Raw genomic sequence first — 136,133 nt, 5'->3', positions numbered from 1 at the left:
TCTTGCTTCACGTTTGCCTTTCCCCTTCCTTCCCTCTTTTTTTGAAACTTCCACAAGCAGTTGCACAACTTTCGGAGAGGAAAAAGCTCCTCTTTTCTCCAGCAGGTTTGATTGACAGCCCTTCCTGCACACTCTGCAGTGTGTGTGTGTTTTTGGGGCGTGCATGTGTCTTGGCATCAACCTGTGTCTTTTAAAAGTTTAAGCGTTCGGTCTTTCTTCTCTGGGCTATAAGAGCATGTGTGGGTATTTTCTTTTTTTGTATCTGTGTGTATGAATGCTGCTTCAGGGAAACAGAACAACAAACCAGTCCAAAGGTTGCGAAAGAGCTCTCACACTGATTCATCTGAGTAGTGCAGGCACATTAGCACGTACACACACACACACACACACACACACACACACACACACACACACACACACACACACACACACACTGGGGCTGTGTGTTGACTTAAGAGTTAATGAATGGATGATTGAGGGCTGCAGGGGTTGGGGAGAGCAGTGCCGTGGAAACAACCCTCTTTCCCAGGAAGGGAGTATAGAACAAGAGTTAGAGACAAAGAAAGGGATAGAAAATGAATGTCTCAGAGACAAAATGAAATTCAGATTGTGTGTGCAGAGACCTGAGATGGCTGTGGGGTGATCTACTTGAAGCAGAAGCTCTTTAAGTGCCAATAAAGCAAGTAGCATGTACTTGACAAGGACCCAAAGGGAAAGAAAGAGTGAGAGAAGCAGCTGTTGGAGGAGGAGAGTGAGACAAAGAAGGAGCGGGGGGCTGTCCTAACTTGCTCTTCAGTGTGAGGGCTGTATGTGGGAGGAGGCAGAGAGGGAGAGCAGGAGACAGAAGGGGAACAAGAGAGAAAGAAAAGAGCAAGCAGAGAGTATGTTTGGTGTGTGAAGAGATAAATATACATCAGAAAGAGCAGCAGGGGTACAGAGAGCGAGACAGAGTGTGTTGCATAGCTGCAGGGCAGTCTCTTCTCCAGCCTCCTCTCCTCTCCTCCTGTGCTGCACAACTTGGGTTGAGGGACCATGCAGCAGGGTTGGACTCTTCCTTGGCTCGCCGCTCTCCTGCTGGGGCTGATGGGGCTCCGGGCGTCAGGCTCAGAGTTCCAGCATCACCGATTCGAGGACATGGTGAGAGCTCTGTATGCAGTGCATAGTGAATGCCCCTACATCACGCGTATTTACAGCATCGGGCGCAGCGTGGAGGGGCGCCACCTCTACGTGCTGGAGTTCAGTGATAACCCGGGCATCCATGAAGCATGTGAGTAACACCTGATTCTCTGTTTGACAGTGCAGTGTGAATGGGCATGCATTAAGATTTAAAGTGTTTTTATGAGGGATTTTATTATGATTCACCAAGAACCTGCTTTAATCTGAAAATCAGTGAAGACTTTATGTGGCAGCAAGCCCACACACTGAATGCCGCTACTTCTGAAGCTGATGAACAAACATTATACAATGTTCGGATGGAAAAGAAAAGGGTTTTTAAGTGATTATGGATCTGAAATGCACAGCCCCTGTTATTGGTTGCCCATTTGTTTTTCACTTCTTTCTGTGGGGAGTGAGAACATAGCTGGCAGGAGAAAGGCAGTTTGTGGGGGCTTTGGGGGTTTTTTTTCCCAAAGAGATGAAATGCAATCGTTTGATTCCTGAAGTTGAATTGCTGTGGTAATCTGTTACTCCAAGGCTTAATAGTGAAGAAGAGGAGGAGGGGTTATCCTGAGATGGTTTCTTTGGTAAAAAATCATGGACTATGTGGAAAACTCAACGTGAAAGAGAAAGAGAAGGGAAAAGTGAAAGAATTGAGGGAACATCTGTGATTCATTTCAAATATTTGCCATCCAGCCTCTGACAAAATGTGGGGTGTTATTCAAAGCTGAGCAGATGACATAAAAGTTCACTTTGAGTCAACAAAGGTTTAACCCTGAACCCGTTCTTGAAAAAACTCTGCTTGTCGCCCCCCCCCCCCCCCCCCCCTACGACTCTTAACTGCAGAATCAGCTCTTCAGGTATTTATTTAGCATAGCGGTTGCAAATTGAAAAGCATAACCTCATTATATCTAATGTTTGCATTGGAAACAAGCCGAAGAGTCACATTGATTTTCAAGATTTTTCCAGTCTTGCATTTTTTAATAGCAACTAGTTGAGAAAAAAAAACAAAGCTTTGCAACTGCAGGGAATGCGTTTTTGGCTGGGGCTTAGCTTGCATTTTTTCCTGCGTTTGCACACGCAGGGGTTTCCTTCAGTAGAATAGAAGGATGTGCGCCTGTTCTGTTGCAAGGTGACCGAGGGTGAAAAACAGGAACCGTGCACTTCACGGAGGGGAGTGACCTGAGGTCTTGTCTGGGTCAACCCACTTGCCCCCTATAGGAAGTTCACATCTTTCACATGCTGCTGAGTGTGTGTGTTTGTGTGTGTGTGTTTTTTTTAAAGCTGCATGCTAGAGCCAACACTGTTTTCTGAACCCAAGGCCAGTTGGCCCCATGTTAAAGAAAAAGAGGTGAATTGCAGCGCTCAAGCTGCCATTTGGGTGCCTGAAGCAATTAGTGAAGGGTGTTCATAAATTTGGACGTATCTACTCACCCACACAATACCACAACCCTCCAAAAACTACACTTACTTCTTCTCTTGGACAGAAGAACAGAACAAACAATTACACTGCAGTGTTATGACCCATGATTATAGTGTAAAATCTTATGTTCTGGACACAAGAGAGCACTAAACATTTCTAAAGTTAAACCTCAGTTCTACACCAGTAGAACTTCAGTAGCTCAGTGGCTGATGTGTTTGGGGGTCCTTGGTCCTCTCAGCACTGCAGCAGTGATTAATGAAGGGACCCCTGGGAGGAGGGAACCCTATACAGAGTGAGAGACTGTTTGGATAGGTGTCTCACCCAATCAGTGACAGATATCCACAGGAATGCCAGATTACCTTTGCCAAATAATTCAATCAGTTGTAATCAGAATCACTCCTCACAACTCAACTTCATCAGAACCGCGAGAATCTTCTTATCAACATGTTGAAATAATGTAAAAACATGACAGTTGTGTAGTCGAAGAACCTCCTTTATTTGTTTGGTTATTAATTTAATCAGGTAATGTGATTTATGTAAATTCTGTCACATTTAGAAACCCAAGACTCTGGATAAAAAAAAAATCCCAAAACTGAAAAGGAATCCAAAATAAGCATTGAACATAAAATAGACAGTCTACTTGTGAAGTCTGGGGTCTACATTGTAATGTATGAGTGTGCTCATGCATGTGTGCATGCTCAAGCAGTCATTTTAAATGTCACGCTTGGCAACACCATTTGGCTTCTTGACCTCATGCCTTCCCCCTCCACCTCTTCACTTCCTTCCCAGTGGAGCCGGAGTTCAAGTACGTGGGCAACATGCACGGCAACGAGGTGCTTGGCCGCGAGCTGCTCATTAAGTTCTCCCAGTTTCTGTGCGAGGAGTATCGAGCCGGAAACCAGCGGATCACGAGGTTGATCCATGACACACGCATCCACATCCTGCCCTCCATGAACCCCGATGGCTACGAGGTGGCTGCCAGACAGGTAATGTAGACCCTGACACGCCATGTGAGCTCCTAGGCTTGCATGTGCCAAAAAGAAAACCAGGGAAAATCTCCCAAAGGAAGACCATTGTTGGCTGATTTTCTTCAGCAATCATTTGCCACTTGTGGAGAAAAAGTTTCCATTTTCCCTTGATTGTGTTCTTGCCAGTGGAAATGTTCGAAATATTCAAGTCCCTCAATAACACTAAACACCTGCAAGTTAAATCACAGCTCAAGACACACTGAACATATCTTATTTCAACAGAAGGTGTCTGTTTTGATTTAAAATGAAAGTCAATTGAAGACAAGCGACTAAACACTAACAGGAAGTTTTTTTAACTTGAATCCTCCACTTTTTGCTAATGTCTGTAATAATCCCATCTATCAGCTTCCGGAGAGAGCCCCTTGCTTTCTACTGGGGGTAATTACATGGGCCGTGAAATAGACACACACGCAACCCCCTTTACCACAAATACACACACGTGTGCGCGATCTCTTTGAGACTAATTATATGTCCTGAAGAATCCAATTGCCCATGACGGTCTCTCTCAATGGCACTCAGACGACACACAGGCACTGCACTATAATTTGTTGCGTAAACAGATGTTTGGGTGCAGCAGCATCTGGACAACAATGTGAAGGTTGCTTCATTTCCCAGCATCCTAGATGGCATGGTGTTGATTTTGGTTACTGGCTGAGCATTTGTGGAAAAACAACACAAATATCTTGTTGTCTTACAGCAGGTCAGGAAGTCTTTAGACTGCATCTTTGCGTCATAGTCAGTAAATGAAAAGTAATTTAAGTGACGCTCAATGATAAAAGATGACATTTGGAGCCACAACAAATCAAACAAGAAAGAAAAATCCTAACATTTGCTAATTAGCACTAAGCACAAAGTACAGATGAGGCTGATAGAATGTCATTAGTTTTGCAAGTAGTTGGCCATAAACCAAAGTACAGGACAAATTGAAATTTTGACCACTTAATAGATCACCAAAGTGACTGCAATTCATCCTGATGGGGAACCACGAATATGAACCTATTAGTGTGCTGGAGGAAAAGTCAGGGGATCACCAGAGTCCATAGGATTCATCCTCTGGGTACCATGGATATCTGTGCCGACTTTCACAGCAATCCATCAAGTAACTGTTGAGACATTTCAGTAAAAAACAAAAAAACGTGAATTTCATAGTAGTGGAAAGGTTAGGGTCACCAGTGTTGGTAGGATTCATCCTCTGGGGATCAGGAATATCTGTACAAAATTTCCTAGCAATCCTCCAATAGTTGTTAAAATATTTCAGTTAGGACCAAAGTGGTAGACTGGCTGACTGACCGACATTGTCATCCCTAAAAAGGCTTTAATAGTGTGGCTGCCATGTGATATTAGAGGTTTATTATTGCACTCAGGACTCAGAGTTCCTTGGAATTTTCTGTCTTGTTTGGTTTAACTTTAATGTCCTTTAAAGTCGTATTGGGAAAGATTTGAGTTTGGATTCCTAAGAACACAAGTAAATCATTGTGAGTTAAATGTTACAGAGAAAAAAGGAGCCTTTTGGAAAATAATTCATTGTCAGTACACTTTGTGCACTATGCAAGTCAGTTTTCCTGTCCTGCTTCCAAGCAATATGAAGTCATATCTTAAACACATTAAAACCCAAGATGCCAAAACATGATAATTCAGTCACTCAAGTGGCAAAAGCAGAATTTAGAAACTTGATATTTTGTCTGGGGACCAACAGGGTCCAGAGTTCAACGGCTACCTGGTGGGTCGGGGCAACGCCAGAGACATCGACTTGAACCGGAACTTTCCAGACCTGAATGCCCTCATGTATTATTATGAAAAGACCAACGGACGAAACCACCACCTGCCGCTGCCGGACAACTGGGAGCAACAGGTCAGTGCTACTGGATAAACACACAGGACACACGCCGACACACACAAGACCCCATTTAGTGTATCTATCTGTCAAGTCTCCAAGGGAAATGTGTACGTGCAGATATGTGGGGGTCAGAGCATGTGTGGATGAGAGAGGAAGATGGATGAGTGCGTTTCTCATGCTGGTGTGAGTGTGTGTACAATGTTTGAATATGGACTTGAATAATGAGCAACTGTAGCATAGCAGAGTTATCTTGGCTTTAACTCTGTTGACATATTCGAATTTGTGAGATTTGCGCTGGATCAGGTTCCACTGCCAGTTGAGCTTTTTCTAAATAAAAGAGAAACTGTCCACAAATTTAAACATGAATTAGACCCAGTGAATCACATGGTAGGATGATTTAAAGCCTGGTTCTTGGTGTATACGTTTGCCTGTGCTGTGTTTAGGGTTCACACAGTCTGACTGTGTTGACGTGTGTTTGCTTATCTTGCTCTTAAACCTATATCTCCTCATATAAACTGTACTTTTCCTCCCCTGGGTCAGAAAGAGGCCTCTCTCCTTTGTATTTGCAATCTGAAATAGGCGGGCCTCGCTCTTTCCAACTGGGATTACAAAGCCGAACAAAAACATCGCTAAAAATGTAGTTGTAAAGTTGAATTTGAATATCTTGATATCTGTTTGCTGTTTCCAAGCTCACAATTAACTTTGGAAATTTAAAAGGATGCCAGAAGATGAAAATAGAATAAAATGGGAGCCTCTGAGGCAGCCATTGCTCTCTCATTCTTGGACTTCTTGGACTCTTGGATTTCATAACACTTGATAAAAGACTGTACAGTATGTGACAATTTTTAGCTACAGCTAAATATTTTTGTATTTTTGCCGCTGCCATGAGAATTTGAACTGGCCTATTCTGCGGTCTCAGAGTCTAAAACTGTTACCTGCTACTTTGAGATACTGCCCAACTCATGCCATACAAACTTCATTCATAGTCAAGTTTCTGTGTTTCAAAAGCTTTCTTCAAATGATAACCAAAAACTAAAATAAAAAAAGACTACTGAAATCCCATCTATCAAGCACAGAGCTCCATGAAATATTTTGAACTTGGCAAAAACACATGAAGCTCTCTGCACAGTCAGGTACTGGACATGCAACTGCATGTCCTGCCCATTAAAAAAGAAATGAAACAGAAACTTGCCCTGCACTGTGAACAAAGCTGGGAAGATAAACTTCATCATTCAATGGAAAAAATCATTTTGGCAGCTGATCTATTACATCAATGGTTTCATATTACAGGTTATATAGTTCAGATTGGCTGCAGGAGAGAAATAGTTTCATTCTGGAAGACTGAATGGCCTTCTCTGTATTTCACTGTGCACTTATTATTTTCGATCACTGTGGTGTAAAATGAACAAAGAAGAAAGAGAAGGATAAGAGTGTTCTGTCAAACTAATGCTGATAGTTAGCTGAAAAGTGCTATTTAAGTTTTAAGGTCAGATCCTTGGGGGTTTTTGTTCACATCTTATCTTTAACACTGAAAGGGGCTACTAAGGGGAGTGAAAGGCTGCTGCAGAGCTACTTCATTTCCTTTAAGTTTTTAGCTAAATTGGTCTAACCTTTGGTCCCTTCCACTTGTAACTGATAGCATTAGAGCTTCAGAATAATGCAACAGTTCTCAAAATAGAATAAAATATTTCTCTTATTTTACAAAAATCAAATATATATATATAAAAATATTGAATATGCATCACATTATGACATTATGATGACATTTATTTGAGGTGACGATCCAATAATAATGTTGAAAATGAACAACGTAATTGAAAAGTTGTAACTCTTCCTTTAGATTACATCTGTCATTATAATATTGATGTACATTATGAATTAAAATTAATGACAGAATACACTCTAAAAGTATAGTGTGATGCAATGTATAACATTCACAGGTACATTCTGACCCTGCAGTATTGGCAAGACACTACATAGGTATTCATCTTACAGCATTTGTTACTTTATCACATATTTATAAATTTTGTTTCCGAGCAGAGGACAGCTGTTGATTGCTAATTTTTAGTTCCTTGACTGAAAATGCATTGAGAAAACACTGGTCCTCCCAGTTGCGGGCTGGCTGCCTACCCACATGACTGCCTCCTGAAGGGGAAACACAAAAGAGTAACTGTGCCACTGTTATAGACACTTCTTTCATGCTGGTCAGGATAACATCCTCTCAGATGATGTTCCTCTCACTCATGAAGCCTCAAGCCCCCTGTGCTCACAAGCAGGCTCAGCCATGCTACATTAGCACCGTTTAATTAGCCAAATGATGATTTTTCATACAGAAGATAGAGTTTAATTTGAAAGATCTTAAGTCTTTTTGCTCCATGGCCAAGTAAGACAGGACAGAGATGAAAAAATATATGTTGCTGGGTGACAGGTTAGGGAGGCTAAGCTTAACAGCCTTGTTGTTTTCATCTTAAAGGAATAGTTTGACTTTTGGGAAATGCGTTTATTTGCTTTTTAGCTGAGTTAAATGAGAGTATTGACACCACTCTCATCTGTCGTTAACTAATTTGTCCACTAAATAATACTTACACTTAATCTGCCTGACTCTTGGCATGAATAAGTATATTTCCTAAAATGTCAAACTATTCCTCTAAGCTAGCTGCAAAAACTGACAAACACATCTTGATGCTTTCTTGGTACCTTCTATTTTGAGCCCTGTATGACAAAGTATAGTTTTAATTCTCAAATCTTGTAACCAACTGGAAAACAGGACCAGCGCTTATTCTGGTTTCATTCTCTCAAAGTATAGATGTAGTATTCATGGTTAACTTCACTCAGGAATCCGTTTTTTTAAAAGTTTTTCACCACCCGTAGACTGTCAGCAGGGTCTGTTCTTAGAAATACTGTATTTACTTAGCCTCTGAAAAAGAGCCCACCTCACACCATGAGTCCGGCCTGTGCTTTTGCAAGAGTATCTGCTGACAATTGTTTGGCCTGCAGAGAACATCCCTCCTACAATGTGAAAACTAACCTTGTATTGTCTGTCAGTGAACCATCGTGTAATCCAGTGGAATTTACATTTATTTGTATTTAAGATGGTTTGGTATTCTCTGTCTGTGCAGATGAGGTTTGTAACACTAAGATATGATTATTTGTGTGAGTATGTGTGTGTCCTTCATATGTAACCCTACACCATGATGACAGCTCCAACTTCAAAGCATGCATGGGTGTATATAAAGATCCACAGATAATAAATACCTGCCAGTAGAATTCGGACTTCTCGGCTACAAGTGTTACGTTCAAGGCTAGTAGGCTGTGAACAGCCTGATTATTCTCACACATGTAACACAGCCAGACTGTGTTTATTGTCCTACATACCTTATTCAAGGAGAGGTATTACCTCTTGTCTCCATGCTTGATATACGGCTAGGAGTGTGTAAGCATACTTAGCACTGACAGAGAAAATAAATGGCAGCATTCATTGGAATTTAAAGGGTTAAGATATCTGTAGTGATGCATGAGAGATCGGGTTAGGTTTTGTGGATGGAAGGTGTGCAGCAGAATTACATGCAGAAATTAACTACATGTAAATGTCAGCAGCCTTATGTTAAATAGCATTGGGACTATAGATCACTATTTTACTAAAGGTTGCACCTTGTAGGTCTGCTGAAGAAGTAACTGTTGTGTTACCATCTCGGCAGCCTTTGCTAAAAGCCTGCATCATCTTGTAAACTCATCTTTCTCCCTGAATTTCAGACTCGGAAGAGGAGGCTTTAAACAAATTCTATCATGCCTGATTCATCAAGAATAAGACTCTTTATGAAATGAGATATAATGCAGCTGTGAAGGAAGAGGAGAAAAGACAGAAAGGCAGATGATATCCTGGAGAATTAACCATGGTTGCCTAAAGATTAACCTGGTTACTTAAAATTGAAAAGGAGTTATGAAAAATGGTCACGGTGCAAATACTTGCATATTGCATGGCAGAGAGTACTAGTATTTGTCCAGATAACCAGCCAAGCAGAGAAGCCAGTGGTTCTGGTTGAAAAGAAAACCAGATGTTTTCAGTCCACTGATGTTGTTTGGGAAAAGAAAGGGGCGATATGTAGGCAATGAGTAATACTTCAATATGTAAATATCTTCCACAGGTTGAACCGGAGACTTTGGCCGTCATAAAGTGGATGCAAAACTACAATTTTATCCTGTCTGCCAACCTCCATGGAGGAGCTGTAGTGGCCAATTACCCGTTCGACAAGTCGAGAGACCCCCGCATTCGAGGGAGGACCACCTATGCAGCCACTCCGGATGACAAAGTTTTCAGAAATGTGTGTAGCAGATTTAAATTCTTTCCCGATGGTAATGTTACACTCATCTGATTTCATCACTGTCTAATGTGTGTCTGAAAACATGTTGCGGATGATTGGGCACTTGATCCACAACATTTGCATTTGTGTGATGTCAGTTGGCGAGGACCTACTCGTATGCTCACAGCTGGATGCACAAGGGTTGGAACTGTGGGGACTTCTTTGATGAGGGGATCACCAACGGGGCCAGCTGGTACTCTCTGTCCAAAGGTAAGCAAAACCTCTGCTCCTGAGAAAGCAATGAATAAATTAGACATAAAAACACTGTAAACTCCACCGGTATTGTAAAAAGCACAAAACATCACTTGTGTCCTTGAAGATGCACTCCCAAATGTTGTTGTAGTGCCCAACAATGATCCAAAGTCCTCAAATTTATTTTCATATTATAACTGGTGAGGAATTTTAGGGATTTGGGGTAACTGTTCGCTGCTTTAACGAAGTATCTGTAAATTGCTACTTGTGAAAGGATAAGAATAGCTTTCGTGAGTTTGGTTAGGTTATTATGGTTTAATAAAATTAGTTACTGTGATCATATAATACCTCCAAAATAATCTAATCTTGTACAAAATCAAATCTATTTTAAAAAAGATGTATCATACACATGTTCAGGTCTATATTTATGTTCTCTCTACTGGAATATCTTTTATCTTACATTGAATGCAGCCCCTCAGTTCAGCCTCTGTCTGAAATAGGCTGTTTTAGTTCCTCCTGAATTTTGGGGCTGAGTGGGAACTCGCAGGCGGGGCTACTGCGAACAGTACTGCGCATATTCAGTGGACTGCATACCCATGAAGTAAATCCAGAAGCTTTTTTTTGGTCTATGTGCCAGGCGAGCAATTCTTATTGGACTGAATAGGCACCATTTTTGGTCTGGTATCCAGCTCTTATAAAGGAGCGCGCAGACTGGATGCAATGACGTATGTCAAGTCAACGGATTCTATTCATTTTCTATGGTGAGCCAGAGATGCAGCTGCACAGTGAGTTCTATCTCTAGATTTGAATTTGCATTTCATAAAGATATATATACAAATACTCCTTTAGGAATTAGTGCTCACACCTCTGTACATTATCCAGAACTCTTAATTACCTCTGCAGAAGTACTGAATAACAATACAGTATGCACCAGCACACAATATACGCACTGACTTAGTGAAAGAAAGGGAAATGTGCAGCGTTGTGCATTGTCATACACCCCAGATAAAGAGGCAGAATTTAGCAGCAACCGCAGTAAAAAGGAGGATTAAGATCACATTAACAAGAAACTTGTGGTTAAGAGCAAGCTGACGTTTTTCTCTCAGCCCTGCAAAGCACAATGCTGACTTGCTACTGCTTGTACATGAAAAAACACTTTGGTCATTCCCCATCCACATGAAAAATGTTTTGGAGAGCTTCCATTATCATTCCTGTTCCAAAGAAAGTCAAGGCCACCTGCATGAATGATGGCAGCCGCTGGCATAGTCTTCAGCATGAATGAAATGCCTTTTCCCAGTGTCATCATGAACTCCCTGACTCTTTCTGAGGCCTCTCTCCTCTACTCTTGCTTTTAACCTTTTCACCCACCCCCCCCTCCACACCGGCAGCTGCACTTCCACTGACCGCTCTGTTGAGCTGCTCAAGTTTACAAATTAACCACACAGTCAGAAGTCTACCTCAGATAGGTGACTTGACCTGGCAAGAACAACCATAATACTCTAAATGTTAGAGCTTGACTCAAGTTTCAATCAAAGGACCGGCTCCTCTGGTAATTCATTAGAGATCCCCTCAAGTCATGTTTTAAGGCGTATAAAAATCCTCTGCTTTTTCCACAAAAAAAGTTAAATTACCTTGTTAAAACCTTGACATCTCCTCTTTCTCCCTTATTGAAAAAATCCAGAATCTATGAATAAACAAATATTCTTCATTTCAAAAGTTGAACTTCTGGATACAAGATGTCTATTACCTCACTGAAAAGTCTGTTCTCAGTGTGTGTGCGCTGCAGGCTTCATGTTTCCACATCACACTTTTATAAATTGTATACTGGACCATGATTGACTCCAAACTAGCCACGATGTCACAAATCATGCTCGTAGGTACAAGCCTTAAAGTCGGATTTTCGGTGAGCGCAGAGAAACCTTTCCCCTTCAGCAGCTGAATGTGAAAACCGTCTTTGAGTGTCAAACTCTGCACATACATCATTGTGTGCAGTGAAGCTAAAACAAAAAAAACATACTCTTGACTGGAGATGGATCTTAATCTGCAACAGCCTTTGACAATCTGCGTGGCCATTGGATGCGCTTCAGCCATAGTAACTGTCACAACCAGTTTCGATCAAATTCCAGTTCACAATATGAAGCCTATTTTAACATGCCTCCATCTCCTCCATATTGTTTGACTGTAGGCTACTGTAGTTCTAAGACTAGAGAAAAGGAAACATCTGTCATTGTACTGATAGTGGTGCCACATAAGCACAAAAATAAACTCATGAACACATGCTGTCATATCTCTTGGACATGTGTCATTTTTTGATAACTTAATTTTACTTCTGTGACAGTATGTGACAAGAAGTGTTTAAAGCCAATGTTGCTATGCTGGAGAAATTCCCCGGATTTAAATATTGCACCGTATTCAGTTCTGCATCCAAGTTTGTCATGTGGAAATACATTAAATGTCTCATCAGTAGCTGACCATGTCAGATTTACTGTCTTTCAGTTGCACGTAGAACATAAAAACGGTGAATATTTGAGGTTTATTTTTGCATTTGCGTGCGTCAGAATGCTTAGTGGGGCTGTTATTAGGGTTTAATATAATATTATTTACTGGCTTTGGCCAAATAGAGGCCGTTACCAGTTACAGGAACTTCAGCACTGGCAGTTAAGTCCTCCCTGGTTTGGTTTAAGGGTTGGGAAACTTGTGCTTCATTGTAAGATTTGATGAATACTTTCTGTAATATTTTGCCATAGGATGCTTGGAAGCTACAGTACACCAAGTTCATTAAATTGTCTGGGCATTTATTCAATTTCAGTTCAGTAAATCCTCGACTGCAATAATAAGTATACCCTTTTCTTTGATGTGTAAGTCCTGATCTGGGCTGGTCTGGATTCTTCTTTGGAATGTGAATCTGTTGAGCTTTTTGGGTTGAAGCTTTTGAAATGGATGAAAACGCCCACGGTCACATTTAGAAGGAGTACGTTATGTTTGTTTTAACAACTCCATTTGCTCCAAGTGTTATGTCATGGTTTATGAGGTTACATTTGAACTTTCCCTCCCAATCCTGGCCTCATATGTATTAGGCTTGATGAAAAGTAGTGCTGTATGGTTCAATTTCAAACTACATAACCAATATAAAGAAAGCCTGATTGTCTGATGTTGGGTGTATTGTAAATCCAAAGACCTCTCTTGAAATCTACAGTAAAGACTCTCATGATTACACTTTATATCCATCTTTAATGTCTGTTTCAGGTATGCAGGACTTCAACTACCTCTACACCAACTGTTTTGAGATCACCCTGGAGCTGAGCTGCGATAAGTTCCCCCCAGCGTCGGCACTGCCCAGAGAATGGCTGGGCAACCGAGAAGCACTGGTTTCATACCTGGAGCAGGTCAGAACAAACACACAAATACACACAAACACACACCCACATATACTACCAAAAGTCAAGAGTCCAAATCCTCAGCTTCCTGTAAATATTGGCTAGGATTCCCTGGATGAAATGACTCAAAATGAGCCGCATGAAATTCAGTGTAATACAAGTAAACTGACTTTTACTTTCCGTCAAGCATGAAAAGGGTTCTTGGTTTGAAGACAAAATGCCCTTTATCCAACTTGTCAGAGCGCTGCGATAAACTGCAGTGATGCATTGCCGCTAATAGTGTTTCTTAAGCCACAAGGGAGAGCTCAGAAATGCCTACTCTTTTCCGCAGAACTGATTAGACGGAGCAAACTGAAAGGATCTACAGATACTGTTCTAGTCTTGTTATACAATATGTCTGTTGCAGATCACAGAACTGAGGAATGTTGATACTGTAAGGTTTAAGCTTTTGGAAAATTTCCTCAGAAATGTACAGTAGATTGTGACCTGATGCAGATTGCAATCAATGCAGGATTCCACTGTAGCATTCAAACACAAAACTTTCTGTGATCACACCTACCTAACCTTCCTATATTAGCACGTTGTACACCGTATTTTAGGTGGCACAAACCAACTCATTACTTAATACCATTATCTATAAATTAAATTACAGTGAGAAACTGGTAAAATAGAGAACAAAAAACATGAATACTTAAAAGTAATGTGTGTATTCAATAAGGTTTCTCTTTTTTTCAGGTGCATCATGGGATAAAAGGCATGGTGTACGATGAAAACAACAATGTTATCAAGAACGCTGAGATCTCAGTGGCTGGCATCCACCATGATGTGACCACCGGTGAGAAGGGGTTGGAGGGGTGTCAGTTCATTGTTCTACAGATGTTGTTATTCCATTTTTATTAGGGATTTTTTTCACTCCTTAACTCCAGCGTTAAAGAAGTATGTGTTAGATTTGTGGTAAGATATCTGCTAATGCCTTGGCCAGCAGTGTATGAGTGACCTTGTTATAATAATCTTAATCACATTAAGAAGTGACTTCTAGAGTCAAAATAGGCAGTGATTGTAGGAGAGAAGTCTATTTTCAGGAGCTGCACCTGAATTTTACTTACCAAAGTGATACTAAATGCGGTCAATCCTTAGATTTGAGTGGAACAAGCTGCCCTCTAGTGGTCAAAGATGAAAATACACTGTGAAAACAAACCATTCAAATTGCAGGCACTATGTGAAAATGACTGTTCTTTCCACATGTTTGCTGCTCCAGGAGTGGATGGCGACTATTTCAGACTCCTGTTACCAGGTACCTACACTGTGACAGTCTCTGCCCCGGGTTACGTCCCCTCCACCAGTACGGTCACAGTGGGACCAGCCGAGGCCATACAGGTGCGTATGAGTCATACCTGATTGCATAAGTTAAGAAATCTATCAGTTAATTCAGCTGACTCACAATTTTAGTCACCAGTTTACTTTTTTAGAGGCAAGCAGGTAGTAGGTTGTCCAAACATGCTTTTCTAAAATCCCAGACGAGGCTTTGGTTTAAAGATATTTTAAATTTTGTGATTCATTTTTGTGTCTGTACGTATTTGTGGACTTGATCACTCACACCTTGTTCTTCATCTCTTCCCTGACAGCTTCATTTTTACTTGAAAACGGCGCCAAAACAAAACCCGAAAGTGAAGCCCCACAACAGCAAGAAGAACCTCTCGTCTCCCAAGGCCCCTTTAAAACTCGGCCCTAGATGAGACTTAGACAATAGTTTAGATAACACACATACACTGAAAACCCCCACAAAAAACACATACACACATACACACACATACAAATTATGAAAATGATAAATGAACATAATACCATTTATGTATGTAATTTTACCTTTGTAGTCCTATGATTATGTATTTCAAAGTTCTGTGCTTGTTGTTGATAAATATAAATTGTGTGTCTTTATTAAGGAATTGTTTGTGTATTTATGTAACATGTTGATTTGTATGAACACAACGATCCTGTATTTGTAAAGGACTTTTTTGATTTTGATAACAATAATTTGATGAAAATTGAAAGTGAAAATAAAGTAATGTTTTTGCTGTCCAAATTTACCGTATCTTGCCTTTTTTATTGTTCTTGACAGAGTAATGGCATTTTTTGCTTGCGTAATGATAACAATAATGTCAAAATAATCTTTATTTTACATTATTTCAGTTCAGTCCAAAACATACACACACACATGCAGTAGGAGTCCATGAAGCATGAAAATAATAAAAATAACACCAGGAGACATAAAAATAAATCTATAAACAAGATGAAGAAGAAGATTACATCAATACTGTAAATAGCACCATGTAAAGCTGATCTAGCTCCTGATGTTAGCAGCCAGGATGCGCCCTGAATGCTGGGCAACGGATTCATTTATAGTTAATGTTTTATAAAATGCTTTGATACAGCTATAAATGCCAGTAGTATTTTTTATCAGATGCAATACAGAGTTTCAAACTACTTTGATGCTTAAGAGGTTTATTTTATGTGCAGACATAATATAATTGTAGTTAATGGCTTGAGAATATTTGAATTAATATTATTTCAAACACATCTAAGATTGACATCTTTCCCGCTATATTTAAAAGCTGGAGAGCTGCATGTAAATAGTTCAAGGCTCACTGGAAATAATTTGCTGCCTGTTATCTGCTGATGTTTCAGGCTGTGTTCTACAAACCTGCAGTAGATGTCACTGGCTGCCCTATATTCTGAAAAGTAGAGAGAATTGCACATATATATATATTTCAAAAGTAATAGAAGAAGAAAGACACAGTTTTGATTCTGCCAAACCAAGCAAACATTTGCTCCTAAAATAATATAATTTTGGCTTTTCACTGAGGAGATGATACGTGATTTTATTTTAGGCATCTCACCAGTGCATTTCTGGACACCTCCACAATGACCATTATAATATTATAATATTTCATTCTGCCAGAAAGCACATTGAGACCAAGTTTGGATATTTGAGGAGTTATATTACACTTCTTGAACTAAAAATTCAAATAGGGACTTCTTTAAGTGGGGAAAGGTCTGTTTTCCTTGCCTGATGTACCACAATAGTACAAGCTGAATGGTAATATGGTGATATGCCTTTCAACCTCATAAACTGGCACCAATCCAACAAAAGTGCTTGTACAATATTGCAACAAAGGAGAATTTATTTTATGGGATGTGTCACATATCAGTCAGCAATGAGTTCTTATTCACTGCTTCATCAGAGTTGGCATTACATGATGCATCACTGACGGTATCGTGTTTTCACTCTTCTATGTACTGGGCTAATTCAATGATCCAAGGATCTGTGAACACTACGCCACCACATTGTTATCTGGTGCTTCATCACAACTTCTTACAAGTTCATATCAATGACTGAGTCTCATCTTCCTGGAGGTGGCAGCAAAGGACAGGATGACGTCTGTTAGACTGACGTACAATAACATGAATGCTCATGTTTATCTGCTGAACAGATACCAACAACAGCTCCTCACCAGTATTATAAATGTGTCCCCATAGTAACAGTAAACATTTATCAGTAAGTGTTAATATTCAACAAAGTGAGAATGTAGCACATTAAAAACAGTGTGTTTAGTGTTCAGTATCCTGATAATATGCTTCCTCTGCTTCATGTTCTATGCAAATAATATTAAGGCTTAAATTTGATTTAATTTCAAAACATGTGGCTGAAAAGTTGCATAAAATTGTTTAATTAGTGATGATGTTTTGCTGCACTGGAAATTCATTAGGCTCCATAATTTCACAGTTATTTGAGCAGAAGATGATCCTCCAAAACAAAAACAAGGGACCCTTTACTAAAAACTAGACTCTGTTCAGTATGACTTAATAAAAGATCTCTACACTTGTTTTTCCGGCGCCATTCACAAACACTTCCAAATGTAACAATGTCTCCTCTCTGACGAACAGGAAAGAGGAAAAGCCCACTTCACCGGGCACTCTGTGACAAAGAGCTTTCCCTGACGACAAACATGGAGCCAAACACAAATAACAACTGAGCCCAAACAGTTTACATCAGACTATTTACTGCCACTAAAAGGCCATATACAACCTCTGTGCTACTATTACAAGTGAAAATAGTAATACATCTAATACTTAGAATGGTATTTCATTGCTGTACCCTTGAATTTATACATTTTTTTGCGTATAATTTACAAATGATGTGTCCTAACCCGTTATTTACATCTTACAGTTGTAGCTTCAACCATTAGCTTATTATGAATACACTAGGTTTATGATGTGATAGGAGGTGACAGATCATTCACATTTCAAATGACCAACAGTAAATAAAACTGAACTATTGGCAATATTGGCAACATTTTAAGGAAGATGAAGTGGTCATGTCAAAGAAAAAATTTGTAAAGAGAAGCTGGGGTGGATTCTTCTGATGAGAACTCAACAATAAACAAATATGAACTATAAGCAATTTGGCATTAGTCACACAGTATAAAACCCACTGTCATGTTACTACTGAGTCATAATATTCATTCACTTACATCAGTTCACAATTAGTCTGGTAAATACAGTTACTGAGTACAGTCATTTTCATTTATTTTTTGCCTACTCAAACACTTTGCCACAGCTGATGTGTCTCAGCGGAGACACAATAGGATGATTGTACGAGGGCCAATGTATTCTCTGTCCACAGAGCATAAAGTGATGATCAACCGGCAGCAAATATTGAAAGACAACAATAGACCCACATACTCCTCTTGAATGAAAGTGGCCACTGTGAGAGAAGACAAAGCCAGCATTTTATACAGTGTCACTGATCTGGAGCATTCGCAGTGGTAGTATGGGTGTGTGAGGGCTTGCACTCGCATTTGTGTACACGTAGTTGGCCAAATGTGGCGTCAATGAAGCCCACCAGTGGTCCTTACAGTGCCAGGCATCACCTACACTACCTTGCCCACATTCATTGACTCAGAGTTTGCTTAGAAATTCTACGACATTCTTAGAAATTACACTGCAATGGTGGACCAGGGCTTACCAGAACTTACAGAACTTAGAGCAAACATATAATGACATATATTGAAAAGTATAGTGGTTGACACAAACTGGATAAAAGTGTATGACAAGGATGAGAGACAAGCCAAGTGCCAATAAAATTGTTTTTATTTGAAATAAACACACATAACTATTAACTAAAGGATAAGCACAGGATATGAAGGGCATCTGCATCACTGGGAGGATTGTTTTATATATTATATAAGCCTAGTTGAGGCCTAACTGGTGCCGCCATATAATAATAATAATAACAATCATAAACTTTAATTATATACAGTATATTATTATATAGCACCTTTAAAACAGCATCACAAAGTGCTTTACATAGGAAAAAACTAAAGACAATTCAACATCACAATTAAATGAAATCCAGCAGTTAAAGGTATAGAGAATAAAACAGAATAAAACACCTGAATTACAATAAACTAAGATAAAAACTGTAAAAATAACAAAACACATAAAACATTTGGAAGTAGAAACATAAAACTTTGAGCTAAGATCAATAATAGGTTTACAACCTTCACTGACTACAGATTGCTGAAAGAGAGGATAATAAACACTGCAGGCAGAGAGGGACTGTAACACAGTGTTATGTATTATAATACATTGAAAATGAATGTGAGCTGGAACTGCCTGTATGCTTTACAATATGTGTTAATATACTGTCAATTTCCTGCAACAATACAAATATGTTACTTAACACTAAAGATGTTATATAGCCTATTTTTATATACTTTACTGAAATTAGTACAAATTGCTATATGCAATATTTTGTAAACACATTTTATATTCTGCAGTACATATTATAAAATCCATCCATCCGTTATCTATTACCGTCAACTCCATGCAGAGTCACAGGGGCCTGGAGTCCATCCCAGCATGCAATGGGTGTGGTATATCCTGGAGTTTATAACAGTCTCCAATTCCTGGTTATAAAATCTATATTATCTATCTCGTATGTATCTTTGAACTCAACTCTCCAGTCTCGTTTTGTTGATTCAGTCAACTTTGATACTGATTGATTGTTTGGTTGATTTGTTTATTGATTGAGAACATATATTTGGAGCTTTATTGGAGAAAAATTCTAGCTTAGAGTTAATTTGATTGTTGAAGAGAAAAGTTTGTAATGTCAGTGTAAATAATACAATATGCAATGCAAAAAAAAAGGTGGATAGTTAGAGGTGCAGGACCAAAAACAGCAACAAGGAAAAGAACAGGTTCTCCACACACTGAAATTTGCAAACTCCTAAATATTTATTGCAACGTTTCGACCTGCAAAGTCTTCATCAGGCAGACATGATACAATCAATATGATCATGTGACCTCCTAATTGTAGGTGGAGCTATCATTTTTTGTATATGTATATGTTTTGTTCTGTATATATATATACATACATATATATATACATAGCTTGTTTCTTCTTCACATGAATGTTTGCCTGATGAAGACCTTGCAGGTCGAAACGTTGCAATAATTGCTTGCAAATTTCAGTGTGTGGACAGCCTGTCCTTTCCCAGTAATACCGTATTACCACGAGGCTGTAATTTACAGAAAAAGCCATCCACTGACATGAGATATGTTATAGATTTAACTGTATCACATTATAATCGTGATAAACCCAAGCTGAACTCCTGCAAGCAAGACTTTATTATATATGCCTGTATTGAGAGTTGTTTAACTAAATGTACTATCAGATTTGAAGTGAAGTATACAGGAAGCTGTTATTTATATGCTATAGATAGATGGAGTTCATCTGTATTTATGTGCATATCTATGGCTATCTACGTGTGCGAGCTTGTTTTTATGTGTGTGTTTTTTTGCTTGACCTCTCCTGTATCTTTTCCATTTCCGTGCCAACACTTGCGGTTGGACAGCGTCTGACTGACTTTGTTTCCTGCTATTGTTCTGTCATTCAAGATCACATATGAGGAAGCTGCTATTACTGCAGACACAGCAAAAACTAGTTTCAGCCTTTCACCCCACACACAATCACGGACAACGGCCATAGCTGAAACTAGGCTGACCAAAAGTATAATCCTGGTGCAATGGCTGTGATTTTCTGCCTCTAAAAAAAGGTTCTCGAATGAAAGAGCTGCAGTTTTGTGAGGGAGTCACAAAGCAGAATACTGGTTACACCTTCAAGCGTGAGTGTCAGAAAGCTTCATTACAGGCAATCTTTTCAACTTTTTAATCATGTTAGCTACTTTTACTCCTAACATGCTGAGACCTCTAACCGTATCAAACATAAATCCCAACCAGACCTAATAAATAACCGAGTTTGAACAAAAGCATACTTTTCACTTCCAAACACGATTTAATTTTCTTAAAAGCTGCAACACTAAATAAAGAATTACTGAGAAATATGTTCCAAACCGAGATAAAATTACTTCCTAAGACTACTGTGAAAAATATTTGGTCAGGGTGGAGTGGACAGCCCCAACATGTGCTGACCCGTACAGGAATGAGGTAATGAACTGAGGAAATCCTCACATAAATTTCACAGACACTAGATGACACTTTAAACAAAGTTGATTTTACTTTAAAAAAAGATAGACTAGCAGACTATGTACACTGTAAACTGGTTATTCTGGAAAATATAGGGTAAATCTTCCTTAAATCACTAACAACCATTAAATCGTGAAATTGATTTTTCCCACTTTTTGAAGCCAGCATGAATATATATTTTGTATATTTTATATATTAAGTAAGATGAGGTGAGGAATTTTGGGAATAACACTGCAAAATTATACATATATACTGTAAATTCTAAATATGTTTGCTAACTATGCTATTAAGACTTCTTTCTGAGAGGATTTATTTGTTATTGGCAGTGGTGAAAGAAGTACTCAGATCATTAATAATAATACCGCAATGTAATGGTACTCAGCTGCAAGCGAAAGTGTTAATTGAGTAAAAGTGCATAAGTAATATCAGCAAAATGTACTTTAAGTATCAAAGTCTCACTGAAATGGCAGAATAGTAAGCAGAAATTACCCAACATGACCTAATTCCAGCTCAATCCTGATAATGCTGTTTTTCTTTCAATTATATGATAATAAACTGAATATTTTTGGGTTTTGGGCTGTTGGTCAGACAAAACAAAACATTTGAAGAAACCACATGGGTTTTGGGAAATTTTTATTGATATTTCTTATAATTTTCTTACATATTATACAATTAATCAATTAAACAAAAACATAATCAGTTAACTGACAATGAAAAATAATAATACCTGCATCCTTAATCAAGAGAAAAGTGCTCATTTGGCATAAAAATGACTCATGTGAGTGTTACAATATACTGTTTTTTTTATTTTATTGAAGTAATATAACTGTGGTATTAATGTTTAAGCCCAATTTTAAAGTTGTAGCTGGTGAAGGTGGAGCTACTTTTAACTGATTTACATTCTGTTGGATAGTTTAGCATCATGTGTTTTGTTTGTCAAATTTGCATCAGCAACTAAACTATAGCTGTCATATAAATGCAGTGGAGTTAAAAAAAAACAACAACACAATTTTCCCTCTGAACTGTATAAAATACTTAAATAATTTGATTTATAATGAAATTTTAAAATTAATTTTAATTTAAAATGTGGTTATGATGTTTTGAGATTTAGGATAGTATTGTTTAGTTTTATGTTGGATGTCTTATTTATGTTGTTATATCGCCTTTATGTATCTTGGGACCATGGTGTAAATAAGTATTCTCACTTTGACATGTTGTTTTGGATTTTGTTTTATGTCTGTGATCCATTAATAAATCATAGTACACACATGTAGTAACTTTGCACCACTGGTTATTGCGTTAGTGACAGTAACTGCACGTGTCTACATTTTATGAAAACATACATATATAAACCTGCATATCTTCACTTTATTACCTTTAAAACTGAGTCATAGCTGAATTTAGTTGTTTATGAAATACTTTTGGAAGCACTTTTCTTTTCTTTTCAGTCAGGCATTAGCCGGGCAAGCTGCGGGTCTCTCTGGGAAAAGTGGGTGGCGTTGTTGTATGCAGGCATGGAGAGAGACGCGGACCAGCTCTGCAGCTGCAGTTTCTAATGTGATGACAGCTGATTCTACCGAGACACAACCGGGGCCGCCGTGTCTCTTTCCACTGTCAACATGTTTCCTTGACTGTCACGGTGAAATAAAGCTGTCCTGTCCTCTCCTGGAGATAATAATGACTCTGCGTTCAGCTCCAAAGCTGCGGGAAGTGTAGCTGCTGAAAAGTTGCGCCGCGGAGAGAAAAAGCTGCTCCGCCACCACATCAGCAAGCCCTGAAGAAGTTGGATATCTTGTCTGACTGGATCTAACTTAACGGCCAGGGTCCACTTTTTCCTCTCAAACCACTTCACAGGTAAGAGAAGTCTTCCTGTTTGACTTTTTGTTTCTTTTATAGAGCCGCACGAAACAGAAAGACGCCCATGTGTGATGAATGATACACGTTTATGGTAACACAAGGGTACTTTTAACACATTATACTTCTCTAGCAGACTGTATATTAATTACACTCCATATTCCTCTGTTATACGTTTCTGAACAGCTTTGTGCTGTAATAATCAAGTGCTGACAGTCGTTTGGGCGTACTTTGAGCAGGATTTATCCCTCCACACTGACACACACACACACACACACACACACACACACACACACACACACAGAGTTGAGTGTGCAGCAGCCTCAGTCAGTGCTGAGTGTGAATACTGAGCTCTCAGGCTCACTGACTAATGACGTGAGCTGAATGAGTGATGGCAGTGAACACAAGTGCTGCAGACCCAATAATCCCCCTGCTGTCTATCTGTCTGTGTGTCTGTGTGTGTGTGTGTCTGTCACCTGTGGCTGCTGCCTGTCAGTTGTTCCACCACCATGTGACACACAGACAGACACACTTATGTATGGGGGTCTGGTCACAAACAGTCTGATCGATCTATTCTATTCTGTTTTCCTTTATTCCATCATGTTCTGTTGTATGTAGTCTGTTCTGTGCTGTTCTATTATGTTTCGTTCTGTTCTCTTCTGCTCTATTTCATTTAATTTTTATCCTGATCTGATCTATTCTCTTCTGTTCAATCTGTTAAGTTGTATTCTGCAAATGCGGTTCAGTTTTCACAGTTCCTCTGTTTACTTCTTCCAGTTTTTTCTATTCTATTCTATTAATGTTCTGGCATTGCGTACTTTAACGTTCGGTGATACGGATTCAATCCTCTTATCACAGTTTATGTAATTTTATATCACAGTTGAGACATTAATGCCTAAATTTTGCTGAGAATCAATCAAAAAGAAGAAGCTATTGAAGGATAAAATAAACAGTCAGGAATTTCTGTTATAGATAATACAGCAAACGAACTCCCTTGCAAAACAGGACACTTTGTAAAATGAATGCAAAAATCACATAAAAATACAAGTTTAAATCCATAAAACAGTTCCTGCTCATTGCCCACAGTGACGTAATAAACCTCAAGATATTAAAGGGATAGTTACCACAGTATGAAGAGTATTGCAAAAATCTGATTGTACACAGATTTACACAGCTCACTGTCTATACATCACCATATTGCCCTCTCATACATTTAATACCATTACTTTATATCCAGATGAAATGTGTTATATTCTCTTCTATTATTTCATCACATTCTATAGTTTGTAACAACAGTGTATTAAATTCTCTGTTCATTTTACTCTATTTGCATCTACTCTTCTCCGCTCTGCCAGGTCATATCCTGTTTTGACCGCTCTGTTCAGTTATTTTTCTATTCTATTCTGTTCTTTTCTATTCTACAGAGCATTAGCCTTTGTTTGAGTTAGACGTTACTGAGATAATTAACACACTGCTCCAGTTCCACATTGGTCAGTTTGGGTCACTGGCTGATCAGACCACAGTGTGAAGACTAAATTAGTGTTGATACAAACATTACAGCAATTGTGTTTTGTAGTTTACACAGAGAAACATGTCAGTGTCGTGTAGGCTACATTGTAAGGTGTGTAGACTTAAGAGCTCAAATTATGTCCAGTTTGTTACTTGAACTGGGTCAACTGACCTGAATTTGTGGAAAAAGCTTACAGTGTGTGTGCTGCAGATGCTGTTCACACTATGGAGCGCAGTATGGACCAGACTTTATCTGCTGGAGCTGACAACCATACACATGTACAGTATGGCTTTAAAAAAAAAACAGATGTTAATAAACAGAATGGATTTTGAGGAGAAATCTCCGAATTGTACTGCTCAAGTGGAAAAGCCAAGAATGACATTGGTCAAAAATTTCAGTAGTGGAGAATTAGCAGGGAGCTCCTGGTATGACATTAGAGTATATTGATTATTTAGGTGTATTGCAGTTCTGTAATATCGCAAATCAACATAGATGTCGTCTTTAGCAGTTTAGTAGACTATTTATTGTTGAACTATCAGAACAGACAGGTACCTGTCTATCAGAACAGACAGGTAAAGCAGCATTGATCTCTGTACTGTATGTTTCTGAGCCATGACATACCTGTGTGTTTGTTGTATTAGCAGAATACAGCGTGTATCTTACGACAACAGTGGTATTTACTCACAGCTTTAGTCACTAAGTGTTTGTCAAAATAGTGAAATCTTGACTGCGCACCAGTTTATCATCTCCCTCCATATTTATTATCATGTCCTGTTCCATATCATTTCAGTTTCCAGTTGTGTTTCTGCTGCAGGTTCAGTGTTAGGAGTTATGAGCACACACACACACACCATAAAGGCCTTCACATGCTTCTTTGCCTGCAGTGATCTCTGCATCAAAGTGTATTTGACCTTCTCCTTCATTTGAGTACATACCTGGCAACCCTACCTGAAGTCTGCTCTTCCGCTTCTTTAACTAGACTATCAGAGCATTAATCAAGTGAGGATTATCTTCTTTTTCTCCCTGCTTTTGTATTTAGTGCTCAGTCAGGATTTTGGATGCACATAAACATCCTGCACACTGAATTATTCACCACTGGCAACAGTGTCTTATATCTGCACTTGTTCACAAAGAAACTTGAGACGTTTGTGTCAGTTTGCATGTGTTACATGTCACACAAACACTATGCTGTAGATATCCCATAAATCTGGTGAAACATATCATAACCGTATGTGTATTTATATCCAGTAATAAAGCCTTGTAACAGCAACATAGATTATACATCACATCAGAATGCCAAGCAGGATTAACAATTTAAATAAAAAATATAAAAACAGTAAAAAAAAATAGAGTGTGAAGACCTTGATGACGCATGTAAGAAATGGTGAAATAAACAGCTTGCAAACTGCAGGCCTCCAGTGTATTTATTGTATCATGGTGGCGTTTTGAGCACCACTGCTCTTCATCAGACTCAGTGGTACTCGAAACGTCACTTTGGTACAATAAATAAGCGGAAATTGGAGCCCAGCAGTCTGCAAGCTGTTTCTTCGGTTTATTTCATGATTTACTCACTTCTAAGCACCTGTCCTCTCCGGTTTGGTTTGATCTTGCATGTAAGAAATGGAAAACTTTCCACTATTACGTGTGCCAGCGCTCCTGAGAAAGGCATTTGTCAGACATGAAAAAATGACAAGATTCCTCACATTCTTTGCCGGCAGCACTGTATTAGTTAAACTGGCTTAAAAGGCAGAAGAATTAATTAGATTTGAACTGCATGTGAAGGTGGGGGGGGGCAAGTTCACTGCCGGTATGAGCAAAGGCTGCAGAGTAGGGGGTGAGACATTCACATTACTCCTCACGTATTAGAATGAACGAGGACTAGAAAAGTTGCCTTCCTCCTTCTTCTTTACCATAAATACTTTATCATTCATTATTTAGAAAGAATTGAGGATGATAACATTTCAAGAAATGTGCTGAATCCATATCAGTGAAAAAGTTTAAAAACACTTCATCCTTGTCTTGATGGACATAATAATGGAGTTTCCAAAGACAGAATTAGACATAACAGCCATGGAGGCAGAGAGAAGTTGTACATGCTTGAGATAAGACCAAACACAAGACAGCGCTCCATCAAGGGTCAATAATCTGCAGTTTGTTAGCTGTTACTTTCAGAGTGCTACTGCTCAGAGGATAAATTAGTCAAATAAGTTGCTGAAATTTGGACTGATAGACATGAAAGACACATAAATGTCCTCTACCTTTGCTAATGACCCTTTTGATCTCTGCACAGTGTACACTGATGCTCTGAAGCTTGAGTGTTGGTGACAAAAGTGACTTATAGGATTGTGTATCTTGGTTCCCTATGGGATCTACCCACTAGTATTATAACACTACTACGTGGACAGCAGTTTAGGAGTCTAGTTTTATGGAACATATAGAGTTTTGCTGAGCTTTTACAACCTATTTGGCTTTATTTAATTATGTGCCATTACTTCTGAGACTAAGAGCAATCCATTTTCAAGATTGATGTAGCTGGCACTGCAGTATTTTGGGCCTAATGCTGATTTCCAATGCAGATGGTATTTCAATCTTCTGCCTAGATTATGAGTCCCAATGAGCTGTCCCAAGAGTGGATTCACCAATATATCAACAGCACAATCGAGTCCAGTTTGGGAAACTCATCAAAGCAGACCAGGGTTATGCCACTTTGGCAGCCTCTTGTTAATGTCCTCACTTCAACCCTGAATTGCTGAATGTTTGGGAAGAACATGGAAGTTTCCGTAGAAGAGAACACATACTTAACTCTCCATGTTTCTGCAGGCATGTCATGATATGAATCCAAGGGAGAGATCAGTTATGTAACAGCTCATATGTAAACTATTAGGCTTCAGCCATGTTTTAAGGGTGCGGCATATCATTGGGCACCTCTGGGGTCCTCTCAGGGAAAACCCTCTGCCTTCCAAACACATCCCTGTATCCGTGACAACGGAGCCTCGGCCCTCTGAGCGCAGACATCTGAGCTGTCCTCCCCACTGTGGAAATGTTTATGCAAAAGAGCAGTTCCACCCAGTGTATATGTGTGTGTGTGTCCACGTGTGTGTGTGTGTGCCATGTGTGAGTAATATTTAACATGTGCATGCTTGAGAAAGGAATGGAGGAATAAATATGGGACAAACAAGGAGGAGTTATGGGAAAGAAAGGAAAAGTTAGGATGAAATGTAGCCGGAAAATAAGCACATTCTCCAGGGAAATGCCTCCATGTTAGCCAAACTGCTGGATGCTGCGCAGCAGAGCGAGTGAAAATGTGAAGACAGAGAAGGATTGAGATCCATGGATGAGCCAGAAAAAAAAAAAAGTATTTCCAGGCTTTTCCACAGACCCGCCCTGGGTTTCCCTCCTACATTCATGTAGCAGAAACACATCTTGCACTGTTCTCTCTACTGTTATAAAAGTTAAACACAATGAGCAATAAACCCCCAAAAAGTATTTTAACTAGTATACATAAGGCAGAAAGCAGAATCATGAATGATCACTCACAACACATCCTGCTGTTTCAAACACAAAGTTTTGTCCAGAGGAGATACAAACAAGACGGGACTGGCTGCAGAAGTACAGAGGTGTGGAAGATGACTGATGTGAGGGGAGTCATAGTCGGGCTTGTCCTTCCGTGAATCAGCTCATTGTCAGCCAAGAAAGAAATAGCTGCTCTCTAGCTCAGGACCTGTCTTGGTTAACCACAGATACGTTTATAGCGTTACTGTATTTGTCACAATCCCTCCCACTGTTCTTTATGTTTAAGCTGAGGCCAGTTAGAAAGTAACAAATATCTCATAGTGATCTTTATCCCAACAGTCTGCAAGGTTGGCGTTCTGTAAAGCAAGCAACACAACACATATTTGGTTTAATTACAGTATATCATCTAAATTACATCATCTGAAATTGAATATAAAGTTGAATGTACTACTTAAACTGTCATTTGTTAACAGCTATTAGATTTTGCAAGCTAAATGTTATCACAGCTGGTAGGTATAATGGTAAAAAAAAGTTCTAAAATGAGTATGTATTTCCACTTTTTACAGACTTTTATGAAGCTGCAAGGATTCACAACACTGAATGTCAGGATGTACGTGAATACTGATAATGTTATGATTCACTGGTAAACTTGATATGTCATCCAAACCACATTTGTTAGGATTTTTGTTTGAGCTATTTTAAATAAAAGGAACAGTCCTTCCAGTCTCTTGATGTAAGCAATTTGAATTGATGGTGGCCTCGTGACAAAATAGGCTTTGTTTCTACTTCACGCTATAGTTTGTATTGAAATGCAGACTGGGCATGTTAGCGTACAGTACATTATGTCTGCATGCCATTACATCCATCTCTCTGTATGTATTTACTTTGTTCACATGTTTGAGTGGAGCAGGACGGCTTTGCCAAATGTTTCAGCAGAGTTTGGCATCTTTTAGGCATTTGACTGAGCTTGCCAGATGTGTTCTTTTTATCCACTTGGCTGAAGTCACGTAGCGCTGCCTCATCTGATTGAAATGCACTATAAAGCCAGACTGCTCTCACATGCCGCCTCTTGTTGTTTAGAGCAATGACATTAGAACACAGTGTTGTACAATATTGTATCTTGAGGTTATTATGCTTTTATCAGATAAAAAAAGATTAGATGAACTGCAAAAACTTGGATTGTGACATGTGATAAAGGCCCATAACATTACATGTTGCACGATATGTGGATTAGAGCTGAAATGATGAGTTGATTTAGCAATTGACAGGAAATTAATTAGCAACTCTTTTAAAGGAAAAGGCTGGCAGTTTTCTATATTTTTTTCTACTCAATTCTATTTTTCTACAGTATATTTTCCACAAATATCACATGCAGAGCCAAAGCAACAATGAACTGATCCTACTTACAAGTATTCTGTGTGTATTCAAAGTCTGATATATTGTATTCCTCTGTGCCATAGAGCTCCGTTGTTGTCCAAAAACTATTAAAAACACGTTAATGAGCCACACCAGTGCACTGGGTGACATGTTCATTCACCCAGAAGGCAATGGTTACCGTTTAGAAACAAAGACTAATAATAGCGATCACATTTTCACCCTCTGGAGACTAGTTCACACGGATCACAACCTCCTGACTTTGTGCTACATCGTAAACTTCTCAAAGAACTTCAGTACAAAGTCAAGAGGTTGTGATATGTAGCACAACAAGCTAGCAAAGCTCTGGAAACAGAACAGCGTTTCCATGCACGTGCAGTACCATAAGAGGAAGTACTCTCCTGAGACTCAAAACATGATCGCTGTTATTAGTCTTTGAAGCTGTTTCTTAAGAGTAACCATTATCTTTGGGGTGAAGGAACATGTCACCGGGTGCAACAGTGTGACTCATTGATGTGTTTTTAATAGTTTTTGGATACCGACAGAGTTCTACAGCACAGAGCAATACCATGTATCAGGCTTTCAATATATGCACAATACTTGTAAGCAGGATCAATTCATTGTTGTTCTGGCTCTGCACATGACATTTGTTGACAACAAGAAAAATATAGAAAATCGCCGGCCTTATTCTTTGATAAACAATTAAGCATTTATGTCATTTTTCAGAGACAATGTGCCAAGTAATCTTGACCTTTAGGAAAGAATTTTTTATTTTCTGACATTTTACAGACCAAACATAATAATGTATTAAGAGATTAAGAGTTTCAGCCCTCATCTGGATCCAACAGGGAAACCTCAACTAAATGGTTTTTTGTGTTTGAGTTTCATCAAAATAATCTTTGACAAATTAATTTTTTATCAAAGTTTTTTTTGTTTGTTTTATTTTGTTTCTCAACCATGTTATCCAATTATGTCCTTCATTTATTACATTTTGTCCCTGAAGAAAACCGGTTACGTCATCGTGCCACAGGGGGTCTCTGAGGGTCTGACTTTATAAACACATGCTGAGAAAACCACATGACTTGTGTTGACAACTGTCAGATAGAGAGAACCCTCTCACTCCCCCCCCTCCTCCTTCCTCCCCACATCACATGTGCTGAAAGATTAGACGGTCAAAAGGAAAGCGACAGATGTCCCACGGTTTTTAACATCCAGAACCGTCCACCGGCTGTCCACCTGTTTTAGTTATGTTGTTTTGAGGTGAATGCGTTTCAGTGGACTCAGCATTCTGGATGGGAGGACTACACTGCTGCGCTGCACAACGAGTCACCAGTGAACAATTAGTATCAAAAGACATCAGCTGTCATCCAGTCCACTCCAGAGGATTCTGCCCGTCTGTGTGTGTTGACATCCATGCACAGGCACGTGCCAGTCTGCCACTGCAGTGTGTTTGAATAGGATGAATGATACAAGGGTTGTGCACCGGTGTGAGCCTCGCCCTGGCAGGCAGACAGATAATGAGGCAGCGGCTTCATTGTTGGCATCAGATGACCCTGTTCAATAAAAGATACAGGCAGTCAGCAGATCCTCCACCCTGCGCTCACACTGACAGTCCACTAACTGTAGTGTACCTGTAGAGACAGGAACACTTGAGATGCCTTGCAGCAGTGGCAAATGTAGACCAGTTATTACATTTATGCAGTTATGTACAAATATGGACAGTATATCTGTCTTTTTATAAGAAATCTTATTCATTATCAGTTAATCTTTTATTAATTTTTTCAACGAACTGGTTAATTGTTTAGTCTATTTTCATGTCAGAAAATAGTAAAAAATGGTAAGAGGTTCCTAGAGGACAAGCTGATGTCTTCATATAGCTTGTTATGTCCAACCAATAGCAAAAAACCTATATATGTTGGATTTAAAATTATATAGCACAAAGAAAAGCAGAAAATCCTCACATTTGAGAAGTGCCTGATGAATCTTCTTAAAGAGTCATCAATGATGGAAATGGTTGTCAGTTAAATTGCTGTCAGTGAATTCACTAATCAGTTATTTAACTAATTATTTCAGCACCATTGCTCAGTCACTGTCAACTACATCGGACACGGATATGATGCAGATTAATGACAGAGTGTAGAACTGACAGTACAGTATGAGCAGTAATTGAGACATGTACACATTTAAAAGCAGCAGACATTTTGACCTGTCATTACAGAAAAGAACAGAGGTTAAACAAATATCATTAATGACGACTCAGTGTCTCATTTCAGAGAACGAGCATAGACAATACCAGACAATACTGCAGTTGTGATCAATGTCATTAATTGTTTTTACCTGCTGTAAAGTCAAAATGTTTGCCATGAAAAAGGTCTATGGTAATAATATGCTTAGAAAATAGTCACTTGATAAAATGTAATATCATTTATCCTCTATTATAGATTCTACCTGCCTAAATGTACAATTTGATTTGAATGTAATGTAAGTATTAAATTCTTTCATGCTCACATTATTGTATTTTAGCAGCTGTTCCAGTTTTAGTTTAGCTGTGAGTTTATTTACACTAAACCAGGCAATATTCTTGATAGGCTTACTGTGATATCTTTCTCATCAAAATACCTTATATATTTATCAAATGTGGGGTCATTTTTATGTCGCTTGTTTTTCGTATCCAGTTAGTTTGCATGTAAGACAAACGGTAAACCTTTCTGTATTATGCAAGCGGATACAAATGGAAACAGTTAAGCAAGGGTGATGATAGTCTCAGGGACACATCTTAGGTTAGACAGTTGGTGCTTTGGCCCACTGTCAGTGTGTGTATGTGTGTGTGTGTGTGTGTGTGTCAGCTGTTGACATAGCTGTCTGTCGTAACACTGTGACTTTCTCCAGGACAGTGCCAAGTGGCACACGCAGTCTGAATGTCTCATTCACCCTGTCTTCTTAAAAAAAAAGTCTCATCAATAACCACTACTGTTTTATCAATGCTGTTAAAAGGACGCTTTGCTCTGGTGTATAAATACCAATGACGGCTTAGTCTAAAACTCTTCTTTCAAAATCAAACTTAATGCCGTCCTGTTAGAAAAGTATTCTGTATTGTGTGTCTGGTTACTTAGTTATGATCAGAGTCCCATTCCTTATCAGGACAGCGTAGATCATAGGAGAAGAGACACGCCTGTTTTGGTTTTGTTATGAAGACCTTTTTAGCGTATGAACTGCCCCTTGTACTTTTCCATGAATCATTCCGCAGCGGTGGGTAAGCTGTTAATACTTCATGGTTGATTTTATTGATAAACTCAAGTGGACATGAATATGTAGAAATGGTTGCTAGTACTTGAGGTTTATCTGGTTCTCTTTCATTGACGGAAGGACAGTAATCTGGTCCAAGCTGGCACTGATTCAACAATACCGACCTTGGTTGAAAGATTTCCTCCAGACATGCCTGCTACTCCTGACGTGATCCTGTTTTTCCCTCTTTTTTTTTTTTTTTTTTTCAAATCCAAACAAAATGGTCCTCATCTGGTGCTTGTTGTGAGTCAGAAGCATAGACTTAGTATAAAGAAGCCACTGACACACTCAAACAAGGACAGTATGCTTTTGCAAAGAGAGGCAGAAATGTACACAAGGAATGACTATATACAGGTGAAACCATTTCTGTCAGCTGTAAACAGAATACAAATAGTGCAAAGAAGTGAAGAGTGCTGAGGTAAATTTTAAATGGTAAAAAAAAGACACTTTATATACATTTATATATAGTAGGTGGTTAATCTTGGAATATATTCCCATTTTATATTTTACATGAACAGGTTCTCTAATCCCTAAACTTGCTGATATGTAATTTCATTTGTTCAGTGGAAATGTGATACTGGCCTACAGGGAGTAGAATGAACAAGAATTAGTGGGATAGATGGAGTAAATCCACAAACACAAAATGAAACTAATTGCTCTTGTCCTTGGTTAAATTAGGAGAAACTTGTTTGAAGCGGGGCTGGGTCTTTTACTGATGTAATAGTGGTAATGAGACATGAAACCAGATGTCATCAGGGATTTCAGTTATTGTAATTTTGTAATGAAGCTTAAAATTGTGTTTTTTTTGGGTCCTAAAAGCAGAAGTGCAGTGAAATGACTCATTTCAGGATGTTTCATTTGTGCTGAATATGTAGCATTAGTAGGTGCCCATGAAACAACATCACATTAACAACATATATACCAATATTTAGTATTTGGTATATACAGTACAGTAACAACAATAAGAGTTTACAGCCATTTTAATTTTGCTTGTGAGAATGCAAACATTTGCTAATTACCAGTAAAGACGAAGTAGAGCTGAGGATGATGGAAATGTCATTAGTTTTGCAGGTATCTAGTCATAAACAAAAATATTGGGCAAATTGGAGTTTTGACTTGATAATGGCGCCAGATGAAAATTCATTCATAGAGTCCTTGCTGTTTATCCTCTATGAACCTTGAATATCTGTAGCAAGGCTACATGCATGGCAGTCCATCTAATCTTTTTCAAGATATTTCACTCTTAACCACAAATGTCAAGTTGTTGGCGGCACCAGAGGAAAAGTCAGGGGGATCACCAGAGTCACAAGGATGCATCATCAGGACATTATGATTGTTGTACAAACTGTCAGGGCAATCCATCAAATAATTATTGAGATATTTCATTTTGGACCAAAGCGATGGACCGACAGAGCAACTAAAACACAGCTGCAAGCCTGGCTGAAAATATTATGATTTTTATCAGTTTCACCTTGCCCTGCTTGGAAGCTTCTGTACTGTAACATATCCGACAGACTTGAGGCAACACACAACTCAGCTAACGTAAGCATTAATGCAGTAACCAGTCATGCTGTTACTCATGTGACACTTGTGAATCATTTTGGTACCTGCTGCTAAGAACTGCATTTCTTAGAAGAAGTATAACCTCTCATGTTATTTATCAAGGGTAATCTCCAGTGTTTACACACTTAATTGCATTAACAGTTGTTGAACATAAAAGATATGAGCTTGCTTTAATGTGCCAGCTGTCCTGTATGAAGTTGAATAGAATGATATTCAACTGCTGTACGCATGTGGCCACAGTATCACTGGAAAGCTGAACGCTGTTGCCATCAGGCTGCCTGTGTTGTCGGTGTAAATGTGACCAAGCATAAGGGCCACTGACACACTGACAGATCCATAAATAACACTAAGGAGCTTGTCTGGCTGGATGCAGATCTTCGGATTAACTTCATGGGAGCTTCAGCAGTCCCGTGACTCCTTTGCAGGTTCTGGCACTGCAGTCAGGTGGAAAGAGATTTGATTTCCTGGTTCCTGCTTTTTAATTCAACAGTTGTAGTAGCACGCTGACCTAGATGCACGGAGTCAAGCAGTGAAAGAGGTCATTTTGATTCATGTGCAGTAGATTTTTACCACATCAATTATTAGTAGAAATTAATTAATATAATTACTGTAAACAACAACAACCTTTGGCGAATAGATTGTCATTTACACATAGAAATCATGATGTGTACTTTTACAGGAAACTTGCTTGATTGCTGTAAGAGATAAAGGGACACTGCTCTGTTTCACACAAGTCTTCTAGAGTATTATTCCTGTAAGAAAAAACAAAAAAAGGAGGCCTGTTGAAATATTTTTTACAACATATTTAATCTCTTGAGTAAAATCAAGCACAAAGCAAAGTTTTTAAGTTTCTTTTTGCAACAGACAGCAGTGGAATTTATGAAATCGCTTACATGGTAACAGTACCACTGTCATCCAACAGAGGGCACCTGTTATTTAAATCGTGGTCTACTATTCTTATCTAGCAAATAGTATCACAGATCAGTTTAAAAAAAAAAAAAAAGATGGCACGCTGTATGTACATCCAGACATTTGCATCTGAATCACACAATAAATCACGTCAAGAGTTCAACCATAACTGATTTTTACTTGAACCGTAAAAACCTGCAAACCGTTTCGTTTCAGGTTGATGGGTTCGTTCCATCGCCTCAACAAAGAACAGAGGAAATAGATAGGAAACCCTCTCATTTGCATACCTATAATCAACAACATGACTCGAAGTCACCAAGCTAAAGCCCTGCAAAGTGCATGCCACAAGTGATATTTTTAAAAACGCAATTTAAAGTCAATGGTTTCACTTGTGGTTTGTCATTTCCTTTCTGTTGCAAATGGCTCACTTGTGATGCTGTTTTTAATTCATGGCACAAGTGTTGGTTGAACCTTTCTTCAGCGAGTATGACAATTCAGCAAAGTCCTAACAGAGTGCTTTTTGCCCTCTAGGAAGGAGATGAGATATCTTTATTTACTTCTCACCTGCCAAAGACACAAATCAAAGCATTTCTAAACCTTCATCCCTCTAAAATGTGTATCTGTTAACTGCTACAGGCCTTTTACACTCAGACAGGTCGAGCTGTGAGTTCATGAGATCATGATGACTCACTGTCTCATGGAAACCATTCCTCGTAGATGGCTGATCTGTATTCACCTGTCTGCATGTCAGGACATGTTTTTATTTTTTTACAGGTAGCTATTGTTTCATTTGAACTGAGGATAAGCAGAAAGATGAATAATTGTACAGACTGTGCTGAGAAATTAAGAAGAAATCACATTTCATTCTTGAAATAAGGATAGATGGGCATTTACATTAGCCATGTTACATTTAGTGTGCATTAATGTTTTCTTGTCAGTTATTTTATGCAGTGTCATGTCAACATAATGCTGCATAAAATAGAAATTAACAAAAAAAAAAAAAACACCATAGTGTCTTGTCCACTGCACAAACTGATGAGCCTGTTTGTGCTCATTCCTGGCTGTTTTTTCAGCCTCTCACTGGACACCTCCCCTTGGCTTGCATTAGTTACTGCCTTGGCTCGGGTTTCATTGCGGCTTTAACACTGTGTGGTGTTGAGTTCACAATCTAGTACACTGAACAGTGAGCACCAGCTGCTTTTGTTAAGAAAAACTGTGCTGCTTAAACCTTCACTGGGGAACAAAGAAACCACACAAGTACACACTCAAACACTCTTTGCTGTTAATACTAGTCATCTGTCCCATTGATATACCTCCACAACCAAATCCAGGATAACCTGAGTCTTTCCCCAGAGATGGTGGCACTATACTGGGCTAGAGTCCTCTTCCTCTCCCCCCCTCGGTTCCATCAGCCCACTTAACAGAAGCCCCATTGACTGGGACAAACTACAGCCCTCTTCTCTCGTTTCCCGTCTCTTTCAGTGTGTCCATCCCCACCTGTGGTTAGTCTGTCTCCAGATAATGATACACCAGGGCTGGTGAAATACTTATTAAATGCAATCTTTGTGTTGTCTTGTGTGTGTTTGCTCATTTTGCTCATAATTGAAGTAGTCAGCAACACAAATTTGAGTAACTTTCTTAACTGTTTTGTGACTTAAAATGATGAAAACAGTTGCTTTTCCACAAATAGAACTTATTCTTATGATTATTTTCTTTCAGATCATATTTACTGTAGGCTATATTTCATGAGTGTTAGAATCTCAAAATGCAAACACATGCAATGTCAGATAAGCATGCACACAGCCAAATATCATTTAAAACTAGAAGAGTGCACTCAGTAGGGTGCGGATTTCCGCCAGGTGTGTACAATCAAGATGGTGGCAAAGATAACAAAAACAGGGATTTACTCATCTCGTATCATGCCTAACTTTAGTGGATCATAACATATCTAGTATGAGATAAATCAGCAGATGCTCTGGTTCAAGATGAGACCAAACTTTTCTATGGATGCCAGTTTTTGAGCCACAACAAAGGCCAAAATGTGGCCTGCAACAGACTAGGTAAGCCTTGGTTTTAACTTAGCCAATTGCCAGAAATAACTTTGTATGACATGTCGTAATGCGTATCGTAAAATGGCGAGGATTGCTGAAAAGATGAAAGTCTAAGCTTTTACGACAGGCTCATAAGGAATCTTATCGATATTTATTTGAAACAACACAACCCGCTCTCAAGGTACCGAAATTTGGCACCGATTGATCCAACATGGCAACAAGCCATGATTGACTGTTCCTAGCAGCAACAAAATTCCAAACTGAAGCAGTTGTTGATCAATGAGGAGTGACGAGTCAGCAGTCAGTGGCAGCATAAAATAGATTTTTCAGAAATTGTGAATCACCGCAACCACAAGAGGTCCTTGAGCATACAGAAACAAATGTGCACAAAAATATTAGGCTGATGGGTACAGTAGTATGTGACATTATCTGCGGACAGATATACACACGGACTCACAGACACGACCAAACTCATGATCATGATAATTATAAGCAGTCATCTAAATGTATTCTGTTCCGCAAAACCTCCAACCAGTAGTTAGGGGGTTTAACCACCGTTGGGCTGGTAAATGTGATTTTATTTCACTGAACAGGATTCAGGTCAGTCACTTAATTAAGATCAGTAGTGTTATTTATTTAGGTAAGATGGGAAATTATAAACTCATGTCTCTAGATCCCCTCTAGAAGATAGATACTATACATAAGCTTTCATATTTTGATTTCATTTCACAAAATGAGAAAATAATGTCAAAACAGTGGCTTACATCTTTGACTCGAATGCAGTTCTAAATGCAGTGTCAACTGTAGAACAATTAGTGGCACAAACCAGGGCAAAGGTCAGAGATGAATATACAGGTAGAAATACTTTAAATGTGTGTGTGTGGGTGTGAGTGATATAAATATCTGCTGAACTGAATGGGCAGACCTGTATTATCTGTGCATCTCTAACCCTTGTTTGCTTATGAGAAAGCAGGAGAAGGATAGAAGAGCGCTAAGGAATGCCCTTCAGCCTTCTTAAGTACAGCTCTCTTTTTTTGCTTTTCTCTTTCTTTTCTTTCTCCTTTTCTATCGCGGGTTTCTCACGCTCTCTCTTCCCCCTTCATTTGGTGCTATTTCACAAAAGCTTGTCCTCACTGTGAGGCATTTGTTGATCTGTATGGCGAGGATTTTGAATAGCACCAGTGTGTCTTGTTGAGAAAATGGAGACGCATTCCCTCATGGGAAAGACTTCTGAATCTTGAAATTTTTCTTAATGTTTTTGAACGTTTTGCACTTCAGCATTTTGTTGTTTATCCTAACTTTTTGTTTCTAATCCCCATCTACGTGAACTCACTGCTTTATTAATTTTAATATAAAAAAATGTGTGAATTATCTGCTTATCTCTCTGTGTCTCTCTCTTTCTGCCTGTACAGGTTATGAGTAATGGAAGCAGGATCAGTGGTGCGTGCCGTGTTCGAGTTTCTCCCCAGTGTCTCTGAGGAGCTGCCGCTCTTCACTGGTGATGTCATTGAGGTGCTCAGTGTCGTAGATGAGTTCTGGTTGCTTGGTAACAAAGATGGCGTCACAGGTAAGGTGTCAAGGGAAGTGGCTGCTGTAAGTAGACCTGTATGGTAAATTTATATGTATATTATATAAATGTCCTCTGTGTGAAACTACACCGAGAAGCCTATAGTATCACAGTGATTATACATTAAACAAACCACATGGGAAACTGTAATTTAGTTTGGTATGAAATGGCGATAGGCAATTGCTGTTTTACACATATCTGAGTTATCAGACCACTGATATGATTATTTGTAGAGTGTGCAGATCCAGCTCCCTCTTGGGGCTTGAATTTGTAAAAGATTCCAGCTGTTCTTTCTAATAATTGTTTGACATTTTCTCCTTCACTTCCTCTCTAAGTTTTGTAATGCGTACGTCCATGACATCACTTGCAGAGTACGGGGGTTTGAGATGTGCAAACGATTAAAATGTTCTTGCTCTTGAGCAGGTCTGATAATTGAGAATAATCATAGAATATTAAATCTACACTAAAAAACGAGGAATGAAGTGTTGCAGATCTTACACATAGTTCTTATACATTAAACAGTGTTTTAATTTAAAGGCCCTGCACATTTATTGTAATTCACTCTGGGTGAGATGTGAAACTGAAGTGTACATCATTTTTCCTTCACTTCCTCTGCCCTTCCAAGAGGTTGAACGTCACTCAAGATGACAAAGGGGGCTCCCTCAGAGGGGTAGATCAGAGGGGAAGTTAATGCGGGTTTGCTTAACTGCTTCTCGAAAACACAGATGATATCAATACATTTATAGCAAAGCTTTCCTGGAAAGATGGGAACTGTTGTTACATGCATCCACTGAAGTGAAGTTCAAAGAGATGCACATCCTGTTTACAGTAAGGTCCTTCTCTATTCAGACTAAATACCATTCTACTTTTGCTGTTCTGTTTTATTTGGTGTTTAAATATATTAGTGTACTCTGACATATGTGGGTCAATTAGTAAACACTATAATACTCACAAAAAGAGAGCAATGTATAACATATAGGCTTTTCCATGACCTAATTGGTCGTTGTATTCACCCTAAAACCAGTACATTTATATTTTCAGACAGATAAAATTATGACATAAAATAATATTTGATTAAAAAAACAGATACAATATAAAGCAAATCATCTGAACATCATAGACTTTAATGTAGTTGTAAATCTGCAGGCCTATAAAGTTGTCAAAAACAGGACTGATTCTACTTTTTCTCTCCCAATACTTATTCCAATACCTCGTCGATAGTACCAATATTATATCTGACATATTGCCTGCAAGTATTAGGATAAGGATAAGGATACTACATCAGGATAGTAATGCATTTTTCTATGAGTGAACATACAGTAGCTGAATATAGGACATAATGAAGAAGAAGTATTGAGAAAGTTACAATAGACACTGAAGTTGTTTGTTTGCATTCTCTGTAAATGTTCAGCTGTGTTTTTCCTCTTTGTCCTGTCTTCAGGTCAGTTTCCCAGCACCTTTGTGGAAGAGATTACAATTCCCAGCACCAAGCCTGGAGACAGTCTGTATGTGTGCATCAGTGATTTCAGCTCAACAGAGTCGGGGAACTTGTCTCTTAAGAGAGGTATGGAGATACAAGCAACACTTACTTTTAAAATAGTGATTTAAGTGTGAATCACTCCAAGTCTTTGGCTTTGAACACTATTTGTGTCCTAAAACATCAAGATTTCTTTTTATAAGAACACACAAAGGCTTTGTTATCTGTCATTTATAAGTAGATGCTTTGCACAGAATACTGGATATAACTGAACATAACACTAGAAGTTGTATGTTAAATAGTATTACTGGTAACTCTAACGGGCCATGTCTTCTCACTTAGCTTAACGCTACTTGTTGATGTCGCAGCACTCAGGTAAACAGTTTGTTTTGTGTTGTAATGTAGTTTTGTTGTGTTAGACATTGTCTCTATTGTCACAAAGTGTGAACCACTCACTCTTAAATTGAATGTTGCCAGAAATTAAAATCACACAATGATTTTTGTGCAGCATTCAGTTTTAGTTGTGCTGGTTGGTGTGCTAATAACAGTTCTGAGAAATGAGACAAATTACACTAAAGATTTATTATGTTTATTTCTAGTCACCATTCTCAGTCTGGTGCTGAAATTAAATGTAGATTTGGTGCGAAATGCTTTCTTGTAACAAAGCAAACCTCGACTATAGTGATAACTGTCAATAAAGACAAGGCAAATGTTTTCCTTCGCTTCCTCTTGAAAAGGAATATCAGTTTAGAAATAGGTGCAGATATTTACATGATCAAGATCATCATAAATCAACAGAAACAACTCTGACACAAAGTAAGAAACAAGTGAGCTCAAATTAGATCAAACCTGTGATGTCACCCTGCTGCAGTGTCTGGTGGAACTTCTCTAGAAAATCGATTAGGAAAGAAGATAAAGGTCACTTAGTGCACCAACGAACGGCACAAGAAGACAAGTCTTCTCTTTCATTTGCTGAGTTAGAACTGCTGCCATGACCTTAGATTAAAATACATACACAGGCTTGGACATAGTTTTAAATTATTGAATTTGGAAAAGAGCTCATATTCATATGATCTTTATGTTTAAGACCATTAACATAGCACTGATTCTTTAAAGGAAATGCATTCTCCTACCCCAAAAGTTTTTCTAAGGCTGTTTGTCATTAACATTTTATGTCACTCAGTATACTGTTCAGAATAAATTAAGAAATGCTCAGTCAAATTAAACACAGTCTGTTTTCTTCCAAGTTCCTCAAAATTTACATTGTGGAGATGTGCTGTTTTTTTAACAATGGAATAACAGTATTGATTAAGATTTCCAAATTAATCGCTATAGAATCAGAATTCTAGTATAGGATAGTGTATGACCATGATTAATCAAAACTCCAATTATGGAATAATTTTATTTAAAACCCCCACAAAGAACATACAGTGTTTGTCTATGTGTACAAATGTGAAAATTGTCATGAACAGTAAATGTGAAATTGTCAGATTAGCTAAATAATAATAATTTGTCTCCTATAGCCATCACATTAATTTGGGAACGCTGAATTTGAGATTGTTTTAAAGAGTTTAAAATTGTCATCCAAAACATCTAATGGATGATGGACATTTCACTGCAATATCATTACTTTATACTTTTTAAACTTGGACATGCTCTGCTGTAAATGCCCTGCCAACAATGACATTGTGTCACCATGATGACACAAAAAACACTCAACACATCAGGTTACTTTCCAAAACCGCCCACTAGATGTCCTCAGATGCCAAACTGAAACCCATGGGGACTCTTCAGCTGAGTTTTGGCTTTCTTTTCATATTCCTGAATTTTCTCACATGATCACATTAGCTGTGTTATTTTTTCTGATTTTTTTTCATTCACCGACACTCTCAGGCATACAACTGTGATGTTTGCAGGATTTCTTCACTTTGGTAAAACTTTTTATTGTTGTCTTTTAATGTGGTTAGAAGTGCTGGAAGTAGTTGTAGTCATAGTAGTAGTGGAAGTATTGCAACAGCATTTGAATAGTGAATTTAAAGGTGCTTTGAACAAGATTTTAGGTTAAAGTATATTAGTTATACAATAGGAACAACTTTTCTCTTCAATACTATATCAAGTTATTAATCAGCAATTCGTCACTCTTACTGTACACCCTTTTTTTTTCTTTTTTTTTTTTTAACTATGACTAAATTTACCCAAAAACAACATTATAGTACATTTTTGTTTTGTCACACATAAACAACACTTCCTGGATCAAAGGAAACAGCCCTCACTGGCAGTCTGAGAGCTGAAATGTTCATTTCCAGTATGAATTTCCATGGTCCTAATGGCTGTGTTGTTGTCCCAGACACAATGGGAGGTGGAGCCGCAGGTCTTTGGAATGTGACCCCTATAATGTCTGGCTGACCAGTCAACATTCCTTTAATCCCTGATTCTCCAAGTATATTAACAGGAGGGCTGACTATAGAAAAGTTATTAAAAAGGCAACAATAAAGGTAAACTGAAATAACTCAAATTATGCCTTAAAAAAGAAAACGGAACAGAAAAAGCTGTCAGCCGCCACATAAGCTGCAGGCTTCTTCTCTGTTTTGCATACTTGGCTAATTGGTTGAATTAGAGGATTAGAATAGTATTAAAAATATACATATACTGTAGATTGATAAAAGCAACCAGCATGACAACCTATGTTGCTTTTATTACCTTTATATCCTGAAGCATCGCAGCTTTTACTTTGTGCTTCTCTCAGTACTTACAACTCCCCTCTTATCTGTTTTGCTACAATGACAAATGAAATATATTTCAAATAAGAATATAAGATGTGCCAACAAGATTCATAACAGTAATATGAATATTAAATGCAATTTGTTCTCTGTCTGTCTAGGTGATGTGGTTGTGGGAGAGGCAGGAGGGTCCATTGACCTCGGGGAAACCTGGCAACGTGGCTGTAATGCCTTGGGCATCCGTGGTCTCTTCCCCTTATCATGTGTGAAGGAGCTGAACCTTTCAGGGCGCTCCAGGCAGCTGTCTGAGCGCTCAGCTCAGGCTCAGGCTTTAGAGCTCCCACCGTATGCCCTAGGCCAGGCCCGTGCGCTTATGAGCCTCCATGCACAGCTCAATGAGGAGCTGGACTTCCGCGAGGGGGACTTGATCATCATCACAGGCCTGCCTGAGCCGGGCTGGTTCCAGGGGGAGCTGGATGGCCGCAGGGGCATTTTCCCGGAGGGGTTTGTGGAGCTGTTGGGTCCCCTCCGATCTCCTCAAGAGCCTTTGGACTGCCAGTATTTGAACAATGACCCTCAGCAATTTAGCTACGAGGACCCTTATGATGCAGGAGAGGGGACTGAGGAGGAAGGTGCAGAGGAAGGGGAGATTTTCCTGACAGAGGTAGAGGAGCAGAAGGAGGCTGAAGTAGAAGAAGAGGAAGAGGAGGAGGAGGAGGAGGGCGGTGTCTATGGAGTGGCACTGTATGAGTTTCGGGCCATGGAACCAGGTGAGCTGGACTTTGACGTGGGGGACCGCATACGTGTTATAAGCACTTTGGAAGATGGTTGGCTGGAGGGGGAGCTGAGAGGGCAACGTGGTATTTTCCCTCATCGTTTTGTGAAAATGGAAGATGACGGGCAGAAAACTGCAGAGGAAACAAATGTTGTTGAACCAGAAGAAGAGAAAGAGAACAGCTGTACTTCAGAATGCAGCTCAGGTCATATATGTCCCAACGGGTCAGGGAATGATCCTGAATGGAAAGCATACGAGGATCATACAGTATGGGACCTGGACTACTTTGAGAGGACTGAGGAGCAGAGGTGGCAAAGTGAAAACAAAAGCACCGGAGCACAAACTGACAACAGAGAGCAGAGAGAAAGGGGTAGTAGGCCTGACTCTCAGCCACGTAGACCTGTCGCCCCAGCTCATAGAGGGCCTGAGAGACCCAAGTCCACTCCTCCAGCAAGGCCCAGACTCCCACCTCGGCCCAACCTCCCTGCACGTAGCCATAGGCAGCATATTGGCCCATCTTCTAACACGAATAGGTCTAGTTATACTAATGGTAACACAAGACCTTTGCAGCCCAAACTCACTCATAGCCTAACTCTTCCCAGCACTCACTCTGGTTGGTCAAAAGACAGCAGATCCTACCAGAGGCCGCCAGCGGATGGTGCCATCACCAATAACAGAAGTGCCAGTCTTGGCCAGGCATTAATTAACCTTGTTGAGGGCCATATGCAGAAGAAGCTATCTCGACATGCTAGTGTCAGTGATGCAGATATGATGATGGGCAGTGCTGAGACACGTTCAATCGCCTTAGATGCCCTGGCAACCTCAGCTGGTGACTTGGAGGCAAAGCTATCGCAGCAGCTTTTCGAATTTGAGAAAAGCTTGACTACTCCATATTGTGATACCAACATGAGCTCTGGTGCCTCTGTAGGTGACCTGCAATCCCATATCTCGCGCCACTTTTCTATTCTGGACTATGGCGATGAGAGTGATATCATTCGAGGCTCCTCACATTCTCCAGTGTCCCACCTCTTGCAGTCGAACTCTGCCTCTTCTTCACTAGAGAGACGCAGGACCCTCCGTCCTCCTCCTCCTCGTCCAAGAGCCTTTCGTCCTCCAGCCCCATATGCATGCAAACCAGCCCGCCCTGCTCCACGCCCCCCTCCCCGTTGCCCGAGACAACACGCTGCTCCGCCAACTAGCGACTCCCTTACCAACAGCCCCATTTTCTACACCCCTGACGAGCCAACTTCAAACCTCCTCGATCAAATAACAGAAGGACAGGCTGAGTTTGGTGACCTCGCAGCTGCCCAGGAACATGAAATCCAGTGCCAGCTGGAAGCAGAGAGAGAGTTGGAAAGAGAGATGGAGTTGGAGAGTGAGAGACAGAGGGAAGAGGAGGAGAGGTACCAGATGTTGCTACGGCTACAAGAGGTGGAGCACGACATGGAGGCCTACGCACAAACGGCAGAGGAACTCAGGGCCATGTTGGAGGAGGAGGAGGATGAGACAGCCCGCATGCAAGTCATGGAGAATCTGGAGTTCTGCAACTATACGCTGGACACGCTGGCCCTGGAACAGCAGCAGCTGCAAGGTAAGACTGTTTGGCAGTGGAGTGGGAGTTTGATGAATCATTACTCAGGCCCAAAATTGGATGTTCAAGGGGTAATGATAACATGATAGAACTGACGGCAATTTGAGAGAATTTGATTCCGAGATCAAGCTTGCAAGTATTTCAAGGATTTCCCAAAACAGAGATTTGAGCAGACCAAATGACTTAAACAGAAAGTTTATTCATTCTAACTATTCAGACTTTTAAACTTGTCATTTTAAATTGTTGAGTGGCGACTTGAAATTGAGAAACTGCGGAAAAAACAGGAAACTACGCAGTCAAGCAAAACCAAAGATACCCGACGTTACCTGCTTTCATTAATGCTGATATTTTCCTGTGGTTTACCTTTTACGAGTCAGCTAGCTAGCAGGAAGGGTTAGATGGAAACAATTTCAAACAGAGGACAAATAAGAGATTTTTCTTCCTTGATGTCATGCTTCACGGCCGTGTTGCCTGCAGGTCCGTTCTTGAAGTAATACACTCAAAAATGTTCTGACTGCAGTCAACGCCGAAGACAAAATGTAATATAGTAGGAATCTAAAAATGAGACATCAGTGCTTATCAGATTTCCTCTTTGACTTGTAATCCTGAGCACACACACACACACACACACACACACACACACACACACAGACAAATTCTACTGTACACTATGCAAACAAGACATCCCTATTTACTGTCCACAATGATCAGAGGAAGAAAGATTGTTTATTTAAATTAAGGGTTATCATAACTGTGTGTGCAGACTTTGTGGAGTGTGTGTGTATGTGTGTCGAGGAATTTGCTTTGCCTGCTCAGTACAATGCTACTTTAGAAAGGTAAAGCAAATATGACTGAATCATTCAAATTTGTCCAGTTTTTAACTAAACTTGTGTTAGAGGTATTCACAGTTTTCACATCTCGTTTAACATGACTGATTTCCTTTTAAACGTGCATGATCATCTTTTACTTTGGATAACATTTCTGAAAATCTGAACCCCTAGGTAACCCAAAAATAAATATTTTAAAGCCAAATGTTTTATGATTTCTAAAACAAAGTCAATTATTAGGATTCCATGGTCACACAATATCAACATACACAATGACCTTGTCATTGATTGCTGTCATTTTTTTTTCTCTCTTCATGTGATTGATTAATTTGGTGATTGTGAACACAAGGAACAATGAATTTGTCAACAATATTCATATTCTACTGTTGGGCTTGATGGATCACCCTCAGCCAAAGCTAATTGATTTGTTTTTGCCATCTCATACTATCTGGGAGCATGGTGCTGTCTTTGGCAGCCCAACACTTTTTCACTTAGGTACGAGGTGCATTCCTGCACATAGTGAGAGGGGAAGCAATGCACATGGGCCTCTGTCTCTTTTTCCACTCTCTCTCTCTTTTAGTGGCACTCTATCCACATTTCTTCCCTTTCTCGCCTTTCTCAGAGTTTCCTCTCTTTGCACCTTTCATCCTTTTCCTCCATCATCTGTTCTTTTTCAAATGGATTGAGAAGACATTGGGTGTGGTTTGGGGATTTCTGCAGTAGTGGCGAAGGACTTAGCATGGCGGGACCCAAAGTGTGGTTGTGGCGAGCTGTGACATGGCCCCTGGCACACCTCTCCACACTGCTTGCACTCGCTCGGGAGGCCAGATCTAACAGAGTGGCAGGTAGGCTTGAGTTGTGTCTGAGTTTTGGTTGGTGCTCATTTGGTTATTTATTGGACTGTTTTGCTATTTGACAGTCGGTGTTGCGTTGACTGAACATGCATGCTGTTTGTTTCTCAGCATCACTTTTGCTAGTAGCCTGTAATTCTCTACTCACTGAGCAAGTGCAGCAGTTGTTGGCTTTGTGCCTTGCTCAAGGGCATTGATAGTTGTTGAGTTTGCCCATATGGGCTCAACTTTGTATTAGGTAAGCAGGTTGGAAATATGAATTGTTGAACGAGTTGTTCACTTTTAACCATTTTGACTGTGTTAGGAACATGAAGTCTTGGTTTTGGTTCATTAAAAACATCAAGGATATATTCCCTGAACACTGGTTCTTGGATTGGGCGATAAGACAATATAAACCTAGAGATGATATACATTTGTTATATCATTTATCAGAGATTTTGCCATACTGTTTGTTTGGGCTGCAATGATTATTATCATATAAATTAATCTGTTGATTATTTTCTTAATTTTGATTGATTAATTTATTTGATTGAATTTAATCTCTTCTGTAAAACATCAGAAAACTGACCAACAGTCCAAAGCCCAAAAGATATTTCCCATTAACTATAATGTTAAGACAAAGAAAAGCATCAAATTCTCACATTTGAGAGCCTGGAACCACCAAATCTTTAGTGATTATTTTGCCTGGTAAATGACAATGACAAACAATTAATCAGTTATCAAAATAGCCTAGTTGCTGACTCATTTCCTGTTGATCGATTAACAGGTAGCTGTCACTTTAATGTCTCTCGGTGTATTAGGCCAGTGGAGGCAATGCTGCAAATCAATGAGCAAGACTGCTTCATGGTTATATTAGATTTATGTTATTTTTGCATCATTGTGTTATTGTTATTTTATCTATGAAAAGTTTCTCATTTTTTCTTCTGTTCTTGGATTTTATCTTTATTACTCAGTTCTCCCTCAGTGGTTCTGCATCAATAATTCTGCTGATTTCTTTGTCACTTGGCAGTGAATGTACTTTTATCAGCTTTCTGACAGCCAAGTTGACTGACTCACGTCCGTCACTGTCTTCCTTTCTATCTACACACTCACACCCACAAATGTTCCCCATTCGTTTAGAAGCTTTCAGTCTAATCACTGCCATTCACAGCAACAACCAGGCTGCTTTGTAATGCAAATTTGTCCCATCCTACATTAACATCAATGAATCAGATCCATTTCACGCCTATTGAAGAAACACTGATAACATGTTCTTTTAATGACTAAGTATCCTGATGATTCAGTCAGAACTGTGACTTTCACAAACAGTTACAGTTCAGGCTATTGTTTGTCTGCTCTAAGCTCATCTGGCTGAGGTAATAAATTAGATGACTCCAGTGTATTCTAATTTAATACTTTTCCCTTACTTGTTTGTCATTATACTATTAATCATTAAATACATATAAGTGTTAATTGTTTCTGTTTTTGTTGCGTTTAAATTACTCAAATCCTTACTTGTTGCTGGCAGTCTTTATGTCTGTCAATGAAAAGAATCACCCTTAGGGCAGGAACAGGTTCCAATGGCCACAGGTGCCTCTTAGGGTCATACAACCACATAGTTTCCATTCACTCATCACAGTTCAGGAATCCTCTCACCCTTCTTTCACAACAGTGAAATCTAAGATTGCATCTTCTTGTCCTTTGATAGTTGCCTCACTCTTGGATGTGGAAATGGGCTAAGATAGTAGCATGATTTATAATAGTTAGAATTAAGCGCCAGGATGGGAAACAGCCAAGAACACTCCCTTCACAAAATGTTTGATATGGTAATTATTAACACATTAGTCTGACACAACAGCTTGTAGTAGGATATGTTTGTAGGATATTAAGTTTCCCATTGTTTTCACTTTTAATGCTTCTCTCACAAAAGGGTGTGTACTTATCAAGTATGCTCTTGGGATCTTTGTTGCAAGAAATGTGTTTGTCATCTATTGCTATGCATGTGTACACACACACACTCGCACACACAGGAGTGAATGTTCTTCTGTGCTTTTGCAGGGTGTGTTCCTAAATGTGACTTCTGAGATACAATGGCAGCTTATTGTTGCAAGGCAGGGAGTAACTTCAACACTGGGCTACGTCTGCACTTCACTGTGCAGCTCAAAGTCTTCAAAGAGGCTGACAGTGGTGTATTATTTTAACTCAGAACAGACAGAATCAATTTTGATATCTTAAATGCTGTATCTTAAATATCTTAATATATGCAGTATGAATCTGGTGTTAATTGTTTTAATTTAAAATACTTACAAGAGGAGACTCTGAAGTAACACTTTCCTATCTGAGCGAGTGAATTAAAGTGTGTTAGGATGAAAAGGGTGACAAAGGTTTCACATCCTGTGTGATTATTCCCAGGCGTTGTGTGTGTGTGTGAATGGCTCTAGCAATTTGTATGGCTGAATTTTTCCAATATTTGCAGTGTATCTATCACAATATGGCTAATGTATACACAATCCCTGACTGAACAATCAAATTGAATCAGCTGAATGTGCTGCATTCTGCCATGAATTACATCTGACAAAACTCCTCACTTGAAAATCAATCAATCAAACTTTATTTGTATAACACCTTTCATACAGGTTAATGCAGTTCAAAGTGCTTCACAGGTGACTGACAAGCCGATAATAAGACAGAACAAGTGTAGGCTGAAAACAAAAGGAAACAATTTGAGACCAATGCATGTGAGAAAAATAAAAATGTAGGCTAATAAAATAGATTTAAAAGCTATAAGAGTAATAGTAGTAAAATAGAGTGAAATAAAAGCTAAAAAACTAGATAAAACAGATTATAAAGACAAAGCAAAACAAAGACATTAAATTGAGGGATAAAAAATACACTTAATAATATTAATGATAATAAAATAACAGAGAATAAAATTTGACAACATAAATACAATAAGAGAAATTAATAAAATAAAGTAAATAATGTCTATAAACCATTTTAATCAAAAGGCTGAAGAGGCAGGTTTTAAGTCCAGCTGCTCTCAGATCCTCATGCAGGCTGTTCCAGCTGCTCGGAGCATAAAAGCTGCTTCAGCAAAGATTTTAGTCGTGCACTTTGCACTTTGGAACAACTAACAGACTTGTGTCAGAGGACCGTACTGGTTCATACACTTCGTGTGAAGTATGTGAGGCATATATGTCGATGCAAGACCACGAAGGGCTTTAAAAACAAGTAAAAGAATTTTAAAATCAACATGGAAACTGACAGGCAACCAATGTAAGGACTTTAAAACAGGTGTAATGTGTTCTCTCCTTCTGGTCCTGTTCTGAATCAGCTGTAGCTGAATTGTAACTTTTTTGAGTAGACCAGATAGGAGAGCATGACAGTAGTCCAGCCTGCTTGATATAAAAGCATGCATTACTCTCTCTGTGAGAAATGGTCAAACTTTAGCAATATTTTAAATATTTTTGAGGTGAGTTTTTCTCTCAGCTTTAGAATCTATGACTAAAATTTTAATTTTATCCTGGTTGAGCTGTAAAACATTTTGTGAGATCCAGCCATTAACATCTAAAATACATTTTAGAAGGGATTCAATTGGTGCTGTGTCATCAGGAGACATGACGACATAAAGTCGGCATAAAGTCGGCATAAAATCGGCATAAAATCGACATTACTATGGAAAGAGATGCCATGGCTCCTGATGACATCACCAAGGGGTAGATTGAAAAGAAGTGGCCCTAAAATTAATTCTTGGGGAACCCCACAGGTTATTTTGGAGGTTTTGGAGAAGTGACAGTCCAATGTGATTCATCAGTCTATTCAAAAGAATTTTGTGATCAACTGTATCAAAAGCAGTGCTCAGATCAAGTAGTAGTAGAAAATAAATCTGATTTAGCTAGATTTGGATTACAGTTTATTCAGAATCATATAATAATTTGGACAACAAACAATTTTGGACAGCAAAATTATGAGCTTGATGTGATCATTTAATCATATTACTTTTCCTCCTAAGGCTGATAGATAATAATATTGACTTATTGCCAGCCCAGCATGGCTGTGTTAAAGTTTCAGTAGACGAATCTGGCACAAAGTTACAAAAAACACTTTTATTATACATTACATTATGCTCTATGTGCCTTACAGCAGATATCCTGTGCCCAAGTATTACACAGTATGCTTGTAAATGCATCATATAATGGCTGATATGAAATGACACATACAGTATAACTTGATAAAGCCTCTGTTAATATTTGTGAAATGTGGTCATAAACAGCTTTCTTTTACACACTAATGCAGGTTTTTCTGCCTGTACCACATCTTTCTGTTTCGTCTTTTCTTGTTTAAGCTCTTTGACCTTCAGCCTCCTCTAATTCTTTAAACCCACTATTAAAACGCCTCCCTCAGCTTCCATGACTCCACAGCCTGATCTATTTAACACTGTTTTCAGGATCTGTTTCAGCTTCAGGTTTCCCTCAGTCAGCCTTGCAAACTTGGAGACTTCTAGGCTGCAGACAGTTTGATATATGACCTTATTCTTGTTCATCGCACGACTTTCTCTAGATGTGCTGAGTTTTGATCAAGCATTTGACAGCTTCATTTACATCGGCTAACACAACCACGGAAAGGAATGCTGTATTTGACATTCCTACAGTTGACGCACGTACACAAACGAGCAGTTTCGATCGTGTTCTGCCACTGAAAGCTGAGATGTTGAACACCGATAATTAAACAGTCTTACTTAAGAAAAGAACAATGTCTAAGTAAGATTTTTATGCTCAGCCTTATCTTTCGAAACTGCATCTGATGTGTCTTGGCTGGTTCTCTGCAAAAGTGTGCATCTTAACAATGATTTTCAGTATTTTTCTCCTAATAATATTATTTAGTAACAGTACATATTGTTGCATAAACATAGAACGTAAAGTGTCTTTGCTGCTTTGCTTTTTTTTCAAGCAAGAGGCTTGTTTCCATGTTTTCAGTTTATTTTACACCTTTATGTTTTCTCTCCTGGTTTGTGATAAGGTTCGTCCAAGCTGGGCTAACTTGATGCCAGTTTAATCAAATAAGGAAGTGGATTTTACGCAAAGTCCAAATTATGAAAAAAACATTGGCATTCAGAGAACACACAAGTGCTAGCTAAATTTACACTGTCTCACATGTGTGTCTGTGTGTATCCCGTGCATTTAAATGTATGCAGTTCCTTTAAACCTGTTTTTTTAGTGCCTGCCTCTTTCATGGAGTGCGGGGGGAGGGATATATTATACTGCAGCTTTATGAATAGGCCTGAGTTTTTTCTCACACTAAAAGATCATGTCTCTAGTGAGAGAGAGAGTGGGGACAGTCTTCAACAATAGCTCATTGTACACACCAGCAACTACTTATTCAGGTTTCTGTTCTAATCAGGCTGTGTATCTTTCACTCCCCAGACTCAGTTGCTCTACCAAAATAGTATAATAAATCCTTTACTTAGATCTTTCCCTCTTACTTGTTTTTGCACACTCCTCTTTCAATCAGTCATTTCTCCAAAGTGGAAAACTTGTTTGAAACAAAATCACGTGGACATCTTTGTGTGTAAAAGCTTTGCTCCTCCCTGAAATGTAGGGCTGAGGTCAGTTTCTTGCACAGTTTCAGTTTGTCCACAAATATCATGGCCTTTGGACCAGCATTGGAAGTTAGAATATGAAAGTTAGAGCTGGTTGTATACACAGACAGGAATGGGTTGCATTATTGCTTCAGCCACTGCAGCCAGCATTAATGACTTGTTGAACATGGCAATGAAAACCACAGGAAATAGCAAAAACAGAGGAAACAGGATACAAGGAAGGATGGAGGATTGTTCATGGCAGTGAAAAAAAGCATTTGGTGCCAAAGACTGTGGCCCCTCAAAGGCAAATTGTGAAGTTAGTCTCCATCTTCCATCAAAGAAATCTCTCCAGGCAGACTGTTTTCCTGCAAACAGAGGTACTAGCCAATTGAAACAATGGGAGGGGCTTTTGGGCTAATCCTCCACTCATGTGACTCCACTGAATCATTAACCCAAGGAGGCCCCTCCCTACCCCCCTCTCCTTCCACGATTCGCTGAGATGGCTACAGGGAGGGTACGATTCAGTTATGCTGAGGGCTAGGAGGCGTTGGGGCCAGGCAGTCCTGCTGAGGCAGTGGAGAAGAGAAAACAAGTGGGAGAGTTACAGGCAATATGCCTGACAGGTGGAGTCTCCCACAGCACTTTGTTATGGAATGCAGGATTTTGGAGAGAGAGAATAAGCCACGTTGAACAAGAAACCGTATCAGTTCAGGTACGGCTGATTTAAACAGCAAGGACCATGAAGAGCCCTGTGGTCTATGGCAACCCAGCCATGTTTGGCCCGGTGGACTGGAACTATGCAGCTGGTGCCACGGTAAGGAGAGGGAAGAGTGTGGAGGAGTTGGGGGATGCTGGTTGGGCCAAAGAGAGGGAGAGGATGGCTCATCTTCAACAGCTTCAGCAACTACAGCAACTGCAGCTTCAGCAGCAACAGGTTGGATATCCTGGGTATGGAGCAATTCCTCCTGGCCAGCCACAGGGACCAGTGATGATAGCAAGTCCTGGTGATCCAATTCCAGCTTCAGGCAGCCCTATGCCAGTACATGCCAGCATGATGCCTGTTCATAGACAGGCAATGGTGGCTGCAGGGGGACCAATGCCGCCTCCTGTGCATGTAGCACCTCCATGGCCTGTACAATGGGAGAACCAAGCTCAAATTATACAGGGCAATGTCTCCCACCAACCCAGCTGGGAGTATGATGAACGGCACAAGGCAGCTTTCACAGACAAGAGGCCTCAAGGCCAGAATGTTTACTTTCACCCTGGTTCAGAAGATGGTCACCTAGAGTTGAGGATATCTGAATGGAAAGGCAAACATTGTTTCTACCAGGGCCCGGAGGATTACAGCCAGCAGGACTACAGCCGAGTGCCACAACAAAAAGACAACCATGACTTCAGGAGTCGAGAAGGACCTGGTCAACTGGATGAGGATAGAAGAAGAAGGGACAATTATGTTCGAGAAAATGACCATTATGATGAACGCTATGGTCACAGGAGTCACAGAGACTACACAGATTGTGAGCATAAGGACAAATACAAGTATAGGGATCATTATGACAGGAAATACGATGAACGCTATGATGACAGAGAACAGCAATATTATGAAAACCGGAAACACCGGAAACATGATCTCAAAGGACATGACAGCTACAACAGTGAGTATGAAGAATACTATGATCATAAGGACACCTATACTCGCAGAGACAATTACAGGGACAATGATCACTACTATGAACAAGACAGGGATTATTATGACTCTAAAGAGAGTAAACGTCATAGAGAAAAGGACTACTACCAACGTAGAGAGGAGGACCACTACTATGATGAGCGAAAACATAAGGACCATTACTATGACCGGCGTGCTGAGGATCAGCATGATCGCAGAGAATATTTGTACAAAGACAGGGATGTTTATAATCGAAGGGATGAGGAAACTTACTCCAGTAAAGGAAGGGGCCAGTATGACTCTGAAATAGACGAGCACCATGGTTATAAGGAGAAGGACCACTACCGGTACAACAGATACAAGGATACAGGTGATGACAGGAGAGATGAGCACTACAACCACAGAAGGAGGGACAACTACAAAGCAAAGGAGCACTATGAGTGGAGGTCCGTGGACCACTACGACCACGAGAATGAAGACCGCCACAATCGACCAGAGATTGACCCCTATGAATCCAGGGAAGGAGGACATTCCCACTACAAAGCCCGAGACAGATATCGAGATTTACGTTCAATGTCCAGTGATTCGCGATATGAGGAATACCCTAAAAAAGATCGCAAGACACACTGTGAGGAATGGGTTGAGCAGCAGAACCAGAAACTGGTGCTCAGGGAAATGCGCTCCTTTGAGGATCCCGTTATATACAGGCACAGCGACGAGCAGGAAAAAGGATATGAGTCGAGTGCTGGGAGTACAGGTACAAAACGGGGTCGCAAGCCTGTTTATGTTGGCTCACTAGATCGCAACAGCTTCTACAGGAAGACTGCTCCAAGCTCCCTGCGAAAGTCACAGTTCGCCACCAACAGGAAGCAGAATCAAGGTAAACACTGACATGTTGTCATGTGAGAGAAGGTGCTCCACATGTTGTCTTCCTAAAGCATGAGGTTCTTATGTCTGTCAGATCAATTCTAAATCTTATTTTCAGAGGGTTTACACCAGTCCGCAATAAGATGAAAGGCTTGGGTACAACTTCACTTTACTAAACAGATCTTGAAAAACAAAAGAGGACCTATGGTTTGAAGGTGTCCTCATTTGCAACCCTAGAAGATAAAACAGGATGTCAACAGTCTTTGGTGTCTCGGGTCTTATCATTGTTGACCTCTAGAGCCACTCGTCTAATCAATGCTGGGGGCTTCAAAGTGCTGACTGGCCAGACTATCACTCCCCTCCTTAGAAAGTGCTTGCTTTAACCGGTGTGTGTGTTTGTGTGTGTGTATGTGTCAGTATCACCTATCTCTCAGGAAGGGAAACTGTGAGGTATTTGTAGGCATAAGAACCTGAATAACAGGTCTTGTGGGTTTGTGTTTTTTCTCTCATTCTCTCTGTCTGTAGTTTTCCTGTGTGCTGCCATACTCTGCATCACTGATGCTATGCTCACCCATAACTTGTCTGTTCAGTTCTTGCATGACTGAAAGGTCAGTCTTTCACAGTCTTGGCTGTTTTCTCCAGAAAGAAATACACTAAAACACTCAGACAAAATACTTCTACACCAAAGATTGAAGTTAAGATGTTAAGGATCTCAACTTACAAAGGAGCTGATAGTGTATTTGATATACAAAGCTTATCTTTATTTACTATATACATTTCAGTGTGAATGTTACAGAACCTCTTCAAGTTAACTTAGAAAACTTCTGTTATCTGTTATTTTAACCTAAGTTTGGAGTTTGTGATTGCGAGACATGTTTTAAAAAGCAGAGGGTGATGCAAAACATTACCAAACTGTAAAATATAGAGTTGCGTACTGTGTAAAATATTTTGATATTGACTCCAATTAAATAGAAGTTTTGGCACTTGTACCAAAACAGTATTTTTTCAATATCTGTGTTTGGGGAACACAAACATGTTTTAACCCTTTATTTGAATAAAAAGTGAAAATCTGCTCAGTGCATCAATGCAAATTAGAGAACTTTGCCTAAATAAAGTACAGACTAAAGAAAAGTTGATATACTGTATACCAGGAAACATCTGATCAAGTATGAGCCTAATAATCTGACCAAACATTCAACTCCAGCTTCCAATACTTGCCACAGACACATGTTAACTGGTACTCGAAAAGTATTGAGCCTCAGTAAATTTCTGTGATGAGGACTGGTCCAAAAGTTTGGACAAAATGCTCCAAGGAAAAATAAACATGGGGGAATGGGGTGATTAGGGTTTCAGTTGGTCTTACGGATAAAAAGTTATAGTCTGTAAACACAAAGAGAATCTAGTACAACATCTGAAAGTAGGTGTGTGTGTATGTGTCTTCATGAGGAATCGAAAAAAAGAGAGAGCACTTCTCTGGCTGAATTCATTGTGTCTGAGAAGAAGCAGGTGGCGCCCCACGACCCCTCCCCCAGTCACCTAGACGCACACATACACACAAGCCACACACGCACACACGCATGGCCACACACACACACACAGTCCAACTCGGCCCCCACCACACAACCAATTTCGGGAGTCCAAGTATTAATCCCTAGCGTCAGCATGGTGAGTGGATGGCGGGGGTCTGTCTGGTGCCAGGCGGTGGCCAGCACTGGCCTGACTCCTTCACTCTGCAAGACTAGACTGATAATGTGTGTGTGTGTGTTGGAGAGACCTTTGGAGGCTTATTGTGAGAGATGACGCCATTTTTCAAAACACACACACACACACATATGCACACTTACTACTGCAGTGTCCTGTCATCCTTTAATCTTGTTAAACTGTTTCAGCTCGGTCAGGGTTTTGCCCCGAGTAAAGCATTTGATTGCACGGCTAAAAACATTAGCCATACCGTTGTAGTGCTTATTGGGCTTACACTGTGATTCAGTGACATTGAGGTGATGGCTGAGGCTTTTTGAAACGGGTCTTACACATGTATAAAGGCTTTTGTTCTCACTAATCCAGTATTAGATAGAGGACTTCTCTCTGGGACTAAAAAATCTATAGAGCCTAGTAAACAGCAGCTGCTAATCAATGTTTTTAGCTGACATCTATGTAACTATTACAGTTCTAGATGATATAAGTGTGTGTGCTGCTGTTACTAACATGTTGTTGGTATATCTAACATCATGAGCAAAGTGTGTTTTTTGTATGAAAAGATAGCTAAACAGTCTATGAACCTGTTTAATGTTTCAGAGAAACACAACTCTAGTTATGAGCACAGTTTTGAACTTCTAAAAAACGTCTTCTCCTGCAGTGTTTGAACGTCTGTGTGTGTGTAAGTAATGTGTCGTCATCCAGCTATGATCTGCAGGCAGCGTATGCTGTGTTTTCCCCTGTAATCCTGGAGCAGTCACTGCCATTGGTGGGCTGCGTGGACCGAGGTGGGGTGGGGGGGGGGGGGGGTTAGGAGTTAAGACGTGAAATCTTTGGACGACATTTCAAAACGTCTGACAACGTTGCCCTAAAGACGTCTTATCTCAGTGCTGGCAAGCAAAAAAGTCAGTTGGCCAAAAATGATTCAGCCCGCTAGTCCAAAAGTCTGCATGAGTCATTGTTGGTCAGACTGTCATGTGACGTGTGAGTCCTCCCTGTAAGTTATGTTGAAGAAGTGCGGAAGAATTATGACCAAAAAATGGCATAAAAAATCCAGGTCCAGGCACTCAAGGTAAGTTTGAAATAATAATTATTCCGCTCTTCTTCAATATTATTCCCCTCCATGAGCATCAGTGGTTTGAGGGACACCAGCAGCGCTCCTGTTACTTCTCTCTTTTACTAAGTCTGATAATGATACAAATGTCATCTACATTTATTATATGAATATATACACATATATATAAATTGCTAATTTGGAACATGGTAAACCTATGATATTTCTTTGGTTAATGTCGAGTTTCACAGAAATCTTTGTCATACTGTAGTACAGTGGAAGTAGCTATTTTTATATTTACCGCATTCAGCTTCAGTTATAAATCTTGTGTCTGAAAATGGGAGCATCATTGTTACAAGCACACAAACACAGTAACTTCATCACATCAGTGTTCAAAACATTGTGTACTTCAGTTCAGGGTGAGGTGATACTACTGGTACCTGCATAAGTAACAATAGACTGCTCTTATCTGTGTTTTTTTCTGTAGAAGTGTGGGAAAAGATGAAGCCTTCTGATCTTTAACCTTGTCGACTTTCCCTTCAGAATAAGTTTCTCATGATAAGACATAGCCAGTTTATGGTTGTGACTCCTTATTTGAGTGTGAAATACAGATATGTTTAGATGCAGTTTGACTATAAATGAGACTCACAATTAAATTCCATGACCAGTGTCACTTCCACTGATTTTTATTTTTATTTTTTTGGATTTGTGCTGACCACACTGAACAACTAGTTGCTAATCACATCACTGTATGTACAACAGCCTCTGTCTTCTGTACCCTCACTGCCTGTCAGATGAGTGTGTTGTGTTTTTCTGTCGTGATTAAGTTCTATTGCCTCATAAAAAGTGTTATCAGTGTTATTTTCCCCAGTTTTGTCAGTGTATCACAGTATGATAAAGTTCAGCCTTCAGTTGTTTGAATTTGTGGTAACACTGCTGCTGTCACAGTGGTTACAAATGTTGGTCTTGACATTAGCTTAGGGAACAAATTTATTTACATGCTCATACACACAGTGTATGTGTCCTCTGTGGTCAGTCTTAAACAGTAGCAGAATGAAGCCTGAAACCTTATAATCAAGTTAGTGTCTGTCAAGTTCAGTTTATAGAATATTACAGTTGCACAGAGTCGCCTCCCATCTTGGTTTATAGTCTTGTTAGAGGGTGTTTACATTAAGATTTTACCAACAATAAAATGAATTTCATGCAGGGTTGTATTTTGAGGAATATAAAGAAATCTTTTTCTTGCGCTCAAACTCAAGTCTCAGTCTTATTTAGTTATGCGAAAACTCATAAAGCCCAAAGGCAGATCTTTGTCTTAACTCGTCCTACAATTAACATGACAACAGATGTGGTCTCAAGGCAGTTCTCACACACACAGGTTTTTACTGAAGGAACAAGTATTTTCCCACACAGGAACTAAATTCTCTTAGGCAACAGTTAAAGTTTATAAAAAGAGATGTAAATCATTTTTTGTCCTGAAGCATTTACATCATCTGCAGTGTTTTAAATATGTGGATCCATGACCATTATAAGTATTGAAAAGTTTTTATTTTACTATGTTTTTGCACCACTGTGTATCTCACACCTGTACCCAATAGACTCATTGTCCTCCTCTTCTCCATCAACTTAAAGACTGTACGGCTTATTTGGTGAACAGGCCTCTCACTTAATGGTTTCGGTACCTCCTAAGGCTCTCTGTGCACATATGCAAAACCAATGGCCTCTTAAAGTAATTACACATTGTTCGTTATTAAAAGGAGAAATTCCAAGGAAGCCTGAGATCACAGTCTTCCTCACATTTGGTATGCAACACTGTCGCATCTTATTTATCCAACTTGTTAATTAAATTGTAGCCTGATCCACCTGGAAACAAGAAAAGCTATACCTCCTGGTGTCCAGCAGTGGACACTAAACACATGATTAGAGCAGCAGAATTTTGCTATCTCAATGCTACATGTATCAGTACATTGCCTGCTTTTCTTAATGAGTCGTGTGGTTTGATTAGTGGGCTGTAATTAGCAGAAACACTCGACAACATTACATAGAGGTTGCTGTGAGATTCTGCCAGAGGCTGGAATGTGACCTTTTGACATTTGTCGCTTGGAGATAAACAGGATGGTATGTCACTGAATAAGCTTCCCTATGTCCATCTTTTAAGTGACCCTGTACCTTGTTCGACAGCTGGTGGTACAAGAGAAAATCAAAAGGCAAAGAATACAGTCAAATAAAAGCCCCTATGTGCTTATTTAAATGGATATTTGAAAGAGATGCTTGTAAATATAAGCTTTTTTTTGAGAGTTTGTGCACAGAAATGTATTTAGAGAAGAAAAAAACCCACAAAGTTAATACGTTAAAGTGCCACAACCTTTAAGAGTCTTGCTAATATTTACTCTGCCTGTGCTGACATTGTTTTCTTAAGCCAGTTACCAGCGTCATGGATTTTTTTTTGTATATCCAGTATTAATTGCAAGCCATGACTTGCAGGTCGTCACGTAAATATGCCGCAAGCGTTGGCAATTCCTTAAGTCGGGGAGATTTAACTGTATGAACCTATTTTCAAGTAGCTTCATGTCCCAACTGAAAAGACACACATACAGACACACACACACACACAGAGTTGTCCATGTGATCATTTCAGCAAAGTCACTCCCTGCTATCCAAAACTTGGCTTGATACTAGGAGGGCCCCCGCTATTCTTGTTGCCAGGGCAACTGTGCATTCTGCTGTGAACTTTGGAGTAGAGCACACACAGCGCTGATTGTGTCTGACCTTACAGCTCTCTGTGCAGGGCAAACTTTTGACTTTGCATGGCTATTAGTGCAGCATGCTGTCTAGAGAACATGAGGAGTTTTATTTGAGAGCTGTTTTTGCTGCAGCTGTGCAACAAAGCGACAGATCTTTTAAAGAAAGAACTTTCTCTTGGGGTTTTCTTGGATGGTTTTGTAGAGTTAAAAAATGAAAAAAAACAAAGTGCAAGTTAACTGGGGAGGATTGAGGAGTAGATGTTGAATCAAGGCATAATCATTTTGATAGAGTTCAGCCTGTCAGGGGAGGAGCTGAGTCAAGTGTCAGTAGATTGTGAAACATGAGACAGATTCATCACAGAACTGGAATTGACTGGACAGGACTAGACCCTTCCTACTGCATTCAGCACAACCTCCACTAAATGTTACAGTAGCCAAAGAGGAGCTCATGTCTCAAAAATGATTGTTTGTATTAGAAAAGCAGTTTTAGAGGAAGCATGACCAGATAAACAAAGGGTTGTTCTCAGATTTTCCAGCACCAAAAGTGCATTTCTGAAGTATGAAATTGCAATTAGACATCTTTTAACAAGTGATAAACTAACCTCAACCAAGTTCAGTGAATCTCATATGATGTTTCACTCAGGGCATAAACATGTGAAGCACAGAAATTAACACGTGAGTTCAGGATTTATAGTTACCCACAACACTGACAAATCTAGCGATGTAACCGTGGAATAGACAAACATATAACTTGCACATATCAACTCATAACAGGAAGAGATTGTTGCAGTAGGGCAATAAGCAGCCATAGTCCAGCTCCAGGTTTTATTGTCTGTCAACATGGTCATCCTCCCTGGTGTGTGTGTGTGTGCCTGTGTGAGTGTGTGTGTTTGTGTGTGTAATCATGGTGGGTTCCCATCCTTTCTCATGGTAATTGGAGCTCTGGAATGGAGTTTTTGCAGCGGGACGCGCAGTCCTCCACAAGGCTCAGGAGCTGGACTTCAGATTGACAATGGACTATCTTAGAATGGCTGTCGTTGTTTGAAGCCCTATGTGTGTGTGTGTGTGCGGGGGGTGGTGCTTGTTTTTGAAGTGGTTCGAAGAAAGTTGCTAGCAGCAGGTGGGTGAAGCTTCATCATCTTTTCCTTTCTCCCTCTTGCTCTGTTTTCATCTGTGTATAACGTAGTGAAAATGTAACGCAGTAAAAGAATGTGAAAATCGGATCATACGTTTCTTATGTTTGTGTTTTTATGCTGAGATTTTGGACGCATTGACAGTATTTGTTAGAAAAGAGTCCATTAAAGACTAAATAAATAGTCTGTAGTTATAAATGTGGCCTCCTTTTGGTTTTGGTTTCATTTATTTAAGATAGAGTTGTGAGGATTAGTCGATCAACAGAAAATGAATTGGCAACTATTTTGATAATCGAATAATTGTCTAAATTTGTTGTTTTTAGGTTTTCAAATGTGATGATTTAATGCTTTTCTTTGTCATATATGATAGTAAACTGAATATCTTTGGGTTTTGGGCTGTTTTTCAGACATAACAACATTTTAAGACATGAGCTCAGACTCTGGGAAATTGTATTTTCACTATTTTCAGATAATAACTTAATCTTTAGATGAATCCATAATGATGTGATACCACAGTAAAATATTGTATATAGTATCAAAGGGGAAAGACAAAGAAACTTACTTTTTGGGTTTGGTCAAAACCTGAGCTGCAAAACACTGGATATCATACAAATTACACAACGCATAAAAACCATAAATCATAGTGGGAGTATGTGATATTCAGAAATATACCCAGCAACAGCAACACTCCAGCCACAATCTAATTAATGTTTGTGAAATTGTAAGACACACATTTTCTGACTGAGCTGTCATTTGTTTCACCTTACAGCACCTTGTTTTTTTGTGAAAACCTCGATGACCTGTGTTAATGTATCAGTTGTGACTGTATATGTAGTCACACCCAGTGTCTTAAGAAAGACGGTGTTTTGTTTAGTGAGTGACGAGGCGTATGTCATTTTGACATTTTATAGTGCTATAGCACACTCCCTGTTTTGACAGATACAGACATCTAATGTTTAACTACAGGCTTACTGTTGACCATGGTTCATAAAGTGGAGGGGAATCAGGAAGTGATTCTACTTTTGTTTCTTTTGAAACCATTTATAAATGATCTGATTCCTGAGAAATGTTCAGGCTTCTGTTCTAAGAAGCAGGTTTGAATGTTCTCTGTATAATTTTTCCAAGAAAAGCACAAAACCTCCCAAAATCAGAATCTAGAGCATGGACTGATGTAAAAACAAAAAGAGCCATCCATGTTTTATCCAGATGACTCAGTAAAACCTGTTTTTTGGAACAGGCCCCAGGTCTACACTACACTATTGATTCCACCTGTTGAAGCCTGTTCATTACAAACAGTGTCTTAAAGCTCAGACACACAAACTCTGTATGACTTGAAAAGTGAAAGAAGAAAAGACACTCAAATGTTTTAATGTCTTTTACCAAATTGAACAAAAAAAATTCCCCCAGCTTGCTTTGACATTTGTTGGAAATGCATGTTTTAAATTAAAGGAATGCTTATGATAGCTTTTGTACAAGTTCAACATTACCTTCCTTTTTTTAAGTTTTTATTTTGTTTACCTTATTTCACTTCCTGTATGTGCTGTATGGTTCTTTTCAATAAGGCAGCTCAATTTTTGATCAACAGAAAGTTTAGTAGAAAGCTTGTTTTCACCAGTTATTTTATCTGAACAGGGTTGAAAAATTGATAAAGAATGTAATGGCGTAATGGAATCAGAATTGTTAAAAACATTTTCCAATTCCCATCATTATTGGATGAACCAGGGGGAAAAGAAGTCTGTGTTCTCTGTCCTCTGTATTCATTAGACCATGTAAATTTCAGTGGATGTCAGAATGGTATTTATTAGTGGGTGCCCATCTTCCCTCCCCTGCAAATACCATTAAACACAGTCTCTCTGTTTTATTTTCCAAGTTCTCTAATATGCGTAACCAGGTCAGCGTTTGAATGTAACTCATTTATTAACCCTCATTCTGCTGGGATCTCGCACAGACACTCCCCCCCCCCCCCCCCCCCCAAACCCCCTGCAGAGTGATGATCCTGCCTCCCCATGTCTACGTATTTGCTTCCCATAAAAAGTAGATCATACCATAAGCAACTGCTTCGACACTTGTTCTGTGTGTATGTGTGTTTAAGTATGGTGTATAGAGCCAAGGTTTATTGTATGTTGTAGCACTTTATTTTTCAGCTATACAACGCATACTAGTTAGCAATCAACAAATGTTTACAATCAGGGCAAAGCTGTAAACAGTAATGAATAACAGCAGATTGAAAGCAAATAACTTTATATGATACCTGATGGGATGAACAGGAAACTGAGCTGGTCCCAATTCATCTCTGTGATATTCTGACTTTAGAAACATTCCAAAAAAAGTTGATTACATTTATTAGTATCTTTATTGTGTATCAGACCTCAGAGAGCATCTTTTTTTTCTGTGTAGAAGATGTACAAAAATAGTTTAGAAGCTTTGACTCGTTGAGTTTATTGGCTGGATACTACTTGGGTTTTCAGCAGGAGACTGATGTTTGTACTGCATGATTAGTCTCTCTGATTGTTGGCATCCAGTCACAGGTGTGTGACTCACTATTGAATAGTGAAGGATACTGAAGGAGGGGTGTTTCCTGTTGACGTGCTGCTGACTGAGTGGCACGGGCAAATATTTTCATGTTAACACCTAACTTTAGGTGCCCCTGAAATATTCTGTAAACCTCTTTAAAGCCTGAAGATGTGTTTACTGTATGTAAATGTATGTGTGGTGTGTAAAAGACTCACACGATTGCACTTCACACAACAAAGAAAAGTGGAATTCCAATAGAAGTGGGTCAAAATCTGGTCGTGCAGTTTCACAGGTTGCTTGTGATGGAAATGGCTGCGCATTAAAGCATGTGAAGTGGAGCATATGATGCAGTTGTGTGTGTGTGTGTGTGTGTGTGTGTACGTGGAGGATCAAACGTGGGAATGAGCCGATTGATTGCAATTAAAAGCAGAGTCTTTTGTTAGCTGTCTCTCTCTTGTTTTGTGTTGTGTGACTTTTAAAACCCATTAGTGGACTACTTTCTCATCAGTGGGCAATTGCTGGGGCGCCGGCATTTGGCAGAGAAATAGTGGTGCAGGGAGATATGCTGCAAGCAATGAGAAAAGCTCCTTTGAGTTGAGCTTTAGCCAAGTCACGTGAAGAGAGACAGAGACGGAGAGGGTTGAGGTCAGGGTGGGAGGGAGACAAAAGGCAGGTGGCCCAGGGATCAGACACACATTTTTTTTTTCAAAATGTAAAAAGTTGTGGTTTTAATTTGGGTTATATTTTAATATTCCTGTGAAAATCTGGCATTTTAAATGGTCAATATATCATTTTGTCATGAAATATTTAGGAAAATATGTGACTGCTTCCTGTGATTTACGCAGGTTGTAGCATTGTGGGTGTGTGTGTGTGTGTGTGTGTGTGTGTGTGTGTGTGTGTGTAGCGTGGGCATGTTTGCAAGTTCCTGCAAGGGGGTAATATGAGGGTAAGCAGAGTTAACTTCATTAGCCTCTGACAGCATCTGTTCAAGGAGTGAGGGTGACGTCACCTTCATCAGTCAACACAGCGCGGCGCAGCTTGCATCTTCTCCTGCTGAGATGTTACAGAATAAGTTTCATACACTGAAATAAACACAGACTACCTCGAGAGCACTGCTTTATTTGTAGTGATGCACAGGCCCACTCTGAATACGTTAATGTAACTCTTGTATGTCCGGGTGTTTCTGCTATGACCTGTTAGCATCACAAATAACCTAAAATCCTATTTGACTCACTGAGAACTAAAAGATGCACTTCACAGATAAAGCAGCAGTAGTCATTTTTATATCCAGTCCAGCTGTCTTTCTTACATTTTGTATAACATGTATGTGTTGCGCAGACTAGTCCTGGTTCTTTCTCATCACCCTCCAGTACTGTTAATCTCTCATCCCCTCTGTCCCTCTCTCTAACTGTCTCTTATTTAATGTCTGCCCGGTCCCCTGAGAGCCTCTATGTCTGTAGTTGCTGTCATAGGCCATTGTGCCACACACAAAGAGCCTGAGTCCACTCCAGTTTTGGGTCCATTGATAAAAAGCACTGGTGCGTGAACCAGGCTCTCCCTCCAGCCCCAGGCATCCCCAGAGATCAGCCCTCTGCGAGTGATAGCAGAGACATTGATCAAAAGCTAGTCAGACAAGACGAGGAGTGAAGGCTGGACCGGGGTGGGTGGGCAGGAGCGTGTTTTGTTACAAATGAATGGAGATGTGGGCTGGGAAAGTTATTTTTATTTAACTCTTTCCTTTTTTAGACATTATTATCTTTTACAATAACCACTTTTCTGTTACTTCCTTGCTACAACAAGCTTTCAATTTCATGGCAACTAATGAAAAGAAATTGGAGGGATTATAAGAGGAAACTGATTCGTTTGATTAAAAATAACACGATAAGTCTGAAAAAGGTGTTTAATAGTTCTGATAGAATATATTGAGCAAGATCAAAAACATTTACAGAATTTTTAATACATACAAATACATAAATATGCTTTCGGGAGATTTACCAATAGAAATACATTTAGTTGAAGCTAAATCTTTCTCCTTTCCTGTCTTTCCAGAGATGACACTCCTGTCGTCCCAACCCAAACCCTTGGAGCCTGCCTCAGTCTCGGATGCGACACCCGCCGCTGGAACAGAGGATCCTGAGCTGAGGATGCTGGAGAAGAGGTCAAAAGTCATCGAAGAGCTGCTGCAGACGGAGAAGGACTACATCAAAGACCTGCAGATGTGCGTGGAGGAGATCATCGAGCCACTGCAGAAGAAGCAGGTGAGGAGATGTTGCAAACACGGTGTTGCTGTATTAAGTTGTGTAAGGACCTCAAGAGAAATGAGAAACAAGGCAAAATAGATGAGCAGGAGAGGTGATAAAGAGGTTGAAGGATTGAAACATTGACTGTAAAATATGGGATCTACATGTATGATTTTAATAAGAGCTAAAAAAACAATTTCAGTTCTCTAGAGGTGAGTTGTTTACATGCGCACCAGTATCCCAATTTTGAGTCTTTCCGTCTTTTTGACCATATCTAGGACATTGAACATAGAAACCATCTAAACATAAACTAAAGTCTAACATTACTGTGACTGCGTGAGTTCTGATGCATTTACTCCTTTGCTGGATTTAGCTTCTTCTAGTTTCTGTAACCAGGTTTGGATTTGTGTGTATCAGTTAACACAGAAGAACTTTTATCACTGTTTTAACACTTTTTTTTATCTGACCTCTTCTAAAGGTGAAGAACGTGGACTTTGATGGACTCTTTGGCAACATCAACTCTGTGATTGACCTGTCGCAGCGCCTCTTTGACGCACTGCACGACACAGACTCTATCGGTAAGGAGGATGTTTTTACAAAGCGTAGATCCTATGAGGTAATTGTTTCACCTACAGTCCAGTCAGGTGGCTGCTTAACTGTCACCTGATTGAATTTTATTGGTTGAGTAAAACTTTGAACGCAGTTTGAAAAAAAGCTGCTGTTACAGGAAGGAAACTGAAGGTTAATTATTTGAAGAAACGTTTGCAGTGGAAAGTAAAAAAAAAAAAAAAAATTGCCCCAAAATAGTTAAGATTTTGTCAACTCTAACTAATCTGACTTGGTGTATTTGATTTACTTTTGTATCAGTGAAACATATCCTCCTTTTTCATTTCCTGCTTTTAATTTTTAAATGAACACATGGCATTTACCTTTCTGTACCCTGTGCTCTCAGGAAAGGTATTTCTGGACTTCAAAGCAGAGCTGGAGGAGGTTTACAAGATCTACTGCCAGAACCATGATGATGCTATCTCTCTGTTAGAGAGCTACGAGAAAGATGAAAACATCCAGCGTCATGTGTTGGAGTGTCTGGAGAGGCTGAGGTGAGTCACTGTGGGGAGAAAATGTCTGGAAAAAAGGGTCATTCATTAGTTTCAGATTTCAGCATTGACCTGTATGTGTGACTTAAAAAAAAAAAATTCATTCACGTTTTTGCATGTGAGTGACAAGAAACGTGCATGTGGGTGTGCAAAAGCATGAAAACAACCCCAGGAGTGGCCGCTAATACAAATATACAGTTTAAGTTTAAGTAAAACGTTATCTGTAAAGAGCTGTTGATCATTTATTGTAAGCTTTAAAATGTGACTGAGTCAGCAGACTTTGGACTTTGACGTTTAAGACATTCAGGTTTTCTGTTTGTTTTGAAATAATCTTGTTGTTATGGAGTTCAAGGCAACAGCACTGTTTCCTGTATGCTCATATTCACTTGGAATTAATTTATGACAGGGGTTTTTTTTTGCAGACTTTGAACTTATACACGTAGGCATGTTATTAGAGAGAAGTAGTCAGGGTCAATCTTGATACAGAACAAATACTTTGTCATAATACTGTCATTTACTTCTGCCATGTATGTGTGCTCCATCTCCTTGTCTTTTTATACACCTTAGTAATGTGGAGCAGTTACAGAATGTGCCCTACCTGGTTTCACCTGTCTGGTTTCACCACCAGTGATTCAAACACTTGAGTTGACACTGCTGTGTCGCTGTAAAATGTAGTCATCGATCCATGTTTGAAGATAAACACAGGTTTTGTTCGACCGGAGGCATTAGGAAAAAAAGGGCGCTGGTTCCAAGAACAAATCTTCATAAACAAAAGTAGAAGCACGACAAAGTTTACACACAGCCAATCCCTTTGTTTACAAGAAGTTGTTTTTAGTTTCATTTTTTTTTTCTCTTGAAATACAGCTTTACTAGTCACTTAGTAAGTTTCCAGAGTTTCTAGCCTCATCTGTTGCAACTTATTCAATTTTAAAAAGGTTGTGTATGCTGCCACCTTCTATAAACTACAAGTTTTACTGCTACACTGGGTCTCCGTCCAGGTTTAAGAGAGAATTCATAAAACAAAACCATAACCATGAGTGCAGTTGACTATTTTATTGACTCTGCAAGGTTCAAGTCAAATTTTGTGGATTGAGCTGGTGGACAAGCAAACGCTTCCTGTGTATTTTTTAATCACTGCAGAATTGAAGACTTCATGCATAGGCTTATAAATCCTGTTTTTGTTATCTTTCTATCTCCTCTCCATACGTTCCTTCAACAGAGCCATATATCGAGAGTGGTAAGTCTCCATAAAGAGTGTCGCCATGATTTCCAGCATGAGAAACATCTTGACCGCATGCTTATTGCTCACTAACCTCCCTCGAAAAGACCTCCATGTGTGTTTGTTTACCATGTGTGACAGCTAAAACGTGTGTGTGTGGGGGCTCTAAAAGACTCTAAAAGCTTGTGCTGCCACATAAGGCCATTTCAATTTCCTCCCATGGATTGAGATGGACTCATATTCATATTCTGTTGTTTGTGTTTGCATGTGCATGTGTGAAGTGTATGCCATTGTTTTGAAGGGAGATATTTAATAAGTCAGTGACCCCTTCCTCTTGCCCTGTTGTACTGTATGGATAAGCAAAGAAATGGTTGATCCTGGGAAACACATCTAATGCCATCTTCTGGACTAAAGCAGCAACAGCAATTTAGTAACTAATGTTTTAATATTATTCAAAAAACATCAGTTAAAAGATCTTTTCTCAATATTAATGAGATGATTTTTTTTCTCATTTTATGTTTGTTATACAGATTTGCAGATTCTTACTTGCAAACTTGGAGAAAATCAGGAAAACAAAAATCACATGTGATTTTTCACTAAGTGAAAAATGTGTGTACTGACGTGTTTTAATGTTAAGACGTGGAAATGAGTTTCCCTAAACATTTTCTATTAAATTTGCAAATAAGACGTCTCAAATCGAAAAGTTTGCTTTCATTATTTCATCAATGAAAAAAGAAATAAAGACGAAAGAAATTATCTCGTAAAAATGAGAAGAGATGTTTTTGAGGTGAAACTGATGCTGAGATAAATCACATGTTGGCTGAAAACAATCTAATAAAGCAATTGTATTGGTGTATTTCCTAAATGAATTCACTCAGTTTGGGGTTAAGCTGTGTGAGCTGTTCGTCCTGTAGACTGCATTAGAACTAAGCAAATCAATATTGTTTTACATATTGTGCCTTCCCTGTTCTTTATTGTCTCCCTGAAATGTGTCATCATCAGAATATGTGTGTGTATCTCATATGATGATGGCTACATATCATCACTGTCCACATGATAGAAAAACATGTGTTTGATGAACAAGGGAAGAAACATTTCTTGCCAACATAAGTGACTGTAATGCTGACTTTCTCGACACAGAGAATCTCTCTCACATGTCGCATGTTTTTATATACCTCTCACCAAAATATTACCTGCAATTTCTGTCACTTTTTCAGGGGGAAAACAAATTACATCAACCTTGGCTCTTTCTTGATCAAGCCGGTGCAGCGGGTGATGCGTTACCCACTGCTGCTGATGGAGCTGCTGGGGGCCACGCCGGAGAGCCACCATGACCGGCCCCAGCTGACTCAGGCTCTGCAGGCCGTCAAGGAGATCAACGTAAACATCAACGAGTACAAGCGCAGGAAGGACCTCGGTAAAACCCCCTCACAGTTTCATTAACTTTATCTCTCTTTGGTTACTATTACTTCTTATTCAGTACAATCTCTGGACTGAGTTTCTTGTCTCAAGTCTTCCCTCTGCTGTCCACAGTGGTGAAGTACAGGAAAGGTGACGAGGATACATTCATTGACAAGATCTCCAAGCTGAGCATGCACTCCATTATCAAAAAATCCAACCGAGTCAGCAGCCACCTCAAGCACCTCACGGGAATTTCACCCCAGGTACATTTCTGCTCCAAGATGAGTTCTTAACCCGAGTGAAAGTGCACATTAAGGTTAAGGGAAGACTATCAGAGTGTTGTGAATGAAAACATGTTGGATCTAACATACGTCTTTTGTCTTCTGTCTTTTTCTCAGATTAAAGATGAAGCGTTTGATGAGGCTGAAAAGCGATTCAGGCTGCAGGAGAGACTCATCAAGTCTTTTATCAGGGACATTTCTTTGTACCTGCAACACATCAGGGTAGGAGAACTTTACCTCTTTCACATGAAAAGCTCCACAAGTCAGTGGCTTCGCATTTTTTACTGTGATATGAAATACTTTTATTGGCTTTATTCAAGCCATTTTTAATTGTAACCAAGGTTTTTCTAAAACGTGTTCTGCGTATTTAAATATTTTGTTATTTTGTATGTAAGGATTTTAATTGTTTAAATACCTCTCTTCAGGAATCTGCATCTGTGAAAGTCCTGGCAGCCATCAGTTTCTGTGACATCTACACAGAGCGAAGTATTCTGGACCCCGAGCGTTTCCAGAGAGCTCACCGCAGCATCAGCGACAAACAATTCACAGAATTTGTAAGTCCTCTTCATCTGCTTAACCTTAGTTAGTTGGTGTAGAAGCGCATTGGATGTGACCTCTGATCACCTTCCCCTCCTCTCCTCCCCTGAGCAGAAAGAGCGCACAGAGGCCTTAGTCATCAACCCGCTCACCCAGCTGCTCCTCATGTTTGCCGGGCCCCACAAACTCATCCAAAAGCGCTTTGACAAGCTGCTGGACTACGACAACTGCAAGGAGCGCGCTGACCGCCTTAAGGACCGTCGTGTCCAGGATGAGCTGCAGGTGGCACGCAACAACTATGAGGCGCTCAACGCCCAACTTCTGGACGAGCTTCCCAAGTTCCACTGTGCAGCAGAAGATCTTTTCACTGGCTGTGTGAGGGCTTTCGCTCAAGCCCAGAAGGACTTCATGAAGACAACACTTGGAGAGCTGAAACCCCTCCTTCAGGTTGTGAGTGTGTCTTTGTTTATTGGGGTTTGAAGGCAGTTGGTGGCTTAAATCTCATCTTTTTGTCCTAAAAATATTACATCTCCATTCCAAATGTAGTAGTAGCTGCGTTCTGTTATTAACCCAGACTTTTTTTTTTTTTTTTTACCTCTGTCTCCAGTTTTCTCGCAAAGTTGGCACAGAGGGCAACCTGATTGCACAGTTCCAAGAGGAGTATGGTCGCGTTCTCCAACTTCTGCAGAGTTTTAGCTTCTGCCCGGAGAACCTGCCTCCAGCCACCACCACAAAAAAACCCTTTGAGAGGAAGACTCTAGAGAAGCAGACCTCCAAAAAGCAACTGCAAGGACCTGTGAGTTGAACTAAAATCCCATCGTCCCTCTACCATATTTTAATGCATGAGAGTAACTCAGTAACCGCAAGTCTTGTCCTTTCAGCCCAACCACACTCTGCAGACAGATGAGCACCGTGCAGGGCTTCTGGTACGCTACGGCCCTGAGAAACTCTTCCAGGCCGAGAGGAACTTCAACGCAGCCCAAGATCTGGACGTCTCTATACTAGAGGGAGACCTTGTGGGTGTTATTAAGCAACAGGACCCCATGGGAAGCCATAATCGCTGGCTGATTGATACTGGAGGTAGGTAGTATTTTAATGTCTTGAACCTCTAACAACATCTGGAAAAATTGGTGTAGCAATATAATTAATGTCCATGTCTTCTCTTGCTTTTCTGGATTTGCAGTCACCAAGGGTTTTGTGTACAGCTCCTTCCTCAAACCTTACAACCCACGCAGAAGCCAGTCGGACGTATCCATTGAGAGTCAGTCGTCCAATGAGTCAGGCTATGGCGGCTCCTCCCCTGTTTTTTCCCGCCAGAACAGCAACAGCACACTGACCTTTAACCAGGAAACAGCCACTGTCAGCTTTTCCACTGGGCAGCCCCAAAGTCAATCATCGCCACACCCTTCGATGGACTCTGCCTCCTCTCGTAGGAGTCACCACAGAGATATACCGAACCCCGACTCTGCCAGTCAGACCAACTCCATAAACTCCTCACCTCGAAATTTCTCAAACCGCCGGGAATTCTCAGACCAAACGCACAGAAGTTCCCCCAGTCACAGAGACACAGAGCCCTCCTACCGGCACTCGGGCAGTCACAGAGACTCGTATGACACAAGTCATGCGAGTCCGACTGGCCACAAGGAGATGTCGGACCTCTATGACACAGACTCAAATTCTTCACTCAGAAGCAGTCGTTCGCAGCGGTATGGACACACAGACAAAGCCTATAGTTCATACCAGTGGAGAAATGGAGATAGCGGTGGCCAGAAGAAGTCTGCATACTCTCGAGATGAGTACATTGAGCAAGAGCCAGAACCAGAACATGAGAGTGAATTAGATGGTCATCAGGTGAGATTTTGTTTGAGTAATATGATGTATTTCACCCAACTCTATACTGTAGGTTCTTTCAGCTCTAGAAAATACCATAGCTTCCTTTAGCTCGTTGTTTGGGTTTTACAGCCCTCAAACAACTGTTTAGTTCACTCTCATTTCTCTCATCAACCAGTCGCAGCAGGCAGCTGTTTTCAACAAAAATTGTACTGTGTCACTGTGCACTACCTGCTCAGCGCCAAACAGCAGAAAAAGTTAGCGACTAGCTGAAGTTGAACATTTAGCAGCTTAAGAGCCAAATATTTCCCACAGACACAGAGCTAAAACAACTGTGAATTTTGAACTTAATTAATTTTTTTTTATGTGAGCAGAAACACAGCTCCACATGAATGCTAATGTTGTCCATGTCTACTGGGTATGTAAATAAATAGGCAACTGCTTTGCTAACATGTTAACCCTAGCAACTTTGTAGGTGTTAATATGTTATTGTGGAGTTTACAGCTTGTTCCTGTGTACCCAAGCAGCAAAAAAAGTAATACTGCTTTGAAATTTTTAAAAACACAAACTAATCATGACTGCGTTTTTCTTTCACCTTTTTTCAGATATACTACGCCCTCTACTCCTTCAATGCACGTTGTGCCAATGAACTGAGCATCTCAGCCAATCAGCGGCTGCGTATACTGGAGTTCCAGGATATGAACGGCAACAGTGATTGGTGGCTGGGGGAGGCTGGAGGCCGACGAGGCTACGTGCCTTCCAACTACATCCGCAAATCAGAATATACATGAACTATTTGAACCAAGTGCTGATACCTGAGACTGTATTGCGATCACACTGTGAGCACACACAGAACAAAAAGACAAACAAGCATCTGGACACATGGTGACTTATTTTTTGATCTGTTGTCATGGAGTTTGAAAGTGAGAAGGACTGACTAGTGCTGCTGACTACTCAAAGTTAGCATTATATGCCTATATTTATAGACTTTTTATATTATTTTTACTTACTGGAAACTGCACCCTACCCCCTCTCGTTTCCAGTGGAAAACCTGTGAATTGCACCAGGATTTTGCCATATTCTCTGGGCCTGAAGATAATGAATGATATGCTTAAAGACAGAATGAGCAGGATTTGTCGGTTGTGGTTTGTAAACACAACATTCAAAGTTGGCCCCTGCTGCCCGGCTCAACGGCACCAGAAGTGCTACGCTGCTATGTCACTATGTTCTTATAGAGTCCCACTGCCCAAAGGTTGACACCCAGAAACGCCCGAACACAGCAAAATAATAATAAGATACAGGCAGAGGGCAGAGTCTCTGCACATACAGACACCACCACACACTTCTAGTGGGTCATAAGTGATGATTGAGAGGGATTATTTTTGTATGAGTCTATACATTGTGTTTTTTTTTAGGAAAATCCTACTCATTCTGCCTTTAAGAGAACAGTCTTAAAGGGTAGCACATTGGGAGATTGCAATGGAAATGTGAATGTTTTGGGTTCAGACTGGTTCTTCTAAACTGAGATCAAGTGGTATGCCGACAGACTGACCTAAACACTGTGTTAATGACATTTTCTGCATGTGGAATGCATACATTTATACTCAACAATCCAAGTGTGAAGCACTTAATGATGAATCAATGGTTGCAGGTTTGAAGTGTCTGTCAATAAGAGTTTGGAGTGTTGTATGACATTGATACCAACCATATGAATTAAAAACACATAACCAAGTTGAATGACATATGACTTATGGTTTACAAGCACTCCCCTTGACCTTTCTGTCAGTGACCTGAATACATTTTTTTTACTGGTGTGACACTGAGCAAACAGGTGTTGACCCTTTTACCTGTAAGAGGAGGTTAACGAACAGGGAGAGCAAGATCGTGGTCTGTTCTCAACTCCACATGCTCCCCGTGTACATTATATATAGTGCTGTATATTGAGAACATGCTATTGCACCCACTGTAAAGTGATCACTGTTTGAATAAAAAACAGCTCAGCTGACAAATCAGAAGAGTGTCATAAAGATTTTTTTGTTTGTTTGTTTGTTTTTCCCTCTGTCATGTGGACGATCAATGTTATGTTGTCACTGTGCTGCATACTTTAGGGGTGTTTTTAGGGTTATCGATGACTACAAAATTATGTAATCTGTCATCTGTAGATGTCAGAGATTCCCACCAGTGCATGAACGCACCACAGAGACAGACTTTTCAAATAAATCTACACTTTCAGCTGTTTTACTGCAGAACAATAATTCAAATTTGACTGTGATGGATTGTTTATTTCTGGCAGGTTTAAAAACTACATGCTCATTTTTATGCATGATTGTATTTACTGTATATAAATGGAAACCAGTGGATCCCTGGAAGATGGAAAAATACATTTAGATAATCTAAAAACTATGTATATGCTCTGCACAATATTAAGCAGTGATGTAAAGTGTTCACAAATGGGACTAATATATACTGAAACATCTGTGTAGACCTCTAACTACAGTAGCAATTACTATCACCTGTCAATGCTTTGAGGAATTTTATTTCAGCCATGGACAACACAGCATAATAGCAATTTGCAGGAATGGATTGCAATACTGGGCCACAGTATTTTGAATGTTAAAAACATGTTACAAAATGCATAAAAAATGTAGTCTAAATTCTGTGATGCCGTATCAGCTGCTCTTGTTAACAAAGCAAATCTCCTCTTGCATGTTGAGAAACCTCAGGCCACTCTTTTAACCTTTTGATCACACTTTAAAGATTTCAGAGTCAATTTTACTCAGTCTATTTTAAAAGCCCTCTGTGGCAACAGTGCAGCCTAGCCTGTCATCGAGATCTGGACCATTTAAGTTGCCCTTTTACTTTTGATGACCTCTTCAAAAGATAAAGTCACAGGGCAAAAAAGACAAAGTTTTGAATCACACGTAACTCCTGCCAAATCAATGCAGAGTGCTAATGATTAACAGGTGGGTGGGGTGTTTGGGGGTCTTCTAGTGAGGGGGGTTATTTAAGATGGTCTGAGCAAAAAGCAAACCACAAACCTCCACTGGCGCCATCATGGCCAGGGTCTACATCACCACAGTATACTTAATAGCTGTACTTGTACAGCTGGGTGCACTCACTGCATTTGGACAGGAGTTGTATGTAAGTATATATATAATAGTATAGGATGAATGCCATTTGTTGGAAACATCTTTAAACAGGCAACACTTTTAGGAATCCATGCATACATTCAATATTTTGGACATTACAAAGACAACAAAAACCAGGCGTGGATGTTATTAAAACTGCTGGAATCTTGACCAGATTTGATCAAAAGAAGGATTTGAAGCGTGCATGATTTGTTTAATCTCTACCATTTCCAATCTATACATCCTGTAACTGTATATTTATGTACATTTAGAAACTGTCCAGCAGAAGTACAGACTTCTACTGTTGTCCATTTAAAAAATTATTATGCAACATTTGGGAGAGAATTGATATATTTTGTTTTTGTTGCAGATAATCACAGAAACAGATGACACTGGTGGTAAAAAAAAAAACACTTTCAATTTAACTTCCAGTAAACTTTATCTGTTTCTCATGTATGGAATGCTTCAATGATTCTCTTTTCCTCACAGATTATGAGTATTATTATGATCTTCCCACTGAAATCCCAGCAGAGGATGATTATTTGACTCTAGATGACTGGTTGTATGAACTCCTGGATGACCCCTCAGATAGTACAAGTACGTGTGATAGCCAGTTTTTGCACTATTTTTACAGAGCAGTGTAACATGGATATCTGCTCTGACTCAACATCTACTGACTGAGACATGAACTGATACAGAAACAATCAATTGCACTCTGGCCAAGACTGTTTTGTTTTTTTCTAACACATTTTTAAAATGTATGTTAACTGCACATAAGCTGCACATAAGGTGTTAATGCTATCAAGCATTTATGATTCTGTCTTCCTGTAGATAACTGTGATCCCAATCCATGTTTGAACGGAGGTTTGTGTGACACCGTTCTTAATGGGGGCTTCATATGTTCGTGCCCTGAGCCCTACACAGGAAAGAAGTGTCAAACAGGTAGGACTCTCTACCAGTGCTCATTGACATGGATCAAAGGGGAGTTTCAGAAAAGTAGACAGTAATGTATGTGAATGCCAGCAAATATGTTGTTTTTCTTAACTCTTTTTGAAATTCTTCATTGACAGGCACATTTTCACTTCACTGTCTGTTGACTGAATCAATCAGCCACAGTTTTTATTTTATTCATTTTATAATATCAGAGCTTTCATCACAATACAGAAACAAAATAGATTCCTTGACAAGATGTTTTTTAAGTAAAAAGTGGAAGCATAATATTATCAAAGGAAAAAAGAGAAAGCTTTTTTTCAGCTTTCAATTTAAAGCCCCTATTTGAAGGATTTGAAAAGATCCTACTTTAGCGCCCTCCGGTGGTGTTTAAAAAAGATACACTATGATAGTGGTGAAAATTCTGCACATAATAAAAAATACTGGATTTCAAGCTTGATTCTGTATGTATTAAGTTTCAATCACATGTGAGAAATTTCACCTGAACTAACGTATCACATGTTTTTCAGTGAAAGACGTTTGCAAGAATGTGAAATGTGGCCAGGGAAACTGCGTTGTCACATCTACTGCGCCATTCTACGAGTGCAAGTGCAAGCCTCCGTACAAGCCACCCAACTGCAGAAAAGGTTTATTTTTATTAGGGAATTATGTTATGAAATAAAGTCTTGTTTTTTATAGTTTACTTTCATTTTATTTCCCAGAGTTTTATTGCATCAGACATGTATCTTCCTGACCTGCGTTCACAGCTTCGCCCTGCAGACCCAATCCTTGTCAGAATGGAGGCTCCTGCAGGAGGGGTCCCAAAGGCTCCTCCTCCTTTCAGTGTTCCTGTCCTGCTGGATATAATGGGAAGTTCTGTGAAGTTGGTAAGTACAATTGTCTGTCTGGAATAGAAAACCACACTTTAAAACCAACCTTTCCTTTATTATAAGACCCCAGATATTACCTGGGAAAAGGGAGCTCAAGAGTCAACTGCCCACCGTATTTTTTCATATTTCCAGACCCAAATGACTGTTACCAAGAGGATGGAGAGTTTTATCGGGGCATGGTGAGTGTAACAGTTGATGGGGAAGACTGTCTGGACTGGAATTCCTATTTCGTCCTGCAGAAAGGGGGAGATCCTTTTAAAGAATATGCCGGGTTTGATGGAATTGGACCGCACAATTATTGCAGGTAAAGAGTCCTTGTATGTAAATATTGCATATGTTTGTTGTTGATACAACCTTGTGTGTGTTTGTGTGTGCATAAAGTGCATGCGAGGTACACTTAAACATTTTGTTGTTTGTTTCTGCTCATGTGTTTTTGTAAAACTCTGCAGGATTTGTCTGCACTAAAAGTGCATTTTGTTTTTTTCTCTTTAATGTGTTCTTATAACCTTTATACATTGAAAAGATTAGATTCTCTTATGAATCATTGCAAATGCTTTACAGAATAGGCTTTTAAAATGCATAAATAAAAATGCCAGGTTGTGAGATTGTTGTAACACTGTGTAGGAGCCATTTTCCGTTGTAGTTTCAGTTTCAGTGGTTGTTTAAAGGTAGCAAATAGTCACTACTTGCTGTGTAAAAATATAGAACTTGTATTAAAACCTCTATGTATTCAAGGAACCCTGATGGAGATGATCAGCCCTGGTGCTTCATCAACAAAAATGGCACACTGAAGTGGGGCTATTGTAATATCAAGAAATGTTCTGCAGGTAAAACACACATGCACATGTACAGTACACACATAAATCCTCACCTCCTGATGTCTCTTTTGCTCATTTTGATTTTCCATCCCTCTCAGTTCCAGCCACCCCACCAACCGTCCAGGAAACAGATCCAACTCCAGCCAAGCCGGATGTGGCTGCTACCCCGTTCTTCCAGTGTGGGAGGCCGCAGCCCGGCCGCTCAGCCAGGATCTTTGGAGGGAAAAAGTCTCTACCTGGCGCACATCCATGGCAGGTTTCCCTGCAGACCAGAACCATGCAGTCCACCGGGCCCTTCAACCACATCTGCGGAGGCATCCTCCTTGAGTCCTGCTGGGTTCTCACTGCTGCACATTGCATGTAAGATTTGCATTGTTTTAGGACATACACACTGTTTCAGTCTCAGCACTGTTCGATGTAGACTTATACACGGACACACTCACATGACATGACTATTCTGTTTGTCCAGTAAAAGTGGAATGGAAATGCAAGTGGTGATGGGAGGAGTGGACATAGAGAAGGATGAAGTATACGACCAGGTGATTCCTGTGGAGAAAGCCATTGTGCACGAGGATTATAAGGAGAGCCCCTTTGCTCTTCATAATGATGTTGGTGAGATGCAAAGATTTCACATATATACATTTCATATACATTTGATCATTCAGTTAAAGTGTAATTAATTGAGTCTCCACTCTTTAATGGAAACTTATCTTCAACTGAACCTGTATCCTAGTATTTTCAATGACAGAGACAACATTCTTTGCTCTTTCCTGTGCAGCCATGCTGAAGCTGAAAGCCATCAACCAGCCGTACTGCGCTAAAGAAACACGTTTTGTAAAGACAGCCTGCCTGCCAACCCAGCGCTTCGACAGCGGGACCGAGTGTGTGATCTCAGGATGGGGTGTGACTGAAACACGTGAGTATCATTTGAATCTAAACTTTCATCTACAGACTGCAGGACAACCGTTATAACACAATGATCAATGTGAAGCCGTAAGATCTTCACACTCTGAGTTGCAACTGCATTATGCAGAATGACTGGTTTTAAGAACACATAACAAAAAGAACAGAATACAATAAAAAAATGTTTTAAACTTTGGCAGCTCATGGATATTCATCCAATTCACCTATATCACGCATTTACATCGGAAAACAGGGTAATGTATTTTCTGCTTTTTCTTTTCACAGGATGTTATTTTTAAGTATGGTATTATTCAATTCATTTTATAAGTGTCAAAAGAAAACAAATTTCTGCGAGAGAATTGTCACTAAAATAGATACTAAACAGCCACAAACCAAAGTATAGAGTAAAATAAAAATCTTCTCCCATAGCGTTTTCATTTTAATTTATGATTGATTCTGATTTTGATCTGAAAAGTAAATTATTTTACTACCAGCAATGCATACAGACCCTGAAATATTTCACAACCTTGTTTATATGAAAAAAGTAAGCACAAGTTGATCAAACCTTTATGTGCAGCAAACAGGAATAAAAACATAGTTTATATGGAAAGTGTGCAGCAGATGTCACCAGCTGAAATTACAATATTTACATAAAAGACAAGAAAATGAAAAATGGTAAGGTTGTATCTTTGTATAAGTTTCTTTATCTTGTACCATGAAGATTTAAAATGTCATTGGACCAGTCTGAATATTAGTTAAACTATTCATTCTTTCTCTTTCTCTCTCAGAGAAATATGGTACCAACCAACTTCTGGATGCTCGTGTTCTCCTGATCTCTCAGGAGAAATGCAAAGCTCCCCACGTCTACGGAGACTCACTGGATGACAGCATGTTCTGTGCAGGCAACATGAAAGGAGGTGTCGACTCCTGCCAGGTCTGTGCATGTGCATGAGTATAAGAATGTGTGAGAGATAAGATTTAATAGTATTCAAGTCAATAAAGAGAGAGAATGAAAAAACCTGATACAAAAAACGTTAATCTGTCCCTGTAGGGAGACTCTGGTGGTCCTCTGGTGTGTGAGCGTAACGGGACTCACTACGTCGTTGGAGTGGTGAGCTGGGGTGACGGATGTGGCAAGAAGTACAAGCCTGGTGTTTACGTCAACGTCCACAGATTTATCGACTGGATTGCTTATAATTTACTCCGATAAGGATGGGTCTGGCCTCACTGACACCGTATATGATAATCACAGACTTGCTGCCGCTGACTCTGAGTTAAAATCATAAAAATGATGTTTGATGTTTGATGTTTGTCAAAGCTTTCTCTCAATCCAGAATGGCAGAGCATTAAACTTGTGACACATTACCTCAAAATGTATTGTTATAAGTCACCTATACCTCACTGTGTGTTCAAGGTTGCTATTGTTCTCTCAGTTTTTGTGAGTATGCAACAACTGTTCGTAAATATAACTATTAAATGTTCTTAAATATTTCTGAGTGAGTCCTTTAAACCAACACACTTTTCAGTAAGTTGTCAACCTTTGTGAATCTTTGGAGTTCATACTAAATGGGTTAGGTTGAAGGAGATGAATTATATGCACATCACGTAGCTGCAAGGCAATTAGAAAGCAGCATCAATGAAAAAAGTAATGCTTGCACACTTACTCCAATCCACAAAATTTAATCAGCAAACTTTGCTATCGCCCCTGTCTATCATATTTTTCAGAGGAAACACACAGTCAGCTGTCTGGACTCACTCATTCATTTGGAATTGATCCAGTTTTTCACTGAGTGGTTGTTTAGTCACCTGTTGATGTTGTGTGATTAGTGAATGAGTGTGCAGGAGGTCCGGCTGCTTGCTTGTGACAATTTCTTCAGTTCATTTTTAAGCTGAATCATCTATTGAGTAATAAGCTTAAAGTAACTAGAATAACAAGTGTCAACATGTCAGCTTTGTACCTTATATTTTATATGTTGTGCATATAGATAAGAGTGTGTAAGTCATATATTTGATACATGCATAAATACTTTCTGATGTTCAGCACTGATCTGAACCTGTATCAGATTATAAGCTTTGTGATACTTTATATATTTCTGTATACTAAGAAAATACATAGGAAACACGTTTAAATCATGTGATATGTTGTCTGTTTTTAATGAGAACATAAATCTGTTGTCACAATAGAACAATACTATAAATTTGAATTTCACTTTGTTGGCAAAATGACACATTCCGAAGCACACCATGGCTAAAATGAGCACTTCTTTGTTTAGAAACAGTATGTATATGCTAAATGTCTTTAAGGAAGCAGCCTTTTCACCACTCAGGGTGGTTTATATTTTTGAAAGCAAATTATTTTATTGGCATATAAAATTGCCTCCCACCCCTCTGATTTCATCAGGTGGGGGACAATGATATAGTTTGATGCGGTTTGTTGTAAGATTCTATGCTGGTTTTCCTCTTGTGCTCCCCAATCTTTTCAGTCACCAGCCGCCACTGATATACAGTGTAAGTAAATAAGACAAGGTTAAATAAATGAAACCATTGTGCAGAACAGCGAAGCCTAAAACACACAAACTCCCTCAGAATCAATGCAGCTGGCTAAAGATTGACAAGTATGAGGAATGAGTGGGATGTCAAGGAGGTTTGCGGTATCAAAACCAAAAAGTGGATCTTCTGCCCTCTACACTGAGCTGAGAGTCGCACACAGCAGCACCATGCTGGCCGCAGGGGTCCTCATCATAAGCCTGAGTGTACTAAGTGTTCATGGACATGACCTGACTGTAAGTGTCTCAGTATCTTTGTGAATGAATCAGCATGTTGATGATTTTATGTTATGGTGGAATGATTGAGTGGAAGGAGAGAGTTCCTGGAAAGAAAGCTTGCTGATCTGTTCTCTTCTGTGATTTTGTCATTTCAGCTGGACGCCATGTGTAAGAATCTTTTATACAGTTGATGGATACAATGACACACTTTTCTTCATCCTCATGATACTGTAGTATCACTTAATGATTAATATTTCTCAGAATTTTAACAGCAAACAACTAAAAACACCTACTGTACTGCTGTCTTCCATCAAATCTTTGAATTGTGTTCCGTATTTGGTTTTTGGCTATTTGGTTTCATATTTTTCTGATACTTTACTGTGTCTCATTTCATCCTCTAATCTATCCAATATAATTTAATCTGCAGGTGAGCAAAATTTGATTTTAATGCAGTGTAGCAATTAATTTTTACATAATTCTTTTGAGTCTTGTTTTCATTTTTGTTAATTGCTTAAAAAAAGTTTTGTTGCTCTTTTGTGATTACATATCTATAATATATATATATATATATATATATATATCACTTGGGAAATCAATCGAACTCGAACTTTTCAATATTCAGCTCAGACAATAGGGTCTCAATATGGAGGATTTATTTGATTAATGTCTGCACACACTGCTTTTTGTTGCAACATTCCAGTGTTTAAACAGCTCTCTGTTCTTGGCAGACATTGATTACGGGGATGACTACACCACAGACGCCCCTCGCATTTTTTCTGATATAGCTGACTGGATGTTTGACCTCGTGGACGAGTCCAGTAAGTTGCCCTTGGACACTGTGTGATTGTAGATTATGTTTTCTATCTAACCTCAACACTGAGACTTTTGTGCCTTTTTTCCCCCCAGATGTTTGTGATCCAAATCCTTGCTTCCACGGTGGCTCGTGCCAAAGTAAATCTGATACAAAATTCACATGCTTGTGTTTGGAGCCTTACATAGGCAAGAGGTGTCAAAGAGGTAGGTAGGAATTCCCAGCTTGGCTTCATGATAATTTTATTTGTAGAGCAATAAAACTGCAAATTCTTGTTTCTATTTATGTTTCATTTCAATTCTCATTCACAGTTCTGGTTGTTTTTGGCTTATCAATCTATTTTGATTCACTATATCTTTCACTGTCATTAAAGCTTATTGCAATATCTTGATGATTGTGCACTTTTGGTGGCTAACTTTTACTTTTTTATATCTATTTTAAAAAATATTTAGTGAGAAACATTTGTGAGAATGTCAAATGTGGTCGTGGTGACTGTGTTGTCAACCTAAAGAAACCCCCATTTTATGAGTGCAAGTGCAAACCTCCCTTCCAAGGCCCCGACTGCAAGTCATGTGAGTATGGCAGACCCCCATTTTTTCAAGTTTTAGGGTTAATTTTTGAAATGTGATGGCTTGAACGGAACATTACATTTACAAGTAGCAACTTCTCCACACAGGAGACACATACAGTATTTGCACAGTAATGAAGTCAGTACATTGCTCATATTAACCTTTAATTGGCCCAACATATACTCATGCCTTCTTGTCCAAATTCCAAATAACTGACACAGAAAAATAACCAATAATCATGTTTTCAAACAAAATTTGATCCTACAATGAGCACACCACTTTTAATCATCAGTGTCAAGCATTACTCTGCACAATATACTGCACAAGGACATTATTTTGAATGCTCGGGATTCCACCTGTACACCCCTGCCACACTTGGCAATTGAATTGTTTGTTTTATCTGTATCAGTGCCACCGTCTCCCTGTGAACCCAATCCTTGCCAGAATGGAGGCTCTTGCATCAAAGGAAACCGCCGTTTCCGCTGTGCCTGCCCTGACGGATACACTGGGAGGTTCTGTGAAACTGGTAAAGACTTGATATAGGACATCACTCTTACATTAACAAGCTTTTGTTTTGCACTTATTTACTTTTAAAACTCACAAAATTGCATGTAGACAGTGTCAGTTCAGTTGAATCATGTCCGTAGCATTACAATGTTTGTCAGACACCATGTTTAAAGTAGTACACTGCATCTGTTAGTTCCACTGCAAGTAAAACCAAGACGGCTGGTTAGTTTTGAGGCTTTCTGTGTTTATCTGCATGTCATACTTGTATTTATTTTGAGCTCACTTGGATATTTTCTGCTGCCCATTCTGCCTGACCAGCTCCCACTGACTGTTATGAGGGAAATGGAGAGACATACAGGGGTTTTGTCAGTATGACAGAAGAAGGGAAGGAGTGTCTGGACTGGCATTCCTATTTCATTTTGCTGAATGGGGACGATCCGTTCACCTTGTACTCTGACTTCACTGGACTGGAATATAACAACCACTGCAGGTATGTGACTGTTCGCTCATCAAATTTCATTATATATCATTTAGGTTTGGTTGAAATTTAATTAAAATCTTCAAATGAATGTTGTTTTTTTAAGCCATTATGTGTAGCATTGAAGTATTTGCAGTATTGTGGCTTGCAAATTATTCTGATGGCGTAAGTCTACAGTATGTTACCTTTCTAATCTCAGGTGGGATTGGTGTACAGGTCGGGGGATTCTGGTGTGCATGCACATTTGAGTCCAGAAAAATTCAAAACCATTTTTTTTGTGCTCAAATTAGGATATGTACACAGTAAATGTTTGTTTATAACAAATTAAATGATATAAAATACAGTTTTTTTACAGTTTCTGTGTCAGCAGACTTCACCTTTTCTCATTTAGCTGTCTGTAAAATAATAATAATAATTTTATTTATATGGCAACTGTCAAAGCAAAGTTACAAAGTGATTTACAGTAAAAACAAGGAGTAAAAAGCAAATCAAATAAAAAAAAACATGAAAGTCAAGATAAAATAATGAGTATATGAGAATAACAGTAAGAAAAAGCCATTTGATAAATTAAATGATCTTTAGGAAGAGGTTTAAAAAAGGATACTGAGTAAAAGAATAACTTAAAATAACTAATTTTCAAAGATTTTTTTATTTTAAAACAAAACTTTCAGTAATCTACAGTTGTAGAGTCTTTTTCATTTACTCTACATTTTAGGAACCCCGACGGGGATGACAAGCCTTGGTGTTTCTATAAAAGTCAAGGCAAATTGAACTGGGACTACTGCAAAGTCAAGAAGTGCAGTGGAGGTGATCTAGCACAAACACACACACACACACACACACACACACACACACACTTTTACACATTTACAGTATACTCTATATGCCCACACTGTGTTTGCTCTTTTCTGATATTCCTCATCTCCAGTCACCCCACCCACACCTGTTGATCCGGAGCCTGCAGGCCCTACCCAGTTCTCCCAGTGTGGGATATCCCAGCCCTCTCGCACCAGCAGGATTTTCGGTGGTAGCAAGTCTTTCCCTGGCGCCCACCCCTGGCAGGTGTCCATGCAGGCCAGACCTCAAGGCTCATCCTTTGAGTTTCGGCACATTTGTGGTGGTATCCTCCTCTCATCCTGCTGGGTCCTCACTGCTGCTCACTGCATGTAGGTTCTGTGTATCACTTGTAGGCCATTTTCACCTGAGTAATCATTCTACTGTAAAGCTAACTGGCTTTTTTTTCAGTGACTCTACTAATGAATTCCAAGTGGTGTTGGGAGGAGTGAACATAGACAAACAGGAGGAGATGGACCAGACCATCCCGGTGATACAAACGGTTGTCCATGAGGACTACAGGCAGAGTCCCTCCGCTGTCTACAGCGACATTGGTTGGTCAAATTTATTGTTTAAGTACAGTAAATACAAATTTGGCAACAATTATTTGCGTCAGCTATGTGAGATGTCTCTCTAAGCCTCTATCACACACAAAAACTGATGTAATATAACATGTGAACAGTATACATAAGGCACAACCTTCAAGTCATTCAATCATCGGTTTTACTGTATTTAGTTTGTTTATTTCACCCAGAATGTCACTGTATGATCGTTATTTTTTCTTCTGTAAATGCATTGGGAATCATGCTTTGGGGCTTGTTTATGTAAAGGTGGTTTGATTAAATTAAAAATCAAGTAATTAATGTCACTTTCTGTATGTGCTAATTCCCTGTGTAGCTCTGCTTAAACTCAAAGTTACGGACAGCCCTTACTGTGCCAAGGAAACCCGCTTTGTGAAGGCCGTGTGTCTACCAGACGAGACCTTCCCAGCCGGAGAGGAGTGTGTGATCTCTGGATGGGGAGCCACTGAAACCCGTAATAAACGATTCCAGTCCTTTCATGTCATATAAAAGATTATTACTTGTCTTTGCTGTTTTCACAAATATGAAAAAATGATGTACAACAGATTTGATAGATATTGTTTTGATGCTCTCATTCTCATCAGGCAATTTAATTCTTGGTGTTTCATTCAAATTCACTTTGATTCCCACGTTGCAGAAAGGTACAGCAGCCAGCTGCTGAACGCTCGTGTTTTCCTGATCTCTCAGGAGCGATGCAAAGCTCCTCACATCTATGGAACGGTACTGGACGAGAGCATGTTCTGTGCAGGGACTTTGCAAGGGGGCATCGACTCCTGTCAGGTATGTAGGATGTGAAGCATCCTCATGTCAGGGCTTCATGCAAAGACTGCCTCTGGCTCTCAACAGAAAATATTATGCTCTCAACTTGCTCTCTCTAACTCTGCAGGGTGACTCAGGCGGACCGTTGGTGTGTGAGCAGAACGGCACACACTACATCACTGGTGTGGTGAGTTGGGGTGATGGCTGCGGTAAGAAGAACAAGCCTGGCGTCTACGCCAACGTCCACACGTTTATCAGCTGGATTAAAAGCAAGATCAACTGAAGATGAATGAACTGGACTGTGAAACGCTGCCCTGAGAAATCCTTTTATTTCAGGAAGGAAAAGCGACCACAGATTAGGTTGCCTGAAAAAACAGTTTATTTATCAGCAATAAAACCAAGCATTTACTCCCAGCCCAGCTTTGAGTTAAAAGAGGCACCGTTACAAACTCACAAAGCTGAACCTGCCAGACAAAATGTTGATCACACATCATTTCAGTAGGCCTTTACCTCTCACTGAGCCTTGCTCAAAGTGCACTAGATTATCAGACCTGGTAAGAAAACAGCTTATTTCGTATAGTTTGTCTGTGCCTTGTTCATATGAACTTACAGGATGTGTTCTTCACTAAAGATAAAAAACAAACAATTTAAAAAAATCCTCTGCTCTTTGCAGTGCTGGCCATGAAACAATCTCTGGTCCAGCTCCCAATCCTCTGAACACACTCAATATACAAAAGCAAAATGCAAACTTTCTAATCTTTCGATCTTTCATACAGTCCTGAACCAACCTGAATTCAGATATGGCAATATTGATGTTTTTGATTGAACTGATTTTGAACATGGTCCTTTAGAGGTAGTTTTACGATCTATGTATTCCATTCATGTCAAAAAATGCACCGCATTCAATCCTAAAATAAAGTTTCTTTCTAAATTCCTTTTTGTTCACCACATATGTCTACAATCCTTTTAACAAATACAACAAGTCCTGCCCTCATTCAACATGCTTAAGTCCCTTATTAATCATTTCAACTTAATATTACAGTTCATTGTTGCACCTACTGTGGCTCTTTTTGATACATATCTCTCATCTCTATAGAGTCATTTCATCAAAGTAGATTCCACAAATACCATCTGTAAAGTACTCCACTCAGTAAAAGTTCACTTCACCTCCTGAAAGTGCCTCTCTGTAACATTCTCTAAACATTATCATCTATTAAAACTCTATGCATCTTCTATCGCAGCAGCTTTACTAGACATTGACGTCTTGACTGTGTTCTGGAGGGCAGAAGAGGAGGATGAGGTGGTGCTGCTAGACTTCTTCTCCATGGATTTAAATGAGGTGGTGGAGGTGGTGGTGGTGGTGGAGGACTTTTTCTGGACCATCTGGGTGGTCTTCTTCCTCTTGACGTGAAGGACTTCCATGGCGTCCATGTTGACGCCTTGCTGGATGTCCTCGCTGGTCTCCACCTGCTCTGACATCTGCTGCTGTTGCTGCTGCTGCTGCTGCTCCATCTGCTGCTGGTGATGCAGCTGAAAGACAGAGAAGTTAATGATATATTATTTAAAGAAAGTACAAGATTGTTATATCTCATATACACAAATGCTGATTTACAGTAATTTAACAGAATTCAGCTTCCATTTTCTCTCACCATCATCATGTGCTGGTACTTTGAGATAGCCTCATCAGTGCTAACTCCCTCAGCCAGCCCCAGTTCTGCAGCCCGGCGAGCGAGCTCAGCTTTGTGGGAGCCGGGAGGGGTCCAGCCCACTCCCCTGATCCAGTTCAGGTCTGACTTGTAGTTCACCTGCAACAAATGTGAGCGTCAATTAGAATAACACATTGATGTCCTAGAAAAAATAATCAAAGTGGAGAAGTGAAGTCTTTCTCTTGTATTCAGTACAAGCATCACAACTTACATCACTCTGCAGCTTGTAGGCCTTCTTGGCATGCTTGAGGTTGAGCTGTTCGGGGTCACAGGTGTAGTCGTGGAGCTTGTTGCGGTAGGTGAGGTCACTGGCCTGCGCCTGACTTTTTTTGGCCTGCAGGAACTCGGGCTGGTCAGCATGGATTTTGTAGTTGGAGCGTTCCTCCTTGGATTGGCGTTTGTACTCTAGGTTGCTCTGGAGCTTGCTGGCGGCTAGAGAGTGCACCATCTTAGGGTCGTCCTCCACACAGCGCAGCCCCACCTGCTGGCCCTTCTCCTTCAGATGAGACTCCTTGTAGCGGAACTGTTGAAGGGAGAAAGTTTTTAGTTTGCAGACAGTTTTTACAGCTGCACTAAAGTTGTTGTGGTTAATTTAAAGTAAGAGTGGATTACATGCAGTGACTTCAGAATGCTCTGACTTTGTAAGATCACATTAACTCACATCACTGGCAATTTGTCTGGAGGCCTTGGCAGTTTGGAAGGGAATAGCGTCCAGCCTCAAGTCGTAGCCCAATGTCTTCACCTGCTCCCCAGATGCCTTGTAAACTTTCTTCATGGGAAAAGAATGACAAAGATTGTTTTTTTAATGTCACAAAGAGGCGTCTTTTCAGATTCAGGATTATAAATCATTAGCTTGTGTTTTGGGTGTTTTGCACAGTGCCTTACATCACTTATCTGCTGGGCGTTAATCTTGGCTCTGATGAAGTCTGGATCATCTGAGTGTATGGTGTACTTATGCATGTCATCATTCTTTCCTGATTTGTACAGCCTCTGGATTGTAAAAACATGAGCATGATGTTAGAATTTTCATTAGCAGCCTAGATGAGATATAATTTTTGTATCAGAATTTTCCAGTTACAATAACAGAAGTTCTTCAAAATATGATTTCTAAATCATGTTTCTCTCTTCACCCTACCTCACTGCACTGTTGATAGCTCGTCTTAGCGTGAACAATATCAGGAGAATCAGCCACCGAGGTGAACTTCAGGCTGTCAGGCATCTGACGATACTTCTTCTGCATGACGGAAGACCACACACACAAACTTTAACACTAGGAAATACAGATGGCTCGGACGTATATAAGGAAATATACTGTAGGCTTCAATCAACTTGTTTTAAAACAAATTTATAGTATATGGTTAGTTTAGTTTGTTAAATCAGTGGTTAAGATGTCCAGTACAGTTGCTTTGTAGAAGTCAAACGGCTCGTCTGTTATAGACGTACTTTGACCACACTTGAAACTTTGTTTGCAAAAATGTTTGGTTTTTTTTTCTTGTTCTTTCATTTTGGTGTTTGAACTTCACTGTGCAGAATGACGTATATGTAGAGTTTAACACTAGAAGGCTGTTTTCACATTCATCCAACTGAAATGGAAAGTTTCTCTATAAGTTTAAGATCTATTCTTACAAATATGATTTGTGACATCACAACCATTTTCAGTTGTGATGTCCAAGGTCCAGTATGCACCTTACACAAGCGTGTGTGTAAGCATGTTGAAACTTGAATCTCCAGTGAACATATGCTGTGAATGGACTTAACATTGGAATAGGAGGCATCTTATTTCCAGCAGTTAAGCTTTTGAAACGAGAAACATTTGCATATTCGTAGATTCTGGATTATTCAATGAAGGAGATGGAGGAGGTCATTTCAGGGATTTTTAAAGAAGTAATTGTACTTTTTGTGGAAAAGCCATCAGTTACAAATGATTAGTCAGAGCAGAGTATTTGTATATGTCTTTAAACATGTCTGAAGGGGATCTTTAACTAATACCATTTGCCATGTGTACTTACTTCACTTATAAGTTCTCCAGCCTTCTTGGCTGACTCCAGCTGAGGTGCGCCCACTCCGTCCCAGGCCACTCCTTTCATGTAATTGAGGTCTGATTTGTACAGTTTCTGGACAGAAAGCAATAAAACGTGTCAGTAAAGCTGCATCATATTAGTTTCGTCCTCCCCTCTTCCCTTCGTTTCTCATCGATCCCTCCAACATCTCCTCAGCTCACCTCGCTCTGCAGGTCATAAGCCTTTTTAGCCCATTGGACTTTCATGTCATCAGGAAGCACAGTGTACTCGTGCAGCCTCTTCCTGTAGTCCTGATCGCTGGCGAGAGCCTGAGCGTTCTTGGCCGTCACCAGATGAATCATGTCTGGGGTGAGGTGGTACTGCCCGCTGGCTGTCAGTGCATCCTTGCGGTACTCCTGGTCACTGGCCAGTCGGCCTGCCTGCAAGCAGTGCATGAGACGTGGGTCGTCCAGGACGCTTTTGGCGCCAATGTGCTTCCCTTTTTCCAGCAGGTGGTTGTGTTTATACATGTACTGCAGAGAGGGAAAATAAATAACTGTAGAACTACTTATTTCAACATAAAATGCAAAAGACCATACTGGCAGTAGACACAATAACAGAAACACCACAATCCAACACAACAGTGCTACAATAATCCTCCCATTCTAAATTTAAAAAAGGCATGTTTTAGATATCTGCATTATATTCTTACAGTAAATAATATGCATTTAGTGTCTGACCTGTAGATTTTTTCAGATGGATAATTATATGAACATGAATCTATACTAGACTCAAAGATTTTCTGTTCCTTTACTTTAGCCATAATGTTTTTGAGCCTGGTATGATGTCTTTTTTCATGTGAAGCACTTGTTCTGCCTGTATGAAAGGTGCTATACAAATAAAGTTTATTATGATGATCTTACATCACTGGCAATGCCTGTGGAGCTCTTGGCAGCCTGGAAGGGGATGTCCTGCATGGTGAGTTTGTAGCCCTGAGCCCTCAGAGTGTGCCAGGACTCTTTGTACTTAATCTGGAGCAAAAAGACACAAACCAAATGATCATTAACCTTAAAATAACACTCACTATGCATAAAAGAAAAGAAGCTGTTTGGTGCATAGGCTGCATTAAGTAATATTACCTCACTAAAGTTGGCTGCATTGATCTTTGCTTGAGTGATCTCTGGTCTTTCAGAGGTGATAGTGTAGTTGTGTTGGTCATTCACCCCTTTTTCTTTGTACAAACGCTGGAAGAGAGGGATAAATATACATTTAATCTCATGAAGTCTTTCCAAATGACTGTTCCATGAATTTCACGGTAAAAATATTACTAGTCATCACATAGAGGACATTAATTGAGAAAATTAAAAACACAAAATCAGAAATTAAACAATAAGCTCATTGTCTCACTTCATTTGTAATCTGTCCACTGAGTTTGGCATGGATGATGTCTGGGGAATCTGCCACAGAGGTGTGCTTGAAGTGGTACGGCTGCTGACGGTACTTTTTCTGTTGCAGAGGAAACATCCAAGTTAGTCTTTGTTAAGTTTTAGTAGCTTTCAAGGAGAGTCAAGTAAATATTTTGTATTCTTAACAAGGAAATCCACAGTCAAAATCCAGAAAATTACAATGAATATCACCACTAAGATCATCTCCCTCATATTGTATAAGAACTAATGTCACGTCTATAACACAACATTCATTGTCAGACATAGTATCAAAGCTTTGGGAATAAGTTGATGTTCAACAATACTGACATGCTGTTTGTGTACAGTAGGCATTAACAGTTTACAGTACTGTATGTGCACAAAAGAAATTAATGAAAAAACAAAACAATAAACACAAAAAGAATACATCTTACATCACTAATGAGGTCTGTGGCCTTCTTGGAGCCTTCAATCTGCAGAGCTCCAGTGGCGATCCAGGCTGCACCACGCAGGTAGTTCAGGTCAGAGCGATATACTTTCTGCAGAGAAGACAAACATACACATTGAATAAAACAATATAATGTAAAAATCTACTTTCAAACAGTTAATTGCAATAGCATCTTATAAAAGTTTTCTATAATAAACAAGGGCCTGCAACATTTTATTGCTGTGAAATATGTACAGTAAATTCTGCTTTATTTGAGCTTGTGATACCTCATGAGAAATTCAGCCAGTAAATACACGGCAGTATAACCTCTCTCAACTTTTTTTCAACAATGTACAGTTTTTTTGAACATTTAAAGTTAAATGTTGGCAAAGATTTGTGGATTGCAGGCACATTTAAAGTTAAAAATATCTGACTACCATTAAAAAACAACAGGAGGACTAACATGCTACAACACATTGCAAACAGTGCATTAAATATGTATACAGAATAATGACCTATACATTAAACATGAGTGGAAAAGTTGCTAATTACAAAAAAATTTGACAACTACAATCTCTACAACTCTGCTGTCTTTCTCACCTCGCTCTGCAGAGCGTATGCTCTCTTGGCTGCCTGGACATTCATGTCATCAGGCAGTACAGTGTACTGATGCAGGGTCAGCCTGTAGTCCTGATCGCTGACCAGTGACTGAGCCTTTTTGGCGTGGGCGACCTCCATCATGTCCATGGGCAGGTTGAACTTGGAGAGCTCCTTCGCTGAGTCTTTCTTGTACTTAATCTGGAGAGGGACAAAATGATGAGAGAGAGAGGGAGAGAAAAAGCTTGTAATATAGTGTAGTATCTGCAAACACTTTATTGTTTTTGCTAGATGAAGCACTCACATCGCTCTGTAGCTTGCTGGCGTGAACTGAGTGAGCGATGTTCAAGTCGTCCTGCAGTCCCTTCAGTCCGATCATCTTCCCTTTGGTCCTCTCAAATTCTTCTTTGTATTTTTGCTGAAATGACAAATCATTCCTTTTAAAGATGTAATAGCAAGATGAGTGAAGTGAGATATTTAAAATCCTCTGAGTGATCTGCTTTTAATACCATCATTAATTAGACAGAATATGCACTGTGATAGAAAGATCTGTCAGGAAGTTTAAAAATGCTACTTTTTGTGTCCCAAAATAATCTGCAGCCCATCAGATTTCTAAGCCACTGTGAAAATGATAAGATATGATAACATGGAGTGTAAGTTTGATTGCAAGCTCACATCACTGAGGATGTCTGCAGATGCTTTGGCAGACTGGAAGGGAATGGCATCCAGACGCAGCTTGTAACCACCATCACGTATCTTAGTCCAAGATTCCTTGTAACGGCTCTGAAAACACACATGGCAGATGTATAAACTCAGTTTCGATGCGATAAAACTCAGACAAAGGCTGCTGATCGAATGGATTGATGGATTTCATGTGTCCACTGTATGTGTGTGTGTTCTCGTGAGTGTGGTTTTACCTCGCTGATGTTCATAGCGTTGAGCTTTGCCTGCGCAAACTCAGGCATCTCCTCACTGAGCGTGTAGTTGTGCTTCATGTTTTCACCCTTCTCCCTGTACAACCTCTGTAAAAGAAGAAAGCACGGCATTACTGAACATTACACATTAAGGTGCCAGTCAAAACTCTTCATTTGTATTCCTCATATACACAGTTTTTTTTATATATATGTAAGATGCCAGTCAGTAGCTAAACTTACATCAATAGCAAGTTTGTTGCTGAGTTTGGCCTGGACCATCTCTGGAGTGTCTTCAACACTGGTGAACTTAAGAGCGCTCACATCCTGACGATACTTTTTCTAGAGAGAAAAAAACATAAATATACCAGAATGATGAATATCAGACTGTCACAGTGAGGAAAATACAAGGTGCACATGCATTTTATGAACAGTAGAGGGCACAACAACATCAAAAACTACTATATACACTATCTGGCAAAGATTAAATAAGAATAAAATAAAAAGCAAAGCAATCATCAAGTTATCCAAAAGCATAGATAGATAGATAGATGCAGTAGATAACTAGATAGCAAGATAGATAATGTAGATAGATTGACAGAGGCCTACTAAGGAAGAACTAGAGGCTCTGTTCTATTTGTGTGCAGTCTGGCAACCTTGACTGGAAAGACCCTGAAAATAAGTAGATGCTTATGAATAGAGTCTGATGCTGCCAGCCAGAATCAGTATCTTTATTTACCATTTGCTGGCGTTGACAAAAAGGCATTTATAAAATAAGCTGATGAATAAGAAGGGTCACTCAGTTTAAAATATTAATATAACGTTATTAAAAATAGAAAATGCTATTCTGATGAAGCTTTATTTAGTGTACATGAGTACATGACATGAAAATAAAATGAAAAGTCAGTTATCTCTTGTATCAAAGATAGGTTTTTTCAAAATGTCTGACTTCCTCTTTTTTAGAAAATAACTGCAACTCAAATAACCAAGGCTCAAGATAAAAATAAACAAAAGATAAGATTTCAGAGTTTCTGTAACTCAGTCCCTGGGCCCCAAGTCCAACATGTGCATAATAAAATGTGGCATAAATCTAGTGTTTCATGATCCACTTTTCTAACAGAATGCAATGTAATATTGCAATGTAATAAAGCACATCAATTTGGTAAAGAGACAAAAACACGGAAAGAGGAACTAACTGTCTAACATGAATTTTGAGCCCTAATTAGTGAGGTGGAATCTCTGTGATATGTAAAAGCTTTAGTTACTATAATCAGTCTGGTCTCTCGTTAAAGCTTGGTGCAGTCTACGTATTTAACCCAGTTTCCAGAGAACAGGAATGGTCCTCAACTCTTAAAATACATTCTGACCTCAGCTGTAAACCCAGATATGTGCCTTCCAGTCACACGTTACGCAATCAAGCTTAACACCTTCTCATGGCCTCTGTGCTAATTTACCTACATAGTTCTCATAGTTATTAATAAGTAAGTGTGCTTAATAATACACTGTAGTTTAAATCACATTTGACCCCAAATATAATTACCATAAATGAGGGAAATGTTAATGAAGATCAAGGGCTGAAACACAACACACAATTTCTGTATCTGTTGTTGTAGGTTTAATAACCATTTTAGCATGTTTTGTAATTGACATTTCTCTTTTATGATGTAATGTATCCAAGAATTACATCCTTTAACCTACAGCTGATATCAGCAGTGGTTACCTCGCTGACGAGCTCTCCGGCTTTCTTTGCCTGCTGGACATCCAGAGATTTTGAGGCCTCCCAGCCGACGCCCTTCATCCAGTTCAGATCAGACCTGTACTGTTTCTAAAGTCACACACACACACACATTATAGAATTTCACTTTCAAATGCCAAATTCTTTCATTGTAATGCAGTCTTGTAATTAATGAATCACTTCTGCATAAAACAAGTTGTGGTTTGAGTTACTTACATCACTCTGTAGTCCATAGACCTTCTTTGCCCAGGCGACATTCATATCAGTTGGCAGCGTAGTGTAGTCGTGGAGGAAAGTCCTGTAATTGGTCTCAGTTGCCAGGTCTTGAGCCTTCTTGGCATGGCTGATATTCAACATATCCAGAGAAACGCTGAGGGACAAGATTCATTTCATCCAGTAAATGAGGGGTTTTGTTCCAAAATGACACAAGATTTAAGCGCAATTCTCTTGGTATTATGCTGAATCAGTGCTCTTTGGTTATTGGGGTCATCCCCAAAAAAGAAGGATACTGACACACTAGGCTTTGGACTATGTGGGATAACAAGTCCTTAAATTACTATTTTATCTGTAAGTCAAAATTAGATGTTCATAAAAAAAAAAAAGACTCAAACTCTCCTGACATGGAAGTAAAGCAGGTTATCAGCCACAAATGCTGATGAATCTTCTAGTAATGCATGTATAACTTTAGAACTTTACTTTTTAAAAATTCCTTTGATTTTCAATCAGTGTTTGCCCCTTAAATTGATATTAAATGTTCAATTAGAACCCTTTACATCTTTTAGACAACATCTTTTAGGAATATTAGAGCTCTTAAATCATCACAACACACACAGTGTTCCCCTCTGAGGCAAACATCTGCACTCAGAGGTCAAAAACACAGAAAATGAGGTCTTAATGATCTCTGTGCCATTCAGCTAAGGGGATTTTACATAATCTGTTGCTAAATCACTGAAGAGGACAATGTGAGTAGGACAAATCAATGGCAAAAGCAGCATCTTTGCATTTTTATCTTCATTAATGTCACTTTAAATCAGAGGTTCGGTGATTTATGGCAAAGTTACTGATGATGAATCTGGGTCTGAGGAACAAGGATTCAAGGCCCCATCAAAGTAAAGAGTCTCACCTGTAATTGGTCTTTGTGTCCTCATAGTCTTTCTTATAGTGGCGGTCACTCTGTAGTTTGGTGGCCAGAGCGGAGTGGGCCATCTGAGAGTCATCACTGACTGACTTAATGCCAATCACCTTGCCTTTGTTTTTCTCATACTGCTCCTTGTATTTGACCTGCAAATGGACAAAATGTACTTTACTGCACTCAAGTAACATTTCTACTCTCCTAATGGACTCCATAGACAGTATTAGAATAACTCACATCACTGGCCAGATCTCTCTTAGCTCTGGCGGTGAGTATAGAAAGTGAGTCCAAATGCAGCTCGAAGCCCTTTTCCCTCTGCTTCTCCCAGTTGCTCTTGTACACTTTCTACAAAGAAAAAAAGTACACAGAGAGATGACGGGAAGTGAGGGATCGAGAGATGCACTAATGGTCCCCAGCAGCTCAAAACAGGGATGTTGCAGTTCATGGTTGGCTTCTCAACCCCTAAATCACAGGGGTGGCCAATCAAAACACTTTTCAACAGACGTAAAGGTTTCCAATTTCCAAAAATACTTTTCAGATTTCAGAGTTAGGAAATGTCTGTGCACAAACTAAGAAGATTTCAGCACCAGGAAGCTTTTAAGGAAACTTTCTTTAATTTTTGCTTCAGCTGATTATAAAGAAATAAGCACAATGTAAGGATGACATTAAGACAGAAATACAATCAGCATGACAATGAAAGATTCTAATTTTCTTCAACTTTTACAATACATTTAGGTTCACGTTCGTTTTTATCTTAAGACTGACTGAGTCATCAGAAACCCAGTGGGCATCAGAAATTAATGTACAAGCTAGAGTGTCTTTGGTGACCAATTGAGAACGTACTCATGGATGAGTCACCAATTTTTAAATAAGAGTTTTTCATGTGTGTAAACATCAAGAGTTTAGTGCAGCTATTGTGGATTTCAGGGAATGATTGCTCACTTTTACTTAGTGATCTATGCTTTGTAAAAACTGTAGTTTTGAATTAAGATATTTCTATACTTCAAGCACAAATTACTTGTTCAAAAACAGAATGTAAAGTTGCACAATCTTTACCAATAAATGAACAGATTTCTTTTACATTTGTACCACATGCAAGGTAAATTGACCATGAATTACTTTGTTGTCTTCATCATTGTGTGGGTCTAATGACAATTAAACTTCTGTTACATCAGTTAGGATTTTCAATTCTAATCTAATTTTCCTTACTTTTAATTAATGGACTTTAGTTTATTAAATTGATTTGGGGGCACCTGGGAATCCTGATTTTAAGATTTTAATTTTTGGTTCAATAATTATTTCAGCCAATTAATCTCTCAGATAACAGGAGCCTGTTGAACCACCAACCAGGTCACACAAAAAATAAAATAAAATTCTCAGACAAATCCAATCTAATGAAGCAGGTATAGCACGCATCATTGGAAAAGAAAACAGATTAGAACGATATATTGTTATCATATTGTCATATAATACACTGCTGTGATGGTCATTGAACTTACTGCACTGAGAAGGTCAGCGTTAGCCTTTGCTTGTCTGAAAAGGGGTTCGTCCTTTGTCATGGTGTACTGGTGAATAATCTGCTCTGTGTTTGCTTTGTACGCCAGCTGGGAAGCAGAATCAAATAAACGTATGATGTGAGAGTAAACAGTAATAAAATGTACATGATTACAGCTTTAAAGTGGAGACCTTACATCGCTCTGTAGTTCCTGGCTTTTCTTGGCGTGTTTGATGGAGAGGTCGTCTGCCACCTGGGTGAACTTGATGCTGTCTGCTTTCTGACGGTATTTGTTCTGTGAGGGGAAAAAAAGACAGCAGATAAGCAATGTGTCTCATACAATATAAAGTTTGTTAACAGATTAAACAGTACTGACATCACTAAGCAGCTCTCCAGCTTTCTTGGCCTGGGTTATGTTGAGACATCCTTCAGCCTCCCAGCCCACTCCTTTCATCCAGTTCAGGTCTGCACGATACTGGTTCTGTGGAGCAGAGAAGAAAATCAACCAGGGAAGCTTTTTTTTTTTGCTTTTTTCTTCCTTTCTTTACATGTAAAATGCAATCCAACCCCTCCACTGTATACAAGGAGGTAGTACACCCTATGATGTGCAGATTTTTCACATTTACTCTGTCACCTACCTCGCTTTGCAGGGAATAAGCCTTTTTGGCCTGCTGGACCTTGATGTCATCAGGCATGACGGTGTAGTCGTGCAGCTTTGTGCGATATTCCAGGTCACTAGCGAGGGCTTGGGCCTTCTTGGCGTGGCTCAGGTTGATCATGTCCTTAGGAAGGCTGTACTGGGACTGGCACTCCTTGGAGCCCTTCTTGTACTCAATCTAAAGTCAGAAAATTCATTAATTTTTTTTGAGTGACAGCATACATTTGTATTTGCTGTTTGAGTCAAACAAATGCTATATTAAGTGATAAACTGTATGTGTGAAAACATGATTTTGAATGCCTTTAATTACTGATTAAAATGACTTCTACTTACATCACTGCTCATCTTGGCCACCTGAAGAGAGTGCAGAGTCTTGGAGTCGCTCATGTTGACCCCCACTGCCTTTTCCTTGTTCTTCATATAGTGTTCTTTGTATTTAATCTGAAACACATGTCCATCTGACTTAATTTCATTTGCTAGCTATTATATCTGAGTAAACTCACTTATGTTTTTGCTCAGTCTCGCTTAGATTGCGTCCTCTTGCAGTGGAGAAGAGTGTGCGTTTGCTTACATCACTGGCGAGGTCTCGAGAAGCCTTTGCTGCTTTGATGCTCAGGTCATCCAAACCAGTGTCACAGGCTTTAGACTTGGTCTTCTCCCACTCCTCTTTATATTTAATCTGCAGTGACAATGGAGGATTATTATAGAGATTATCACAAGGATTCCTTGTAACCATGCGAGTGAGTTTGTGAATGTGTGCATGCAAAACACAGGCTTGTGCGTTCACAAGAGAGAATGTTTGTGTGTTAACTTACATCGCTGCACAAGGCGGCATTGGCTTTGGCTGTTTTGATTTGGGGCAGGTCCTGGGATAGTGTGTACTGATGCTTGGTCTTTTCATAGTCTGCTTTGTAATTCAGCTGAGGGACACAAATTCAAACACTACAGTCTGCCCAGTGCTAATACAGTTCATCAACAAGTACAGTGTGCAGGTGATAAATGTTGATAAAAGTGGTGTCAATAAAAGTGCTCATTATTAATCATATATGTTGTGTTTATGCAGTTTACTCACATTGCTGACGAGCTGAGCGTTTTTCTTCGCTAGCTTGATCTCAGGTGTGTCTGTCACTGGACTGTACTTGACCTGGTCAATATGTTGCCTGTAGTTCTTCTGCAGTCACAAAGGAAAACATTTAAACAAAAAACAAAACAAAGAAATCCTGCTGTACAAATCAATTTTGAGCTTAGATTTGCATTAACTCACATCTTTTAGAGTATCCAGTTTCCTTTGGCTTCGGTAGCCTGGTGTGAGGGTGGCCTGGTAGTTGTATTCACCCTGCTCCTGTTCACAGCTTTGTTTGTAAGCGATCTGGAAGAGCAGCATAGCAGTTTAATTTTCACCATGTCTATGTGTTTTTTTTGTCTGCAAACCAAACCAAATTCAGAGCCTATTTTGGGAAATTTAAAACTATTAATGACATATTATTGTAAATCCAGTAAATAAAGTAAATAAAGAGGCTTACGTTGCTTGCCAACTTCCTGGCTTTCATGGCGTGCATGGTCTTCTTATCGATTCCTTCATAGTGGCCCTTCATATTATTGGTGTACTTCTCTTTGTACTTGTTCTTTTAAAAATGTAGACAGATTAAGAAAAATCACTATGCAGGACTCTCTAATACAACCACAATATTTACACTTTTGTCCACATGACATAAAGCCTTAGAGCAAGTATGTAACTGTAAAAACAGGTATGTGTAATATGTAGATAGTAAAAAATAGTGGGAAATAAATAACATTGGTTAAAATAGTGTTCTCAAGCTGCATTATTGTAAAAAGATGTGTCATACTTACATCACTTGTGAACTTGGCAACTTTGGCAGCATTTTGAAACTGTGGTGTTTCACAGAAATTGATGCTGTGACCTTTGGTATTCTCCAAATCCTTTTTATACTCCACCTGTTAGTGAATGTACATAATTAAAGCAGCTGCTTTGTAACATATCCGCTTTTTTGTTTTTGCACAGTTGGAGCTGATCCTATAAGGCACCGGGGTGCCAACCATTCTTCCATGTAATGTGCTAAATATAAAGCACCTAATCAGTCACCATCATTGACACGCCATCATAACTCAAGAGTCACTGAGATAAACCTTTTATCTTAAATATGCTTTGCTAGGCTGAAGCTATGACAGCTTGACACGATTAATTTGTCGTCGTTATGGGGAGAATTTTGTCACCTTTCAACATCCAAGCAAAATGAGGAAATATGTTCACAGAAAAGGAAAAAATCAGTGCGTGAGAATAAAGCCTCAGAATACTTTTAAGTGGATGGAAAGACTCAAAATAGATGCTAACCGCTGACATGTAAATGGCATTTTGTTGAGGTTCCAGATAGATGCTCACGAGTGAAGCAGTGTGTTCCTGTGTATGTGTGTGTATGTGTTGTAGCATTAGTTTAATGGGATGTCCCGTGGCCTTGGCGGTAAGCTGTAACCCCACCGGACAGGCATGTCAAAGATGCTGAAAATGCAAGTAGGGTGGCTTCATGTCTGCTGGACACTGACACAGTACGCCCAATATTTCCAGCTATTTAGCACACACACACACACACACACACACACACACACACACACACACACTGAGCAGTTGCATTATATTTATCTGGAAATGCTTTGTCATAGACCTTACTGGAGCGACTTAAAAGTTTGTTTTCCCCCCACACAATATCATACTTATTCTTTCTCAAACTTCCTAGGTTAAGCTATAAATAAAAGTGAAAAGGCACTGAATGAACGTTGTATAACTACCTCACCTCACTGACAAGCTTGTTGATTTTTCGGGCGTTCTTCAGGGCCAGATTGTCCTCAGAGGTCAGACTGTGGAAGTGTGACGTGCCCTTCATCTTGTTTAAGTCCTTTCTGTATTTTAGCTGCAGAGGGATGAAGGATGATTTAGCGCACACAGGGAGACAACACGGTGTATTTCTGTAGGATCGGGAGATTAGTGTCACACAGACACACGGTCTAAATCAGTCAATGTGGAGAGTTTAGAGAATGACGACATGGGAAGGCCACCTCATTGTAGTCTCCCATCTATTCTGCACAGTGATGACAAGGCCAGATGATGGATGGAGCTGTTGTTTTACAGTCTACATTCTGTAATGTTTTGACAGCATTTACTCTACAACCAGTTCACATGGTTACACAACTGAGACAGGCTCTGTTTTAAACTGCACAACTTGCAAGATTTCAGATCAATAAACCTTAAAACTTCTCTGCAGTAACACAACTGCATGTTAGGCTAAAGATTTAAGAGCTAATCACTTCAAAGGGGTTTAGTTTGGAAGTTCAAGTTGCATTGATACTCACATCACTCGCATTTTCTTGAGCCTTCTTTGCCAGATAATAACCGGGAGTGATCATTGCTGGGAAACTGCCTTTGCCTCGCTGTTGCTCATACTCTTCAGTATAGGCAATCTGCAAACAGAGGAGCGCATAATCCACTGATTAATAAATAATATAAATAATTCATAAAGCACAAACTATTTTCTTTAGGGGGTTGGAATTCAATTGGATTGTGCAAACCATATAAATGCAACATCCTGGTTTTGAATCTGAGACCTGACTATGAAAATCTGAAAAAATAGAGATGAGTTCAGGTGATCTAATGTTCCAAAAAGCGTATCATGTAGCCTCTAAAATATGCTTCTGAATCAGAAAAGGGACCTCTGCCTCTGCCTCTCTCCCTATAATTCCTGCTCTCCACTGTCATCTATTGAATAAATGCCAAAAAAACAAATAAACTCATTACGAAAACACTTTCCTGAAAGAGAAAGAAATGTGATAACCTCCTTACCTGGCTGAAATTCTCTGCATTTTCTTTGGCGTGGACCGCTTCAGCTAATGCGGCTTCAGTGCTCGCTTTACCCTTCATCTCCTGTTCATACATCTGACGATACTTTATCTGGTAGGACATGAAAACCATTAGCCATCAATTAAGGGTTCTTTAACAATGTTGGTATGCATACAGTATGTGTACAATTTTCATATTGTGTACTTACTTCACTGGCCTGCTCAGTAGCCTTCTTTGACACCTGGTATCCAGGTGTGAGATGTGCCGGGAAACTACCTTTGCCTCTCTGCTGCTCGTACTCTTCTGTATAGGCGTACTAGAGGAAGAAAAACAATAATTCAGGCACACGGTAATGTCTGTTTTTTTTTTACAGAGTTAACAGAAAATGACTATGGAACCTGAAATCTATGAACATATTCAGATATCATTAAGTCATTAAACACTTACATCACTGACAATTTGTCCTTGTTTCTTGGCCAGAAGCACCTCTGGGGGGTCAACAAACGTTGTGTACTTTGAAACTCTCTCCTCATGTCCTTTTTTATATTCCAGCTGCAGACAAAGAAAACAATTCACTTGATTTGGCTTCTTAGACTTATGATAAAATCACATCAGCCACCGGCATGGCAGAGACACATAATCATCTAAAGGAAATTATGAATGTGAATAATGATTGCTTCCATTTTGGCTATCTGCAGTATTAGCAAAACATCCACTTACGTTACTGGCTAAAGTATTGGCTTTTTTAGCAGCCTGGTATCCTGGTGTGATCATGGCATTGAAGCTGCCTTTTCCTTGTGACTGCTCATACTCCTCCGAGTAGTTCACCTGTCAACCAAGCACAGAATCAGTCAAGACATTTGAACTATATTGATGCAAAATGGATAGTTTCATTTTGTTTTTCCATATATGTGCACTCACATCACTGATGGTCTTCTGGGCCTGAGATATTGTTACGATCTCCTGGTTTGTCACCATGCCTGAGTACCATGTCTGCTGCTGTGAGAACTCAGACTGAGACTGAAAGGCCTGTTTGAATATGGAAGACAAACCTGATCATTTCCATACATTCACAAGACAGACAGTACTTTACCTTTCACGCTTATAGGAGCGTGTTTAATCAGTCACCCAAACCTATCTATTTAATACAGTGCAAATAAACCTTTGTCTACACAGCACAGTTGGCAAATTCTTTACTAAATAGAGGAGAGAGGTGATGAGGTTTCATGCATTAACAACTACAGGCTAGTAAAATAAATGACTTCACTATTCCCCTCCATGATCACTGATATCATACAATTTTCAATATTTTTCAGAATTAATTTTTAATATTGATCATTTAGTATAAGATCTGGGATCAGTGAACACTATGATTTTGATATGTATAAAGGAGGCTGAGGGTCCTATATAGGCAAAAAGCTGTGAGGATGGTTTACTTAACCAACAAAAAAACATGTTTTTTATTATGTGAGAGAAGATCAGAATTTAGGCTGGAACTCTCTAACTGTGGTTAAAGGCCAGTTGCTCTACCGGGAGCTCACCTGGCTGGCCATCTGATTGGCTAGACGAGCCTTCTCCAGCTCCATGGACCTCATATCAAGGTGGAAGGTGGACATAAAGCGATCGCCATCTTCGCGATACTTCAGCTACAAATGCACATAGACGACAAGCATTAAGCCAAGGCCGGCACATTTGCACAAGCGCACACTAGACATTGTGCTTAAAGCATCCACTTTGGCAGCTGGATGCATGACATGAGCAAAACAAAATTATAAACACTGCCACTCCTGACTGATATTTTCCTGATTTTAGATCCATCACTCTATTCTTATGTTGTCAAGCCAGACAACCTGAGCTCACATGCTTACTGATGAAGGGATAATATTAGAGTGCTGTTATTAATAATAAGATGTTCCAGTCAAGATGAAGAAGGGCCTGCCAAGAAAGATCCAGTCTGATGTGGAGCAGTGAGTGATGAAACTCTGAGCTGTTTGCTAATGATCCTACATCTCTCGAGTGGCATATAACAGACGCTGATGAGCTTGCCAGTCTACTGCTAATATAAGCAAGGAGCACTGCATGAACTCGACATAGACAGACTCAGACAGACAGGAACAGGTGGCGGGGCAGAGGAGAGGAAGGGATGTGAGGCTGTTTTTCCTGATGTGTAATTTTAGCCCCCTGAAGCATAAAGTGGGCTAAGCGAAGGCCTCTGTCACAGGCACGGAAATAACCTGAGCCGCACTCTCCATTCCACACCGCTGCCATCACCACGGACTAAGAGCAGCCGTCCACCTCTCTCTCTAATTATTAATAATAAGAAGAATATGCATTAATAATTAATACATCTTCTTAGAGTCAGATCAAGCTTTTTGGGGTTTTTTTTGTGTGTATGTTTGTACGTAAACAGAACTCGGTGCTGGTTAACCTCCTGTGTGGGGTGACCTGGTGTTTTTTTTGTAATTTTGAATGATACTGAAATGTAAAAGAGTCTTATTCACTCTGTGCCCACTCAAAAAGTGGGATACTTACAAATGTAAGTCTATTAAAATTCAGTTGCAATACAAGCATCAATCTCTTTTCTTAAAATGAAGATGATGATCTAAACCAGCAGAATGACCACCATGCAAAGTAATCCTCAGGGTAAACCCAGAGGCGCCAAACCCATGATAAACGATCATTTCACCCTTCGCATAGACAGTGACTTATGTCAGCTTGTCAACAATACACCTTGACTCAGATCAAGGCTGAAATATTTTGTCTCATGTTGCTCCTGGTTTGTTTTTGCATGTGACATCATCCTACCTCACTGCTTGCTTTGCTTTGCTTCTTTGCGTTGATGTTGATGGGGGTCTCGTAGACACTGGTGAATGTATTGTTCCTTGGATTGTGTCTGAAGGGATGAGATGTATTTTTTAAAATTGTCATAATTTTAATCACCAACTCTGAGGTTTTTTTTTTCACACGAAAATGGCTCCTGAAGATAGATTTTGAATCAGAGTTTAGTACTCACACAGAGCAGTATGGCCTCTTCTTGTGGCTGACAAAGTTATTGGCGGTCAGCACCATCTTACAGACATCACAGTGAAAACATGCTTTGTGCCAGTTCTGAAAAGACAAATCACATTATTTTAGAGGGTATTTACAGCTGAATTCTCATATCTAACTTACAGTAGAAAACATGACTTTAATCTAGTTTAGCATGTGGGAACAAAAAAAATGTTTAAAATTTGGACAGGTCATTTCTGATAGATAACCGAAGATAGCCAACAGTTAAGTATACAAGACCCCAAATAATGGCAGCAATTACAATACGTTCGTCAAAGTAGACATGTTGATATGTTCTCAAATATATAATTTATGTGTTTGTTGAACTGTATACTTCTTTTTCTCACAAGTCAGTTTGTATTTCATAACAGCAACCAGTCAGAGCTACATGTTTTACATACTGCAGGAGTTACATCATAGCATTCAGTTTATGGTATCCACAATATTTCTTTTGTATTTTAATAAATAAAAGGTATATACAGATCCATAATGATGGACACAAAAGAACTTACTTGAGCTAAATATTATTTTCAACCACTTTTTTGTACTTTTAAAATGCAGTTTATTTATTTCAAGTGCCTTTCACCAACAATTTTAGCCTTTGATTGAAAAATATTAAATGCTTCCATTCCTTTAAAAGTTTGTACCATACTTTGATGTGAGTGCTGACTTTCCTGTTAATGTTATAGCTGCTTTAAGTTATTTGGAATTATTGTTTAAGATTAAACGGCTCACTCAAAGATCAATGGAAACTTCGATCACAAAATGTTTGTGTTACCTGGTCAATGCAGTTGATCTTCTCAGCCGGGTAGACCACAAACCCACACCTTGCGCAGGACTGCATGGTGAATGCTTTTCCTTTTTCCAGAAAATCTTCAAGAAGAACGGCAGAAGTGAGGAACTAGTGTGAAATGTCGCCCCAAAACCAAATCAGGCAGGCAGCAGTTTAGTGGAGGAGCTGGCAGTGACTCCCAGACAGTTGTGATAGTGCGTCTCTGGTGGTGGTAAACTTAGCTCTGTGACTGTGAAACTTTGAAACTGTCCCTTACTTGAAACCCTGTCCCGTGATGGACCAACCCCCCTCTATGTAGCACGATAGAAGACTGGCTGAGTCCAGCTGTCTGTCTGTTGGAGGAGAGTGCTGGTGAGACAAAGAGTGACAGAGTTCAGATGTCACTGCATATGTGTAATGATCCTGAGTTGGACAGCTAGTTCAACTTTGGGCACCTTGGTATGGCACTTAAAAAGAAGCGGATGAGTGTAATACATGGTGTAACAGCTATAGATAGATGGATGAACATTGTCATAGTATCCACACAAAGAACAATCATATCACAATCTGTATCAGAATCATTATTGGCAATATTGACACATATAAGGAATATATAAAGTATAGGGTTGAAACTAACGATTACTTTCATTATTGATAAATCTGACATAATTTCTCAATTTATCAATTAACTGCTTTGTCTATAAAATGTCAGAAAATAGCAAAACATGCCAGTTGTAATTTCTTAGAGCCCAAGGTGACATCTTCAAATGTGTTGTTTTGTCCATTCAACAGTACAAAATCCAAAGATATTCAGTTTACTGTCATGTATGATACATAAATGCTTAAAATCATCACACTTGTGAAGCTGCAACCAGCAAATTTGGGGTATTTTTTCCTTAAAATGACTAAAACAATTATTTGATCATCAAAATAGTTGCTAATTGTTGCAGCTCTTAACAAGTCAAAGTGATACTGAATATTATGTTAGGTACTGTAATACAAGTAGTACAAGAGTGAATGGCAGTGAAAAAAATGCTGGACTATTGTACTGCTTGGACATTTATAGAGGCTCTAATGTTAATAATTTGTAAGAACAGTAACATGGTTTGGTATTGCAGGGTTATTGCACATGATTTTTGAGACATCACATCATCACATCATGACCATACAATGGTGTGGGTACAGTATTCTGATGGATCACCTTCGATTGTGTGTATAGTTTTAATTTTGTTATGTATAAAATAATATACTACAATTTTCTATATATATATATTTTTTTTCTTTACATTGTTTTTTTTTTACAGCTGTTCCTCGTGCCTAACATTCTGGATAAGACAGACTGTGGCTGATCTTTTCTTGTTAATACATACTGTATATGTATATGTATATACTGTATATCTGTTTGAATATCATATCTGAGTGACGCACGGCTCTGACGTAGTTACGCACCTCAGACTTCAAACTGAGCATACTTTCATTTTCTCCTATGGTTTTCTCAAGATTTCTAAGGAACAGAAAGTCAGCACAAACTGCGGAGAGGGAAAACCGACTCACACTCAACTTTTGTGCAGTACTGAAGCTGACATAGCAACAATACAAGAACGACAAAGTGTAAGTTCATGCTAACTTAGCCGCTCATAAGTTTTGAACATAGTTTTGATTCAGTTAGCGTTTTAGCTAACGTTGGCATAACTATGTTTTATGCTAATCAAGCAACAAGCTAACATGCTGGGTTGAGGTGGTGATTAAAATAGCTAATTATTATAGCTCTAAGAGTAGTAATATTTGTTTATATTTATTGTAAACCTTTTGAACAACCGCTTACGAGCAATTTTGACGTTAGCAGTGATGAGGAAATATGAAGCGTTAAAATGATGTCAACGTTCGTCATACTGTTGTTGTTGTCAAACGTAATGTACAGTAAACCACAAGATGAAACGTAATATATGTGTTACTGTAACTGCAGATGGCTGGAGAACCTGAAAAGCCGACTGAACTTGGAGATGAGGAAGGGGAGCTGGTGGGAGACCAAACAGACGCCAAACCTGACCGCAGAGGGAGATTTCTACTGTTTGGGTGATTTCCTGTTTTACTAATCCAGTAACCTATATCTGCAGAGGGAAACCCACATTCATGGGAGGAATTCACATAGTTTGGACCATAAGGAATTAAATTCACTTAACATTCACGTTAATAGACTATGTATAAGAATATGCAAGTAGCTTTCACTTCTATTATTACTCCTCCGGTTAACAACAGTCTAAGACTATAGGGTTATTTCAGTGCTGGAGTTATAGTATAACAAAATGATTGCTCTTTATCAAACTTTCATCTGTGGACTAATATGTGCCTATATTGGTTGCTCATATTTACCTGGTGATTCATGCCGTCTGTTATGATTCATTTGTGTGGCATAAAGAAGGCCTTGCATGACTTGGCTGTTTTGCGGCTGCAGTCCTCTTCCCCTTTCTTCAGAATGTGGTTCTCTTTGAAACGTCTGTCTAGATTGTTTTGTTTTTTGATCCAGCCTTTCCTTCAGTAGTAGCCTAACTATTCTTCAGTGGCAGTGGTGCTGGGCAGGCAAGGTGTAGCTATTTGTGATTGTCCCTTTGTCCCTGTTTTCACCCTCAGTTGTTCCCGTGCTGGTTACTTTTTTAATTCTACATAATATAGAGAGAAAAATATGTTTTTGTGGTAAATAAGTAATGTTTCTAATATATTTATTTCACATTTTCTTCGTAAATGTAGAAATGATCTTGCAGTGGTGCTACATCACTAAATACCTCAAAGAAAAATCAATTTTTACATATTAAAGGTATACTATGCAGGATTTGTTGGTCGGTGTTTGTAAACAAAGAGCATTCAAAGTTGACCCCTCCTCCCTGGCCCACCAAGAGAGAGAGAGAGTGAGTAGCAGTGGTTGAGCAAGCTAGAAAGTGAATGAAAAGAGCGAGCAGCACTGGCGAGAACAAAGCTGTGAATCAGATAAATAAAACATTATTTTCTGATTGTTTCGCGGCAGTAATGTTCTAAAGCACAAAAAAAACCTATGCCCACCGCTCCGCACAACCCTGTGGGAAGGTGCTATATTGCCGGATTTTTTGTGATTGCAGAGCTTCGGCCTCTCTGCTCTGCGTGTGTGTAGCTTCGGCCCTTCCCTCGGTCAAGCAGACACAGAGACCTGCAGCTCTTTAAACATCCATGACACAGAGAGCGGAGCGGAGCAGAGGAAACAGACGGAGACAGTGATGTAACCTGGTCACTACACTAGGAGTCCGGACCTCACACCCTACGCATTGTTATTGGCTGGGGGCTATACACCTACTGCCCAAAGGCTGACGCCCAGAAGCGTCCTGGACACAGCAAAATAATAAGAAAATACAGACAGAGTCTGTACATTGTTTTTTAGGAAAATCCTGCATAGTATATCTCTACTTTATGCAACAACTCTATAGAAGAATAGAAGACAACACATATTCTGAGTTTAGAAATATACTAGAGGTGTATTCAGAAGGTAATGTATTCTTTGTATATGGAGGTTGCATTTGTTCCTCTTGGCACCCAACTAATTAAACCATTAAAAACTATAAAATGTATACCCTTGACCCAACAACCCAGTTTTTGATGATCTAATTAGTGTAATGGGGCAAGAAGTTTAAACTGCATCACTGACGTTACATGAGCACTACAGAGAGTAGCCTCTGTTTGTTCCAGTCTGACTCACAAGGTGGCACTACAAACCTTTGTAGTGGGGGAACATTTGTCAACTAGGTTTCTCCCAGACACTGGTAATCAAACACAAAGTCTGTGTGCTCTGTGTGGCATTTCGATTATTACCCCAAACTGTCAAGATAACAGTGGAGGATTTTGTAATTGTTTCTAAAAAAACATAAAACAACAAAATGAGGCATCTCAGATTTAGATTTATAAAAATAAAAGCTTTTGAAATATGTTGAATTGTTTGAAGGCAAAAGATGACTTAGTGTATTTAGAAATGAGCATACATTTATTGTTGAAATGATGTATGCCTAATCTGCATAGCAACATAGTCATGGCTACCAAACAGCAGACAAGTGTGCCATATTTAGAAGTATTACATAAAACTGATACCAGCCTATCTACAGTACTTGGGCGGCATCTTTCAGAGGAACAAGGCATGACTAACAAGCAGATCAACATGTGATGCCTGTCGTGTCATGCCTGTCTGTGATGGAATTGTGTATAATGTCATAAAGATGATAATTATTGTCTCTAGTATTATTTATAATTGTCTGCGTTTCTCGGTTTTGTTTTAAACCAAGGAAGAAATTACAAATAACCCGTAATTTCTTGGTAATTTGTCGTAGAGCTGAAACGACTATTTGATTAATCAAAGGTTAAGATGTTTGGCGAAGTGCCTGCTTTTTGTCTTCCTTCTTGTGCCTCTTGTGTAAAGGCTGAGATGGTTAGGCACTCACAGTTTGTATATTGGTACAGGTGGATTCTGTGCCTGTCAGCAGAGGAGCAACTTGTTGCCCTGTCTGACCTCAGCAGGGAGCGAGGCACAGGGGCCATGTGTGAATAGGCCTTTAGAAATCACTGGTGTGGTGGCAAGGCTGCTGACTCAGGGGGCTCACAGTGCGCCGCCCCTGTCCTCAGCACCCGCTGGCCCAGTCAGGTCTCCATCCAGTACAGAGAGCATGTCAGTATCCTAGCACACAGCCAAAAATTAAGCTGCCAGGTCTGGAGAAACGTACTCTTTTGGGGGAAAAAAAAGATACGAGACAAAACCAACGCATTTCAGATGCAGAGTGGCGTAGCGCTTAATGACGAACCCAGGTAAGACACAGCCGCCTCATATTCCTCTTCTCCCTCCTCCTACCTGCTCCTCTTTCTGCCATGCCCAGCCCACAGCAAAACAGAGTTGCAGCTGTTTGCCCACCCTCACGCAATTGTCAGGTACAGTATGTTGGCACAATTTGGAGGTGGGAGGGAGGCGTCAAAAGTTCTGGATCACATGTTTATTAGAATATGGCTGGGCCGCCTGTGAGTGTGTTTGCATGAGGTGGTTGGTGCGCGTTGCTGTGTATTGTTCCCGTGCTTGAGTAACCTGATGACTAGGCTCTTCTGGAACAAGCCTGGATTTTGTGAGCCCCCAATGGGCCAGTGTTGGCTAAGCTATCTGGATGGATCTTTTCAAGAATGGAAATATGACAGGTCTGTGAGAATTGCCACTCGTGGAAGATTTCCTCTCGCTCAATCTACATTGATATGCTACGGATTTTTTTTTATATCTTCGCTAAACAAATATGTTCTAGTTTTCTCTTTAACCGGACGGTGGATTACTGCGACCAAATTTGGCCGGGAAGTTAATGCCTTATTTGAAAACGTATGTACACTTTAGTTTCTGAGTAAGTGGTTCATAGTGTTTTCAGTTTCATGTGAGTTTTTCTTGCACTGGAGGTCTTGACGTTGACTTATGTTATAGTAACCATTATTTGTAGAAACATTTTGCCTTAAAAGTGACTGTAATGGTTTGGAAGAATCAAGGACATTTTTTAGAAAACTTTTGGCTTTCAAGACGCTGTCATATTTGGTAAGAGTCAAGAGTTTAACTGCACTTATGGGCCTTATTGAAGAAGAGAGCACTTTTTTACTAACTTGTAGCATCACAGAAGTGAGGTTTGTTGTGTCAAAATTCATTTTTTGAAATCGAATGGCCTTTGTGTTTGTCTTTGTTATTTTCATTCATATTACTATTCCTTTGCTGGTTTTTTATTTGATGTTTTTGCAGTGTAAAAGACTAATATCTTGAGTAGTAATATTGCTTTTGATGTGTTCTTTTCTATTGTATATCTTTCAAAAGATCAGCCGATCTTAAGAAACGTTTTGCATTAGGTACAGCTCAAAAGTAAGTAATATTGTTGGGAGTGTAGTGATGAATTTAAATTTTTTAACGATGCTACCATGAAGTTTTATCTCTCCTTAATATTCTGCTTCTCTCTGACTCTGCTAGTAAGAAGAATAAGGATGGCCAGACGCGGGAGCAGGACTACTCTTCTGAAAGCCATTACAGAATTGTTTCACCAACATTCCAGTATAAGATGAGCCACCAGCGAGTGGGAAAGTGCATCATCATCAATAACAAAAACTTTGATGAAAAGACAGGTACAGCGAACACGTTTCATACACAACTTATACCTGTCAGTGCTTAATATTAGTGTATAAAGAGTAGTGTATTCTAAGCAGATTGTCTCCACAGGGATGAATGTACGCAATGGCACAGACCGAGATGCGGGAGAGCTGTTCAAGTGCTTCAAGAGCCTGGGCTTTGACGTCTACATCTACAATGATCAGACGTGTGAGAAGATGGAGCGTCTTCTCAGAGAGGGTGAGTCCTCTGCTATTCCGCTTTTTTTACTTTTTCCTTGTTCTCAAACTGGACAAAATACGTAACAGCGCTGAACTGTTTGGCTTCCAATGCTAATCCGAGCAAATAATATATAGAGAAACATTTTAGAAACACCATGGAATATTTTCAGAATTTTCTTTCATAGTGATTAAGGTGGTACCTAAATGGAGGCTAAGTTGTATGCCTCATACACTCATACTAGCTTTTATTTGGACTTAAAAGATGCCGTGAATGTCGACACAATTATATAGTAAAGTCGCATTTCTTGTAACAGCGTCTTGGTCACATTATTTTCAGTTGAGGGAAGGTGAAAAGATTGGGATTTTCAGGTATTGGTAGCACAGATATCTCCTGACTTTGCAAGCAAATAGTTTTACAGTATATAACAGATTTGTTATCAGCTCTACCAGACTCATTAATATACATACATTGCAGTACAGTTATCTGCTTTAAGTTCACATTTAAGAAACTTAAAGACTAAATTATGTGTTTCTTAAAACCACCAGGTAAGACAGCAGGTGGAGCTGTTGTAAAATAAAATAATTACATAAACTACTGAAGATGCTACATGTCCAGCAAAAAAGTTTAAACTTTTGATCAAACTACTTGACGGTCCTCTGGCCAGATTTCATCATGTCAAAAAGTCTACTAGTACACAAGAAATCCAAAAATCTAAGGGACATTATGTCATGAAGTTTAATGAGCACAGTTGTTGTGTTCTCTTGAGGATGGACCCTTTCTTCTCGTGCAACCCTCTGGCTAAAATGTCAACTTTGCACACAAAATATCTCATTATGTGCCATCTTCAACAGAAAGACTGCAATGGAATTCACTCAGCACTTTCATGCTCTTAAGGAGATGAATACAACTGTGTATTAGGGTCTAGCAATATGCTGAGGTGCAACATTTTATTATAAGATTAGAAAATTATAATTAATTGAAATATAAATAAACAAAAGTCATTTAGATTGGAATAATAACCTTAAAATTTAAAGAAAAAATTCAAGAAAGTAAACGGATAAAGGGCTAAATAAATTCTAGACTGGATTATGTTACTGAGATCGTTAATTGATTTGGAGAAGTTTAATGAGGCCTGAGCCGAGCTAAGAGCTGAGTGTTTGTTTGTGTGTGTATGGGTCAGCCTCGGAGGAAGACCATAGTGACAGCTCGTGTTTCGCCTGTATCCTGCTAAGCCACGGCGAGGAAGGCATGATCTACGGCACAGATGGAGCCATGCCCATCAAGTCCATGACCTCGCTGTTCAGGGGGGACATGTGCAAAAGCTTAGTCGGAAAGCCCAAACTCTTCTTCATCCAGGTATGCAAATCTGAAGACTTGAATTTTTACAAATGAGAGTGTGATAAGAAAAATATGGTGTGATTATGTAACAATAATGGTACAGTTGTAGGACAACTGGTACATTTTATGTGTCAAGTTCACCACTTTTGACCCAAATGGTTAACAGAGGGGTTTAATTTATAAAAAAAAATGTAACTGTAAATGTAACAGTTGGTTTTGTTGAGAAGAGAGATTGAAATGGCTTTCAGTAGCTCTCCCAGAGGACTGAAGATAATAATTGTTTTAAGTGTTTCTCAGCTCAGCTTTTAAAAACAGTTAATTTTTAATTGCTTCACCAGGTCATCGTTGAGAAAGCTACTCAGGATCACAATGAAATGTCATTTCATTTACTTCACCAGGCTTGTCGGGGTTCTGAATTTGATGATGGTATACAGACAGATTCGGGTCCGCCGAACGATACCCTGGAGACGGATGCTAATCCAAGACATAAGATCCCTGTAGAGGCAGATTTCCTCTTTGCCTACTCCACTGTGCCAGGTAAACTGTTTTAAATTGAAGATGTTTATATTGGCAAATGTAAGACTGCTTGAAAGTGAGAGTATCTTAAGTGCCTAACATCCCTCTTCTGGATATCAGTTAGCAGACAGTTTCATTGCTAATTCATGATGATGGTGATTTTGCAGGGTATTACTCATGGAGGAACCCTGGACGCGGCTCCTGGTTTGTCCAGGCGCTCTGCAATGTCCTCAACGAGTTTGGCAAGCAGCTGGAAATAATGCAGATCCTGACACGTGTCAACTACATGGTGGCCACCAGCTTTGAGTCCTGGTCTGAAGACCCACGCTTCAGTGAGAAGAAGCAGATTCCTTGCGTGGTCTCTATGCTGACGAAAGAACTGTATTTTAACTGACCGCCACTCTAACCGACTGGACTATATGACACTACGGACTGACTGATTGACCGACTAGACTGACCAGACTGACTGTTTCAGGCACCGACTTAGCGGTCAAAGCATTCAGGGATGATTCAGGCCCAGCAGGACACTGCACATTTGGAGCACGTATGACATTTTGCACGTGTAGCTGGGCCTGAAAATGAGCACTCCGTGAGAAAAGACAAATATTTACAGTGACACTCCGCGTTCATGTGTTGATGGTGAAACTTCTTCTTCAGGTTATTCTTCAGAATAACGGCGTCACATTGATCTGATCTTTGTCGACAGGCATTGTGAAATATCCATGTTATTCTACCAGCCCGGGAAATTTGCTGCCAGTTTTTCGTGGGTTTGGGGAATCATATCTGAATATGTGTTTCACCATTTTCCAGCATTTGGAACAGATGTTGAAAGGAACTGTACCTAGTGGACAGGACTCTTCAAGGCCAAGCTTGCATTCATTGCCTAGATCAGGGTTTCTGATTAACTGAAATAATTAACATTTGGAGTTCTGAGAGTAATCTCTTCAGAAACAGATCATGAACCTGTCTAAGGCAGTCCTATGTCCTTTGTACAGTGTACAATACTATTAACAACTATTAACTAAAATTAAATTGGAAAACAAGGGACAGTTGAATGTTTTAAATGAATCATTTGACATTTGGAAAAATATGCTTATTCCCTTTCTTGCATAGAGTTCGATAAGATCGATGCCACTCTAATGTCTGTACAGTAATGAATCTGTATCTGTACAGATATGAATCTAAAGCCAGCAGCTCATTAGCTTAGCTTCGCATAAAGGCTTGAAACAAGGGAAAACAGCTAGCCTGGCTCTGTCCAAAGGTTACAAAATCTGCCTACCAGCACCTCTAAAAGCTCACAAATTAACATGTTATATCTTATATTTATACCTATGTTTAATCCGGACAAAATCTGAGGAGTAAAAATGGCAAATTGTGGTTTAGAGGTGTGCATGTAGGTGTATTTTTTAATCGGTGGACAGAGCAAGGCTAGCTGTTTCCCCTTGTTTCCAGTCTATGTGCTACACTAAGCTAACCAGCTGCTGGTTGTAGCTTCATGTCCCTTCACGCATGAAAGTGATATACTGTAAATCTTTTCTTTCCAACTCAAAGGAAATAACCGTATTTCCAAAAATGTCAAACTATTCTTTTAAAAGCCTTTGTGAATGAATGCTGTCCTTATGTTTTATCTCAGGTCAGTCTATAGAAATCTCCACTAGGAAACTGGAGTAACAAATTGGAGTGATTACAAATCCTATGATTGCCATATGAGAAATGAGGGACCTGCTTTGATTACTAACCCTGTCCGATGTGGAGGCAAAAAAAAAAAAAGAAAAGAAAAAAAAAAAAACGCATCTGGAAAATGGATCAGATCATTTTCAGCTATCTGTGTTTTAATGTTTTCAGCTGTCAATCGTCCAGAAAAGAGGCAAAAGAAAAAGACAACACTCCTCTGAGCAGAAACATGTCATGATGCTCTTGCCAAAGGCTCAGTGTTTCAGCCTTCCTAGCAAGTTTAAGTTGGTAGCAGCATGCTGGCATCCTCAGGTTCTTTAATGTCCCATTAAGTGGGTAAATGTAATGTTAAAGAATTTCATATATGTATGGCTAGGAAGGTGCAATCTTTTGCTGTGTAATGATTAGTTCTATGAGATCTTGGGTCAAGTGCATAGTATATAGTCCACCTCCATAAAAGCAAGGATCATTTGCAACTTTGCCAGTTTTCTCAGCGTGATGTTGACGACTTCACTCGCTTGTTGTTCAAGCCTGCATAAGTGAAGTTCATGTATTTGCATATGATCAAAATTACGCATTTGTCTTATTAATAGTCAGGGTCCAACAAATCAGTTTTATGAATTTCCCTTTTTTAATCTTTAAATTTTGACATTCCTCTTCGCGGCTGTATCTTTAGCAAATGATATGATACAGATTTTAGGATTTTTACTCCAGATAGAGAACTTGAGAATGTCTAAATCTGTGTCATAAATTTGGGAAATATCACTATGTAAAGCTGGACTGGCGCCCAAAGCACAAATGCCACATCATTTCACTGTATATTAGTGTTGTACATTGTCACACTTAAACACACACTACACTGTAGTAACAGGTACCAAGCAATGTCTTCCTATTTTTATTTTAAAAATTGAGCTTTGATTTCGATTAAAGTAAAAAAAACAAAAACAATTAGATTGCTTTGATTGATTATTTTTAAACATATTGCCAACTATTTATTAAAATAATATTGTATTATTTAGTGAATGATTTATTGTCATTGAGTTATTTGATAAAAACTAACAATATATATTTTTTCCAAATGAAAGACATTTGCCATTTTGTCATTACAGCTTACACAAAGTTTGTTTCTGCAAATACGCTGTGTTATTGTCCCAAAGTGTGTCAATCACAGAGGCAGCTATTACTGGTGGTGACAAGTCTGAACATACACAATCCACATGTCTACAATACACACTCTCACTGTTGCCGCAATGTTTTTACATTATTCACATGACTGCATGTGTCAGGAACTTTGGGGAAAAGTTCAGCAATAGCTTTAATTTGTCATTATATTTTCCCCTTTTCACTCTTTGTATTTTTTAGTCACTTTTTTTATTTTATAGCACAATTATATAATATTTATTGGAGCCAGAAGTGTGATCAATACTGGCTTGAGACATTTCCCATTTTAACCAGTGCACTTGTCCAATACAGACACAACTCTTGAATCCTCTCGACACATGGATCTCTGATCAGTGATGTGGTGCCCAACCTGTGCTGAAAGTAGTGTTTGCTCCACTTGTTTTGGAATGGAATTGAAGGAGGGAAAAAAATATATTTTTAGGGGTAAAATTTTAAATGCTTTCCGGTGTTAAATGCTGTTGTCCTCAGGAATATATTTGAAAAGATTTGGAAAAATGAATGAATGCATTAAATAGAAAGTATAATCTGGCCCAATTTTTTATTTTGGGGCAATAATACCTTGTTTAAATAATTTCGAAACAGAGGAATGCTTATGTAAACATTTTATTGTATTAAACATAAAGAATTTATTGTGTAACGAGTTGTGTATTTTTTTTTATCACCTCCCCTTGCATATACGTGAACAAAGATCACATTGAAAGGCTGATATTTTTTACACTGGGATGATGCTTGAAACATGGTAATGAATACACTGAATATCACTATCACAACATCCTGAATTTATACTCACTATTACTTTTAATTTTCAGCCATCCATCCTTCTAATAATAACAGTAGACAAACATCTTTAGCTTTCTGATTACACTTAAAGGTAAGGCTGGTGATACTTAATATTTTTCTTGTTGTCAACAAATCCAAATGAAATGACCAAAACCAACAATGAATTGATTCTACTAACAGACCCTGTTGTCAAAGCCTGATAAAGATGATTCCTCTGTGCTGTGGGACTCCATTGTTGTCCAAAAAATATTAAAAACATGTATGAGACACAGTGTTGCACTGGGTGACATTTTTATTCATTACCATGAACATGGGCACTGTAGTTTATTTTAACTCAGTCCCACATACACTCTGCTGTTGCCGTAAATAGCGGCAAGCACACCGAGCGTGTATTTATCCGCAACAGAAAATAGTCCCTGACAAATGCTGTATTTACTTCTGTTTGAGTAATGTTTGAAAAAAAGTACAGTGCCCACCTGTTTTAAAAGAGTAGCCCATATTTTTGACCTATTTTTTTAAAGATTAATGTGGTGGGTGTCTCAATAAACTGCATCTAAGGGAGTTACAGTGCAGACCTTCATCTTTCTTTGTTAAAGATTAATGTCTTCAGTAGGAACCAAAGGTCTGAGTGCCACAGACCTGGTAGAGAACTTCATAAGTACTGAAAAATAAAGAATAACTGGCTTTGTCCTTTAAGTTCAATAAATGTTGGACAAATCCAAATTCTTGATTGAGTGTTAAGATCTATCTCAACAAATCAGAGTTTTTAAATTATTATTTATGAATGGAAGGCTTCCACTCTTTGGCATCTCTGACATCTGTTTTTTGCACTTCCTCATCTGGATATTCTGGTTCATCATGGCATTAAAGATACAGTTCAGGTAATAACCACTTTACCAGAATATGATGAACAGCTTTGGCATGTCCACTGTAAATAAAAGCATGAATGACTGAAAATGAATCACATCACTGGGAAATCTAAAATAGAGATACTCTTCAGCCATTCTTTTAAATATATTTAGACTAGCCTGGCACGCTCAGTATGCTGTGTCACAGGTCAGGAATGTCAGATCAGGCAATAGTGTGCATGCCCCACAGCGCAACACATTCCTGACCATCTCTGCTCCTTCCCTCCTACCCCTGAGGCCTTCCTGCCCCTCCTCAGAGAACAGGAGCTGATCGGGAAGCATCACAAATCTTAAGGGATTTCCAGTTTGTGCCTTCGTTGTCATGACCAGGACATAAGGCTTGATGTAGGGTGTCAGTGAACCTCCCGGTGCAGAAGCAGTAGAGGGGGGTCATGGTATCAGCCCCTACAAAGCACACCGTGCCCCCAGGGAAGCTGCAGTATACCCCGATGCGGGTGAACTGTTTTCCTGCTAGCAGGGGCAGCTCATAGTGAACACCAGCATGCCAGGCTGTGTAGTCTCCATTAAAGTATTCCACACACCAAGACTCCCTGCCACGGCCAAGCCAGCAGTCCTCCTCTCGGCCAGCACGTGGGATGCTCGGGTAGGTGAGACCCAGCTCCCAGTAGGTCTTCTCGCTCACCTCCACCTCCCAATACTGGCGGCCCTCGCTGAAGCCTTTCTGGCTGATGACGTTTAGGGTGGTGTCAAAGCGGGAGGGCGTCTCTGGGACATCCTGCCAGGTGTCTGTGTAGGTGGCTGAGTCCCCTTCTGAAGAGATGATCAGCTTGGGGTGGGCAGTGTCGGCATCAAGGACAACATCTGTAGCATCTGTATAAGAGACAACAAATCAGTCCAGTGTTTTGTGCAAAACAGTGCACATGAGTTGTCACGTTTTCCCCACACCTGAGACAGAGACTTGACACCTGTGGCATGTCCTACTTGACGGTAATTGTAACCTTTGGCACAAGACTCCTTCACATGTCAATCTACCTGTCATTCTAGGTGAACTCACAGCTCTGAAACAGTTTCTTGGTGACAGGGACTTGGGATCTGATAAACAGCAGAAGGTTGATAGTAAGACTCAGCAGTTGTTCATTCTTGAACTCATCTAGCTGAATCAGGTCAGGGTCAGTCAACTTCAGTGTCTCAGAAATTCTAAACAAAAAAAAAACAAGATACAAACAACAATGAAAGGTTGATTGTCAAGCTTTTTTTAGAAACAATAATCAATGTGACAAATCTATTACAGAAAACAACTATTAACACAGTAGTAGTGCTATAGATTCTGTAAGTTCTAACAACAAATAATATTAGCAAAAATATGTAAGGAAGTGTCATTGAATTGAATGAGCATTGAATTTAATTTTAAAGTCATGGTATGAGCATGATCACGTTTTGTCTAGAACGTGTTTGATAGTTTGAGATAAACAGTTTGGCCCTGAGATGCACAAGGAAGTGTTGTGATCAAAAAATTTCCGTAAGTGACAAACTGACTGTGGGCGGTAAATAAACAAATCCAATTACCAGCTTATTTAAGCAACTTTTCCGTCATCGAATTTTCCACTCTGGTAATTCCCCTTTGTCCACAGAGAAATATTTGAATGTCTGGTAGTCACTCTGATTTACCACAGTTTCCTATGTGCCAAATCTAGCAAATGTAACTGTATGTATAAGATTTTGTAGCTTTCTGTCATGTAAACATACCTTTTTTCAGTTTCAGCATTCTGTAGAAGGTATAAAAACAATAAATTCATAGCATTAAAAGAACAGCTTGACACAAAAAGTAAAACAGACTGTACATGCCCTATAAATTGGAAATGGCATCACATGAAATCACCACTTTGGATCTGTGTTTACCTGCATGTCAACTTCTTGTGTGTCCTTTTTCACCTGGGCACTGATGTTGGCCAGTTCCTGGTCCAGTTCCTGGGTGAGGTGGTAGCAGTCCTCTATCCTCTCCTCCACTAACTTCTCTATGGCCTCGTGCTCCGTGTCCAGCTGGGTCAGTGTGATCCGAAGATCCTCATCCAAAACCCGCTTCATGTCCTCATACCTCTTCTTGATTTTCTCTTTCAATACGTCATTCTTTTTCTGAAGAGCCATGGAGGGTAAGAAGGAAAGCATAACATTGTACAATATGGGCAAAACAAATACAGGTATAGTGTTTTTGACCCCAAATAGTCAAAGATTCAGCCATGCTTGACTATTTTATTTTATATTGACCCTCCTTTTCACTGATGCCCATAATACTAGAGGAATACTGTTGCAATAACATATATTATGTAGACTAGTTATTAATACATGGTCTAGTTGGGATGCAGACCCCTAAGCCAGCAAACCCTGCTTTGATAACACCTGATATAATCACTTTGAACACAATATGATAATTAGGACCATATGCAACACTTCCAGCATCTAAGAAGAGAGTTTTTATACAGAACAGAGAGCAATAGATAAAAGCAAGTCCCTTTATTGGGAGAAATGCCCTATTGATTGGAGAGCACAGGAAAATGGTGAAGTAGCACGACTGCTGAAATGCAGAAGAATGAAAAGCAGGCAGAGATGTACAGGTGCACTTCAGAATACAAAATTCATTTAACCTTGAAGTGAATTTCCCACAACAGCACAAGGGCAGACTCCATGTTCCACTGCTGTCAGCGAAAATAAAAAAAAATGACGTTAAGTGGGCACCTGATCACTTAACTAACTGAAAAAAAAGAGTAAGCCCACAATTCACATCACTCTAGATTACAAAGCATGCATCATGATTTTAGGGTGTATAACAATGACTTATTTGACTCTTGCACCCTTGGGTTATTTTCCAAGCCCAAGCCCTATTTTTCAGCCCAATCAATTCAAACTGTTCCCACACCAACCTTCATTGACTTTAACCATATCTCTGAGTTTTGAGAGTCATAGATTCACAAAGCTAATATTTCCATCAAGGTGTCCCACCTTGTGTGATTTAGCAGGTTATTAGCCTGCAGACTAATAGCAAAAAAAAAAAGGAGGAGATAAATTATCAACTAATGACAGTTGTCAGCAAGCAATTTGTATTGTATTGTATTTCTACTCACAACAGAGTCAAGAAATATAATAGACTTACTGTTATCTCCACCTGCTTTGCTGCTAGCTTCTTCATCCTGTACGCAATGACATCTCTTTGTCTCTGCAGGTGCTGTTGATGTTTCAGAAGCATTTCCTTGAAAATACACAGAGGCAGGACAGAAATCAACCAAGAACTGCAGTTAAAAGGGTGCAAGGCTGGCGGGTCAATATTGTCATTGATGTTTCCTCTGAAAAAGAAACCAAAGGTGAAGTGCTTACTTCTTTTGTAAGCTTCGCTCCTACCTTGCTATACATTTTCTGTACAGTAGTGCAGATAAAACTCCACTGACCACCGGTGACAACATGACCATGGGGGCTTTTATAGGCCTGTTACTGATGTGACAGCCTTGTCTTGGGGGAGGGTCGGGGACAGGGTGGTCTTGTGCACCTGTCACCTCCAAAGTTCTGATGCTCTGGCAGGCACGTGCCTTGTTCTATAAAACAGAGAAGGTGAATCTAAACTGTAGCAGGACAGTAATGCAGACAAAACTGCTATACAATGTCCTTCTAAACAAGAAACCCAAGAGCTCTATTTATACTGACCTGACACTGACCTTGATTAAAGTGTGGTAGTGTGTAAGTGTGTGCTTGTGGCCTACATACACATTTCAAGAAGTTTGTGAATTTTATGAGACATTTATGGTACTTTTGTACCTCATGGACGATTCATGCAAAGTGGTTTTTCACAAATATATCAAGTAGACAGAGCGATGAAGAGCATCTTCACCCTGAGAAAGTTAAATTAAGTCTCAGAGTGCCTGTTTAAAATGCTTTCCATAACCATTGACCTTTTACATGCATAGCACAAATGAGCCATTCATATGTACACGCAGGGAGATGTCAAATCTAACAAAAGCAGCTGCTGCATTGACTCCCCTCTGTGCAATGATTTACAATACTAAAGTCAAATGTTAGTCATGCTCACGTCACAAGCTCACGTCACAGTACATACATAGAATATCCCCCCAAATCTGCTACTTCAGTATTTGACTGAACCGTCTCTTCCTCCCTGTTATCCTGACATATTTCTCATTAAAGGACATGGAAAAAGTGGCACAGCACAGTGTGGCCCTATGCCTCCTTCTGAGAGCTATATTGACTGTGATCACTCAGACTGACATGCCCTTTTATGAGATAATTTAAGAATCAGAGATGGTCGAACAAGCCACTTTAGAGAGAGATTTGCTTGTCATCTTAGATTATGGAATATACACGGCTTTGACTCTACTGATAAATAGACCTTGAATCAGTGCAGAATTTTATCGTCTGCATTTCACCTTGGGAATGTCTCCTCTCTGAACTAGCCTGCACTTACTCCCTCCTCTACTTTTACCAAAGCATGCTTGTATTGTTCAGGTTTTTACACTCCTACACCTACCTACTATATTTGCCCCTGTACAATTGCCACTGACACAGCAACTTTTGAATGTCAGCATCGCTATAAACACATCACATTGTTTAGGCTCTTTCACAGAGGTGTTGACTATATTTTATAGTCATTTTTGAGGTTGTAGTTCATGCCAGTGGGCTTTGACAGTTCACATTCATGGTTGCCAGCCAATGAATTGTTATGACTTTTGTGATCCCCTAACTTTTCATTTAGCGCCACCATCAGGACAAATTTTCGATTTGTCCAATACTTTGATTTATGAACAAATACCTGCAAAACTAATGGCATTACCATCTGTATGTTTAGTGCTAATTATCAAATGTTAGCATGCTAACAAGCTAAACTTAAGATGGTGAACATATGAAACATTTTACCTGCTACTCGTTAGTATTGTCACTGTGAACATGTTAGCATTCTGACATTTGAGCATTTAGCTTAAAGCACAAGTACAGCCAAACTGAACTGCTAGTGTAGTGTGGCTTTATACTCTCTGTTAATCTGTTTGTCCATCATTGATGTACATTGTCACATTTTGCAAGGCTGAAATTTACGATAAATTTAATTACTGGCTTTAGAAAGATACCATAGAAATGTGAAAGTGGTAATTATTGTAAATTCTGAACTCGTGCAACCAATTTCACAATTTATTATAATTTACCTGTGTGTTTTTGGACACTATTTAAGTCACTGTTGATGTGGTTTTGCCATTATTTTTACCACACTTAAAGTTAACTACAATCATCAGTGTTCATGAGATATCAACATATAAATCATCTGATGTTAAAAAGTTGGCATCAGTCTTTTCTTTTATTGCCAGAGCTCTTGAATGTGATGCCTTAAATTCTCATTTAAGGCATCACATTGTTGGACCTCAGCCAATCTAACTTTAAGGCAGTCCACTCCAGTAACACTGGAGACCTGTGTACATACATTTTTTAGTTTTTCTACTCATGATTTTGAAAACGTTTTGTATAAATGCATCACCTTTCATGTGCAGTTAATCATGAAAATACATTATACTCGACACATTTGTGTCGGTAAAGCAAATTCTGTAATCCGCATGAGCATGTCATTTTATTTCCTAAATGCCAAAAAAAAAAAAAAAAGACATACTCTCCAGTGTTATTCAAGTGGAACAAGGTTCTTAAGAAACTCTGACTGGAATTATGCAGCTAAACAACACAGCAATCAGACCTTCAAAGCCATTGAAGCAAGGAACCAGAAACTCAAGTCCCCAGTATAAATATTTTGCCATTGTTTGCCAGTTGCAGAGAAACATCCAGCTTCCTCGTGCAGCAATACTATTTGTCAGAGAGCGCGAGCTGAGCAGGATCTCTTTACAGGTGCTCCACAGGTAAGCAATTCCTGCCATGCTTAGAAGCAATATATTCACTGATACATGTGTTGGAATTATTTGTTTTCCTGTTGAATTGCTCTGTGATATGATATAAAATTTAACGTGCATGCACTAGCCAACACATGTTTGGTTCTGTCTCAGAAAAGTGATCAATAGTGTAAATGTTGATGGTGTGGAACAAATTCATGAGTTTTAAATTGCAGTGATACTATATTTTCATATATATGTGTTTCATTTTTTTTAAATAGTGCAGTTATGCCTTTTCAGGGAACATTCAGAATCATAACATTTTCTGTTTTATTCCATTATATTTACATCTTCTGTTTGTGAATAGAGCTCTATTTCATGCTCTGCTTTTGCAGGCACGTGTCTATTCTTAATCCCTACATTGTTCATTAAAAGGTTAACTATTTCCCTCTGGATATTTTTATGCTGTTTTGAAGAGACAGAGACTGTTAAAATCCTGTGTTATTTTTGTTTAGGTGTGGTGTCACAATGAACAAGAGCCAGAAGAGCACAGGTGTTGTATCACATCTGTTTTGATATTTGATTTAGGTGTTTATTTACTGGTATTTTGCAGCTATTTACAGAGTAGACAACCCGCTTTTACAGCTGATCTTGTCAAATCACAAATGATTCATTTGACAAGGAAACCTGGAATGTGCTAATGTGCTGCATGTTAACAGAGTTAACAGTTTGGATTATAGCCATTTACCAATATCTTTATCTACAGTACTAATCAAAAGTTTAGACACACCCTCCTATTCACTTGAATGAGAAAGTGTCTCCAGACTTTTGACTGCTGTGCTTTATCTACTTAAACAGTTTTTTTTTTTTTTAAATTTCTATTCTTCACAATTTCTGGAATTTCTTAATTCCTGGGCTGGATTCCCCCAAACAGTAACTACACTGTTGCAAAAAAAGTTGTAGATTCCTGTAAACAAAGATGAGACTTAGGCAAATGATCACAAAACAAAAGGCTTTTCTTTTGCCATCAGGCGGAGCAGTGTTCTACAGACCAGCTGGAAATGTGATGGAGATAAGATCTGGTTACCTGTTCAAGTCCCCTCCTTCGAAACGGTTGAAGACAGAGGTGACAGAGCTGGCACAATGAATGCTAGATCTTCATTTGAGTGGGCTTTTTTTTTATTGACTTGGCATCACGTTTCTTCTGCAGAAATCATGGAAGAAGAGATATTTTGTGCTGTTCAAAATCAGTGAGGAAGAACATCAACTCAAGTACTTCAGGAACAAAGAGGAAAAGGACAGGCCACTTGGAGGGATAGACTTATCACAGTATGTTATCAAAGAGCCCATTTTTTCTACACTGGATCACCTTAAAACATAAAGAATGAAACACTGAGAACCTCTCTTTATTTCTCTCTCATTTCACTGAGCTATTTTAATACAGTATGCCAAATGCATGAATGAACTCCTAATTTAACGCACTGAGTAGCTGTTAAAGGTAGAAACTATAACACTAAATCATTTTTGTGTCCCTCTATCAGGATCTCACTGTTGTATGTGAGCCCCCAACAACACCAGAAATGGGGTTGGATCCAGAAGTGCTTCAAGTGCTCACCATCCTGTGTGCTCTACATCAAGGCTGCTGACCGGGACTACTTCCTCGTCGGGGAGAACAGGTCAGTCAGCTGGTTTTTAGGGGTGATACAAAGGACTGAGATGGAATTTATAGCTTCTTTAACAACTTCCATGCATTTTACTACACCATACTGTAAAAACTCCTCGTAGTACATACCAGACTGGAGACAGATACATAGGAACACAGGTAATATGATGGATAATTGTGCTTAAGCACTGATAGGTGTTTGGGATTTGTGGGAGCAGCTGAATGAGCAACAAGCAACCTAAAATGTAAAGCTAATCTTAACCATAAAACCTGTTATCACCCCTCTGTGGTATTTGATCACAGTTTATCAGTGTATTTTTTTAAATGAACTTCACTTGCTTTCCATTTTGTTCTAGGCTTATCAAATGTAAATGGATTTTCCATAAAAGCAATAGGGTTGCAACTAACGATTATTTTCATTATTGATTGATGTATTCGTTTTTTGGTCTACGAAACGTCGGAAAATCTCCAAAAATTTCAATCCCTGTTTCCCAAAACTCAAGGTGACATCCTCTAATGTCTTGTTTTATCCAACAGTCCCCAACCCCAAGATATGCAATTTACTGTCATAGAAGACTAAAGAAACCAGAAAATATTAATTGATGTTATATTATATTCATTTATGAGACTGGAAACAGAAAATTTGGGTATTTCTTCTTTAAAAAAGACTTTAAACAATGAATTGATTATCAAATTAGCTTGCAAATAATTTCCTGTTGACAGACTGATTGTTGCAGCACTAAAATGCAACCATTGCAAATCAATATTTTTTTCAAAGAGACTGGTTTTCTGTTTTAAAATGGAAATGTGCAGATACACAGTCAGTCAGTCAGCGACCAGGATTCAGGCCACAGTTGGGTTGGCCAATCGTCCCTTCAAGGCCCTCACTGACACTTTCATAGCGCCTCATAAAACACTTCCCCGCTGCCCTTTACACCTTCTGCTATTTTGAGACTCCCAACAATCAAAATGAAATTATGGTGTAGCTTTGTTTAGTAACAGTCAATCAGCTGATAATGACTTTGGTCTGCACCCTGCTCACACGAAATTGTTGCTAAATGTCACTATTTCCACTTTATGTTTGACTTTGGAATTGCATTTTAAATTGAATGTAATAGCCATAATTTGTGGAGTCTAAAAATTATTTTCATATGCCCCTCTTGCTTTTAGTGAGGAAGTGGACGGCTGGTTCTGTGACGTGTTTGACGCATTGAAAAACCGGCCTTATAAGTTCCTCAGTCCAGAGGTACCTTTAGATTTTTAGTTCTTTATCATATAACAACATAAAAAGACCAAGCATCTCTTTGTATTTATCATGTTTGCTTACCAGCTGTATCACTGTCATTGACAATAATTACTTTATGTTTTTTTTCTGCTAAAGGAAATAACTAATGGGCAGCAAGCAGTTGAGGTAAATATGAAGTAAATGTATCCTGTGTTCCTCATCTGTTCACCACAAACATCATTAGTTCTTCATTATGTTTCTTTCAAAAATAAATACATTGCACATTACTCACTGGCTGAAATGAACGTTAACAAGCTTCATCCGCTATCCAATAGATTGAGCTTTAATGTTCATTTCCGACCGTAGTTTAGAAACAGTAGTTTGACCAAAAGAAAAAAAAATCTTAATTCAAAGTCCACATAAGTCAGTAAGTAGACCTTATACTTTATTCCTTCCTCCATTCCCACAGCACTTTGGATGCTCAGTCTAAATTCTCTGTGTACCTGGCAAATCCAACAAATCTTCACTATACAGTTTTATTAGTCATCTTTTAACTTTGCTTATCAACCAGCTTTTTATCTGACATTTGAAAATAGACTTCTCTTCCTATTTTAACAGGTTATCTCACAACCCCTGTTATGGAAAAAGAGTTCTGTTGCCACCACTGACAAGGTTAGTTTATACTGTGATGCTGCAACTCGAGCTCTTCATGAATCTGGCTAACCTCTCTAAATTCATGCATCCTGTCAATTTGATACTAATTCAGACGCATCAAGACTGCCCACATCAGTCAGTCATGACGTTCCTTTGTATGGATGTATTTGCATTTGAGTGGATTGTTTCTCTGCAGGGAAAGACACATGAAACACATGTGTTTCCTCACTCTGTATGTACATAAAATATCCACAACGCCTTTATGTTTAGCCATTGGTTTAGAGAAATCCAGTTGTCTCTAGCTCATAACAACACTCATAATATACAGAAACAAAACAGTCTGCTGGAAGACTGCATGACTGCAAACTCCATGTATGTAAAACATTTTGATAACAGAGAAAATCTAAGCAGCACCAGGGTTTTTCTGTTTTCTAGTTTCAATAAATATCAACCCAAATGAATAAATGGCAGCTTGTTCAGTGTTTTATTATTCAGGTGAAATTCTGATCAATTTTAGTGAAATGCCAATAAAAGATCTTAACTGTTACTGTTCTCTATTGACTCGCGGTGACATCATGCCTTTAGGTATATCCTAATATACTTGAGTTTTTCTTTTATAGGGAAAAAACATCTAGAATATACTTAAAAGTATAAGCTATGGCTCTGAGACAGGGATACTGAGATGAATGGGCTGAAAGCTACACACACTGCACATTTTTTTACCAGGATTGTCTCATTTCTCTAAAAACAAAACCTTCTGCTATCAGAATAATGTCAAAGATGATCTAATGACTTAAATATTGTACACATAGGCGCTTTAATTTGTCTGTGTTATTCTGTCTTTTTCAGGAAGAGTTGAAAATGCGGTCCATGTCTGACCCATCCTCAAACACTTGGAATAACAGCACTGAAAAAGTAAAGGTATCTTGACTTGAATGTTTTTCTAATTTGTAAACACAAATCTGAATGAGATGACTTTTGTTGTAATTTGGCGCTATATAAATAAAAATTGATTGATTGATTGAAATGGAATTCAAATGATGATTCTTGAAGACATTTGTTGGGTTAATTGGAGGTGACTTTTCTTTTGCTTTCTGATTGACTGGCAGGGTGAAGATTATCCAAAAAGACCTGCATCAGAGCCTGTGTATCCAATCTATGACTATCCAAGATCCTACTTAGGACAAATACAAGTAGGACTGCAACTGACAATTATTGTCATTAACCTTCTAGTTATTTCCTTGATTTTGTCTAGAAAATGGCAGGAAATAGTTTCCCACAGTCCAAGTCGATGTCTACAAATGTATTATTTTGTCTGACCAAAAGTCCAAAATCCAAAGATATTCACTTCACTGTCATATATGACAAAATAAAGCATCAAATCCTCATATTGGTGAAGTAGGAATCAGAGAGTGTTTGGCATTTTTTCTCAAAAAATTGTTAAAACAATGAATCGATTGTCAGAATAGTTTCAGATTAATCATTTCAGCTCTAAATACAAGTTAAGACTGTTGAATCAATACATAACTTCAACTTCAACAGAGCCAACAATGATTTAAGTGATTAATGTGACTCATAAATTGTGATGGACTGTAACTAATAATGTTTGTTGTTTTGTCTCCCCAAATGATGTGAATAAGGTCGGGAAAAATGGTGAGACTGGTGACAGGAGCAGTATGGAGTCAGTGTGAGTTTCCCTTTCTCATGCGTATATAAGTGACCATGTATTGATCTGATATATTTGATTATTTTCAGTGATAATTTGCACAAAAATTCACATTTATAATCACAACTTTACCCTCATTCATCAAGTGACACATGCTTAAGTTGTGACCTTGAGTATTTTTTTGCCTGTTGATGTGAATATATGTGTGTTTTGTAGATACGTAACAATGATGGAGGTTAAAAATACTGAACATCTGGCTCATGCAACGTAAGTTTGATTCATAATGTGCCAGACTACTGGGGAAAAAACATCCTGCTTCGTTAGAATAATAAACAATTGCTGACTATTGTGCCAAATGCTTCCAGGGACAGTGAAGTTGAAAAGGTTACTACCGGGACCCTGATGAGGTCTGTCACTCAGGTCTTTGACAAGCTGAAGACACAGATTTCCCCACTGCCTCCATTCGATGAGGAGACAGGCGCTGAAGACAGGTAGATCTCAGATTAATCGCAGGTCTTTACCTCTTTGTGGGCTGTGTGTATGTTTGACTTTTCACGTTGTCTTTGGTGTCAGTGCCCTGCCCTGTGCTCTTTGTGCACCATGTTTTGTCAGTGCCCTAGATACCAAAATAGCTCTCTCATCAGAGGTAACCGTGGCGTCATTGGCTCAAACAACTACTATGACAACAACAAGGGTGTTATTTTTACAGCACAAATCTGTTGACACTCCAGGACCAAGACGAATATAAGAAAAGCAGCACCTCAGAGCCTGTTAAGCAACTTATGCTTGAAAAGCATCTTTTCATCATGTGTAAGAGATCTTGAACACACTGCATGGCACTGATTATCTTCAATGATTTATACACAACAAGCCATGAAAATGTTTTTTTTTTTAAAGATTATATTTATTGGCATTTTTACCTTTTATTTGACAGTGATTAGTGTAGAGGCAGACAGGAAATAAGGTCAGAGAGATGGGTATGACATGCAACAAAGGTTCCTGACTGGAATCAAACTAGGGACAATGCAGTTTTGTGGCATGCACAGTAACCGTTCAGCTACCGGGGCACTCCAAAAATGTGTGTTTTCATGCACATCAGAACACCTTTCACATGTTGGCTGTTATGTTTCTACTGTTGTCCCAAATGAAAAGCTCATTAAAATTTCGAGCCCTGTAGTCACAGTTGGCTGTGCTGTAATTCATGTATGCTAAGATGCTAATCAGATCCATAATGTTAAGTGTGTAAATCTGATATCTCAAGGAGGGCAGGAGCTAATCGGATTTAAGCTTCCTGTTTAGACTAAATTGCATTAATCACCAGATACACCAGACAGACAATCAATTAACAACATCCACATTGCCTTTACCAGCTGTTCCATGCCATCATCTCCTGTATGGAAAATACTGTTGGTTTGACTGAATTTGCTATTATAACAAACTGTGTGTACATTTTGCACATATTACACTGATATCTGATTTCTTTCTAAGTGGCCAACTGCTGTGCTGCCACACTGAAGAATATCTTCCCACCACATTTGGCAAAGACTAATTTCTAAAGTGCCTTTTAATTAGAAGTCATCTTGCGCTTCCACAGTGATTTGGGAGTTATTTGCTTCTCCCATGCTGCTTTTATGAACTATTTTAACAATATAAAGACATCTGGTTGCCTTTTGTATAACCGAGACAAAATGTTATTGTACCTCTTTCAACATTCAAGCCCCTTTATTGTTGTTATTCTCTGCCACAAGGGCAAATGTGGACTTCTGTCTATCCAAGGCTTCTAAATGAGTGTCAAAATCTGTTGTGTTGCTATCTGCCTGAGTCACTCCTTTGTCATTTGTCAACTAAGAAAACATCAGTGACTACAAGATGGATGTAATTGAAACGTGTATCAAGATCTGGTTTTATAATCCCTCATGCTATTACTTGCTTTTACAGAGAAGAAACACGTCTGTCAGACTTCAGCAGCAGCTCCAGTGAGAATGGTGCCGTCTCTCCTGTGGAGATGCTGGACAGACTAAATGCGAAGACAATGGAAAAACAAAGCTCTAATGAGAGGTGATACAGAAGTAATTGACTCCTGAATTAAAAAAAAAAGTTTGAATTCAGGAGCCTCTTTTGCAATAAGACAAACTGTAATTTTTATGGGTTAGGGTTTAGGGTTTTAGGGACAATTCTGTGGGATGTGATGATAAACTGAAGCATTAGCACTCTCATTCAACAGTTGCTCGATGTGTAAGCAGTACAAGGAGACAATTTGAAACCCCCACTGTGACACCATCTGTGCCACTGCCTACTGAAAAGTCAAAAACTGCTTTGTAATGGTTTCAGAGAGCATATTAAAAAAAAGCCATCACCACATTTAAGATAACCCAGTAAAATAAATAACCTGAAAGGAATGCTGTGACCAACGCTGACATGTTGCTTGACTGGTTCGAGTGGTTTCTAGAGGTTTCTGTGTGCAGATGTTATACTAACATAAGCAGCACTCGACATTAAACATCATTAACTCAGGCGACTTTGCTGCCAGAATTTGAAAGAGGGGTTCAAAGGAAATGTAGAAGTCATTTTCTATACAGACACTCATCCCACTGTGATGTAGGAAGGAGACGATAAGAAGCACACATTTGTTTCATTCATTTCATTTCACATTTCATTTTGTGCACATTCACCACATCCCAAGATGAAGAAATTGAATCTGGAGGATTAAAACATTTTTTATACTTTATATTTTTTATAACACACCTGTTTGCTTTGGAAGCTTGATCTTGAATGAGAAATGTCATGATTTTTATGTTTTTTCTATGCAGCATGGATATACAGTACTATTAAATAAGAGGGGTTTTTTTGTCTTTTATTTTTCATTCAAGCCTTGACCTCAATAGCCCAGAGGAGAGAGACATCATGGTGAAGCAGGCAGATTTGAAAAAACACCTGACACTAACAGAAGTGGAAGGGAAACCAAGGTATGTTTTTGTCTAAGAAAGCAGGACCACTTCATTGAAGTATAAAGAAAGGATCAACTGGGAAATGTTCCTGTTTACCTTTTTATTTTCTCTGTATCCATTAATATTAATGTAAACTGGTCCTGTCCCAGAAGTTACACACTCTCATTGTTTAAAACACACTTTTCACATCAGGCAATGCTGGCAGCGATACTGCTCGTCCTTATTTGCTTTTTTCGCATTTTGAGCTCAGGCTTTGTGCTCCACTGCAGGAGCATGAACATGTCTGTTGTCTTTGTGGTGGATGATTCAGAAACTGTATTGTGTGAAAAGTTGGGATTGTATTCCTACTGGTCTTTGCATTAATTGGCTTAATTACGGAAAATCTAAATTTTCAATCCCCTTGAAAATGAAGAAAACACAGGTTTACTTCTCAGCTGCTACATTACACCATTTATATAAATATAGGCTTTTTCTCAAGTCAAACTCAGTTAAATTGTTATAGACTCAATTTTAATATTACCTCAGTTGAGATTGTGTGTTTGGCCAGACTCCGTTAAGATTGCTTTGTTCGGTGTGAACTTTTTAAAACTGTTTAGAAACCTGTTAATAGATTTGATTCATCCATCAAGGCAGCAGTAACTGCATGTGTCTGAGCTGCTTTTAATAGATTCAAAGTCAGAGTCTAAGACATCAGACAGCAGTAGTTATCTTTTTAATGTGGGTGGGTTTGCAAACTACTGTGTGACAGAGAGCTACAGAATGAATCTAAAAAAAACAGTTGTTTGTGTGTGTGTGTGTGTGTGTGTCAGTGTGTCTGGATGGACAGGTCCGCCACAGACAGTGTGTCTGTTCCACAAAGGAGACCAAATTCTGGCAATTAACGACTTGCACACCAGCAGCGTGGAGGAGTTTAACATGTACCTAAGCAAGTCACTCAAGAACGAGGTATGTTCATGAGGTGCAAGCAAAATGCCAAAACACAAACACATGTTGGTGTTTTTAGTCCATCTGAGAGGTAAATTATTTCTCTTTTTAGGTGAGAGTGACCATCCTGCGTCTACCTGGATGCCGGCCTCTGCATTCACCCAGCTGTCTCTGCAGTGAGTGACTGCAACTTGACCTTTAGAGATGACACAGCTATTTCTACTACATCTGGGTGTGTTCAAATGACTTTTTGAGGCACTTCCTGCACAGATGGTGGGTTTTTTTTAACACGTAATGACTACTTTAGAAAACTGACAGTATTTTCCCAGGACTGTACTACTAGTTTACTTGATTTAAACATTAAGAAGAGTTAAAAGTGAAGTTAACAGTTAAAAATGGATATTAAACCTACTTAATAATGTCTTACATTATATGTATAAAGATGAATTTTACTTGTCAGATGCTTGCAGCATTAACAATGACTCACATTTTCAACTAAGCATGAGTTATAATGGGCTTAGTTCATTGTGTATTGTTTTTACCGTACAGTAAATGATGCTTGTTTTCAAAAGTTTTACCTAGAAGGAAATAAAGGGAGATGATTCATTGAAACATATTTCCTCATACCACCTGTATGATGCCAAAAAAGGCAATCTCATCATCACACAAGCTCTTGGAACCAGCACAGACGTTTCCATTCCTAACATGACTTCTGTAATAACACTGTTTTTATTAATCAACTATAATCCAAGATGAAAGGAAGCAAAAGCATTTAATAAGCAGATTAAAGAACATGCCAAGATGCTCTGAAATCAATATTTGTGTTGTATGATACCAAGATTGTAATTAAATTATATTTTGAAAAGATAGTCAACTTATTTTTCCCGTTGCTGTAAATATTCAAATCTTATTTGTATCTTACGACTATAACTTAAGCAGGAATAATTGAGTTGCATGACTCGTGTGAATGTCATCATCTGGCATTGTTGATTCGTTTCCAGATTGCTCAGTATGTATCCCAGTGTTCTCGGTATGTCATAATTGGCTAATGATGCCTTCTTAAGAACACAAAGAAAGTAATATAATGTAACTTAAACTAACCTTGTCTTTTCTTTTGAGAATGCTTTGACAGTAGTTAGGAGTTGATGAAAGACAAACGATTAAGGCAGAGACCAGTATTTCATGTTATCCACACCTCAGGGAGAGTGTTGCGAATGAATATGCAGACAGAACGGTGCACTGCCGGCTATGTTTAACCTATTTCTCGCTGATTTGAAACAGAATTGGTGACTCAAGGACACTTGGCTGCAACGTAATTATAATATAACTTGGGAAGATGGTTTTATTCCTTTTTAAATTATGTCTAGTGACCGTTCCCGCTCACAGATGAAGATTACATAGGAATTAACAAAACTTGCCTCTAAACTTCAAACATCACATAACAATATATCTGACATTGTTAATATTCAGAGAAGGCCTCTTCCCATGACGTTGTATGAGCCAGTCAAAGGTTATAGTTTCAAGTTTCAAAGGAGCTATTAAACAGAGTTTTGACAAAGAAACTATTCAGGACTTTATTTTTTTAAGGCTATTCTTCAAGTGTGATGCTCAGGCTGTGCTGTGTTATAAGTGTGCTCTATTATTAAATAAATGCATCCTTTGGAAGGGTGTAGCAAATTCAGGTTGTATTGGGACACTGAATCTTGTTTTATTTCTAAAATGATTGTGAATAAATTTTACACTGACCATTTGTACGTCTTCAACTGTTTTTTCCTGGGACTGAGGGATAATAAATATTACAAATAGTTTTAAATAGTTCACTATATTCTACTTTTTGCACACAGGGTTTGTGCCAAAATCCATATAGGAAATAGTAGTAGTTTCATTATTTGACCAGTTTGATAAGAACTCTTTTCATCTTGTTGCTTTTTCAAGGACCATCAGTTCATTATTGTATTTATTGATGCATACACTAAGAGACAAAGGGTATCTAATTATAAAAAGTTGGCAGTAAGGTGAATGCTTGCTGGTGCAAGAACCCGAACTACCAATTTTCTTTCATACTTCATTGCCTACAGGCCTGAATGTATGGGGCGATAAATATCATAATCCCTGAAGAATAGA

The 136,133-nt window shown here is 39.2% G+C and overlaps 8 protein-coding genes across 16 annotated transcripts; 6 read left to right on the top strand and 2 right to left on the bottom strand.

Annotated features, from left to right (window-relative positions):
* Positions 1-621: 621 nt before the first annotated feature.
* On the top strand, positions 622-15,149 carry cpn1 (carboxypeptidase N, polypeptide 1). Its single transcript, XM_044338399.1, has 9 exons — positions 622-1,267; positions 3,368-3,564; positions 5,303-5,458; positions 9,589-9,765; positions 9,903-10,014; positions 13,243-13,382; positions 14,109-14,208; positions 14,632-14,750; positions 14,999-15,149. Exons 1-9 carry the CDS (start codon positions 1,033-1,035, stop codon positions 15,107-15,109), a joined length of 1,347 nt encoding a protein of 448 aa, XP_044194334.1. The 5' UTR covers positions 622-1,032; the 3' UTR covers positions 15,110-15,149.
* A 7,027-nt stretch (positions 15,150-22,176) lies between these two features.
* Positions 22,177-73,966, top strand: LOC122970838 (dynamin binding protein). 5 transcript variants are annotated; one of them, XM_044337120.1, is made up of 17 exons: positions 22,177-22,775; positions 38,393-38,547; positions 39,989-40,111; positions 42,906-45,110; positions 66,071-66,279; positions 66,740-66,839; positions 67,214-67,361; positions 68,578-68,595; positions 69,795-69,994; positions 70,111-70,241; positions 70,377-70,481; positions 70,685-70,813; positions 70,911-71,252; positions 71,404-71,592; positions 71,678-71,876; positions 71,980-72,647; positions 73,232-73,966. In XM_044337120.1, the coding sequence occupies exons 2-17, from the start codon at positions 38,403-38,405 to the stop codon at positions 73,415-73,417; spliced, it is 5,097 nt and encodes a 1,698-aa protein (XP_044193055.1). In that variant the 5' UTR covers positions 22,177-22,775; positions 38,393-38,402; the 3' UTR covers positions 73,418-73,966. The 5 variants fall into 5 exon arrangements, with proteins under 5 accessions (XP_044193055.1, XP_044193058.1, XP_044193057.1 ...); XM_044337122.1 differs by having other exon boundaries at positions 22,179-22,775; positions 70,911-71,243; XM_044337121.1 differs by having other exon boundaries at positions 22,180-22,775; positions 70,911-71,246.
* Positions 73,967-75,678: 1,712 nt separating this feature from the next.
* Positions 75,679-80,660, top strand: LOC122971389 (hyaluronan-binding protein 2-like). 2 transcript variants are annotated; one of them, XM_044338017.1, is made up of 14 exons: positions 75,679-75,767; positions 76,125-76,152; positions 76,244-76,351; positions 76,586-76,696; positions 77,215-77,331; positions 77,452-77,571; positions 77,707-77,878; positions 78,310-78,401; positions 78,491-78,752; positions 78,862-79,004; positions 79,171-79,308; positions 79,496-79,549; positions 80,084-80,229; positions 80,347-80,660. In XM_044338017.1, exons 1-14 carry the CDS (start codon positions 75,681-75,683, stop codon positions 80,503-80,505), a joined length of 1,737 nt encoding a protein of 578 aa, XP_044193952.1. In that variant the 5' UTR covers positions 75,679-75,680; the 3' UTR covers positions 80,506-80,660. The 2 variants fall into 2 exon arrangements, with proteins under 2 accessions (XP_044193952.1, XP_044193953.1); XM_044338018.1 differs by lacking the exon at positions 79,496-79,549.
* A 1,326-nt stretch (positions 80,661-81,986) lies between these two features.
* LOC122971286 (hyaluronan-binding protein 2-like) lies at positions 81,987-87,474 on the top strand. Its single transcript, XM_044337865.1, has 13 exons — positions 81,987-82,078; positions 82,216-82,228; positions 82,789-82,878; positions 82,967-83,077; positions 83,324-83,443; positions 83,850-83,966; positions 84,266-84,437; positions 85,141-85,232; positions 85,354-85,591; positions 85,671-85,813; positions 86,157-86,294; positions 86,478-86,620; positions 86,727-87,474. The coding sequence occupies exons 1-13, from the start codon at positions 82,013-82,015 to the stop codon at positions 86,880-86,882; spliced, it is 1,599 nt and encodes a 532-aa protein (XP_044193800.1). The 5' UTR covers positions 81,987-82,012; the 3' UTR covers positions 86,883-87,474.
* LOC122971285 (nebulin-related anchoring protein) lies at positions 86,961-106,616 on the bottom strand. 2 transcript variants are annotated; one of them, XM_044337863.1, is made up of 43 exons: positions 106,361-106,616; positions 105,548-105,642; positions 105,340-105,427; positions 104,076-104,180; positions 103,456-103,563; positions 103,255-103,362; positions 102,982-103,086; positions 102,743-102,850; positions 102,538-102,645; positions 102,051-102,158; positions 101,495-101,611; positions 100,536-100,640; positions 100,208-100,309; positions 99,949-100,053; positions 99,757-99,855; positions 99,500-99,604; positions 99,256-99,363; positions 99,018-99,125; positions 98,665-98,862; positions 98,403-98,507; positions 98,223-98,321; positions 98,031-98,135; positions 96,769-96,876; positions 96,523-96,680; positions 95,616-95,769; positions 95,385-95,489; positions 93,908-94,006; positions 93,671-93,775; positions 93,429-93,536; positions 93,058-93,171; positions 92,757-92,954; positions 92,164-92,268; positions 91,713-91,811; positions 91,445-91,549; positions 91,229-91,336; positions 90,527-90,838; positions 90,315-90,419; positions 89,441-89,539; positions 89,191-89,295; positions 88,967-89,074; positions 88,517-88,828; positions 88,249-88,404; positions 86,961-88,129 (listed from the first exon to the last, which is right to left on the bottom strand). In XM_044337863.1, exons 1-43 carry the CDS (start codon positions 106,424-106,426, stop codon positions 87,821-87,823), a joined length of 5,427 nt encoding a protein of 1,808 aa, XP_044193798.1. In that variant the 5' UTR covers positions 106,427-106,616; the 3' UTR covers positions 86,961-87,820. The 2 variants fall into 2 exon arrangements, with proteins under 2 accessions (XP_044193798.1, XP_044193799.1); XM_044337864.1 differs by lacking the exon at positions 104,076-104,180.
* A 1,169-nt stretch (positions 106,617-107,785) lies between these two features.
* On the top strand, positions 107,786-118,053 carry casp7 (caspase 7, apoptosis-related cysteine peptidase). 2 transcript variants are annotated; one of them, XM_044337969.1, is made up of 7 exons: positions 107,786-107,965; positions 108,321-108,430; positions 112,350-112,501; positions 112,596-112,724; positions 113,887-114,062; positions 114,443-114,581; positions 114,728-118,053. In XM_044337969.1, exons 2-7 carry the CDS (start codon positions 108,321-108,323, stop codon positions 114,952-114,954), a joined length of 933 nt encoding a protein of 310 aa, XP_044193904.1. In that variant the 5' UTR covers positions 107,786-107,965; the 3' UTR covers positions 114,955-118,053. The 2 variants fall into 2 exon arrangements, with proteins under 2 accessions (XP_044193904.1, XP_044193905.1); XM_044337970.1 differs by lacking the exons at positions 107,786-107,965; positions 108,321-108,430 and adding an exon at positions 109,552-111,172.
* On the bottom strand, positions 117,317-122,548 carry si:ch211-28p3.4 (E3 ubiquitin-protein ligase TRIM39). Of its 2 annotated transcripts, none has more exons than XM_044337968.1 (6): positions 122,459-122,548; positions 122,214-122,309; positions 120,965-121,198; positions 120,812-120,831; positions 120,120-120,262; positions 117,317-119,935 (listed from the first exon to the last, which is right to left on the bottom strand). In XM_044337968.1, the coding sequence occupies exons 1-6, from the start codon at positions 122,468-122,470 to the stop codon at positions 119,358-119,360; spliced, it is 1,083 nt and encodes a 360-aa protein (XP_044193903.1). In that variant the 5' UTR covers positions 122,471-122,548; the 3' UTR covers positions 117,317-119,357. The 2 variants fall into 2 exon arrangements, with proteins under 2 accessions (XP_044193903.1, XP_044193902.1); XM_044337967.1 differs by having other exon boundaries at positions 122,435-122,525.
* A 2,177-nt stretch (positions 122,549-124,725) lies between these two features.
* On the top strand, positions 124,726-134,345 carry LOC122971344 (pleckstrin homology domain-containing family S member 1-like). Its single transcript, XM_044337945.1, has 17 exons — positions 124,726-124,959; positions 125,445-125,482; positions 125,961-126,055; positions 126,140-126,258; positions 126,471-126,605; positions 127,763-127,838; positions 127,974-128,003; positions 128,436-128,489; positions 129,321-129,392; positions 129,581-129,664; positions 130,112-130,158; positions 130,354-130,404; positions 130,503-130,628; positions 132,076-132,195; positions 133,008-133,103; positions 133,895-134,030; positions 134,122-134,345. Exons 1-17 carry the CDS (start codon positions 124,772-124,774, stop codon positions 134,191-134,193), a joined length of 1,539 nt encoding a protein of 512 aa, XP_044193880.1. The 5' UTR covers positions 124,726-124,771; the 3' UTR covers positions 134,194-134,345.
* The last annotated feature ends 1,788 nt before the right edge of the window (positions 134,346-136,133 follow it).

Source organism: Thunnus albacares, chromosome 20 (genome assembly GCF_914725855.1).
Source record: "Thunnus albacares chromosome 20, fThuAlb1.1, whole genome shotgun sequence".
Taxonomy (NCBI): domain Eukaryota; kingdom Metazoa; phylum Chordata; class Actinopteri; order Scombriformes; family Scombridae; genus Thunnus; species Thunnus albacares.
The sequence above is the reverse complement of the archived record's forward strand: the minus strand, read 5'-3'. Positions and strand labels throughout refer to the sequence as shown.

What these genes read in the sequence shown, in the direction of transcription:
- cpn1 (XM_044338399.1), top strand. Translation starts at nt 1,033, where the DNA reads ATGCAGCAGGGTTGGACTCTTCCTTGGCTCGCCGCTCTCCTGCTGGGG. An exon ending in TGGTTTCATACCTGGAGCAG is followed by an intron (nt 13,383 to 14,108) that starts GTCAGAACAAAC and finishes TCTTTTTTTCAG; the next exon opens with GTGCATCATGGGATAAAAGG. An exon ending in CCACCATGATGTGACCACCG is followed by an intron (nt 14,209 to 14,631) that starts GTGAGAAGGGGT and finishes TTGCTGCTCCAG; the next exon opens with GAGTGGATGGCGACTATTTC.
- LOC122970838 (XM_044337120.1), top strand. Translation starts at nt 38,403, where the DNA reads ATGGAAGCAGGATCAGTGGTGCGTGCCGTGTTCGAGTTTCTCCCCAGT. An exon ending in GGAACAGCAGCAGCTGCAAG is followed by an intron (nt 45,111 to 66,070) that starts GTAAGACTGTTT and finishes CTGTCTTTCCAG; the next exon opens with AGATGACACTCCTGTCGTCC. An exon ending in GTGAATTAGATGGTCATCAG is followed by an intron (nt 72,648 to 73,231) that starts GTGAGATTTTGT and finishes ACCTTTTTTCAG; the next exon opens with ATATACTACGCCCTCTACTC.
- LOC122971389 (XM_044338017.1), top strand. Translation starts at nt 75,681, where the DNA reads ATGGCCAGGGTCTACATCACCACAGTATACTTAATAGCTGTACTTGTA. An exon ending in GCCACCCAACTGCAGAAAAG is followed by an intron (nt 77,332 to 77,451) that starts GTTTATTTTTAT and finishes CTGCGTTCACAG; the next exon opens with CTTCGCCCTGCAGACCCAAT. An exon ending in GGACCGCACAATTATTGCAG is followed by an intron (nt 77,879 to 78,309) that starts GTAAAGAGTCCT and finishes TATGTATTCAAG; the next exon opens with GAACCCTGATGGAGATGATC.
- LOC122971286 (XM_044337865.1), top strand. Translation starts at nt 82,013, where the DNA reads ATGCTGGCCGCAGGGGTCCTCATCATAAGCCTGAGTGTACTAAGTGTT. An exon ending in AGGCAAGAGGTGTCAAAGAG is followed by an intron (nt 83,078 to 83,323) that starts GTAGGTAGGAAT and finishes AAAAATATTTAG; the next exon opens with TGAGAAACATTTGTGAGAAT. An exon ending in GAATATAACAACCACTGCAG is followed by an intron (nt 84,438 to 85,140) that starts GTATGTGACTGT and finishes TCTACATTTTAG; the next exon opens with GAACCCCGACGGGGATGACA.
- LOC122971285 (XM_044337863.1), bottom strand. Translation starts at nt 106,426, where the DNA reads ATGCAGTCCTGCGCAAGGTGTGGGTTTGTGGTCTACCCGGCTGAGAAG. An exon ending in GTGGACAGATTACAAATGAA is followed by an intron (nt 91,550 to 91,712) that starts GTGAGACAATGA and finishes CCTCTCTTCCAG; the next exon opens with CGTTTGTACAAAGAAAAAGG. An exon ending in CTGGAGAACTTATAAGTGAA is followed by an intron (nt 89,540 to 90,314) that starts GTAAGTACACAT and finishes TCCGTCATGCAG; the next exon opens with AAGAAGTATCGTCAGATGCC.
- casp7 (XM_044337969.1), top strand. Translation starts at nt 108,321, where the DNA reads ATGGCTGGAGAACCTGAAAAGCCGACTGAACTTGGAGATGAGGAAGGG. An exon ending in GGAGCGTCTTCTCAGAGAGG is followed by an intron (nt 112,725 to 113,886) that starts GTGAGTCCTCTG and finishes TGTATGGGTCAG; the next exon opens with CCTCGGAGGAAGACCATAGT. An exon ending in TGCCTACTCCACTGTGCCAG is followed by an intron (nt 114,582 to 114,727) that starts GTAAACTGTTTT and finishes GTGATTTTGCAG; the next exon opens with GGTATTACTCATGGAGGAAC.
- si:ch211-28p3.4 (XM_044337967.1), bottom strand. Translation starts at nt 122,470, where the DNA reads ATGTATAGCAAGGTAGGAGCGAAGCTTACAAAAGAA. An exon ending in GAGCGAAGCTTACAAAAGAA is followed by an intron (nt 122,310 to 122,434) that starts GTAAGCACTTCA and finishes TGTATTTTCAAG; the next exon opens with GAAATGCTTCTGAAACATCA. An exon ending in CACAAGAAGTTGACATGCAG is followed by an intron (nt 120,832 to 120,964) that starts GTAAACACAGAT and finishes TACCTTCTACAG; the next exon opens with AATGCTGAAACTGAAAAAAG.
- LOC122971344 (XM_044337945.1), top strand. Translation starts at nt 124,772, where the DNA reads ATGCAGCTAAACAACACAGCAATCAGACCTTCAAAGCCATTGAAGCAA. An exon ending in GGAGGGATAGACTTATCACA is followed by an intron (nt 126,259 to 126,470) that starts GTATGTTATCAA and finishes TCCCTCTATCAG; the next exon opens with GATCTCACTGTTGTATGTGA. An exon ending in GCAAGTCACTCAAGAACGAG is followed by an intron (nt 134,031 to 134,121) that starts GTATGTTCATGA and finishes TTCTCTTTTTAG; the next exon opens with GTGAGAGTGACCATCCTGCG.